This window comes from Balaenoptera musculus, chromosome 14 (assembly GCF_009873245.2).
Source record: "Balaenoptera musculus isolate JJ_BM4_2016_0621 chromosome 14, mBalMus1.pri.v3, whole genome shotgun sequence".
Lineage (NCBI taxonomy): Eukaryota > Metazoa > Chordata > Mammalia > Artiodactyla > Balaenopteridae > Balaenoptera > Balaenoptera musculus.
The window spans coordinates 48,330,692-48,474,870 of record NC_045798.1 but is presented as its reverse complement, the minus strand read 5'-3'; the positions used below and the strand labels follow the sequence as shown (position 1 = coordinate 48,474,870).

Genomic DNA, 144,179 nt, shown 5'->3' with positions numbered 1-144,179 from the left:
GCTGTGCTAAGCTGAGTGAAAAATACAAGATTGTTTTGTTTTTTTCAATAGTATTGCAGAATACTCCCAAGTCTGGCTTAGGTGATGAAAAACTTGTTTCAAGTGAGAAAAATTGAAAGGGAATTTCTTAAGGGAAACTTAAGCGTCAATGTTATAGCCATCTCTTTCCATCTGGAGATTTTCCTTCTAAAGCATAATGAGTATTAGAAAATATATAACTAGTGCATAATGCCTCTGATTTTACAGATACCCTTGCTGAGGATTGAAATTGGTAATTCTGTGATAATCCACTTCAGGCAGACCTCATAAATTAGATATGTAGGGATTGGGTTCTATAGACGTGGTGATACACAAGGATACTTTACACCAAACAAAAAATTTTGTGATTCCGAGGACACTTCTTCAACTTTCCTTTCTCCACACCTTGCCTCTGCCTGGAGTGCTCCTTTCAAACCAATAGGACTGCATTAACCTGTTTGCCCTACTGCAAACTCCAGTCCAAAGGCAAATGCTAGAGCTTCTTGGCTTCTCCAAACACCTAATTCACATTTCCTGTACTGCTTTTATGGAACTTGCATCTGTTTTACTAACATTGTATTTGTTAATGAATGTTTTCTTCCACTCAGAATTAAATCTCATTGATGGCAGAGGAGAATGAAATGTTTTCATCTTTGTTTCCCCTGAAGTACTTTGAGTTTATAAATAGTTGTTGGCAAAATAATTATGTTGAAAAGCCTAACTATAATGAACAGCCATATGGCATTCAATGTAAACCAAAGAACAAGAATAATTCTCTCTACTTGCAGTTGTGGATAATTCAATATACCAAAATGTAAAAGATAAATAATAAAAATAAAGGTGAATTATAATCACAGTACAACTGTGGGGTGTGTGCATGTGTGTGTGTGTGTGTGTGTGTGTATGTGTGTTGGTGGAAACATTACCTTTTTCAGCTAAGGATGGACAGCCAATTGTTGATCATTAATCCCAACAAATTCATGCTTCATTTGTAATTAGCTATGTGTATTTGCATAAAAACAATTCAAGTAAAATCAACAAACATCATGTTTGAGTTCCTACAATATAAGACACTGTGTTGTATATTCTGAGAACCACAAAGAAATATACTATATTAATCCTGCCCTCAAGACAGAATATTCTGAGGAGTTAAGACAGTAACACATTAAACATTAAAATATTGATAAAAGAATTTGTAAAACCACAGTTGAAGAGATGTCACCAAATAATACATGATTAATTGCCTAATGAATTGTAGAGGCAATCACTGCTTTAGGAATTGGGGGCAGGGTGAACCCTTTCTTGGGGGGGGGGGGGGGGGGGGGAGACAGGGCCACCATTTGTGGAAGAACATTTATGTTCTGCATGAAAAGCCCAGGTGGATTGGGGGCGGGGCAGCTGAAATCCAACCCAGCTCTGCTCACCAAGCCCTCTGCCCTCCTGCAGCCTGCTTCGGAGCAGAGAGGAGAGACCTTTTTATAGCAATTCACACAGAGATATAAGTGCCAGGAGGCTCTAATTGAGTGGAATTTTACAAAAGGTGTAAGCTTTGAACACGTCTTGCAGTATGAGTGTACTTTGCTGTAATTCCAGCAGATGAAAAGTACCAAGGATATGTTTGGGAACCACTTGTGTGGCGGGGGAGTATTTTGAGCTAAGGAAACATATGGGGAAGATGTATGTACTCTAGGCTAAAAAGTATAGGGTTTATTTTCTAGCTACTCAGAGCCAACAAATATTTCTGAACAGGTTACAAGTGGTTGCTGTTTTAGTAACATTTATCTAATGCAGTATTAAGTAAACTGGAGAAGTGAGAGAAGAGTCAGGGCATCTTTTGGGGGCATCATTGTAATTGTCCAGGCATGATGTGATGAGGGTCTGGTCTAGGGCAGTGGCAACAGTAAGAGAAAGAAAAATCTAAAAGAAATGCAAGAAAAAAATGCAAGATAATTGGGAGGCTAAGATAAATAGGAGGAGAAAGAATCTTATTTTATAATAAAGGTATATTAGTTATTAAATGCAATATTTCTTCTTTAAGTTTAATATTCCTTTTCCGATCTTGATTCTTGATTGTTTTTCTTAAAGGAATTTCACTAGCCCTCAAAAAAATCTTCAAAAATCATATTAAAATTGTATTTACACCTTGAGACTAAGGTAATGAGGTCTCACAGTGTCTTAAGATCGCTAAAAGCATAGCTTTGGAGCTAGACTTCCTAAGTTGTATTGAAGATCAGCACTTACTCCTTACATGAACCTGGAAAAGTTACTTGATTTCTCAGTATCTCAAATGTGTCACCTCTAAAATGGGGGCAATAATAGTATCACCTCTAGTATCGCCTCATAGTATTGTTGTGAGGCAATTCTGAGAGCTCTAAAGGGACCCTGAGACACTGCTGTTATCACAGCCACCAGTGTCAGCCCCACTGTGCTACTCTCTCCAGCGCTGCCACCTCTAGGACAGTACAACTTCTCCTTCACCACATGGCAGTCAACACCATGGCCACTGATGTCAATGCTACTTACACCCTGTGTTTTTATCATCCCTTAGAAGTGGAGAAATTGCACATTTTATTTTCCCTTGGTCTTCTTTTTCCATGTCCCTCAACCCTAAGGACTCAGGTTTATGTCCTGGTGGCCAGCCTACTGGACCCTTCACACGACAAGCACAATTGCCATATTAGGATTTTCTCCTCTGACTTGAAATTTACCTTTTGCCCTTGAACCTCCTCAGGAGGAGTTCTTTCCTAAGAGTTAGTTTATCCTAGAGGGCAACAGCCCAGCTTTTGGCAGCTCTATCTTCAGAGGCATGTCAAAATCTTGGTAAACGCTATATGGGCTCAAGTTGGGATTCCTGGTCCAGTTGGTTAAAAAAAAAAGTCATGCCACATAGAAAGGCCACTTTTCTAAAAAAGAGTCGAATTCATAAAAACAGTTATTAATGCGAGGAGATATGTTTTCCTATAACAGAAAGATGGGAAATGAGCAGAAAAAAAATGGGGAGGCTTTAGAGAAATAAAAGTAGTCAATGTGATGTAATTTCAATCCCCTGACAATGACTGATAGATCACAGGAATGGAATCAGATGGATGCTCGTCTCTGAGTGCATTGCAAAAATGTTCCCTCACATAGCTTGTGAAGCAATCAACAGGACCAGGGCCTATTCTGGACTTAGTCCAAGGAAATGAAAATAGGTGAAATGAATACTGCAACATGGAAGCTAATAAACCCCTAGGGGAAAGTTATCATAATATCACCAGATTGGAACATACTTCTGAGAATATTTGTGAATGGTAATAGAAATATAAAAATATTGGAAATGTGGAACGAGTTAAAAAAAAAAAGTTGATTGGAATCAACGGTTGTGTACTATAATGGAAAGGTATACAGTGCTGAGAAAGAACATATGACATTTGCTATCCTGAAATTCAATTCTAACAACAGAAGTTAATGTAGTCTCATAACAATGTAGTAATGGAAATAAAAAACAACTTCATTATTTAAATATACTATCAGCTTTGATATGGGATTAGAGTCTGGAGATTAAAAAGAATGAGAGAAGTCACAAGCAAAATTCAAAAATGTGTTTTAACATGTAGTTTCAAAGGAAGCTGTATAAGATTGCAGGAAGAGGAGGGATTTTGGATATGACTGTCCTGAATTCACGATGCTAAGCAAATCACTTCTCTCATTTCCTACCTAAAGTATGTACAAGAATATCTACTTTAATGGAACTATTGTTCACAGAAAGTCAGATCAATCGTGTGAAAGCACTTGCATGGCACACGGCATTGGGTAGCTGCTCAATAAACATCACCTCCACTCCCTTGATCCCCCTTCGTTTCCATGACCAACAGTGTATCAGACATTAGTTGTCCCTTCTCGCTTTCTTCTTACTTCTACCAAGATAATAGTATCTCCATTGCCAGGTCAACTCTTAAAGTCTGATGGGCCAGTGGGAAAGATGGAGGAGTAGAAATGGACTTGAAAATTCTTGAGAGAATAAACCATATACACGAATTGCATTATAGGAAGTGCTTTTCACCAGCTGGTAGACACTAATCCAGCTTAGGGTAGCTCTAAAATACAAAATGAGATCATCAGTGGATTGGCTTTTTTTTTTTTTTCCCAGTGTATAATGGAGAAAATGCAGATTTTAGATGGGTAAGACCAAATGATTTCTAATTCTCTTTCAAGCCCTTTCTTCTGACTGATGTGTTCTTATTAATCTGGTATCCAGGGGGTAGGGTTGGTAAACCATGGCAGCCTCCTCAGATCTGTGCCCTTAAAATGTAGGCAGCACCCCCATGGGTGCTAACAAAATTGTATATTTTTAATATGAAGGCTCTGTCCAAGCTTACAAAAGTACATACAAAATGAAATCAAGAGAACTCTATCTGCTATTTTTACCATGCTCAGCTTATGAGGTATAACCCAAAGGTAATTTTATTTTGATCTCTCCTCCCTCTTTAAAATGTACGTAATGGGGGAAAGTTTCCCCCGCCATTAAATTCCCTCTTCAAAACATCCCTTTACTTTTGTGTTTACTATTTAGAAATGCTTTTAAATTCACCTTGGGTTCAAAACAGTCTCAAATCAATAGTCAGATGCTCATCGCTGGTAATTAGCAAAATTCTGAACTTGATTTGGAGTTAAATTCTCTCCCGTCCACCAGCTGGGCCAGTTTCAGGAGAGCTGCCTGCCACCTAGAGGGCAGGACACTCTTCTTCTTTGTCCAGAATAGCTCTTCTACCCCTCCTTCCTTGCTCATTGGCTATGGTTTCTAACCCCTCCTGGCTTGCCACATAGGGGGTTAGAAAGCAGAAAGGTGGCGGGGAAGTTTCTTTCATGAATTGGTATTGCTATAATCTGACTTCATGCTACTTTATGCTACCTGTGTCTGGAAGATGTCTAAGCTCACTCCTTCTCTCCTGGAGGCTATAGGAGCTAAATTTAGCAAGTCCCCTACTGGTCTCCTCCAACTCTATCTCTAGTTTCTGCTTCACCTTGAACTCCCCTCCCCTAATGCCCTACCTGGGCCCCAGTTCTCAGACGGTCCATTCTATAGAGATTTTTCTCTGCTGGAGTCCCATTGCCTCTTCTAGGCCAGTTTCTTTGCCAAGACATAAAATGGCTTCAGGTCATTCGTACATCAAATCTCTCTCTGGTCCCTGGGGTTTGCCTCTTTGAACTTCTGGCAAGAGAGAGAAGTTACTTTCTGGATGCAGCAGAGACAACTCTGCTCAGTTGCTCAACCATCTTTCTAACACATCTTGTCTACTCCCTGATTTCCTGGGCTGAAATCAGACTCTGTCCACTCTGGGCTCAAAATCAGAGGAAGGATAACAAGCTCACCAAGTGATCCTTGACATTCTTCCTTACTCTGTGTGAGGACAGGTATGTCTCCAGCCGCCTTCCCTTAGGGGAAGAGGAGGCTGTCAATGCAGTGTTCCCTGAGAAACAGTCCTCAAAATGCTCTCTCCTTTCCTCTCTCTTAACACGGTTACATTCTCCATGTGGGTCAGTGTCCCCCTAGTGTCAAGCTCCAAATCTGTGAAACCAGCTCTTAACCTCCTGCTTTAAAGCACGCACATTTTGATCCAGCACCTCACTTTCCTGTGCCACATCTATTGTCTTGTGAAAACTTGCTCAAAAATTTTAACATCCTATTACATATACGCACACCAAATTTTTTAAAAAACACTGGATATAGGGAAATCCACCATATTAGTATTAGGGTAATATTGCACCAAAGTATGGGAAGCTATTCAACTACACCTGAAGTACTGAGGTTTCCACTGAGGAAATGGAATTTCCTCAATTCCATTGAGGTATTCGTTCATTCATTTATTCCATATCAATTGAACATATATCATATGCAAGCACTGTGCGAGGCTCTGAAACCACAGAAGTGACCAAAAAGGGTTGTGGTTCCTGATAGTGGACTGTACAGTCTATAAGGAAGGTGTCTGTCCCCATTTTCATTTGCCCTCCTTATTTTTCAAATAAAGACTTTATTAAGCTCTTGTACTCTTGTTTCAACATTGAAAACACACCATTTTCTTGTGTCGGCCTGTACGAGGAAATTAACTCAACGCATATATGAGACAACCAGTTCTTGCCAAAAGGTAACTGGAGTATATGATATGAGCTTGTTACCTAAAGTCCTTGCCAAGGTTTTGTGTTATTGAAACCTGAAAGTTCACTTAATCAGAAGTCCTTCTTGGTAGAGCACCATGGGTCAGTAGGTGAAGCAATGGCATGGAAAGGACTCTGGGAACATGAATTTTAATTTGGTTCTGCCACTGACTGTGACCTTGATCAAGTCCCCAGACTTGTATCTCAGTTTCCCTGCTGTAAGAGCAGGAGGGGACTGATAATAAAGTTGGCTGAGTGTTGTGCTCTGCTTGCTTTACATCTAGAGAAGGCAAGTTAGCACTGAGTATCTGTTTTATGTGTATTAAAACAGAGCTACAAAAAAAAAAAAATCAAAAGATGATTCTAGATTCATATAGTGAATGAGAAGCCAACCAAAAGTTGGACCTGAGGGTCTGTAACTCCCCGATCTCTTAGCTTGGTGATACTCTTGGCAATGTTAAAAATGAGTTCAGGTTTTAGTGCTTCAGTTTTCATTTCCTTTCCACTGTCTTCCGCAGAAAGTTTCCATCCTCAGTCCTTCCCATCCTTTAGTGAAAGAAATATGTAAGCTGCCTCTTGAAGTCATATTTTTTTACTATGTGGTCTAAGGATGACATGAGCTAAGGGAAATAGAACATGTACTACAGCCCTGCTGTGAACCAGATATTGCTGAGCACTAAGTATATAAAATAATATAATCCATCAGGGGTCATGATACTTGAGGGCTTACTATGTGCTAAGTGCTTTACACGGATTTCTTTAAATTATGAAAGCAACTTCCATAGTGTAGCAAACAGCCATTTTACAGATATCGAAACTATGGCCCAGAGTTGCTAAACATCTTCTCCAAGGTCACACAGTAAGTGGAGGAGCGGAAGTTTCACCCAAAGCTCCTAACTCCAGAGTCCATATTCTTAACCACCAACTTACTCTGCCTTCCAAAGATGAATGAGATTAGATAGAACCTCTTGTGAAGAGGCTCACGGATGAGTGGAGGAGAAAGATTCATAAATAACTGCTACGAAAGTACAGAGAAATGTGCAATTAAATTTGTTCAGAGCTGAAGCAAATGGGTGCGTGAGAAAGTGTTGCAAGGGAGACAATATCTGAACTTGAAGGAAACAAATGAGGGATTAGAAGTAGGCATTCCAGAGATGACAGCATGGGGCTACGATACAGTAAGATGTGTTGAGGAAGGAACTCTGCGCAGTAACGTGTGGCTTGAGCATAGTACAACTGGCTCCTTCCTTCCTGAGTGTCCATCCACTCTTAGACCTTGCAATGCCTGCACCAATCCTGAAAGGAGACATAAGACTTCTCACTACTCTGCCCTTCAGCCCAAAGCCCATGGGGTGGGGAAAATCTACAACTGTAAAGATATTGCCAACTCCACATCAAGCACTGAGAAAATGCCCATGGAACCAGTTTACTACAGCTCCATTGTCCCCCAAGTAAAAGCATAAAATTCTGAGATAACCTTAGTTAATCGATAGATGAATGAATTTTGTAATTCTGTCTGATTGTGGAGCCAGTCACAGACTAATGGTAGCTTTTAGGACGATGGCCTTTTGTCACCAGGATCCAAGTTAATCTCACACTCCATGTGACACTAACATATAGACAATATAAATAAGTTAGGGTTCAGAATTGGGTTTGAGTAATGCTACTGAAGATCTGGCAGTGGGAAGGAATAAGCAGCAAGAATGAGAATGCAAGCAAACATGGTAGAAAAAGAGAAAGTCACATTCAAAAGTATTTCTCAAGAGCCTATGAAAATGCAGGCTCAGATCTAGGCTAGAAAGCAAGGCTCTTGCCCTTTATTTGATGTTATTTTAATATTTTAAAGAAAGTGTTATGGAAGCCCAGTATGAACAGGGAAGAAAATAGATTTTTTTCCTTTGTAATGGTATTCATCAGTTTCTGCCTCAGGAGTCTTCCACGTATGGTTGTTTTTTCCATAACAGCTCATGGGGAGTAGTTAAAATAATATTTAAATTAAAATATTTTCTAAACTATTCCACAGTTGAAAATCCATTATTTTAAGTCCTAACCACACAAGCAAAAGAAAACCTTATTAACTTTATTTCCATATAGGATATACACAGAATCCTTTAAGAACTCATTTTTGTGTGGTGTTGGGGTAGGTGACAATGTAAAATGTGTGCCCCCATGATGAGTCATCCTTAGAACAAGATAGAGAAGGATTTAGATTTGCTCTCCCTAGACTTACAGTCTAACTCCTGGACCTTCAATCAATGTTACTATATGGGCACCTCTGAGTGTGAGCTTAGTAAGATTTTATACAGGGTTTTTAAATATATTATAAATATGTATTTTATATAGGATATTTCAATATATTTCCTCATAAGTATTATTGCTGCTTATCAGGCCTAATAAACAAAACAAGCAAAGACTTCCTGAAAGAAGATTGAGGCACTGGGAAGAAAAAAATCAATGGGAAGAGTCAAGCTATTAACTTTGTAGAATATAATATTGCATTCTGAAAGGGAAAAGGATAAAATTCCTGAATAAAAAATCCAGGTCGGTATTAATGAGGATTGTGATAATAAAAATAATGTCAACAAATAATAATTTTGCCTCTATTATTTTTCAATGTGGAATATTTTGCACCCTGAAATAGGTGTCATTCTTATTTTACACTTAAAGAAACCATGGCTTTGCGAAGTTTAGTATAGGAATATATAAACTTAGAAGTCCAGATTCACCAACGGCTTTCCAACACTGTATTTTAATACTCTCGCAAAATACTTAATTCTCTGCCCTATCCTTCATCTAATCCAGAAACTGTCTTCTTGCAGACTCAGACATGCCTGTCCCTCTAACCAGCTCTAGTCTTAGTTCAGAGCCATGTGAAGGGCTGAGAGCCACAGGATCATTCAACATCAAACTCATGCTTTCTGTTTATATCCTATGCCTATTATTCAGACCTTTTGAATGGCTTCTAATCTCTTGTTGTTGAGGGGTTTTGACCTGGACTCATGACCCCATGTTGCCAAAAACTTCTTTTTCACCCCCTGACCTTGTGTGTTCCGGAATCCTAACCTCAGTATCTGATCCCTAATGCCTGTCTCCCTGGTTTCTGGTCCTCTTACTTGCAAATCTCTCCCTCAGCTGACCTCTCTGGAATTAATCAACAATCCACCTGCCAGTACATTTTGTGCCTACCCAAACTCCCAATCCTGGCCCCTCTGGCTTTATCTCTGGCCCATTGTCTCCCAAACCCTATTAGAACATGCTTTGAAGAAATGGTCTGATTTTCAAAGAAGCAAAATCAGTTTAAAGCTTTACAAAACATAAGCCTTGAAAATGAACGTATCTACAAAATCCCAATACTGAAGATATTGACATGCTGATCATGTGTCAACAGACCATCGCACCAGTTATGAGTCAAAATAGGAAGGTGAACAGAGTATAGAAATCAAGGAGCCACTTGGATGGCATGTATTTTCAAATGCATAATTGTCTCTAACTGGCTTATAGCTCCTAAATTACAGTCTCCAGGAAAACAGAGACTTGAACTTTGTTCCGTTTTAGATCCCACACAACGTGCAGTATAATGCCTGACACTAGTTAGCCCTCATACATATATATTGAATTAACTAATTGATTGACTAATGCTTAATGAATTGACTGCAAACAGCCTTTTGATCTCTTGGTCCCCTAAGAGGATCTTTGGCACTTTGATTAGCAATGCATGTCTATAACCATCTGTATCAGTTTCCCTTCCCTGTGCTGTCAGGATTTTAGAAGCCAAGAAAGGACTGAAATCTGTCTTGTGGTCTGGCATTCATCTGCAGTTCCTGAAAAGAAGTGAAAATTAAATAATAAAGTCAGGCGAAGAGAGTAACACACTAGTCCATGTTGTTCAGGCCTATTCTCACACACACACATACACACACACACATACACACACACACACACACACACACACACACACACACACACAGTCTTTCAAGGTATATCTATATCTGGACAGATTAAAATGAATGACAACTCAGGGCAGCATTAAAAGAGAACAAAACATTCAACTACTAACATACACTTGGAAACAAATGGAAAATAACATTGGGACTTTGAAAATGATGGGGGTGTCCCTGAGAGTTTCAAAATGGACTGCCTTCCCTTCTGCTTGAACAAAAATACCACACAACCGAACAAAGAGCTGAGGGGCCGTGTTCCATCCTGAGAGCTCCCCACGTGTTTGCATTGGTGAGGTAAGCAACTACAGAGGAGGGGACTTAAAAGAAGACTTTGTATTGCTTGTGGAGCCTTTCAAGCAGAGCAAGGGTGGAATTCCATCTGTTCAGTTCGGTTCAGTGAGCCGGTTCACTTTTAATGGTTCACTGGGTTGTGACACCTAGTAGAAATTACAACCAATGTTTGAAAAAAACCTTTAGTGATCATTTATGAAATGGTGTAGTAGCATTTGTGAAAGTTTACTTTAAAGTTTTCAGCTCCTGGTGGGTCTAATCTGTTTCCAGGGCATTTCTCTCCCGGTGGAAAAAAAAATAGAGTTAGAAAATGGCCACCAAAAAAGAGGAATGTATTTGTTGAGCTCTGCTTTGCACACTGGCTTCATTTGTGCATGATTTCAGACAAACACAGGAAGTTACCAAGCTTTCACTCAAGGTTTGCATTCACCTAACCATGAGCGTTTTACACGTAGAAAGAGCTATGAATGCCTAACAGTCTTTGCAGCAGCCTAGCAGATACTTTACCTTGAGGAACAGGTAGAATTCCACTCTGCTCGCTTGAATGACTCGCTGAACAATACCAAGTTATTAAGTTTTTCAGCAGCGAGAAGGTGATGGGGGAGGGAGCTCCATCTGATATCTGCTCCGAGGCATCTTGCAAAAAGCCCATGTGCTTGCATGGACCTCTGCAGGAGGCCAAGTACTGATCAGCAATGATTATGGTCTCAGTCAGATGATCATTTTCACTCACCTAGAGGAGAAGAAATAAGGTGCAATGATACGACAAGGTAAAGTGATGGATGGTTATTTGCAGTATGTTTTGCAAGCAGCACGTTGGGCGTGATGAAGAGGAAACCTTGTAAGAAGTTCAACAAATAACAAGATATTCCCACTATGCTTTGGGAAAGCCACCTCAAAACAGCCAGACCTTTTTCTCACAGGGTAAAGGAAGCATGCAATATATTGGGAGGGAAAAAAGAGAAAGAGAGAGGAGTGCTTAAGGAGGATTTCCACTACATGCACTGGGGATCTGAAAGGAATGGAAGTAAATCTCTAAAACAGAAATCTAAGGTAGGAGAAAATGCAAAAGAAGTTGACCACATCAGGCACCAGGTCCAGCTGATTATGTCTTCATCATCGAATGCCACATCGAATGTTTTTGTTTTATCGTGCATTGTACATCCTTTCAGTTAACTCCAGCATTTTCATCTGACCATCACTCAGGAAAGGAGGGGTATGTAAGGCAAAATGGGCAAGACCCCCCTGGGTCTCAACAGTAAAGAGCTTCTTGTTGTAAATATTTTATCAGATAAAAGGATTCAGATTTTTTGTCAACCAAGGAACAAATACCATTCAAAAATAGAGAACTCTTTTAAGTGGTGCTTTCACCATGTTTTACTTCCTATACGTCTCTGGGATTATTGCATTTATTTTGCAGCTCAATTTACCATATTATTCATCCTAAGACCGCCCCTGGGAACTGTGCTGTTGTCTTTCTTCACCATCACTTCCGGTATCATCATCACCACATCAAAGCAGGTAGGGCAGAGAAATGTCACTGCAAAGAAACAATCTGATGGGAACCTTGCTTTTCTAAGGTCTCCTCACATTTCTGATGAAAGCCCGTGCTCTAGACTTTTTGGCGGTTGGTTGTTTTCATCTTGGCTGTGTCCATGTGCACTTGTCTGGCTCTAACTCTCTTAACTGCCCTCATCTTCCATCAGAGTGACTGGATGGCTAATTTTAAACATTTAGGAAGGTGGGTCAATAGCATGATCTCCAATAATATTTAGAGCAATATTTCAGCTTATTTTCTCTTTACTAATCTTCCTTTCCAAATCTTCTCATTTCACAGTGAACTTTTCCAGCAAATTAGTTTTAATCAGGTGAAAACTGGGTGACCTAGGAAGCAGCTAATAGGTCAACTCTGTGCACTTTACATATCTACTCTTTTTTTAAAAAAAATAAATTTATTTATTTTTGGCTGCGTTGGGTCTTCGTTGCTGCCTATGGGCTTTCTCTAGTTGCCGCAAATGGGGGCTATTCTTCGTCGCGGTGCACGGGCTTCTCACTGCAGTGGCTTCTCTTGTTGCAGAACACAGGCTCTAGGAGCATAGGCTTCAGTAGTTGTGGCACACGGGCTCAGTAGTTGTGGTGCACGGGCTTAGTTGCTCCGCGGCATGTGGGATCTTCCCGGACCAGGGTTCAAACCCGTGTCCCCTGCGTTGGCAGGCAGATTCTTAACCACTGCACCACCAGGGAAGTCCCTCTACTCTTTTTCTTTTAGAAGAAAAAAATGTTCTAAAATGCTTTGTGTGTTAATCACCCCAACAAAAGTCAGTACCAAAATCTCCCTATAATTAGGACTGAATTTTTATGAAAATCTATAACAAAAGGAAATGCTTCTCTCTAGAAATAAATATGGAAATAAAAAGAGAAAACTAACAAATATTAATTTTTGCAAAACAAAATGCTTCTGAGTCTCTGGAAAGTACATCAGCTATTTGTGTGTCTGTGGGTTAAATCTTTGTTTGAAACTGCTTCAGAAGCAAACCTGGGTGGCATTTAGAAATCGCAGCATGATTAAAGATTGCTGGCATGCTTTACAAAAAGGGAAGAAGAAAAAGAGGAAGGTCAGGCCTCACTAACTTCTTGGAATTTCTGGAAGACACAACTGACCGTGAAGACGGGAGAAGAGAATGAACACTCTATTCTTTGCCTTTTTTTTAAAAGAAAGCTTTTGATAGTGGTCTCTGTTAGATACTGTGAAACATCTTAAAACAGGTAAACTCATTAGGGGCGTGGGGAAGAGTTTAGAAAATGTCCGGTTGGTCCCTGAAGAATGGGTCCATTTGTCCGTTTAAAAGGTAACAAATCTCAAAACATGCATGAAGACCGATAAAATAAGGAAAGAAAATTGGCATTTATTGGACACCTACCGTGTTCCAGGCATGTCACACGCTCGCTCTCACCGAATCTTCACCAACGCTGCGAGGGAGGTACAATTGTCCTCATTTACTACATGAGGAGGTTGATGATACATGAGATTATGTAGATGTCCTCAAGTCACCCAGCTGGTAAGTCAGTGGGAGAACAGGGATTCAAACTCAGGTCTAGCTGGCAGCACGCCTGCCACTACCCTACATGGACTCCTGGGGAACTAATGTTGGTGTTTCTGGCCCTCTCATCCTTCAGATCCCTTCCCCATGGGAGGGACCTCTGCCAGCCCGTCCTTCCAGATCCCTGCTGAACAGATCCTGGAGTTCTTCATTCACAGTAGGATACAAATGCTCTATTACCACATTGAAGGTATTTGCATTTTCCCCCATGTTTTCAACCTGAAACTGAAGGGATTTGGTTCTAAGAGGAAATGCGGGCATCTGCAGGGAGTGACAAAAAGAGACGCTTTCTGACTCCTTGTGACCTACTCCTGGCTCAGCACGAGGCTTCCCTTGCTCATGGATACCTTTAAATATGAGTGTGTGTGACGCTCCGTGCAGAGTTCAGCAACATCTTTTGGCTAACTAGATGACATTTTGGTGCTTAGTAAAAAGGGACAGAGCGTGGGGGAGTCAATTACAATAAGGGTACTGAGCTAGAACCTCGCTGGGAAGGAAGAGGAAAAACAAAAGAATAAAGTGGCTAGAATCGAAGGGAAAGTGTAACACGTGTGCTATAGTTATGGTTATATTGGTTCTTATCATAAGCATTGTCTCTACAGCTATGGAATGCCTTTTAATGTTTTAAAGGTCCATACCCCTCAGCTAGTAAATTTTAGACACCATATTTACACACACACACACACATATACACACATACACACACATCTATAAAAAAAAATCATAAACTCACTCTTTATAAACTTTTGAAAAACTAAAGCAAAGTAAAATTATTTGATGCAAAGTTTTTTTAAAAATAATCATCCACTGAGATCACTTTTTTACATCCTGGGATATCACAAAATCAAAGTACCTTATGCTCCAGTGCTAGAAGTATTTTGGCCTTCAGAGAATAAATGCCCTGAGAATTCTACCAGAGGGACTTGCTTAAAGGGAGAGTCACTTCTTGTGGATCTTCAGGAAGTCCATTAAGGATCCCCACCATCATCCACGGGGATCCCCAATGACATTCAACACAGCAATGTTAACCTTTTTCTTTCGTGCTCAGATGTGACATTTGGCCATGATTGTGAGATCTTCCTCAGAGAGTGTGAGTGAGAAATGAAAATGTTTACCAAGAGTCATTTTCTTATACTCCACATTAGTGATTCTCACACATTTTGCTTCAGGAAACTTGTACACTCTTTAAAAAATATTGAGTACTCCAAAGAGATTTTTAGTTACATGGTTTACACCTATTGATAACTAGAAATGAAAAAACAGACACTTCAAAAATATATTTGTCAATTCATTTAAAACGATAAGCCTGTTACATGTTAGAATAAATCACAATTTAGTAAAAGTAACTGTATTATCCAAAACAAATGAAAATTAGTAAGAATTGTGGCATTTTTGTATATGTTTGCAAATCATGTTAATGTCTGGCTTAATAGATGACAACCAGATCCTTATGCCTGCTTCTGCGTTCAGTTTGTTGTAATATGTTGCTCTGATAGGAACATATGAAAATCCAGACCCAGACAGACATGTAGTTAGAAAAGAGAGGGCATTTTATTTTAGATATTCTTTTTTGATATTACATCAAAACTCAGCAAGTGATATTTCCCTATAATCAGTTGCAGTGTATGAAGTCATACTAATTAACTTTTGTATTCTGGTACATTAAAATCCATTGGTCTGTCTCAAAGTTTTCATGAATCCTTTACCCATGTATGATTTTGTATCATCAAACATTAGTATTGGGAAAATATTGCCTCACTGAATTATACAAAGTTTCTAAATGTTGACATATATCATTATACAATATTTTTAAAAATATAATCCATTAATAGTACAATCAATTGCATTAGATAAGTGTTTAAATCAAGTTCATGGTGGTGAATACAGGTTTTCCAAAATTTTATTTTTCACTGGAAAGCTCAAATTTCATCCTTGGCAATAAATACTGTCGGTTGCTTTTCTCGAAGTTCATTGTCTAGAGAATTTCTGCCATATATCCAAGTCTGAAAATACCTGTCAATCATTCTTTCAAGTCGAGTCACATTCCATGAAAAAAATGTCTAGTTTAGCTTGTAACTCAAACAGTTGCACAAGAACTTTTCCTTAAGACAACCATTATACTTTGCTATACAGGAGAACGTCCCATTTTGTCACACATATTATTTAAACAATATGTATTAAAGGTGAAGATGCAATAAAATTAATATTTTTATTGCTTTATCAAATATGTTCTTAAGTGAAACTGGCAATATTTTAAAACTGGAAGTACATAACATTTAAGAATATAATAACTACTAGTTCAGTTTGATGTCACTGCCTTGATTCAAGACACCAGCAGTTTTACCCACATTGCTTTTCCAACATCAGTACAAATGTTAACACAGAAAAACATGAAGATAACATCTTTGTATTATTATAAAAATAGCTTTGACCTCATGAACTCTCTGAAAGTATTTCCGGCACCCCCGAGGGTCTATGGATCACATTTTAAGAACTGCTGCTGTATGCCAATAATCTCTTGTGTTTATAACTACAAAAAACTTGAGGACCTCGGAGCTGTTAGAAGCTCTGCATCCTTGCCTTTAAGCCTTCTCTGACTGGTTTACCTGTGGTATTATTTATAAGGTGTGCATAACTGTATAATTTGTCATGAAAGTTCCTCTAGGTGAGTGTGTTTCAGCTGGTGCTTTGTCTGCTATTTTCACTCGCCTGATTTTTTTCAACAATTAGTTCAACAATTACCCATCCTTCTCTTAAGTCCTGCAGAGTTGGATTACTGAACAATTCCAGAGCAGATACTGTATTTTTTTCATCTTTAAAATCCCAGCACACTACACTCGGAAGTGTTTAGGAAAGACTAGGGTTCGTTGAGTTGAAGGATAACGGGGCAGTTGTCTTCCAGGGTGATGTCAGTTTACCCTTATTTTATTATTGTTCCTTTAGGGGAAGTAGAGAATGGTGATATGGAAATTATCTAAGAACCTAAGGCAAGATCATATTTGGACACTGTCACTCACTTTCTTTGTCATCTTTATTTTTCTCTTAAAAAACTCAATGCCACAGTCATGTTGCTGAAAGACTTGTAGGCTATCTGGATGTGTTTGTTTAGTTACTTGTCTTTTAGCATACCAGAATTCAAGAACAGCTTTCTTTTGAATTACTAGGGAATTGTGTAATGAATGCTTTCTCTCCTATCAGTTGGTGGAGGACCTTGGTATTTCCTCAGATTTGGTGTGAGTCTTTAGTGCACCAACTGAAGAAAGTCATGTAGTCATACTGGTTTGAATTTCCCAAATGTGTGCTTGGAATGATCCTCTAACTATAATTGTTTTACTTTGTTTCTGGCAAAAACTAATATATCAGCCAACGTTTATGCATTCTTTTATGTTTTACAAATTATTTCATGTACATTTGCATTTTCTTTCATAATAATGAGAGATAGTCTATATCAAGGACTTTCTATTTGCCAGTCTCTAGGCTGGAAAATCAACACACATAGTTCTGTTTGATATTAACAAAAACTCTATGAGGCAGGTATTAATATCACTCCCAACTTACAGATGAGGAAACTGAGGCTCAGTGCGATACATAACTTGGCCTTACAGCTAGTAAATTACAGAGGTGGATCTCAAGCCCAGTTTTCTAACTCCAAAGATTGAATCTTTTCCACTAAAGCACACTCCTGGAAATTTAATTTTAAGTTATTCTTATTGAAAATGCTCCAAATTCTTTATCAGAAGTTTGCTTCAAAACACTGTGGTTTGGGATTTGCTCTTTTTGGAAAGCTTACGAAAAGATTAAGAGTCTTAGGAGTGATACTATTTTTTAAAAGTCTCAGAGCTAAGGGGGACTATTATCAAACCCTGAAATATTTGGTTAGAATGACAATCCTGGAATATCAGTAAAAGTATTTGGCTAATGCCTTTAATAAACTTAGCACTTATCTAGGAGCTAGGTTGTTTTAAAGAGGTTCTTTGTATTATTTTCTCCCATTTTCTAAAGATAATTTTTAATTTTAATATAATTTTTTAAAAAAATACTATTTAAGCCATATTCAGTAAACGGAGAATAATATCCTAACTTAGATTATAGTTTAAAAATGGATTTAAGGATCACTTAAACAAATTCCTAAATATTATATTTATGTTCTTGAAAAATTATACTCTCCCATCTAATAGTAGTTAATAATAACACAGAAAGAAGATTGGCCTCATGAGTATGACCCATAACTATCTTGAGTTTGTGTTTCTATTAAAATGAAGACAATAAGTCAGTCTAGAGTGTGTCTGTAAGTCAGTGAGTATTAACCTTTGTCAAATGTCTTAATGTCTAATATATAATTAGAAAATGGGAACATTTTTCATTAAGTTTCCTCTCCATTCAAATGGGTTTTGCCTAATACTCCATAGATTTTTCCCCCTAATTCGTCGGCAAATCACACTTAAATATTATTCATTTAGATGTTCATTCATTAAATAATATTATTTTACCAGCCAACATGTAGGCGTCCCTCTAAGATTTCACTTGTGAGGAAACATTAAGGAATATTAACTCTTAAGCATTCTTGGTGTGTGGATTTGAAGATATGACTAGACTTACTCTGAAACACTCGTTCTCAAACTTGAATGAGCATCAGAATTACCTAGAAGGCTTGTAAAAACAGCAATTGCTGAGCCCCACCTCCAGGGTTTCTGATTCAGTGGGTCTGGGATGGAGTCCAAGAATTTGCATTTCTAACAAGTTCTCAGGTGATGTTGGTGCTGCTGGCCCAAGGACCACACTTTGAGAATCCCTGTTCTAACATAACCAGGGTCACGCTGGATGTTGGATGTGAAATTTAATAACAAATTATCCTGCAAGTGGATCTATAGCCATCCCAGTAATCAATGTATCTATAAAGGTAAGCATGTTAAAAGTTGTAACTGCATTTATAGCAGAATGAGAGAGAAAAGGGAAACGGGAAAAACCCTCTAATAAATGATTTCAATAACTGAGCCAGCATCGATGAAGGAAAGAGAATCTTACGTTGCCTGCTGTATTTGCACATTATCTTAAAGAGTCTTGACAGTAAGTGTTGGAAATGCTCTAACTACTCAAAGATAATGACTTGATAGCATCAGATTTGGGAACAAAAAATCAAAACATTAACGGGAGGAAAGAAATGCAATCTCTTCTTCCTCAAGGTAAAAGGGACACTTTAAGTAAGCTGCGAAGGTCTTTAAGACACTGCATTTCATCCATATGTGATAGTCCTAGCCTTAAGTCTGATAAAGGTTAACTTCATGGAGCATGGAGGGCACCACTAAGTAATCAACTGCTTTAACAGGCAATCTGTATTCTTGCACACACGTCTGTCCTTGGGGCCGCCACCCTCCTTAGAACCCCTGTAGCCAACTAGCCACTACAAACCTATCACCTTTCTGTGGACAAGAGGCAGGAACACACATACCTTTCTGAAATTCAAAGCAGGACCAGGAGTACCCCTCTGACTCCAGAGCTCACAAAAACGTAACAGTCACTGTTCTGTTCAGACACAGCTTTCACCCTCACAGTCAAAAATAACGCTTCGGGGGGAAAGTTGGGGTCATCTGCAGTGGAAGGATTCTGCCTGAAGTTAAGGCATAGTCTTAAATGGTGTCTGTACCAGTCAGTAATCTCGTTCAGCTATGAATTACAGTGGCTCCCCTTTCCCAGTAAGGGATTAAACATGCAGGTTTTATTCTGTCATGTAAAAAAGATCCAGTCATAGGCATTCGAGGACCGGTGTGGTGGTTTCATGAAACCATCAGGGACCAAGACCCTGGCAAGCTCTCTGACCCACCAATCCCATCAGCCTTGTCATCAGGGTCCAGGATGTGCTGTTGAGGCTCCAGCTAATATAGGCACATTTTAGGGGGCAGATTGGAGAAAAGGAAGAAAAAGGGCATGCTCCCATTTTTAAAGGAGACATTTTATAAGCGCTACGCAAAAGCCCCTCTTGCGCCTAGCTGTGAGGAAGGCTGGGAAATGATAATTGGGGCAGCAAGGAGCTTAGATGAAAATTAAGGCTTCATTATTAAATAGAAAGAAAAATATGGATATTGGGTTACCTAATAGTAATGTCTGCCATCAGGTCCAAGAAAATCAGAATTTTTACTTCCCACCACAGAAAGTGATAAAGGGGTAAAACACACCCACATTACAACTGTGGGTCTCACACTTGGGGAACATGTTGTTGGAGTGCTTGTTGAAGTCTGGGATGCTGGCACCCAGGAGATTCTAAGTTCACACTCTAATTCGGTTATTGTGATTCAAGAGGTACCAAGGACCATGCTTTGAGAAACCCTGCTTTACAGCTTCCTTACCGTTTGTCAGCCATCTGTCTGCCACTGCCTGGAATGTTACTGATCACCCCTTGATAACAAATTATGTTCTGTTCCCTTTTAACTCTTTTATTCTCTATAATTAGATCTTGCAAATGGGTTGGACACACTTTCCAAAATGTTTGCTCCGTCAGTACAGCAAAGTTGGAAGGATAGTAACAGACGGGTTTTAGCAACACGATAAGCCCCTCCTCAAAGGCAGGCGGTAAAAGTCTTCCCCAGGAAGAGTTTACCTGGGCTCCAAAGTGGAGTGGAAGGGCCACGCCTTCTGGTGACTCTGATGGCCGGAAGCAGCTAGATCAGGCACAGCAGTCAATCTAACAGTGAGTGATTAATAGCCAAGCAGAATCTCTAGAGCTTTATTCCCCGGTCCTTGCTCTGCTTCCTCTTTAACACTCAGGTAAATGTCAAAAATGGACCTACGGATTATAGCTGACAGGGGGTAAGTGCCTTCGTGTTGTCCTCCAAAGGTTAAGGTTTCCCAGACTCAGATGGAAGCCCCAATCTCCAATAACCATTAATCCACTCTACATTGGTAGGAGTGAGCATATTTATGACTGCAGTCACTAAAAGGTGAAATAAAGATTAGTTTTTAGTTAGGAACGCAAAGCTTTTGAGATCAATACAAACTCACTGTTGAAATCAATCTAAAGTTTGGAATTTTTAAGTAAAGATTTACTGGGCTTCCTTGTACAGTTAATTTTCCCTTTGGAAAAATAAGCTCAGAAATGTAACATAGTAATCAAATTGAGTAAACACTAGTCAGTTGGTAAACTGACCTCAGTTATGTACATGTCAAGTAAGTGTGTAAAGCAATAAAAATGCCCATAATGTGGATTGTAAATTTGCCAATAAACAGGTAAAACCAAAATCCGCAGAGATTTACGTGATCAAAATACTAGCAGCTACATTTGCCTATTTGAAAACATAAATAATCGATAGACATTAATAATGAAGTTATTCATGTGTTTCCCTATTACTGTGCATATTAAGTGTTTCAATTATTTCTACTTAGTTTGATAGATAAATGTATAGCCATATTTTATGAAAGCCTTCAAAAGGGATATAGAATTGTTCTTGAAAACAAAAGCTGCTGTTTGGATGAGAGAGCAAGTAGACTGGAAAGACATAGCTTGTTATACTCTGCTGTTCATGTTTGATGCATGTATACAATTTATTATGCAATTTCTTGAGATTTGACAAAGTAATTGTCTGGCAAACCATAGCTTTAGTGATTTTTTTTCTGTTTCATATGAAAACACTGTAGGTATTTTGGGGAAATGGTTTAATAGATCAGTGTCCATCAGTACTTTTTGGCGTGTTACAGATCTGTAGGTTGTGGAGAGCCAGGGATATTTTAAGAGGCGTGTGATTCAATGTAGTAAATTCATTTTCTTCAGAAGAGTAAGTGCATGAAAGCTTCCAGTAAGCTATAACTTCAGAAATTATTTGTTACCCTTGGGCCCTCACGGTAGAGCTGCGTATCTTCTCAGTAGGGTATATGGGAGAGTGAACAGGAGAGCACCTCCGACGTGAAGGGGATTCTGGGAGACAGGCACAGCCTCCTGTTCATTTTCGACTAGGCTATTGTGATAACAGGTTGATGTCACCTGCTGTGGTTAGAGGGTAGAATGATCAATTACCCTCCAGCTGATCCACAGCTCAGACTCATTTGCCACTATTTGCTGCCTGGATGCCAGAGATGGGCTCTGATAGCCCCTCACCTAAAGCATATGCCTTCCATTCACTCCCTGCTTAGGGGCAGAGCTGGACAAGAATTTGGATACTGGGGGCTGATGTTGTCCCCTTTGAAATATTTATAGGGGAGAGCAAATGTTTTGCTTAGTGTTGGCACCTACCACCTGGTGCCCTACTCTTGGGAAATATACAAAGCCACTGAGCAAACAAGTGTATGTATTCCTAAATAGTAAAATCCACGTAGGTCATAGGACACAGGTAATATTTCTTTCTCTACTAAAGCTATTAAGTTGGTCCTAAACCATATTTTAATACACTATTCCCTCTAAGGATGGGTACAGTAATTCTTAAGTTTTACAAAGTGCACATGTACAGTAATCAGACATACTATATATGTATATCTATGTATTTAGATGGTATGTATGTAGATATGAAATTCACATGTACACATGAATGCATATATGTGTGCACATATATATGTGCATGCATGCACACATACATACAAAATCACCATGTCTACCCTGGAATAGAGAACTTGACCACTTAAATTGTGATTCAGTTGTTTTGATCAACAATACATTATTTTCCAAAATAATTCGGCAGTTTTTAAATCACTTTAATAAATTGCATTTTTATTAGGAGATTCATTTAGCACAAATACACCCTCAGATTCTGCCATTGGAATAAAGATATTTGGGGTGGAGATTGCTAAATTGCTATCATGAATCTGTATGATTTCAAGAAAAGCCAGGTTAAGAGGTAAGATGCCAGAAGAGTTTCTAAATTTCCGCAGATTTCAGATCCATATCGATAAGTGACAATGTGCTTAAATAATCAAATAATCAAATTTTCATGCAGTGCCAGTTCTTCCGTTGCACAAACCTCAAAGCATTTGTTCTAAGGAAAAAACATGAGTGCAGAGGTCACCTTACACATAACAGTAAATATTTTGCTGATGAATGAATGAATGATGAATGCATAGTGGAATCCATCAGCACAACTGGAACAAACAAGTCCAAGTCAATTGCCTGAGTGGCTCCAGGTAGCAAGTTGAGCCCTTGGGAGCCACCAGATTCCTCTAAGCCAGTAGGGAAGGAGACGTACAAACAGAAGGAAGCTCTGAGAGGCTCAACTCTTCGTTTCACGGAGAAGATTCCTGAAATACAAAGGATCTAAAAGGAAATCTAAATTCAGTCCTGCATCTTTGTACATCAGAGAAATCCATCTACTCCCACAGCCTCTTCTAAGAGACTTGGCAGGATCCTCAAAGAAGCAAATGTGGGGTACATACAGGAGCAGATACGCATTCTCTGGTGCATAAAATTACAAATATTAAAAAGCTAGCAATACCACAAACATAAATAATCCACGAAAATCACATAATTTTAACTAAATAACTGACAAATACACACCTCTCTAATACTCTTTTCCCTGAAATTTTGGCTTCATAGTCTTCAATTAGCATGATGGCAAAGTTTTTGTAATACTATTTTCTAGAGAAAAAAAATATATATCAATTAGTCTTTCTAGTCTTTCTTTTAACATGATTGATCAAAATTTGGGTTTTTTATTGTAGTAGCTTAGAAAATTTCTTTCAGCTTCCCAACTTGTATGTGTGGGTAATATGCATATTTGAGAGAAGCTCCGTAAATTCTTTCATATATGAGCTGTAAGATTTCAAATTTTCTTGTGCAGACAACCATCTTAAATACCTCCACGTTCTTCAGGAACTGTTGCAATAGTACACACTCATATGATAACATAACTTCCATTCCTACACCTTCTTATCCCTATTTTGTGTGAGTCAGCACAGTGGGAAGTCAGAATATTTCTGTTGGTCATTCTTTCACTGCGGGGGGCTAGCAACAACTTGGAAGTGCAGACAGTCCCTGACTTATGTTGGTTTGACTTAACAATTTTTCAATGACTTACAATTTTTCTAACTTACAGTGATACAAAAGCAACATGCATTCAGTAGAAACCTTACTTCAAATTTTGACTTTTCATCTTTTCCCAGACTAGCGATATTTGGTAAGATACACTCTTGTGATGCTGGGCAGAGACAGTGAGCTGCAGCTCCCAGTCGGCCACGTGACCACGAGGGTAAACAACCAATACACTTACAACCATTCTGTACCCAGACACCCACTCTGTTTTTCACTTTCAGCACAGTAGTGAATACCTTACATGAGATATTCAACACTTTATTATAACGTAGGCTTTGTGTTAGATGATTTTGCCCAACTGTGTAAGTGTCCTGAGCATGAGGCCAGGCTAAGTTGAGATATTTGGTACTTTAAGTGTATTAAATGCATTTTCAACTTATGGTATTTTCAATTTATGATGGATTTATTGGGACATAGCCCCACTGTAAGTGGAGGAACATCTGTAATTGTGAACACATAAATACATCCTACTACCTCAATCTGCACTAAATTCCTGGATCACCTTCCCTTTCACCATCTCTCAAAAATGTTCAAGGTCCCTCCAATACCATCTGACATGAGGGAAAGTCGAAGTGAAGTGGAAATAGCAATCAACTGATTGCAATTAAAATGTCTTGTTTTTGCAGATTTTACACATTGCAAAGGTCCCTCCCAGAGATTTGGAAGGGGCCTGTGTAAGTGAGGGCCTTTCCAACTGTAGCCTTCTCTGATCACTGAAGTGGGGGGAATGCATCATAGCTAAATTGAGGGGCCAATCCCTCTAGCTTACTTCAAGAAATTTACCCAGGTTCTGCATTATGAACTGGGAGCGCATTTCCCATGCCTCAATCAGCATTTCAAGGAAATAGAGATTCAGAATTTGAGGTTTAGAGCTAAAAAGGAAGTTAGCAACTGTACAAACCCGCTCCCCACTCCATAGATGATTAAACTAAAATCCACGGAAAGTTAACATGGGGATAGCTTTATTTCTCAGTTCTCTTGTGAATTAATTATTTGGGGTTCACCAAACTGATACTGAGTGTTTTCCATGTACGAGGCATTCTCCCACCAAATTCTCACAATGAGTTTATGGGATAAATGAATCTCATTTATCTAGGAGAAAACTGAATCTCAGTGAAATTGTTTCTTGACCAATTTTACACAATTAGTAAACTGTGTCATTGGGATTTTAACCTAAGCAATCTCTTTCCAGAATTCACTTTCTTGACCACCATGCTATATCACCGGCAACTACCTACATATGTGTGATCTCCTCCTGCGAAGAATATAAATAAGAATACTTTTTGCATTGTCTTTTCAGTTCACAAATTACTTTCACATATGTTAGCTTTCTTGATCATTACACTGCCCCTAAAAAATAAATATTATAGGAATTATTATTATCTTATTTTACAAATGAGAAAACCAAGGTTTAGAGATATTAGGATTATTTATATTACTAACAAATGGTGGAGGTGACCCTCAAATCCATTTCTTTCTATTCCAAGTCCCATGTTCTTTCCTCCTATTCCTACGGGACATTGAACTACTAGGTGAACTGTAGCTTCAACCACCCCTCACCACCCCTCTTATAGGAACTTCCAGTGGTCATCAGGATCAATGGCCTAGAGAAGCAAGATTGGACTAGGCTGGGATGCTTTGTCTTATAGCCTCCTCCCAATAGAGCTGTGTTTGAAGTCTCCCTCTCAGGCTACAGAATCCTGACATCTCTCCTATTGAAAAGATATTGGACTTCGAAAAGTCCAACTGAAAAGATATTGGACTTCTGTTGCAAAGTATTCCTTTGCTGCATGTTACCCTAAAAATGTTTGAAGTATAACCCTATTCATAGTAAATCTGAAAATTGTTACTAAAGGATGTATTAATAGTTTCTTCCTCCATTGGAGCCCTTGTTTACATCCTTTGGGAGTTCAGTGTCGTCTCTGGTCTCATCTACCCCAAAGCAGGGACACTGTTTTGCCTGTTCTTCCTTCTCCTCATGTTTTTCCCACGTAAACCATTTTAGTTAAAATTAAGTTGGCTGTTAGTGGATTAGAGTTAGGGACATGAGTGTGAACTCATGTTGAGCTTAATATAGATACAGATGGTTACATATAGAAACATGTATAGATGTGTACATACAGCTTGCTCTGTCAGCTGAGAATGTCTAAAAGAAACATCCCAGTATCAACTAGCAATCTAATGTCCAGATCTTTGTTCCTAACACCAGTCTCCAAAAAGGCAAGCAGGGTTCCTGGGAGAAATTGTTGATTCTAGGACTGGGGAATGAAATAAACAAGATGAGCATGCAGTATTTTGCCATGCCAGGAAGGAAGGAAGGAAAGAAGGAAGGGAGGGAGGAGTGAGGGAGGAATGTGACAATGGGAGAATGTCAAGGAATATAGAAGCCAACAGAAAGACTTGCCAATGGCCAAAGCTGAACAGTTCCAGCAGCAAAATAAATAAAGTAGTATTGGATTATAACCCAAAGTACAAAATAAATATCCATGAGCCCATACTGATATAAATAAATGACTAAATAAAGAAAAATAAATAGATACAGGAGAATGGACAAATCTCCCTTGCAGACAAATCTCAAATCTTTTGTGTAGATGCTCCACCCTCAAGGAGCTGCAGCTAAACTCTCCACTCCTTAAGTGTGGGCTGTGAATAAAACTTACATCCTCTTTATAGAAAGAGGAGTAAAAAATAAAGAGTACCTTTACTGCAAATACCACCTCAGCCAGGTGATCAGGTTTAACATCAACTAGATATTCTGTGATTAAAATGGGGCTTTACCTCTGTGGTCCTCCTTCCCAAAACCCACAACCCCAGTATTATCATGAGAAGAACATCAGACAACTCCCAATTGAGAAGCATTCTACAAATTATCTGATCAGTATCCCTAAAAACTTTCAAGGTCATCAAAAACAAGGAAAGTGTGAGAAACTATATAGCCAAAAGGGGCCTATGGAAATATGACAACTTCATGTAATGTGTTTATCCTAGATGGGATCCTGGAACAGAAAAAGCACATTAGGTAAAAACTAAGGAAATCTGAATAAACTATGGACTTCATTCACATAAAACGAGATAAAACTGGACAAAGTATTCTTGCAGATGGGATTTAAGTCCCCACAGAGAATTTAAATCAGTCCTATTGGTGAGCTCAATAAGATGTAAAGACAAAATGAAAAGATTCCAATTCAGATTTATCGGGTTGTATTAGCAGTGGCTGCCCGTTACTATCAGATTTTGAGAAAACATATCCATTAGGTAGTCAGTTGTCTTTAAAAAATAAAATAAAATGAAATACCCAGCAGAATTCTTTAATTATTTGTCACCTAAGCCAGCCGACTCCCAAAATTTATCCAAACTGTCAGACAGTTCTTCAACAATAAAACTATTAATTCATAGAATTTGAACAATTTGAAACTTTACTGAAATACTATGAGATATTGTATTATAAAATGTAATATAATTAAAAATAGGGTTGGGTATACTGAGAAGGCATAGAGGAGTAAAGAGGATATGGAGAAAGGGATAAGGCAGAGCAACAGAGAAATATTATTCTAAAAATTGAAAAATTGGGAAAATTTGCACTAATCAAAGAAGCTGAGAGCAGAAATAAACAGATATTTCAAGGTATAAACAGGTCATCTCTAAGGAAAACTGGACCTCAGTCAAGATAGTATGTCCTTGTAATGATACAATGATAATTAATGATTAGGCATATAAGTATTTGACTAAAAAACTTAGGTCATTTTTCTCTATTAACTATAAAAAAAAAAAATTTCAACGGGCTGTTGAATATTCCAACACAGCAATACTTACCTTCATTTTTAAGAATCAGTAAGAGAAAGAAAAAATATTGCCACAAATAAAAGAAAAATTTGAGGGTGGAGAGGGTGATTAGGATAATTTGCAAATCTGGATGATAACTCTTTATGATAAAGGTGCATTGTCTTGCTTATAAGAAAAGAGTTCCACGCCTTTCTTTAATGAACATTCGGAATAGGGCATTTCTACAGTAAAACAAATACTTTCCCATAAACTCCAACTGTTTGAAAATTTTGATGAATATAAAAGCATTTATTATAAAAGGGTTTCATCTTCAAGGAATTCATGGAAAAGACTCTGACAAGTACAGATTTCTGGTAACTGACTACACTGCTGAACTGAATGAATAAGCATTTTCAGAACTCTAATGGAAAACTGATGAATTCATAAAAGTGCTAACAAAAGATCAAGATGAAAAAAAATTAATTACTGAGTAAACTGATGAGGATGATTATAATTTTTGTGACTTTCTGTTTGAATAAAAAAAAAGCATTTATTTGTGAATATATCTAATATAATTTCTGTTGATACACTCAAAATACTTTCAATTTTGGATTTGTTGTTTGCATTTGACTGCTTCCACAAAGATGACTGGGTAAATACCTCTGGCCCCAAGCCTCTGGGCAGTTTTCAGGGAGCGAAGAAGATTTTTCTTCTTCTATTATCTAAATCTTCATCTTATTCCACAAGTCACTAGGAACGTTCCCAATTGTTCTTGGGGACCATTCACTCTAGCCACTTCCCCTCAGCGCAAACCTATACAGTAGTTAAATGAAGGAAATGCTACCTCTCTCCAAATGCTATCTCTCTCCATATATGGGGAAATTGAGACCTGGAGAAGGACAGTGATTTGTCCAGAGTCACAGGTAACATCAAATACAGAAGCTATAATAAGGACCTACTGTATAGCACAGGAAACTCTACTCAATACTCTGTCATGATCTATATGGGAAAAGAATCTAAAAAAGAGTGGAAATATGTATATGCATGACTTATTCACTTTGCTGTACAGCAGAAAGTAACACAACATTGTAAATCAACTAGACTCCAATTAAAAATAAAAAGACAGAAGCTGAAGTGCACAACATCCTCTCTCACCTCAGTCATTGGCATGAAGAACTATCGCCAAAGAGCTGCTTTTCAGAATCAGGAATATATTCTGCCATCTATCATTAAACTACCATTAATGATAAATATCCTTACTTTTTTAGAATCTCAGTTACTCAAGACATGTATGTGAAATGCCAAATGTCCCCAAAGATAAAAGAAAGATGACTTTTAAAATTATAGGTAAACAAACTGTAACATAAAATATCTAAAATGAAAAGTCAAAACTAGAGGTTCTTTTGTTAAAGTGACCAGTTGCTTCCTGAACAGCGTCATGAATCATTGCACCCTTGAGAAAAGTAGATGTCTTTACTCCTTCCTCCATCCAATATTTGTTGAGCGCTAGACGTAGTGTGCAGAAAAGAAAAAGGAAGCCGAAAGAGAAAAAAATCTTTAGCTTCATATGTTTATTTTTTATTTAACAAACATTCACATGACACTCACAATGTGTCTGGAACTGTTCTAAGCACTTTTACAAATATTTACAAAAATTTAAGCATCATAAAACCCTAGGAGGGCGGTGCTACAACTATCCTGATCCTCAAGATAAGGAAACTGGGCAGAGAGAGATTATTTGCCCAAGGTCACACAGATGGAAAGAGGTAGAGCTAGGATTCAAATGCAGGTGATCTGCTTCCAGAGTCCAGGCTTAGAAATACGGTTCTGTGCTATGTATGCTTAGTAGTTTAATATTTCCATACAAGTTGCGGCTCTCTTCAAGGATTTAGAGCACTTTGCTGAGTGATGGCTGCCATAGGTGAGATTTGAGGGAAGCACTCACTGAGGTCCCATCAAACTCTTATCTCTGTGCTGTGAACAGTAAATTGTTTACTTCACAATATTATAAAGACTTTTATTAATTTTTAGATAATAGGTCAATATAATCAAAGAATTGAATAATACCACTTTAGTCAAATGCCAAACACAGTCTCTGATTATAAAATACCTCCTTGTTCTTTCTGCTGTTACCCTGATAAATTTGAAATTTTACCTTTCATAGTCTATCAACATATTTATTGAATAACTACGATGGGCAAGATACAGAGCCAGGATCCATGGGAAATTTTACCAGGCACTAGGCTCTTTCTACCCTAGAAACTTATAATCTAGCTGAGATCATAAAACATATTTTCCTAAATAAGCAACTAATAATACAAAGAAGTAAATAATAAATGTCAAAAGAATATTACAGATAATAAGTGCTATAAGAAAGTTAGGAACCTGCTCCTTTCTGCTCCAGTAGTTCATTACACATACCCTTATTAGAGCAATTATCACATTGAAATTACTCACTTGCTGTGTGTAATTAACCTGCCTGTCTCCTCCATTAGAATGTCAGCCCCTCGAGGGCAAGAATGCAGTTTTATTCATCATTGTATCTTCAGTGTTTACCACATTGTCTGGTATATAATAAATACTTGACATATGCTTAATGAATGAACGAATGTAGGTCACAGGAGGCAGGCATTTCTTCTGTGGCCGGTATAGCCGACTGGTTCATCTCTGGAGTCAGATTGTGGGGTCTGAATCTCAGCTCTACCTTTGAAATGCTGTGTGACCCTGAAAATTTTACTTGATTTCTCTGCACCTCATTTTTGTTCATTGGTAAAATGATAGTAATAGAACCTTTCTTTATCAGCTAATTTTACTATGGAACATATCACCCCCAAAACGAATAGCTTGAAACGGCAGCCATTTATTTAGCTCAGTGTCCTGTGGGTCAGTAATTCGGGGTGTGTTAGTTCTTCCGCCTCGGCTAAGTTCAGTCACACAGCTGAGTTCGGTTATCAGGTCAGCTGGGCAATGGCTTGGTCCATGTGGTATCTCATCTGCCACAGGCTAACCTGGGCTTTTGCACATGGCAGCTGGCAGGGTTCAGAGAGGGAGAGTTGAATTATACAAGGCCTCCTGAGGCTCAGACTTGGAGCCGGCACAAAGTCATTTCTGGCAGATTCTACTGGTCAAAGCAAGTCACAAGACCAGCTCACATTCAAAGGGTGGGGAAATAGACTCCACTCTTGATGCAAAGAGCAACCAAGCCACATTATAATAGGGTGTTTATATGGGGAAGGATGGAGACTGGGGCCATTCTTACAGTCTACCAAATTCTCATAGGATTAGCAAGAGGATTAAGAAAATAAAACACCTAAATGATTTAGACTACTGTCCACCACACAAGTTAATAAGCTCAATAAGTATTAGCTATTATTAGTCTGCTTGAAGTTGCCAGGAAGTTTCACCTTGGAAAGAAATCTGAGTTCAATCTTGAGAACTAGATGCCGTTTCTATACGTAGAGAACCAAGGCCTCTGGTAAGAACACAACCTAAGCGTTGGCACTGTGGCGTGAAAGCGGGTTGTGTTCAGAAAACAGCTAACAACAGACTTCCCAGAAGCATTAGAACTAGATCCTGGGAACCCAGGATGCTGGCCAAGGGGCTGGATTCGACCCCGGGGCAACAGCAAAGCATTGGCTTTTGACTAAGTGCTAGTCAGTAGCACTATTTCTTGACTTTTATTGTTATTTCAGATTTTTTGTTCTTCAATAAGCTTCTTGATGCTGATGGTTTGTGGTATCTCAGGCCACATCTCCCCAAGATTTAAAATAAAACACTAGAAACCTGCAAGTTTTGTCTGGGTTTTGCCACTCCCTGGCTTTGGGGAGCCAAGAGGTCCTTCCTTCCTCCATTCTATTGTAAAAAGGAACAATACCTCTCTTCGTCCACCCATCTTACAGTGGTGGCAATCTGAAAGGTCAGGCCACGGGAAGTAGTATTTACTAACCGAAAGACGCACGGGGAGGCCAGGCTTTGATATTGATATAATTGGAGGATAATTCATCAATCTTAAGCAGAAAAGTCAAGAACCAGAGAAATAAAGTTTCAATGGGGCTGTCCCTTCCTGTTAGGCAGCAAAACGCTTCTTGGACTGCTCTGAAGATAAAATTAAGTTCACCCAGTCCGGTGAGATGGTCCTGAGCAACCTGAACCACAGATACACCTGGGTCCCTGGCACCCTGAAGGCTGACCAGCCTGCCCAGAGCTGGTGGCAGCTCTCGTTAGACTGCTCAGTGCCAGCATTTTCAGCATCTTTCCACTGTACATAGTTTAAATGCAGATTCACTGATGAATAAATCTGATAATTCTGTCAAAGTATGAAGACTGTTTGAATTAGATGATGACATGATCATAATTAATTTTTTTCTATAAGACAATTCTGGCTCCTCTTACGCCATGTGAAATCCATCCCGCTGAGGGCTCTTGACTAGTCACGTTCTTCCTGCCATTTTAAAAACAATAGTGGCAGAGATGCAAGCTGCTGGTAAGTGCTCAGCAGGACAGATCAAACACACAGATGCAATTTCTGTACGTTGAACAGTGAAGTAAGATAAAATTCAAATACTTACAAACGCTTAGTAGCTAGCATCCGATTGCTGCAAAAATTGAATCTTTCATAACGGGATTTATTGTAAATAGTGTCATATCATTTGTGAGTTCTGCGATAATTTCAGTCAAAGCCAGGGCAAGATATTGGAGGTATGTAATTTATATGATATAAACACTGGTTTACGCACAGATTAAGAACGGATTTTTTTATTATCAATATTCTTTTTTTTAATTGCTTACAAAATAGCCATAACTGTAATTTTTCTCTGAATGGTAAGCATTCTCAAATAGTGTAACTTTAAAATCCAGAAGAAAACAGCCTAACCTCTTCATTTTAACAGCTGTTTTAGAATTGCAACCTCCAACAGGTCCCCCTTCCCTTCCGTCCAAGTTGTTAAATAAGCATTACAATTATAGGTAGTTAAAATTTTTGAAATGTGGCTTTTATATTGTTTGAAAACAGCAAAGGTCCTAGTAATCATAATTATATATCAATATCAATATATCCTATCAGTAAATATATATACATATACATATATAAATTCAAAACTAAGATACTACAAGGTCTACAAAACAACCTTCATTCCTAATTCCTTTACGATAAAATGGAAAGATGGCAATAATTTAAGTGATCAATACTCTTTGGGTTTAGCCTTTGGGTTTAGTTTCAAATACTTCATTGGAAGCTCATAAAAGATCAACAGCAAAAGCGTACCATAAAATTATACTTTGCGTGTCAGAGAGTTTGGTGACACTTCACACACTTGATAGCTTTGCTTGCTAATGAAACAGAACCCCCAAAAGGTGTTATATTACAGTTACACAGTCTTCCTGTTCAAGACCTAAATAAGAGAAATTAAAAAAAAAAAAAAATAGGAGGGCCAGAAGATTTGGATGATCTGTTCTCTTTCCTTCCCCTGCTCTAATCAAAAAGTCCTTTTCTATTATTTTGTCATGTATTGGGGCTTTTTATTATAAATATGAGTATAAGAATGCAGCATCTCAGCAAGACCTGAATAAAGTAGTCTTACCCTCAGATAATCTAGGACCTTGATAGAGAAAAGCCTTTGTGAAGGATAAACGCTTCGGTATGATCTTTCCTCATCTGTTCAAGAGTAAATATCCCATATGCATGTTAATGTTGATCATTTTAAATGGGGAATTCCTGATTTCTGAACCAAAGAATTTTCAGGTTTCCCCCTCCCTTAAGCAGGTGTCTTTCCACCTCTCACCAATCAAAGGGGAAGGTAAAAAGGCAGGCTTTCAATGGTGCCCTGATGTGTATTTTAATAAGTTTACTAATCAGAGCACATATCAATTAGAATGAATCATGTTCATACATTTAATAGAAAATAAAACTCAATCTAACTCAAGTCCAGCTTTCTTCCGTGTTCATTTTATTCAAGGGCATACCTTCTTTTCTCTGCTTTTTTTTTTTCCTTCTTTCTTGGACACCTCCAGCCCCCATTGACAACCAAAATGCAGGGCTATAAATGTAAGGGTGCAATACATCATGAGGTAAGGCTAGAGAACATGTCCTCTACCAAAATGCACATGAATCTCTGGTACAGCAAAAATTCCAGAGTCATGCTGGGGTTCGTTTTGCATGCTAAGCAGGGTCAAAAATGTGAGCTCTCTGTGGCCGACCTTATATATCAGATGAGCTCCAAAGTTGAAAGGTTATATTTGTGAAATTGCAGCTGGCTTTCCTAGCACTTGATTCTAGCTCCTGCAAATCAAAGACTCCTAATTGAAAGGCACATCTGACAATAAGCTTAATCTTCCAGTAAAAATAAAAAATTGTGACTTCTGAATCCTTACTCTTGAAGCTGACAGAGAAGTTCAGAAATGGTTGTATAACCAGAGAAAATGTTTTCCAACAAGATCATAAAGCTTGAATGGTGCAGGGAAAAAAATGTAAAGCAAAGGGCTGTCCTCTGTTCTGTCTACTTCCCCCACCCCCCGTTGTGCACTTAGCCACTCACCTCTTAGGCAAGGGCTCCTGACTTCCAAGTCAGACTCAAACCCCAAATACCAAGACACTATAAAGTGGCATCTTGGCATACTTTGAGATCAGACGGTTTCTGCATTTCATAGTGTGAGGGGTGAGGGGGAGGTGAAAGGGAAAAGCAGCATACCAATGTAGTGAAATCTGGAAACAACAGCACATACACAGACACAAAAAGTTTGCATATTGCACAGAGCGCTTGAAGATCATAAATCTATGCATGAGAAAGACGTAGTGGAAATTTTGGGGGGGATTAGAGTTTATTTTTGTCATCTCTGTGAGACAGCTACTCATTCATCCAGATCACAGCTAAGAAAAAAGCTGGTCACAGAAATTAGCAGTTTCAGCTCAGCAGCGAAGTCGCCAGCCTGTGAAGGCAGAGAGAAATTGACTAATTAGCAATGCGCACTAAAACTTGACGGTTCTTTATAGAGAGAGAGAAGAGAGAGGGAGAGAGAGGGAGAGGGAGGGAGGGGGGGCTCGCTTTTTCCCCTTCTTTCTTCCAAAGATGTTTGAAATCGCAGTCATTTACGCTCGACAATTTTTACAATAGCCTTGAGCCATAATTTTGCGAGTCTCTCCAGCATCCATCCCCCTGTATGGTCTCTCTCTACTGGCCAAGCACGACCGTTTCTCTCCCCAACCGTGGATTTCCTATTACTCTCGTTACGACTCACTGAGCCCCAGGCCCAAGGATAATGATGTGTTGTTTCTTGGTAGCATAATTTGTCACACGTACATTTTTTCTTCTTCTTCTCTTGCAGAAAGCTCTGCTCCCTCTCTCTCTCTCCCCTCTCTCCCTCTCTCTCTCCCTCTCTCTTTCTCTCTTTTCTCCCTCTCCTACATTTTCTTGCTGTTGCTAATTCATGGTGATCAAATGATGTACGACAAAATAAATTGTAAAGAGTGACTGCCTGGAGTTGGGAACCAGAAGGTGTTTTCCCCCTCCCAAGGAGAGAGCAAACCTTTAAAAAGGAAGGACAATTGATTTTTGGGGGGGAGCTTAAGTGAGCCTTGACTTTGCAGCTGGTTGAAAGCAGGTAAGTTTCTGGCCTTGTGTCTGCCTTGTGTGTGTATTTTGTTCTGTCTTTTGGGTTGTTGGCCGGGTGGGGAGGGACGCGGAGTCTTTCAGAGGGGTGGGGGGGTGGTTGTGTGGCAAACGCTCATAAAGAATAAAACTCCTATTGCAAGAAATAAGCAGATGAGGGGGGAAGGCAAAGGAGGAGAGCAAGAAGGAAGGGGAATAGGAAAAGATGGGGTGGGGGGGGGGAAGACAACGAAGCGGGGAGAGCGAGAGGGAGGTATGACCGAGTCCACTTAAAGGGAGAGACTCTGGGAGATGTTTCAGGAGAGCCAGAGATTTGGGGGCGGGGGGGTGCTGCCGGGGGAGGGAGCTCGCGGGAGATTAGGGTCCACCTGGAACGGGATGATAAAGTGAGTCGAGAGGAGCCCAGTCCGGTGGAAATAGGAAGCCGGCGATCCAGGGCTGGCGCCAGGCAGGGCAGAGTGAGCCGCAGTGGAAGGGGCAGGTCCGGCGGGATCCCTCTGAGCCTGGCGGCGGCGGCGGCGGCCGCGGCGGCGGCGGCGGCGGATCTCTCGGGCTGGCGGACGCGCGGGCGGGGTGTGGGCAAAGGGTCCCTTTCTGCTCAGCCCTAGAAGGTGCAATTACACGTTAAGGACCTGGCGCATCGATTTCGCCGCGCCTCCCCCCATCCTGCCCTCCTCCGCCTGGATGCGGGCGGCTCAGACTTTTTACACAAGTAGTTCCAGGGCCGGGGGAGTCGGGGTGCCCGAGTGGGGGGCCTCGAGGAGGGCTGTACCGAGGGGCTCTGAAGGAAGCTGCGGCTTCGGCGGCAGCGCTGGCTGCAGAGATCCCGCGCCGAACTGCGCCCCCCCCTCATCGGATAGCCCCCAGCCCCTCCCCCAACACCTGCCAGTTAACTTGAACTTCTCATAGTTACAGGAGTTAAAGCCACTGCGCCTAGTGCCCGGGAGGGAGAACCGTCCACACGAATCCCACCGGGCCTCCCGGCTCTTGCTCTAAATCCACCCCGGTAGCCCCACTTCCTTCCTCCTCATCTTCCTCGGTGCCGCCCCGCGGGGGAAGGGGAGATACACGCCCGAACTTCCGCGCTTTGAAATGCAGGGGGTGGGGGAAGGCGGGGGAGAGGGGGTCTGGGGCTGGAGGGATTCTCCTGCCAGGTTTAAAGGCGTCTCTGGAAAATTAGCAAAACTGAGTGGTGACTGGGAAGCCAACAGTTTGCGAAGCAGGGAAGCAGGCAGGGCCGGGGTGAGGGAAATGAGCTAGAATTGATAAGGACAGCTCCCGCCTCTGCCGAGTCCACTGAGCTGGTCCTCACCGCGCTCCGCTGCACTTTCCCGGGAGAAGAAAGGGCTTTATCTGCTCCCTCAGACTATTAGTCTAGGAGTTTCTCGGGGCAGCACGGCTAATCGAAGGGGTCCCCAGCTTTTGGAGGGCGAAGAATCGCCCGCCCGCACGCCTGTCGTGTCCCCGTTCCCACCCCCCCAAAACTGGACCAACTGCGAAAAGCAAAGCTGCGGGCGCGAGTTGACCTGGAAGCTCCGCCGACGGTCGTCTCTGCGCTCTCGGGCCACCCCCCGGCTCCCCACTCCCCGGCCTCTCCCCGCCCCGGCCCGGCATGGACACGAGCCCACGGGGTGTCTCGGCCTCAGCCGCCACTTTGCCGTCGCTGCTGCCACCGCTGTCGCTGCCAAGAGCCGAGCCCGGGTGGTTTTAGGAAAGTGGGGGACGAAGTGTGTGGGCGGTGGCGAGAGGCGTAGTAGGGAGCAGAACGGGCGCCCGGACCCCAGACAGGGCCCTTCTGGTGGCGCTCACAGATCCAGAGCCTTCAGACCTCCTCCTAGGATCGGGGTCCGGAGGCCAAGCTGAGCACTGATTGTGGTTCTTCGCCCTCCCCTCCCCTCCCCTCCACACCCGTCCCCACGCCGACCACACCCCACCCCCTCCACTACCCTTCTCCCCTCCCTCCCATCCCCCACCCCTGTCTGCCAGGTCGGAGGAGGGTTTAAAGCCAGGTGCGCCGAGTCAGCTCGCCATGTCCAGATCCGGGGACCGGACCTCCACCTTCGACCCCAGCCACAGCGACAACCTGCTGCACGGCCTCAATCTGCTGTGGAGGAAGCAGCTGTTTTGCGACGTGACCCTGACGGCCCAGGGCCAGCAGTTCCACTGCCACAAGGCCGTGTTGGCCTCCTGCTCGCAGTACTTCCGATCGCTTTTCTCCAGTCACCCCCCTCTCGGGGGAGGGGTCGGAGGCGGCCAGGACGGTCTGGGGCCCCCCAAGGACCAGCAGCCGCCGCAGCAGCAGCAGCCGCCGCCGCCGCCGCAGGAGGAACCGGGGACTCCTTCCTCCTCCCCCGACGACAAGCTGCTGACCAGTCCTCGGGCCATCAACAACCTGGTGCTGCAGGGCTGCTCGGCCATCGGGCTGCGCCTGGTGCTCGAGTACCTCTACACGGCCAACGTGACCCTCTCCCTGGACACGGTGGAGGAGGTGCTGTCGGTCAGCAAGATCTTGCACATCCCCCAGGTCACCAAGCTCTGCGTGCAGTTCCTCAACGACCAGATCTCGGTGCAGAACTACAAGCAAGTGTGCAAGATCGCCGCCCTGCACGGCCTGGAGGAGACCAAGAAGCTGGCCAACAAGTACCTGGTGGAGGACGTGCTGCTGCTCAACTCCGAGGAGATGCGCGCCCTGCTGGACTCGCTGCCGCCCCCCGTGGAGTCGGAGCTGGCGCTCTTCCAGATGTCCGTGCTGTGGCTGGAGCACGACCGCGAGACCCGCATGCAGTACGCGCCCGACCTCATGAAGCGCCTCCGCTTCGCGCTCATCCCGGCCCCGGAGCTGGTGGAGCGGGTCCAGTCAGTGGATTTCATGCGCACCGACCCGGTCTGCCAGAAGCTGCTGCTGGACGCCATGAACTACCACCTGATGCCCTTCAGGCAGCACTGCAGGCAGAGCCTGGCCAGCAGGTATGAGACAACAAAGCAGGGGTGGGGGGGGGGGCGGCGAGAGGCCGAAGGGAGGGGAGGGGGCAGGCAGGAGGGGGATAGGGGTGGCCCGGGCGGGAGGCTCAGGCAGGCTGAAAACAAACGAAAACAAACAATTCAGACTGTGTGGGGAAAGTTGATTTCAGAGTCCCTGAAAGGTCAACAGGAAACTGGCCTCACAGCTTCCCCGAGCGCTAGAAAGCCCACGTTCTCAGTATCCCCAGAGCCGGAGATGTGGGACTTGCGGGCTGAAACTGACAGGCAGGTGGGGTCAAAGGCCAGGCAGTTAGAAGTACAGCTTTGGAGCCCTTTTAATCCAGGCTTCCCTCGACATCTCAAAATATGCTTGCTTAAGAAAAAGGATTCTGTGATAAGAAGTCCCCACCCCACTCCCCCTCTTTCCTGCCTTGGGCAAGCAGAAGTGCCAGGCGATGCTCCAGGAGGAAAGCTTTCATTCATTCTGACACTCAAGTAATTTTCTGTTTTTCAGCGACTGGGGTTTGCTTAGAGCTCTGAAAGGCTTTGTCTTTTAGGGTCGCTGTTAGAAATTCTGGCATCCCATACCCAGGCAAACTTTTCTATCTTATGAAAAAGCAAAACCTTTCCTTACAGCAAAGCAAGAGGATTCGGGGTGTCAGAGTGAATCCTGCCTAGTAGTTCCCATGTCAAAGGGAAGCACAGTTGAAAACTGAGAGGAGGGGAAGGTCATCTAGCTGCAGTTAGGTCTGTGCGCCTGGTCTGAAGTCACAAAGAAGTTGGAGAGTTGTTATTGCTGTTGTTGTTGCTATTTGGAATGTGTCCCCTGTGTGTAATGAACGTGGGATTTGTTGTCAAAGTGCAGAGAGAAACAATGCCTTTGAAAAATGCTGCTGAGATTAAAAAAAAAAAAAAAAAGGACTGTTGGAATTGACAATCATGTTTTATTGGCTCCAATTTTAAATGCCTTTTTAAATAAGCCCTAGCAGAGGGTTGCTTTCTCTTTTTAGAAAAGAGAAGCAGTATCTTCTCAGTTTCTCATGATAAAACATCATGATTCCAGATGCCAGGCTATCCCAGTCTAATCCACCTAAGTGCTATGTTAGAAAGTACATGGTTTAAGAATCCATCGTGGCCTTTTCCCACTCAGAACGATGTCTTAAACATGGGGTCCACTTTCTGCAGCCTTGTGGAATTAAATGTTTATTTTTTCCATCATAATGTTTCTACCAGACCTAGGTAACTAAAGTTTTAGGAAACTGGAAGATATTCTCTACAGTTGTTTAGGGAGCACTTGTATTCAGGTGAGGCCCACGGGAGGCATGGGAAATCTTGAACTTAGAAATCTTGTAAGTTGATTTTTCTGCTATTTGGAAGAAATGGATTGTAGTGTCAGAACATGACAGTTAAGACAATAACACAAACGAGGATCCAAACTCATGTGCTTGAATAGTGAACACAGGAGTCCAAGCGACAAGAACATGGAATGTATTTTTATTTTGTAAGAGTTCCAATTTGCCTAAAGATCAAGATGGTAAGCTTAATGTGACGGGCAAATGTTACCACACCAAGGAACACTGGTGATCAATATTCTGTTATTTTAACTTTTGTGACTTATAAATGACTTACAAATATACTTAACTTAGCATGCATCGTACTATTATGTTACAGTCCTGAACATACATTTATTCATATTTTTTAAATGTACAATCTAGTATAAATTCAGAAACCCAGAAGGATAATAAAATTAAGATTGAACTTGTTCTAAGAGTAAGTTGGGGAAATAAGCATTATAAATTTGATCCAATAAATAAACTTGAAGTCCTCAATGCGCTTTTACCTGATAAATATGTCCTAGGTTTCAGTGTTGGAAGAGTTGACTTTCAAAATGCAAAACCCATTTCCCACCTTAGTCTGGATTCAGCATGCCAGCTGGGGCCTGCTGGCTCTGTCCTGGTGGATGGTTGATACCCCTGACGACACCATCCAGCTTCACTGGGCCATATCATTGGAAGGATGTGTAGTGGCGTCTGACCACTGAATGCTTACAAGTGTCATGGATGCTGCAAGAATCTGATACTTCTGCAATAGGAAGAAAACTGTATTTTCCTTTAAAAGCGGAAGATACGGAAAATAGTTCATGTGAACCTATTGTTGATCTCAAAGTAATATAGTTTAGACTTTGTTCCATTATTAGTAACTGAAGCATTTTAATTTTAGGGACTAATTGCATTATTCTAATTTTAATTCACAGAAAGAATGCAAGAATACCCACCAAGATCTTAACTTAAACGTAGACAAAAATGCTGTAAGTTGCAACCAATAGTATGATATCAGCCCATTTGTTACAGCATCAGAGCAATACAAAAATGTTCTCTCAGCCTTACCTGTAGTCTAACAGAGGGATAAATGTGTTAAACAATTGTTTTTGAAATTGCATCACTTTTTATTGAAGACAGTTGAATGGAAGGGCATTGTATTTATTACTTTTTATCCACCTGTAGTCTAAATATGAAAGAGTTCCTCAGATTCAGAGAAGGAGTTGAAAAATTTAAATTGGCCCGTCTGTTGGAATAAGTTCAAAATACAAGCACATAGAATAACTTCAGAAGGAATTTACTTGTTTAAGAGTACACGTTATCTATAGAATGTAGGGCTATTAAAATAATAACAATATTTTAAATATTTTTTAAAATTATTGAGTAATTTTGAATTTTTATTAAGTCTAGAAAAATAAAGCAAGCCAAGCATAGAGACTTTATAAATATGCAAATTAATTTAATTTTTGTCCTAGTTGTTTAGTTTTTCTGATTATGACATTTATACTCAGATTCATATTTTATTTTAGCAAACTAAGCATTAAGGATATTAAAAATAATAGACTTATTATCTTATTAAAATATATACATAACTAATTTAAGACCACAAGACTTAGATGGACAAAAATTAAAATATTTTGAAGTCTTATTTCTTATTTTCATATTGCTTTTTGCAAGAAATGGGACATTTAAGAAATAAGTTTTGAAAAAGTTTCTGGGAAAGTCATTATTAAAGGCTTCTAAAGCAAAAAAATTTAATAAAGTGACATGACATGCAACATTTAGTGCATTAAAAAGTAAATATCAAAAGACTTGTAGTGTAAGTTTAGCTTAAGTAACCCAAAAAGTTTTTTATTTGTATTTTTTAAATTTTTATGCATAATTTAGTAATTGTCCCAAATAAATCAAATTGGACTGGATTAATTAACTTCTCTTTTACATTTTCATTGCACCTCCCACAATGTAACAATTAAATAAACGTTTAGTGAAAGTTGAAGGAACAAAATTATAAAATAAGAAAGACTCAGTGTTACATTTTACCAAAAGTTCTCCACCCTATGTTACTATTGCACATAACAAAAGTCCATTGAACCTCCTCCAGGAGAACACCTGTAATAGAAAAGCATTCATAAAAATAATTATATTTTTAAAATATTTTATCACCAGCTATTACAGTCCTGTATACAGTCCTGTACTGAAGTGTAATTTTCAAGAGATTATATTTTATAGATGATAAAAGGCTACCTTATAAAGATTTCACTTTCTGCAAAAGTCTATTTAAAGAGTTCATATAAATTAATGTAAAAATCTATTTAAACATCAGAAATACTAATTATCTATTTGCTAAAATGACTTGCAATGACTAAAAAGCCATTAGAATTCCTTAAGGCACAGTTTTGATTCCTGGTTTTTGTGCTTAGAAAATGTTTCTTTAAGTGTAGGACAATATTTTCTATTGATTCCCTTCCTAAGACCTGAATAACAACCTTAACAAAGCAAACTAATCTGGTGTCCATGCATCCTCTAAATTGTGATTTCCCTTTATGTCAATTTGATACCCTCAGATAAGAACTTGTTAGGTAGTTAGATTTTGTATCAGAAGTCACTCAACCATTCAGAATACAATTTGTTTATTATCTAAAACAGGGCCATTGATTACAAAATTATAGCACAGATATGGGAGCCAGATACTTATATCCTACAATCAAAAAGCAATTAGAGTAGATATTAGTGCATTGCATTGGCTCAGAGGACTTACTGACAATAGTGGACATGTTCAGATTTTAACTCATCTTTGTTTTTTTTCCCCATACTTATGAACACATTGAGGCTCACTCATTACCTTAGCTACTTTCTAAGTATCTCAACTTTCTTATCTTAAAAATACAGTGAAAAATGTTACTTTACTTACAACAGTTACTTCATACCAGGTGATATTCTAAGCCTTTTACAAATATTAAGTTATTTAATGCTCATAATAGCCCTAAGGGATGGGTACCATCATTTGCTTCATTTTATGCAAGGAAAAACTGATGCACAGAGAAGTTACGCATTTTGCCCATGGTTGCACAGCTGGTAAGTGGTAGAGCCAAAGTCTGAGCCCAAGCAGTTGTGGCTCTTGAGTCCGTGTTCTCATCCATGGTGTTCTGCTTCTTATTATGAGCCTCTCTATTCTATCATATAATCTGGTGATTGACCCTAGAGTTATATGTAGGTTTAAGACTTCCCTTTTGGAAAGACATTTGTGAGGGTTAAATTTTAATATATCTGACTTTAAAAGAAGTTAAGGAGATGTATTATTCTGGACCAAAGGTCAGCTTTTTTGTTTCTGTAAAAGGTCAAATAGTAATTATACTTGGCTTCAGGGTCACACTAACTCTGTTGCAGCTACTTCATTCTTCCTTGGTAGCACAAACACAGCCATAGACAATATGTAAATGAATGAGCATGGCTGCGTTACAATAAAACTTCATTTGTGAGCATTGAAATTTCATGTAATTTTCACATGTTATGAAATATTATTCTTCTTTTGATTCTTTTCCACCATTTGAAAATCTAAAAACCATTTTGTGTTAGGGGGGTGCTGTATAAAAACAGGAGGCAAGCTGGATTTGTTCTGTGAGTCATAGTTTGCCAAAACCCATTTTAGGCACTTGGGATACATCAGTGAACAAAATGGACACAAAATTTTGCCCTTATTCTAGTGGAAAGAATCCCTCTGGTCTTCTTGCTTCTGTTTGGAAGGAATTCAAATCTAAATAATTCTACCATGCCAAGTTAAAATTTCAGCTTTCTATAGTAAGACTTAAGAATTTGAATAGCAACCCCAGGAAGGTAAATGGTGATTAATTAAAACAGTGAATGCGTTGCTCATTTTTTTCCAACATACTGGATATAGAACCAACTAACATAGATTGGTCATTATTCAGAATAGGCTTTAATATCATTGATATGGTATTTTAATGATTTCCAGGAGGAAAGTAGAGGCGCCAGGTACATTTAACACAATGCTTTCTGAGATTGACATGTACATATCAAATAAACGAATCTAGGCATATGAATGGACATGTGAACAATTATTTTTCTAAATGCCAACCTGTATCTCCAGCTGCTGTGATCAAAGGGCATTCTTGGCAGGATTCCTGACTTCTAAGTGAATCAGCTGGATTGAGTATGTCTATAGAACCTCCCTGCCTTCTCCAAAGTGCGTAACCTCTGGAGGAGCGTGAGTGCTGCTGTGGGTTTGGCTTATGTGTCTATCTCCCCGACTAGATCAGGTGCCTGGACTTGACCCCAAAGTGTGAGTTCAGTATGAATGAGTATTGGTCTTAAATATAATTGTGGTGGACACTTAGGATTTGTTTCAGTTTCATGTGAATTGACAAAGCCAATGAAAGATAAAAATGGAGGTAATTTTAAAGATGATTACATACACACACACACACATACACGCACACAACTGCTGTTTGCCAGTAATAATGGTACCTATCACTAATTGAGCACCTACCATGAGTGAGCTTGACATATTACTTACATTCTTTCTAGTCCTTTCAATCTTTTTAAATATTAGACAGTTGAGGCTCAGAGAAAATAAGTAAGTTATCCAATTATCGGAATAATGTTGAGTTGGGAGTCAATTGTCATCATCTGAAGAATAGTCTCTTATTATGAGTGCATATTGTAAATATGGCCTCTATGAAAAGCAAACTCCAATCTACACCTCCCATATCTTTGTTTTACCGCAGCACAGTAGTGATTAACAGTTCCAACCCTCTAACACATCTTCAAACCACCCAACCAATGAAGAAGAGTGAGAGGAAGATAGTAGAAAGCCCAGATTTTTTCCTACTGGTCTACCATACTCAATTATTAGTTCTGAGATTAAGGGGCTAAATAATGAGATTGCTGAGATTTATCACTATGATACTGACTTACTAAAAATAAGATGAGCCAATATATTTTCAATAAATCAATAAAAATAAGAACTTTTCAGCTTAACTTTGAAAAATAATTGTGAAAATAAAACAAACCAAAACAAAGCCTTGGAGCTTGTATTGGAACCAAGAGATTCCCCCCAGCCCCCTAGATTTCTGTGCAGTGGAGTCCTAGAGAAGCTATCAGCTTTGTTTCTGTGAAGACAAGAGAAAACTCTTCACATTGGTGATACTTACAAGTGATAAATACAACAGGTAGAAGTCAGAATTATAAAAATACTCGTATGCTTTAATAACAGAAAATAAGAGTACTCTAATTGAAAATTTATTCTGCTTATCTTTTGTTTCAAGAAAATCATTTTAACATTTGCTACACTGTAGTGTTTATGCCTTCTGTCATTCATTTGGAATTTCAGAAAATATATTCAGTGCTATGTCATTTCCATTAACATCCAAGATAATTCTTGATGCATGAATTACTAATGATGATTTCTCTTAAAAAAAAACCCAAACAAATAAGCACTGTTATGATATGGGCAGGACAGTGAGTTAACCAGGGGAAGGACTCTCGGTTGTAACATATAGTGAATATGTCTATTTTACTGTAAATATCAAAAGGGCTTATTTACTCACAAATATTAATGACAATCAGGTTAGAACTATTTGCAACATAAGAAGTAAAGCAGAAAGGCACTAGAGAAAGCTTACTGTAGTTGGGAAATGAAAATAGCAAATATTTGTGATAGAAAGAGAGAAAATAAATCAAAGGGAAGTAAAAAAAAAAAAAGAAGAAAAAACAGCAGTAACAAAAATGCAAGGAAATATGGGAAATCAAAGAAATTATTAAGATAGAAACCATCTGAAAAAGAAAGAAAAAGAGAACTAGTAGTAAAGGAGGATGGGCAAGAAAATTCTAGAGCTTGGAGAGTAGACGCTCAATATTTGTTGGACTAATAAGCACAAATTAAGAAGCATCTAAGTCACTACATAGTGAACATATAATTTGCAGAGTTATAGACAAAGTTCCACTAAACGGAAAAAAAAACCTCTTTTCCTCAAAAGAAAAAATTTTTCAACAAGAAAAAAATGGTCAGTCATGGACCCTTCACTCCTATAATTTGATTCAATTCAATAATTATATATTTGTAATCTGAGTTAAGATGTTTTATAAATAACTTTTTGTTCTTGTGCTAGATAATGCAGTAGCTTCTGAAACATCAGGGTTTAAAGGGGCAGTCTGTTATGCCAACAGGAGGAGATGAAAATGTAACTGTATTCTTCGTAAATCTTGATTCTCAGTATAACTAGAGCTGGCAGCAGACCTGAGAAACAAGGGGACCTTCATGACCTTGGGCAGATTTTCTTAAACCCATGCCCATGGCCGTGCCACTCCCACGGTGGGAATTTGGGGTGATGCGTCGAATTTACCACTAACAAGAAGTTCTGCCACAGAATATCCCCCAAACTTGTGTTGAACATGTATAACACACCAAACTCTGTGCTATGTTCTGAGATACAGAGTGAAGAAGACAGACACATTCGTGACTTCATGTGGTTTACCGTATAAGGAAAAAGTAAATAAGTACACAGATTAATCACACTAGTAATACATGCTATAGATTGGAAAAGTGCCATTTGCTGGGAAACGGTGTAACACAGTGCTGTAACCTTGTCGGAGTGGCCAAAGAGTTCTTTCTCTTGTACGTTCCAGGGGCTGAAAGAAGGTGTGTGTGGCCAGAGATTGTGCAGGGAGGGTTGTCCAAGTCATAGAAGAAGTTGTGGGCTCTGCTAAGGATTATCCACTGCATGGATGAATTCCATATGGAAAAACCAGCATGCTTTTATACTTGAGCTGAGTAAATGATCAATACTGTATTGGAAACACTGCCACCTTTGAATTCGTAAACCTAAATGTGTATCTTAGCTCTACTTTAGCTGAGTCCCACATCAGTAAAATGGGTTAAGAATTATTGTTCACCTTCCTGGGGTTTTGGTAAGGATCAGCTCAGAACATGAAAAAACTACAAACAGAAAGTGCTAGTTGTAATTGATTTCTTTTTAATTTTAAAAGATACACTAAGCAAAGTTACCTGAATACGTTTTTGCCCATCTAGAAAACTCTTGAACATAATTTGTGATTTCACTGACAGCACAGAAATAGTCAGACTTCTAAGGACCTAAGAGTGAAGTTGGAGGGACCCGAAGGTGAACACAAGGTCATCAGAAGGAAGTGGGAAAATCAGAATTTTTGATTGCTCTCAGCAATTTATATTTCATTCCTGAAAATGATGGCCTTTTTAGGTATAAGAGTCTCCATTTCTTCCTTTCACAGAGGAGAGTCCCTCCTCTTTTTAATCTCATACATTCGATGTAGGACTCCGTTTGCTGCCGCTCGCAGAGCCTCTGGCGTCCGTGTCTGGCTCTCTGCTCCCACAGCGCCTGCGAGCGGGTTGGTGAGTTACACCTGCGCTGGGACCCGAGCTTCCTCCGAGCTCAGCTGGGCCACCGTATGGAGACTGGCTCACTGGAGGCTGCAGAGAAGTGAACTGAAGAATTACAGTCGGTTTCACTTCCCTGCCTTATGTGCCTTCAGGTGCCTCTGAAGACAGAAGAGGCCAGTGAAATGGAGAGGAGGACGAAGAGAGAAAGACCTAGGTTAGAGAAGAAAAGAGTCCTTGAAAATGTAGATGCATCGTTGAAAGATGCGGAGGGACAGATGTGTTTGCGTGTCTGCGTGCGTAGCCCCCGACACTGCGTACTGTGGGCTGCCAGCTTGAAATTTTCTGTACGGTGGCTTCTGAGAGGTGTTTTTATCAGCTAAAGGTCTATTTTGCGTGTGGGTGGGGCCGGGACAGTCAAAGATTCACAGTCTGGCACTGAGTGAGGAGTTACTGGGATGGGAGGGTCAATTTTTCGCCAAAAAGAAAATAGTCGTATTTTGTAAATCCTGCTTAGAACAAAGCAGCAGACTCTGTCTGGCCCTGATTTTTAGCACCCCTCAGAACCAAGCACACCGGAACATCCTGGGCAAATGGAAAGGATTAGAAGAGGGAATGGAAAATCTGTGAGTCAGAGAGGGAAACTTCGAAGGAAGAACTTTACTGCTTTAGGATGCACACCAGGACCTCAGCACTTCCTACCCCATATGCATTAACAGGGGGCCATGGATACTGTGAGGGATTCCCAGCCAATACTGGTGTGTTATAGAGGCAGAAGTGTGGGCCTCCTAGCAGGGACCAATTTGGTGGATTGGTTACTATGACAACTGTACCGCTACTGTCAGTGGCAATTCCTGTAAACTCCCTGTCTTAAGGTTTTCGCAAGGGTTCACTCCAGAATAACATCTGTAGGTACAGACTACAGAGTAAAGCTAGGAGATATAGGTATGGAGAGAAAGAGAATACGACATAATAGGAGGTACAGATAAAAATGTTATGTTATAGTGCAAATATCTTAAACAGTTCTATTGCAGAGTAATTAAGACCTAAAATTCAGACAGATGCAGGTCAAATCCCACCTTGACCACTTAAAAGCTGGCTCTCTTTGGGGAATTTACTTAATCTGTTTTCAGATTGCTTACCTCTGAAATGTAGATAATGATACCCACCTCATCAGGGCAATTCTGAATGTTGGAAGAATGTATGTACTACACTTAACACAGTACGTGACGGTAAATACTTAATCATTGATAGCTTTTATTTTTATAGGAATAGTTCTGTTTATATCCAATTTGCCTTTCTGTTCACTTGTTAGGACTCCTAATTCCATACAGGATGTTCATTCTAGAGCCGGAGTCTCACAGTCTGAGTTCCAAGTGCTGCTCTGATAGTGATAAGGTTTAGCTGACAGTGTCCATTTTATCCACCTTTGAGTAAACTACAGAGCTGAGACCAGTCCTGAGTCTGGCCCATTCCCTTGTTCTATCCATGTCAGCAATTGGAAAAGTTAGAAAAGCCTTTGTGGATTCAGGTTGAACAGCTTTTTTGAGGTGTAATTTACATCCAACACAATTCACCCATTTCAAGTGTACAGTCCAAGGAGCTTCAGTATATTCACAGTGTTCGCTACCATCACCACAATTAATTTTAGAACATTTTTACCACCCTCTCCAAAAAGACCCCATACCTATTACCAATCAGCCCCATCTGCCCCTGCCCCTTGCAGGTGTAGGCAACCACTAATCTACTTTCTGTCTCCATAAATCCATAGATTTTCTTATTCTGGACATTTCATATGGAATATGGCATCATGCAATATATGGTCTTTGGAGCTGGCTCCTTTCATGTAGCATAAGTTTTCAAAGTTCATCTATGTTGTAGCGTGTAACAGTACTTCATTCCTTTTTATGGCTAAATAATATTCCATTGTATGGATAAACCACACTTTATCCATTAGTGGATGGACATTTGGTTTGTTTCCACTTTTTGCTATTATGAATAATGCTGCTATGAGCATTTATGGACAAGCTTTTGTGTGAACATATGTTTTCATTTCTCTTAGATACATACCTAGGAGTGGAATTGCTGGGTCTTATGGTATCACAGTTAACACTGAAGAAATGTTTAACTTTTTGAGGAACCGTCAGAATGTTTTCCAAAGCATCTGTACTGCGTTCTCACTAGCAGTGTATAAAGGCTCCAATTTCTCCACATCCTCGCCCACACTTAATACCTGCCTTTTTGACTGTAGCCATCCTAATGGATGCGAAGTGCTATCTCACTGTGATTTGCATTTCCCTAATGGCTAATAATGCTGAGCATCTTTTCGTGTGTTTATTAGCCACTTGTATATTTTTTGGAAAAAAGTCTTTTTCACATCCTTGGCCATTTTTTAGTTTGGTTATTTTCTTTTTCTTATTGAGTCGTAAGAGTCTTTTTGGCGTTTTTAGGAGGGCTTCTTATGGTTCCTAGATCACAGCTGGGGCCACCTTCTGCAGGAATTGGGTGATCCATTTGACAAAAATGAAAATCAAATGCATGCACATGTACAGTGGAAAAGTCTCTGGATACTTTTATAAGGTACATATGTCTTATTAAAATTCTTGGTTTTTAGTGTGGCAGAGGAAACTATCTGTGGTTGATTTTGATGTTGTTTGTTTTCTTCTTCATGTGATTATTTTGGCTTTATGTTGATTTAGGCATTATATTCCTCAAGTGGTAGTCTGCACTTGGTGTAGCAAATCTTTTATTCAAAGAAAAAATATTTATTACTCAAGTTATTTATTTACATTGTCTTAAAGGCACATCAGAAATTTTTATTCAAACTATGTTTATACAATAATTATTTTAGGGAAATGAGGTAAAATTCTTTGACTGCCAAGACAGTGATGACTCATAAGAACCACTGAAGAAGAAGCAGAAGTTTTTTAATAAAACCTGAGAAACAGATGCTCTTATTTGAAAGGGGATGCAAAAGTGTTCCTTGTGGGGATCAGCAAGAAACAGCACAGCCCAGAATTTTCAGTCACGGCTGACATTCAACTGAGGGCTTCCCTATACGTATCACCAAGGCAGTTTTTGACATGGAAAAGCTAAATTCATCATGAGAATAACTTGTCCGGTTTCATCTTCCTTTGCTACAGTGTCCTTGCAATTTTCCTTAGGGACAAAAAATATCTACTTCTCTTGACAAGAAATTACTTTTACTACTCTTAGTAGGTTAGGTTAGGTTACTTCACTGACTCTTTTTTTTTTAAAGTTTTTAATTTATTCATTTATTTATTTTTGGCTGCACCGTGCAGCATGTGGGATCTTAGTTCCCTGACCAGGGATCGAACCCAGGCCCACAGCAGTGGAAGTGTGGAGCCCTAACCACTGGACCGCCAGGGAATTCCCATAGGTTACTTCACTAACTCTTGCTTTGAGTGTATGGATATGGCAGAATGTTCAGCAAATCATTTCCTAAGCTTAATGTTTATGCTTCTGGACGGAACAATTTCTATTTTGATTATGAATCTCTTTGAACAATCAAATTCTTGCTTTCTGTTAAAAGATTTACATGTCTATTACACGACAAAGAAGACTTCAGGCCACCATCATAGATCTGAGTGCAAAGCAGTAGAAATTTTAATGTGGATTTCTTATCTGGCTATTCAAAGGGACAGAGTGTTATTAAAAGCATGTGATAACTTCATAGGTTTTAGTAGCACTACCACCAGATCCCAGGTAAGCAGATAATTGCCTAAATTAGTCACTTTGTGTGTTTAGAAGGCAGGCACCTTCTTCCCTCGGCAGAATTATAGAGAAGATACCTAATTCAAGGTAGTCAGTTCAGAACCCTGAGAAGCCCAATAAACTTCAACTGTCACTCAGACAGTCTTATATTCAAAATTTGGAAAGAGAAAGCAGACAAAGCAAAACTGAAATAGTGGAACACCACTTTGTTGCACACAAACTCAAGATCTGTGCTTGCTCCAGAGTTAGGAAGCAGCAAACAAAACCAGCAGCAAGCAAAAATCCATTCCAAGGAAGGGGCACCCCCTGTACAGGAAGAAGCCCCTCAAGTCTTGCATCAGCCTAGTCAAACTGAGAGCCCAGGTTCCAGAACACAATAGTCTTTTTGACCTAGAAAGAATAGTCTCACCTCAGAAAGATTTTTCTGGAGAGTGCTTCCCATTTTTTATGGCAAGGAAACTTTAGAATCTCAGAGCATGAGGAACATTCAACATGTCTGAAAGCACAAAGAAATGTATGTCTATGGCTTTACAGACACTAATTAGAGTCTGCCACAAAAGCTTACGGAATCGCTTCTCTCCTTTATCCATATCTGTTCTTATCCCTCCTGGTTGCCCTCCCTTCATTGGAACATTGTTAACCATTAACATTTACTGCATATGTAAGTAGCCGAGCACCAAGCAGAGGAGGAGATAAGGAGTCTGCCTCCCATGTTCCAAATTCTCCACATGGTGAGTGGTCGGTTGACTGCTATAAAATACAGCTGTTGTGTGGTGAAATTAAGATGATCCTTTCTTAAAGCAGTTGTGCAGGTTTTGACCATTGAAGCCTCCTTCTCAGGTGTCAATCCCCAAAAATGAGTGTGAGAGTCATTGGCATCGTTCTGCCCTGTGTTCCTGTTGGCTGGATAGTTCTGTTAAGGACTGTATTAGTCTGCTCAAGCTGCCATAACAGAATAAATATGGACCAGGTAACTTAAACAACTGAAATTTGTTTTCTCACAGTTCTATTCTAGAGGCTGGAAGTCCAAGATCAAGATCCAGCAGGGCTGGTTTCTGGTGAGGTCTCTCTTCCTGGTTTTTAGACAGCTGCCTTCTCACTGTGTGCTCACATGACCTTTCCTCTGTATGCAGAGCTGGGGGGTGGGGTGGGGAGAAGAAGAAGGGAATCTCTGGTGTCTCTTCCTCTTCTTATAAGGACACAAGTTCTATTAGATGTGGGCCCCACCCTTATGACCTCATTTCACCTTAACTACCTCCTAAAAGCCCTATCTCCAAACACAGTCACATTGGGAGTTAGGGCTTCAACATAAGAATTTGGAGGCAACACCATTCAGTCCAAAACAAGGGCCAAGAATAGAACACAAGGAATTATAAAACAGGTTCGAGGCACTAACTGAAATGTTACTTTTCAACTAGATCTATACAGGCAAAATTATCTAGGCAGATGAGCAATTATCCAAGTCAGCAATGTGTTGATAGATCCTCCAATAATACAAACCTAGAAGAGAAAAAAAAAGTACAGATCTGCTTTCCTCAGCCCCATAAAATCTTGCCTAAATCAGTAGTTCTTTGAAGAATCAACCATAGAGCTTTTTTACTGAAACATATCTTCCCTAGTCCTACCCAGAGATTCTAAATAGATTGATCTGGAACATGGACCCAGGAACCTGCATATTTAGCAACTTCCTGGGTGATTTTGGGACCACATTGAGAAAATCACGAGACTAAACAGATGCTTCTGTTTTCCAATTTGCTACATATCTATGGACGATGGAAGAAAATACTGATTGCAATTTACTGGAAGATAAGTTTAAGGAAAATTTATTGCAAAACTAAAAGAAATCAGATTCACTGACATGAGAAAAAGGGAAATGAGTCTTAGGGAAAGTTATTGGAATTACCGGACTCTAGGGGATTTGCTTCCTGATGATGAAATTTGGGTACCTACTGTGCTAGAGAATTTTCAGGATAATTCAAGCCACACAGTATAGAGTCCACAATTCAGCTTCAGAGAATGTGGTGAATTTTCCCAGAATAATTTGTTTCTGCCTGTCAGAGATCTGATGATTGAAAAGGACAGTGTCAGGGACTGGCTGATCGGTGAGTCTCAGAGGCTTCTGCAAATTCCCCTTCCTGGGGAGACGTTGGAGGGCCTCCTAGATCTGCAGATCCCTTGAGCCAGGGTTTCCTTTATCACTTAGCCCCTCCAGGGTTGGTGAAGCAGCAAAGAACAGAAAGAACTGGCTCCCCACAGGGAGGGAGAGGGAAAGAAGAGGAGGATAAGAAATTCTTTTTTCACCCACCGCAGTGGGGTGTCCCTGAGCTGGATCCCACAAGCCACACCTCATCGTCTCCACAGCACACACCCCAGGCCTGCCTCAGTCCCTCGCGGCTTCTCTACCCCAAAATGAGGATAACTTTCATTTACCTTAATCCCAGGATGATTTCATAACCTTATTCTTCCCCTAAAAATAAATTCTGGGCCCATGTAGAGGGTGTCAGCTACAACTCCCTTTTCTTGAAGATGGATACCTATTTATTGCCATGAATATTCCAAGAGAAGCATGGGGTAATACATTCAGTTACTAACTAACTTTTCTCCCTAGCTCTCTGCATGACCACTCCTGCAGTGGCGCTCCAACTGGCAACAGCCTGCCTGGCAGGAGGCTGGTTCCTTTTACTCAGAACGAGCTTCCTACTTTCCCCACGAGAAATCTTTCCCTGGAGTTAGAGGAATGGATAAAATCAGTCTCTAGACCCATGAGGTGTCAGTCAGGCCATTGTCCCCTCATCCTGAATGGCTGAACTTCTGTTTGGGGAACGTGATTTTGTTAAAGATTCATTTTTACTGTTAGGTCTTGGACTGTCAGATACAAGTAATTTCAGTGGGAGGTATGTGACATCCTGAACTTGGATTTTCAGCGTCATCATGTGATCTTGTGTCTTTCTGCACTTTGTCTTGTGCAGCAGGTACCAACATTTCCCCAGGTCAGGAAGTCAGTCTTTTCTCTTCAGAAAGGCGGCCAGATGGGAGGGAGAGAGAGAGAAGTCTCAATAATGAGATTGGTTCTCAAGAGGCAGCGTAGTCTAATAATTGGCCTTTATTAGGGGTTTAAACGCAGGCATTACTTAGGAGTCCATCACTGGCATGAGAGTGATGCTGTATCGCTTTTCGTCACTAGGCTACACAGAGCTTGAATAGCTCCTTGGTGACAGGCTGCACAGAACCACTTCTCTCTTGAGCAAGAAGAAGAGTTTTTTCCTATTACACAAACATTGGTGTCCCTGCCAGCGTGTTGGGTGGCATCTGTGCTAGTGAGTAGGGAGACCCCGAGTCCTACTTGGAGGCAGGAGGATTAGTCGAAGAGGTCATACTTGCCACACAACTTCCTCCCAGGAATAGGGAGGATTAATGAGATGCTATTCCCATTGCAATTCATGCTCCTCAGTAAGTCACCATGTACTAGGTATTAGAATTAGAGATTATATAGGTAATCAAGCAAAGAAGATACTCAACTACTTCTAGTTACCAAAGGAAGCTTTAATCTAGGAGGTTGGGAAGACGGGGGGTGTGGAAATGCAGTGAGTATAAAGTTGGCTGGAAGCCATTTTTCCTCATGAAGCAAAGGACCAGGAGTGAAGTGTGAAATGCTATGTACAATATGAAGATAGACCCATTCTGGCTTATGAACTAAGCCTTGGGGAGGCTTACATTTCATGGATTCAGATGAGGACCTTAAGACACTTTTGTCATATCTGCCTCTGCCATCATGAACCCGTCTACAGCTTTGGTGTTCAGAGAAACGTGGCACAAACATCGGCAAACTACCCCACCTGCATGCTGGGGGACCCGGTGACATTCTGAGTTCAGTATGTGTCAGTGAAGAATTGTGGAAGAATGTACTAGTGTGCTACAGGGGCTCGGGTGAGAAGTGAAGGAGTGGGAAGATGGTTCATTACAATTGTAACATGCAAAGCTCCAGTCATTCAACATGTTGAGCTTCTCATGGTCAAACCTATTAAGAAGGGGCCAAGTTGGAATGTGACTAGGGTTCAAGATTTTAAAGTCCTGGTTTCTTCCATTTACTATAGCGTGTCCTCAACTATGGTTTACCTGCCACTGGTAGAATGTGAGACCATTTCAGATGGTACACGAGAAACCATTTTTAAATTTATTTTAATCGTTAGGTATTACTATATTTTAACATGTATCAGAGATAAAACACAGTTAACCCATGAAGCCCATGATTCATAAATAAAATTGCTAGAACAATGATTCTCAATACCGGTTGTATATTAGAATCACACAGAAAGCTTAAAACGATTTTTAAAAAACACCGATGCTGGGTCCCACAGTAGATCATGAAATCAGAATCTCTGAGAGGCGCCCCGACCCTAAATATTTTATAAAAGCTCTCCCAGGTGGTTCTAAAGAGCGGCCACCATTGGGAAAGACTAGAACAGACCGGGATGAAGCATTTTAAAGTGATGAGTTTTAAATAAAATATTAAGTAAATAATATACGGATCTGGCAAAGATCATTAAGGTCCTGTATTGTGCTAATAACTGAAATTTGGTAAACTTCCCTCTATCGTGGGTAGCTCCCAACACTGATCCTAGGTAGCAGGTTAGATCTGGGCGTTAATCAACAAGACTCTCTGTTCTCCAATACGTCACCCTCTGACTCTTCCACATTTTGGTTCAGAAACATGGCTTTTCCTCTTTCCTTTTTGTCTTTTGACACCCCCATCACCACACCCACTGACTGGACCTTAAAACAGACGAGGAAAAAAAAGGATGATAAGAATCTGTAATGACATATATCTGGATTAGTGGGATTGCAAATGACTTTGACTCTTTTCACCAGTTCGTTCTTTTATTCATCATTTCTTCATTCCCACAACAAGCATTTACTGAGTACCTATGTAGTACTAAGTCCTTTTTGTGTTTAACTATACTTAGAATTTTCTCAATGAGCCTGTGTTGTCTTTATGATCAAATGGATCTTAAAGTTACTTCCATTTTAGGAAAACTAAATACTGTATATGACTGACCATTCTCCACTCACCACGCAGCCAGACTCCTGGCGGGAGAAAAAGTGTCAGAAGATGGAAGCAAAGACATTTTCAGCTATTCCTGAGAATCACAGAAGGGTTGTATGCGAAAGCCCTAGAGACATTTCCTCTGTGAAATGGAAGAAATAAAACCCATCCTGAGGCACTGGAAAAGGTGCCCAAACCCTTTTTCCTCTATTCCTTCATCTGTTAAATGGGGATAATGATACTTTATGTTTACCTACCTCAGAGAGGCATTACCAGGTCTATTTAAAGGCTCTTCTGATGAAAGCTGCTGTGTAATTACCAAGAACAGCTATGATTAAAAAAAAAACCTAAATACAACAGCAAATCAGCTGGAACAAGTTCTCCAGGGAGTTTACTTCTCTGGAAAAACTTAAGAAAGGGGTAGCAGCTCTCCTCTGGGGACTTTTGGGTACCCTTCTAGCTGGAAGTTTAGGGAAGGCTAGCTGATCTGAAAAGTCTCCTCCTGGCTACTGATTTGGGATCTTTCTCTGCTTACTTTTTCCCCACGGTCTAAGCAGTTTCCATCTGAAATTCCTCTTTCAAGTTTTTCAGATCTTAACTCAGAAACTGTTTTATCCGTGAAAAGAATCTCAAGCAAGGCACTTAACCTATGACAGAGAAACAGAGAGAGAGTGTTTGAGAGAGACAAAGAGAGAGAGAGAGAGACAGAGAGGCAAAGAGAGAAAAGGGAGGCTATAATGTAGAGGATATGTGCATTTTATCGAGGATAAGTAATGGGGAATTCTTTGATAGTTTATAAAAAGAGGACCGAAGTAATTGATTGTTAATGTCAGGCTTTGCTGAAATTCATTTGACAAAGCATGTAGGGTAAATTCGATGGGAGCAGAAGCTCACAAAACAAGGACATCACTATTACAACAGCTCAAGAGAAAGGCAACCCAGCTGAATCAGGCTACTGGAAGTTTGGTTGAAATGAAGAGATTTTTTAAATTATATTGGAGTATAGTTGATTAACAATGTTGTGTTAGGTTCAGGTGTACAACAGAGTGATTCAGTTATACATATACACGTATCTATTCTTTTTCAAATTCTTTTCCCAATTAGGTTGTTACAGAATACTGAGCAGAGTTCCCTGTGCTATACAGTAGGTCCTTGTTGATTATCTATTTTAAATACAGCAGTGTGTACATGTTACAGCTCTAGAATCCATAGGATTTGGTACAACATTGACTATGGCAGGAAAATGAGAGAAGAGTCAAGATTACCATAAAATTTGGAGAGTTGGATATCATAAGGTTTGGCGACTTCCTTAACAGAGAGAGATGGCAGCCAAGAGTGAGTGGGCTGAATTTATGAATGAGGTCTAGACCAATGCCATTGTAGGAAGCCCAGTGGTTTTATATTTTTGCTAAACTTGCTTGTGCAGTAAATATTCTGACTGTTTATAAACAGTGAACCTATGGTACCTGAAAAGGCTTCTAAACAATAAAAGAAAATGTCAAAATTCCAAAGATGGATTTTCAAATGAGTGCTTTGTAAGTTTAATAATTATGCATAATAATAATCATTGTCATTTATCGATTGATTACTATGGGAACTACATACATATTTTCCATATGCAACTCAGATGTCAGCTGGTGGCTTTTCAGTTCTGGTAAAGACCCGGTAAAATTGTTGCAAACCCCTTCAATCCAAAGGCCTGTGGAAATCCAAAACCTGTCTTTGTCTCTGTGAATCCCCAGGACTTTACATCTTCCCGAATTTCCCTGCCTCCGGATCACTCCCAAACACCACTGCTGTACCACCAGATGTGAAATTGCACATTCACTCACCGCTTGTATAAAATGCTAAGCCATCACAGGGTTAGCAAAGTTCACTGAAGTTGGAAAGTCGTGGGAAAGAGGCATAACTTCTTCCAGTCCTCTCCAGCCTCTCCCTACTGGATCATGTTGGGAGCACCAGTTTTTTTGTTTGTTTGTTTTGTTTTATAAATTTATTTATTTTTTATTTATTTATTTTTGGCTGCGTTGGGTCTTCATTGCTGTGCACGGGCTTTCTCTAGTTGCGGCGCGCGGCGGCTACTCTTTGTTGCGGTGAGCGGGCTTCTCATGGTGGTGGCTTCTCTTGTTGCGGAGCACGGGCTCTAGGCGTGCAGGCTTCAGTAGTTGTGGCTCGAGGGTTCTAGAGCAAAGGCTCAGTAGTTGTGGCGCACGGGCTTAGTTGCTCCGCGGCATGTGGGATCTTCCCGGACCAGGGCTTGAACCCGTGTCCCATGCATTGGCAGATGGATTCTTAACCACTGCACCACCAGGGAAGTCCCGGGAGCATCAGTTTTTGTCTCCCCTCACTGTGCAGAGACATTCATCTTTAAAGGCAACAGCAGCACGAAGTGCCTTTCGTTGGTTGAAGAGACTAGCTCTAGAAGGTGATTTTGTTTACGAGTTGCAGCCATTTCTTTTCCAAATTATGCTTAAATGACTTCATTTTAACTCTCACAACATTCCCACTTTACAGATGAGGCAACTGAGGCTTCAAGAGGTTGAATACCAGCCCAAGGATATAAACATATGAAGTGGTAAAAAGAGAACTTCAGTCCAGGTCTGGCTGATTCTTAAATTAAAATTAACTTAGCCTTTGAAAGATGGAATAATTATTATCTACCCCCATTTACATTGCCCCTTCAAAACTGCTTAGTTTTTCCATTACATCTTTGTTTAAAAAAAAAAAAATGGCAATACACCTCTGAAGACCATATATGGGGAATTACAGAGTAAAAATCCCAGTATTTATGTATCATTTCAGAGAGAATGAGTTGGGATGACTAAAATGTCTAAACCATGGAAATGTGATGCTATTACTTCTTAAGTAATAAAATTTGGATGGGGACATGGGTTACTCGCTTATCAAACCTGCAGATTACACAAAGGAATGGCTATACTTAGGATGATGGCGATGAGGAGGAGGAGGATGGTGATAGACAGCATTTAATTAGCACTGCTATAAATGCTTTGCATATATTTTTTTTAATCCTGAAGATTAAACAAACCTATGCCTTAGGTCTGTTCTTATCCCAGTTTTACAAACGAGATTCAAGAGGGCAAAGAAGCTAGCCCGAGGTCACTCATCTCAGAAGAGCTGAAGCCAAAAGTCTCACCCCAATTGTGAGACCTACACTCTTAACAACCAGGCTGTCCTGCTTGGAGAATCGTGATATTTCCAATAGATGTCCCCACTAGAATGGAAGTAACTGCCATGAAGAACAGGGAATTTATTCCTCTTGTTCGCACCATGATCTTTAGTGTTTAGAACGTAGCAGAAACTGGAACATAGTAGAAACTCAATTAATAATTGCTAAATGATAAATTAATTGAAACAAAGTGTCTCAATCAGTAGAGGATAGAAAAGCATTTAAAAAGGGTAATGCATTGATATTTAAAATACTTAATTAGGAGAAATATAGGATAGGGAAAAGCCTGACTTGACAACCTGGGTTGGTTTTTTGAAGACAATCTGTATTTGTAGTCAGCTGGAAGCTGTATAGGAACCAGCACTGCATTGTGGCAGCTGAAAGACCATTGTGATTTTTAAAAAGCCTTAAAAAAATACATCACATCACATATCAATATCATATTTGTTATATTGTGTACAGTTCTAATAAGGTACATTGAGTACATTTTTAATAAGGAAAATGGAAATTTTTTCAGAAAGAAATGGAAATTTTCAACATGCTAAAGAGAAGGCATATAGCAACTATCTGCCATTATCGGAGGTGCTGCCATGACAGCACCTTGCTCTTTTTCTCTGAAAGACTTTGGCAGATTCTCAGCTCAGCATAAGGAGAAAAAAAATCAATCTAACACAACTGTCCAACAACTTTCCACAATAGAGTGCGTTTGAAAAACTAAGGTCCATTTCATTATAAATTTCCAAATTAATAAGAATACTTATAAAAAAAAAACTATTGAAAGGATTTCAACATTATGTAGAGAACTGGACCAAATCAGTGACCTCAAGTCTGGCTGTGTGTCAGAATCAACCAGAAAACTGTGAAACATTATTGATTTTTAAGGCCTCATCCCACTGAATCATAATCTCCGGGAATTGGGACCTAAGAATCTATCTCAAGAATCTTAATTTTTTAATCCCCTCAGATGATTTTGATGACTTGCCGGACTTGGAAATCCCTGAACGAGATGACCTCAAAGTTCTCTTCTAACTCTCTGACTTAACGATTCTTAAGAATATTGCAGAACATTTTCTTTAATAAATAAATAATGATTAGTTATCTGCAAAATGAACGTAGCCTAAATGTACATGGGTGGCTCTAAAGTGCCAGCGGACCAGCTGATTTCTTAAACTGGTTAAAACACGTCTTGCAATCTAGTTAATAAAAAATGTTTATATGTATCCTGGGAAGGAAAACTTTATCTGGCCTGTTTCCCAATTATTAAAGTTCCAAATCACTGAAATATAAATAAATGAGACTTTACCATACTTAGAACACCAGTATGATGAAAAATTTGTTTACACCAGGAGGTTTTAGGTTATCCTTCAATCATTCATCCCTGGAACCAAAGTACCTATGCGCGCAAGCGCACACGCATACACACGCACACACACGCACAAATGTGACACATGGTAAATGTTGGGCAATTACTGAGCTGGAACAAAGGAGACCTTCAAATTCCATCGCCTTTTTAACCTTATATTTTTCTTTGCAAGAATCTAGGGACCCAAAGGCATCTAAATAATATTATTAATCAAGACATACTCAGCTCTTTAAGTTTCTCTAATTATTTAACTCTTAAGTATATTACTTTGGTCTAAGTGGTGCTAAGATGAGGAGTAAAAAGGAGTATTTTTAAAATATTAACAGACTTAAAGAGAACAGATTAATTTTGGCTGAATTGGCTTCCTGTGTAAAGAGCTTCTAAAAAGTATACTATGTTGCCATATGAAGGAACTCTAATTATTGCAATATTGTAGATTTTGCCTAATCTAAAATTAAACCTGTAAGGCTCCACTGGAATTGTTTAGAAGAGAATAATTGAAACCCCCTTCAGCAAGTTAATTCAGATTCTTCTAATTTTACTTTTCTAGTTCACAAGGTATCTTTTTTCATGGTGTTTTCAAATTGAAGTTCACACACATCAAATAAATGGCATGATAATCAGAGGTTTCAATATCCAATATGCATTCATTATTATCTGTCATTATTGTCATTGTCACTATTATAATTGCACACTGTAAAAAGAATGGAAGCTTTTCCACAGGAATTATTCACGTGTATTAGTTTCTAGGAGTAATTGAATAGCTGACATTGCATTTATATCAAAGTAAAATATGTGCTGGGTTTTCTCATTTGTTTTATTCTTAAGAAATAAGAAATGTAGAGTAATCTCTATTAGTTCTCTTTATTTGGATCCAGAAATGTTCACAGTTTTATGTAATGTCCGATGTATATTTTCTTATAACAAGGCTCAAGATAGCCAATATAATTAAAATGATAATTTTCTAAGAACTTACAATTATAAGATAACAGCTAGGTAGTGAAACCCTCTTAATTAACTTGTATTTATATATATGAATTCAACAAGTATCTCTGTGAAAAATACTACTTTTCTTTTTTAACTAATCAGGTTTGGCATAATGAAATAAAGCCCACATTGTATTAATACTAAAGATAAATTAATAATAATTTACCTTAGAGTTTACATAGAACTTTTCACTTCATTGTTTTACATAATCCTCATGACAGTCCTTTGAAGATGCAGATCAGATATTACTCCTCTATTTAAAGATGAGAAAACATAGGCTCCAAGAAGCCAAGTAATTTATACAAAGTCACTATGCTGAATAGCAAAATCAGCCCTAGAATCCAGGTCACCTGGGTCTTAACCAGAATTTATGGTAAAATAAAAAATTTTTAAATAAATTTGAATTTTAAAAAGATCATGGACCTGGTAGAGTTAGAAGGGCTAAGTCTGAACACTGTTTCTGCCACTTTATTTGACTATTAGAACTTTCTCACTTTCCTGTAAAATGGAACTATACCTATGACGTAGGGCTGTTTTGAGAGTCAATGGAGAAAATGGTGAGAAAACCACTTAAATGTGTTTTGTTATTTTATGTGTTCTTTCTTCTGTACTATGCTACTTCTCACATGCTTTATCCTGTTTTTGCTTTCTATGCGCGTCACCTTCACAAGGTAGAGTTTTAAGCTTTATTTAGAATTAAATAATATTAATACCGGGTTGGAACATTGAGTAACACTAAACTTTAGAAACAAAACACTGCAAGTAAGAAAGCTATACATTGAATGGATGATGATATAAATATAATAGTGCAAAAGCTTTAGAATGTGTCTTCACTCACTAAGAAGGCCAAATGTAATGAACTAGGAGAACTGCTCCTTTACAGAAAACACACAGCCCATGAGGGGAGCTGGGATTTCCTTTACTTCCATGTAATTCTTCATGGGTGGTTTAGAGACTTGTCCTAGTTGATGTGAAGTCTCTCACAGCTGCTATGCCAGCTAGCCTTTAAACAGTGTCTTTGCTGGCAGGGTGGAAGTTGTTACCATTTGCCAGTTGATCAGTGGTTTATTTATCGGTAATCTCAGTCCAGTTCTTAGGGGACAGATGGCAATGACTGGCTCTTTGGGCACAAAGGACAAAGACTCTCAATCTGCTCCTCATCTGCAGAGACGGTCCATCTAAGGAGGTGGTGAAAATCACCAATGGGATTGGTCCAGGGAGACTGGCCTTATCAATGAATGAAACGCCCTTACAAACATATTTGAGCTATGCGTTTATCTCCCTTTGTCACTCATGAAACACGTTTTAAAAGCAGTACATTTATTTAAATATTAAAACAAAGATTTAATTACATTGCTTTGGTCATACCACCATTCCAATGAGTCCTTGCCTCTATGTCTAACCGGTAGATACCGGTCCACCTGTCCCCACCTTCAGTCTAGAGCACATACATGTGTCAGATCACGACAGCCACAGAATCGTGACTTCCCGTTGAACAGGTCTGTCTACACGTGGAAACTGACAGCCATCTAAAAATATAGAGGCTCTCATCTTAACTTATACTCACAGAGTGGTTGTTTATTTGCGCTAAACCTACAGGAAAAAATTGTCTTATATTAGTTCTGTAACCAGGCATTTAGGAGATTATATGGCACATGAATTATGTATTGTTTGCAAATAAAAGAGAGGTACTTACTGCACTGAATTTTCTTAACCCCTGTCAACAAACCACCCCAATCGCTGACATCCTCAAAATATGGAGCTCTTTGCTATTGCTTTTGTTTCCCAACTACTGATCTATAAGGCATATGGGTACAGTTCCAAAGTACTTCAGCTTCAAAGAAGTCGAGTTTTTTTGTTTGTGGCAAAATTAATATTGCAAGGTGATATCACATTGAACATTCTTGTACAAGTACAGCTCCCCCTATGCATGAGTCCCTGACAGGAGGTTTTCCAGAAGGTATTTTTTTCTGCTGAGGCATATAGGAGGCATTCTATGGCACCAGAGTTTCATTAAAGGAATTCTCTTGTTCCCTTCCTTCCCATGGAAATGTCATTAACTGTATTCAGTTAACTCTCCGAATGTTAGGTTCTTAACCAACAAACAGTGCTTCTCCACAAGGGCGTACTTCGCCAAGCGTCCTTGAATCAGAACGACCAGGCTGAGTATGTAATAATAGATTCTGAGCTACGCTGTGGGTGGTGATCATATTTAAGAGGAACCCTTTTACATTTATTGACTTTTTCCTTCCATCATGGTTGTCTCGTTTCTTCCACCACCACCTTCAGCCTTTCAGGTGAACGAAAGGTTCAATTATATGTAAAGCGACCGTTAAATCAGCAGGGCCCTTGTGGGGGGCTGGGTCTCCCCTCCTCCGTCCAATCACAAGTGAGCTCAATCCATTACTGTTCCCGAGGATCATACATCCATCAGGTCGAGTGCGCCGGCCAGGGTGCATCTTATAGCTTTTACTGCATATGAGACATTGCAGGCCTGTTCTCAGGAGCTGCCAGGCAGGCTGGGAATCACAGTCACGGTTAATAGCAGCGAATTGCCAGCTCTTGATGGGTGGGTAGTCACTCCTTTCAGTGGTTGCCCCCTGGGGGGAGAAGGTAGAAAAACAGAGGGAGGGAATTAGAGTGACTTTGCACAGCTGAGCAAGTTCATGCCGCTGGATCAGTGGCAAGCGTTGGCAGGGCTCCACTCTGGGGAGGCTCAAAACAACCTCACAGTCTCATTTTTACCAATTGGTGCTGCTGTGTCGCCACTGGTGCCCTGGGATGGGGGGAGGGGGAGGAGGAGCTGGGAAGAGGATGAAGGCAGAAGTCTCAGCTAAATTAAACAAAAAGTCCTGTTCGCGCTGGTGAACCCACCCCAGTTAGCCCTGGGCTACTAATTGTACCAAACTGGTATTTGAAGTTCACTGGGTGATTAAAGAGTTGGCTCACAAAGTCTCTGCATAACCTTAATTTTTTCAAGGTTCTTTGAGTGGAGAATGGTTTATAATAATGATTTTGACTAATACGATTTTTGACATGCAACTTCAATGCTTAACCTTAGCACAACTCCAGAGCATTTCATGTGTACTCAGCTGTAAAGAGTGATGATTTAAAGGGATAATATAAGAAAAAGGTCGTTCTAGAATGAACCTCTAACAAATTGCATAAAAGGAGCTTATTATTCCTTGAGTATGGGGATATGCCGTGCTTCTCTGATCATTTTTCTGCTTGGTTCAAAAAAATTGTTGAGACATGAATGGGAGAAGAAAGAGGAAAAAAATGAAATAGAAATCTGCAAGCAGGGAACATTCTTTTGATGGTTATGATTTTGTTGCCACTAAAGAGGCTCTACAATAATGTGGTTATTCATCTCCTCTTTTGTTTTGGGTGAAGAATTCGCTCTAACAAGAAAATGCTGTTGTTGGTTGGTGGATTGCCTCCTGGGCCGGACCGGCTCCCCAGCAATTTGGTTCAGTACTATGATGATGAAAAGAAGACATGGAAAATCCTCACAAGTGAGTGCCTTTCTTTCTTTATTTACCCACCTATTTATTTCAGGTTAGAGCTATCTTGATGAATTTGAAAACATGGTTAATCAAATTAGACGTTTTATTGATTTGTTACCCTTTGGAGGTGTGTTTATGTATCACAGGGGATTTAAAGTAAAAGACTAAATTAACATTGCAGAGTGGCCGATTTGGTAGTGGAAGAGGCCTAAATTAAAACTGACCTAAAATCAGTGCACTTAAGTTGGTGTTTCTGTGTGTGTTGCCACAGAGGGGGAGGGAAGACGGAGATCTTCCAAAAGAAATTCTTCCATTATGGTTTTGCTCTTGGAAAAGGGAAAGCTTGGTTAATAGCACTAGTAAATTTTCTCATGTCAAAATGATTGTTTAGTTCATTGTCTCTGTAACTAATGTTCATTGTCTCTGTAACTAATGTTCATTGTCTCTGTAACTAATGTTCATTTTGCTTTTTAGGCATCTTTGCTCATTAACCTTTAATCTGTGGCCCCGGGTCTTTAGAGAACCATCCCCTTCCATTGCTCCACTGTTCAGATGCACAGATATACCTAGGACCTCTCCCTCCTGCATTAAATTGTGCTTGCAAACTTCCACCCAAGATTCTTCTCCTCCCCTCCTTAAAGGGTGATTGTGTTTTACAGCAAACCTCTTGCCTTGGGCACTGAGATTTGGAACTTATTGTTACATCGGTTATGATTCCCAATCTGACTCGGTCATGGAATCAAAAATCATCGTTTCTTGAATGCAGCGGGCTGTGTGCACCGGTCCCCTTGTGGGCACCGTGGCTGCACTGGTCAATAAAACTAAATTTTAACTGTCAAAATTGCCCAGAGCTGTATAGATAAAATAATAAATGAGCAATTTTCATCCATAAATCAAAGCCATACATTTAAAACCAACAAAAGTGAAAGTTAGATTTTCTTATTGCATGTGTCTTTTAAGCAGTTATATATTTTAGCAGATTTTTTAAAAAGTCATTGCCTCTCCTCTTACTGAAAGCCCTTTAAAATAACAGAAACAAAGACAACAGTTTGCCCATAAATGCAGGAGAGGAGCAAAGACATGGGAGGTGGTGCTTGAAATAATACATTTTGGAGCTGGCTTACCCCAGCGAAACCTGCAGTAGCATCGTCCAGGAACTGCAGTGAGAAAGCTCCCTGGACACCTATACACTCTGGTTGTAGTAACGAAGTGATGGAGAGTAGAAACCAGATTAGGAAGGAAGAAAGAAAAATAAGTTAGAGATGCCTTCAAATGATTTTCATTCTCTTTTTGACAAAAATACCGTTCATAGTGATTTAAACATCTGAATGACTTGAGCAAGCTGTATTTTCAAGATTCGTCAGAAACTCAAGCTAAAGTAAAACCAAGGAATCAATTTTCTGACACTTGATCAATAGAGAAAGCCTACACAGAAGTAGACATGGATACCGGGAGGAGGAGAGAGGAAAGAGGAAGGACAAGAGATTCTTGATGTGAGATGACAGAGAAACAGAGGCCAAGGGACAGGGAGATATTACACCCAAGCGATAAGTGATATTCGCTCACAAATCCATCTCTTCTCCCAAATACATCAGGCAAGGTCCAATTTTCTAGTGGTTTGAAGCCCTACGTTAAAGGCAAAAAGATTAATTAAAACATTATGAACAATACCTAAGAAAAATCTTAGGCTCATTTCAAGCCTTATTCAGAGACAGGGTGATCATCCAATTTATTGTTCAACCTAGGAGACTTTAGAGCATGAAATGGGGATCTGTTAATTATGCTGGGGCAACGGGTATAGACTGGAACATAGGCTCACCCTACTTCAATTTTTCATATTGCCTGATTTAACTCTTTACTTAGCAAGATGTAGTAAGAAAGCACGAACTTGAGTCAGTCAGACCTGGGTTCGAACCCACATCCGTGACCTTGAGCAAGTCATATACATGTCCTGAGTCATGGTTTCTTCATTCTGCAGCATCCTTTGAGTATTTTTAAAATAAAATTGTGTTTGTAAATCATCTAGCACATAGCAGGAACTCAATAAATTGCAGATAACTATTGCTATCGTTGTAACACTGTTACCAATATTAGCATAAGAACTGTATGTACCTTTATACCTTGGAGGCCTCAGTCAACTCAAGCTCTCCAGGAAGAGGGGAGACAAATTACATTGTAACAGATGCAACACAAAGACCCACTGCTTCAGTAGGGAGACCATTTTCTCTAGTTTTTATATGTTGAATGTAGTAATCTGCAGACTAAGAAGTAAAGATAGATGGGTTTCTGTTGACTCCATTCATCAGATTTGAAATTGAAGGAAATAAAGACATTAATGTATAGAAAAGTTCGAATAATGGGAACATTTTCAAAGATCTTGAATCTTTTTTTCCTATACTCAGGCAGCTCACAGCTTTGAAATAAATGTCTACTCTACTTGTACTCTTCATTTCACTTGGCTTGTACTTTAAAAAATAGAGTTTATTACTTGCTGGGCTGTGACTACATGGTCCCAAGTGAAAGCATATTTTTTAGGTTTATTGGAGAAATATAGACAGTTTATTTGGATGATTTCTGCTGCTGGTTTGTATTTTTTAATTAAGGCGTCTTATTTGGCTAAACTGAATAAATAAGTCAGGTAACTGATCAATTTCCACACTCTTTGGCCCATCTAATAATAAATGAAGAAATGTTTCTTACTGGAATAAGAAAGTATCCAAATTCTCTCCAAATCCAATGAAACATTAGGAATTGCAGAGCTTCCCACGGTCATTTTTTTTTTTTTTTTTTTTTTTTGACCCCGAAGAACTGCCAAGCTAATTGGCAGGGAGTTGAGGATGACAATTAATGCTAGGAGACAGTTCCTGGTGTGGTGTCTGCTCATTTACTGAATGACTCTCTCCATAAAAACTAACAAATAAGCTAACCAGCAAAAACCTAAAACCTGAGATTAGCTAGAGCCTCTGAATCTCAGAATCCTTTACCCACTTGGCTTGAGCAAACATTTTCCAGCCTGTCTCACAGACGTGCTTCTTTTAGAAGGATGCCATCCACGGGCAGGAGCTCAGATGCCCACTTAGGGGTGCCACACCACTTACACATGTAATAAAACCAAGAAGAATTAAAAGGAAAGTCAGTCATAATTTTCTTTAGCTCTTATTCTGTTATGTTATTTATGTTTTAGAAACACTATATAAGGGGTCCACAAATAACAAGAAATTGAATAGAGTGGAGGTGAGTGGAAGTGAAAAAGTGGTTCTACCTAACATAAAGAAAACAAAATTCAACAGTCAGCTAACCAGTGGCTTGGTCTACCCAAACAGCAAAGGGAATGATTATTCTCACTGAAAAGATTTAGTAACATGCTAACACAACCTTCATTTTTATCCTCCTCTTTGGAAAAAAATCACTTATTTAACCTTATAGAATTAATACTGAGAATAGTAACAGCGTTCCCCAGCCTCTATCAGCAAAGTACTGAGAAATACCCTGTAAAAATGACGGTAGGTCCTTTTGTAAATGTGAAATGTTAAGTATTGGCATTGTTGTTCTCTTGACTGTTAATAATGAAAGGGAAGTTGAAATGCACTTTTGTTCATTTTTATTTTACAGTACTGCTTTTCTTGCATTTCTCACTCCTGCACGCAGTCTGCCGTTTCATTCTTAACCTATTAGGAAGCAGTGCAGGAGACATGAATACTAAAATGGCCAATGCAAAAAGCATGCCTCTTGCACTTTGCAGGTCCTAAATCCTTCGTTTAAAGATCAAACAAAACAGTTCCCATGGCTACTATGTACTTTCATAGCATATGACTGACACATCAAAGTTTTTATGAAGTCCTCGTGTGGAAGCAGCTTACCTTCCTTCCCAGGAGACAGTACAGAGGGGCTGTCTGTTCTATTTGGGTTCCCCACTGACCACATTCTTTACTGGTCAGTAAAGTGTTTCCTGGAAATTGACTTTCTTTTTGCTACATTTCAGATAAGAGAGTCTACTTATTAGTTGCTTCTTACTGTTTTCTGTGAGCAATGCCAGGAAAAAGGATTTCGAAATATAGATTTATCTCTCCGTGTGCTGCTGAGGAGTTCCCTTGAATAAGGTTAGAATAAAAACTAGAAGAGCTAGGTTAGAAAGGTGTGTTCCTTCTTTTGGCCGCTTTCAGTTCCCTTCATTAGAGGAAGGGGGAAATGCCTTTTTTCCTCTTCCTTTCAATTTACAATTCTGTTCTTTGCTTGGTAGTGCAAGGATTTGGGGACTTGTATTTTTTCATTCGTAGAAAAAAAAAGAAACCATTGTGCAGAGGTTTCCTGGGTTGTCTGCTATGGATCATGGAGGACCGTGAACTTGATCCCATCCACCACGCAGGAACGGTCCTGGGGCTGGGTGTCATCGATTTCTTTTAGGAGAGTAACAAACATCAGAGGCTGGTGGACTCTTCATTATTTTAAAAAAATATACTTTCCATAAATGTTGAAGAAAGACTACTGAGAAAACACATCTTATCTAAGACATTGAACTTCAGTTCCAAAAGATAAATATAGATTTGATGTTTATCCGATATTTGAGCAATGGAGAATGGTTTAATTGCTGGTTATTCAGGGAATAATAAACCTGCACATTGACAGTTTTGATCAGACTTTTTCTTGGTCCTCTGTTTCTTGATTTCAGCTCATTTCTGTTCTTTGAGGATATGTTGAGAGGAAAGGCAAGTCAGTCGAAAACAATCATTTCTTATCATTTGTTTTGAAAGAAATAAAAAGTAAGCTTAATTGAGGGTTTTATACCTGTAGGTTTCCTCTATTCATATGATCTTTATTACCAAGAACCAAAGTCCACAAATTGTTTAATTTAATTTAATTTCTAGACAGGTAGGTAGGGTCTGTAGATAGCACACTTCTCGTTGCAGGAGAACCTCAGAAAACAACTATGTGCTTCCAGAATGACTCAAAATGCCTGGGAAGAATTTAGACTTAACTACAGACCTTATTCCTTTATGTAGCAAGCAATTATTGCACACCCACTCTGTGTTGGGTGGTAAAGTAGAATGTGATCATCTCTCCTTCCAAGAACCAGAGGAAGCAGTTACAATAAGAGTGTGCTGAGGGATAGACAAGGGAAGCTGGGCTGCTATGGGAGCACAAAAGGGGCCCTTCATCTAAACGTGGGAGGTTAGGGAGGCTTTCCTAAAAGTGACCTTCTGTAAAGCTGGAAAAAACGGGTAGGAATTATTGATGCAAAGAGGTGGGTGATAAAGTATTTTAATAAAAGGGTCCAGTACTGGGAGTGCCAAAAGGCAAGAGAGACTTGGTGCCTTCTGGAAACTGAAATGAATTTGTGTATCTATAGGAGAGCCTGAGGTTGGGGAGGTATGTGGTGGGGCTGGAGAGTTAACCAAGAGCCCTATTGTATGGGACCGTTTCAAGGAATTCCTAAGATAGGTTCAAGAATTAAGAATTGAGAGTAGACATACCCCTCTCATTTTTATTTTTGGCGTTAGTGAAAACACAGTGATCTAAAGGTTTTAAAAAATAGCATGGCAGTTCTTCTCTCTTAGCTTGGAACTTTGAATTTCAGTTCATGGAGTAATTGTTTCCAGGACATTGGACAAAGAAGAAGGAGAGAGAATTGTGTTTGGACTTTTAAAATACGTTAGCGTCTAATTTTACCTTCAATGAGCTCGATTCTAATTTGGGATCCATGACTGCACATTGCTATATATTTTGAATTATTTGCTGCTGTGTACTCATGCACCAGTGCATTAGTGGATTTTTCATAGATTTAAAAAAAAAAATATGTGTGGTGGTCACTCTATATACTGTATTTCAAGTAAGTTGGGTGACTAGAAAAACCAGTTGACTTTATTTCTGGTTTATATATACCTCCCTTGAATATGGCAATTGCTTTTTCTCCAGAGAACAGCATGGGTACCAATAATTCTGATGCCTTCTTTACACACCAGCTGTGGTATTTGCTACTGAATCTGGCGTGAAGGAGGTATGAGTGATACGGGTCGCTTGGATTTGCTCTGTGTCGATCCTAGGCAAATTGCAGGCGAAGTCCAGCAAACCGTTGCATGTGAGCACGGAAAGATTAAATGATCTTCTTACCCAACCCTCTCATTTTACACATTAATTTCATTCATTTAACAAATATAAGTGATACCTTCTATGTAGCAGGCATTGTCCTAGATACAGAAAAAACAATGCTGAGTCAAAGCAAATAGCATCATGTGTTCACCAAGCTTAGAGTTTAGTGGGGGAATCAGCATTAGTAAATAATTCCAGATAGCAATATATAATAGCAAAATGTGATAGTGCTCTGAAGGAAGGGTATAAAATATACAAAGTCGTGTAATGGGGAGACCAGATCTAGTGTAGGAGTCATGGACGATATCACCAAAGAAGTGACACTTGAGCTGAGAACTGAAGGATGAGACAGAGGGTAGCCAGATGCCCAGGTAAAGATATGAGAGACGATTGCTTCAGGTTAGTTAAAAGTAAGTCCTAAGACCCTGTAGGAAGAAGGTGCACGGCTGAACTCAAAGAGTGAGGGGGAGAAAGATATGACGTATGGCTAAAGGCCTTAGCAGAAACCAGACCATGGAAGCACTTCTATGGCACATTGACAATTTTGGTTTTTACTTTAAATGACTGAAAGGGCAGAGGTGTCGTACCCAGAGTCCCATGATGATTTAGTGACAGGATGAGGAATAGAACACCGGTCTCTGTGTTTCTCTCAAACAGTGCTGCCTCACGTACCACACCAGTCTGTCTCACCAACGAGCGCTGTTAGTCAAGACTCCAAGCAGATGAATGGGATTTAATCTGTGCCGACCCATTGCACCCATGAAAATCTAAATGGATCCAATGCACTTGGATTAGTTCCCCATTCAGAGAGTAGAACTAGTACAGGTTAATTGAATAAATATCCTACTCCTAGAGGTCAAGAATATAATATTGGTTTATGAACTAAACTGCAAATTAAGACGTGTCAGTGATGAAATTTGCACGTAAGATTTACTGACAAGCCATAATTCAATGAAGATTTCTTGACATTTTAAATCTGTCTCGGAAGCAGTGTCAAAAATGAAAACTATACACAGACACACACACACACACAGACACACACACGCACAGACACAGAGCAACATCTCTCAGGACAGACAGATCTAAATGGAAATATACCCCCAGACATTGTTGACCGTGAGCCTTTGGTCATGCTGCTTCCTCTCTGATCCTTCTCATCTGCAATGTGAAGATAATTATACTCACCTCTTAGATTTATTGTGAAAATTAAATAAAATAATACAATAAAGTTCTGGGCTCAGCATCTGTAATATAGTTGTTCCCTTATACATTTTTAAAAAATCTATTTATTTAATTTATTTTATTTTTGGCTATGTTGGGTCTTCGTTGCTGCATGTGGGCTTTTCTCTAGTTGCGGCCAGCGGGGGCTACTCTTCGTTGCGGTACGCAGGCTTCTCACTGCAGCAGCTTCTCTTGTTGCGGAGCACAGGCTCTAGGCGTGTGGGCTTCAGTAGTTGTGGTATGCGGGCTCAGTAGTTGTGGCTCGGGCTCTGGAGCACAGGCTCAGTAGTTGTGGCACACAGGCTTAGTTGCTCCGTGGCATGTGGGATCTTCCCAGACCAGGGCTCCAACCCGTGTCCCCTGCATTGGCAGGCGGATTCTTAACCACTGTGCCACCAGGGAAGCCCCTTGATACATTTTTATTCTATTTGACTCCATTTTGTATTGTTTTATAACCAAAAAGAAGTGAATCTTGTCTTCTGCTCTTATCATCAAAGGTTTGAGAAAGGAGAAACACTTTTTTTTTTCTTTTTGTAACAGTTATACATTTTATTTTTTAATCTAATTACATATATATTTTTAAATTTTATTGAAGTATAGTTGATTTACACTGTTGTGTTAATTTCTGCTGTACAGCAAAGTGACTCAGTTATATATATTCTTTTTCATATTCTTTTCCATTATGGTTTATTACAGGATATTGAATATAATTCCCTGTGCTGTACAATAAGACCTTGATGTTTATCCAGCCTATATATAATAGTTCACACCTGCTAATCCCAAACTCCCAATCTTTTGCTCCTCACCCACCTCCTTTTTGGCAACCACAAGTCAATTCTCTATGTCTGTGAGTCTGTTTCAGTTTCATAAATATGTTCATTTGTGTTGTATTTTAGATTTCACATGTAAGTGATATCATATGGTATTTGTCTTTCTCTTTCTGACTTACTTCACTTAGTATGATAATCTCTAGGTCCATCTATGTTGCTGCAAATAGCATTATTTCATTCTTTTTATGGCTGAGTAGTATTCCATTGTATATATATATACCACATCTTCTTTATTCATTCATCTGTTGATGGACATTTAGGTTGTTTTCATGTCTTGGCTATTGTAAATAGTGCTGCTATGAACATAGGGGTGCATGTATATTTTTTAATTATAGTTTTTTCTGGGTATATGCCCAGGAGTGGGATTGCTGGGTCATATGGCAACTCCATTTTTACTTTTTTAAGAATCTCCGTACTGTTTTCCATAGTGGCTGCAACAACCTACATTCCTACCAACAGTGTAGGAGGGTCCCCTTTTCTCCACACCGTCTTCAATATTTATTATTTGTAGACATTTAATGATGGCCATCCTGACCAGTGTGAGGTGGTACCTCATTGTAGTTTTTATTTGCATTTCTCTAATAATTAGCAATATTGAGCATCTTTTCATGTGCCTCTTGGCCATCTGAAGAAGACACACTTTTGACTCAGAATGAAATTTCTATTTCTAGCATGAAGCTATGTGTATCAGTTGGGATGGGCTAGATTATGCTGTGGTAACAAACAACTCCAAAATCTTAAACCAACAAAAAACTTAGTTGTAACTCATGCTAAGTGCCAGCACAGGTTGGCAGAGGATGTCTGATTCATTCAGGGATCCAGGCATATGAGGCTCTACCTTAACAGGCATTTCTACCATCAGCACAGCAGGAGGAAGAATGAGCTGCAAGCATCTTGCACTGGCAACTAAAAATGACATTTGTCATTTCTGCTCAGTCACAGGATTCATTTGAGACTCCCCTTGATCTGGAAACCAAATAAAGAGACAAATTATCTGGCTCCCTAACACAAAATGCACAGTGATAGATTAGGGGCAGTATGAACACAACAAACTCTTTAATTTAGAAAGAGCGTAGCAATTTAGCAATCCCACCAAATAGGCATTTGGAAGGGTGCCTACCCAAAGTTGTGTTCCTTGATGAGAGTCCTCCCTAACTCTGCCCATCAGCCTTTGTTCTCCATCGCCATGGATCCACTGTTTGGAAGATTCTTCTTTTTCATTATCTTCCTTATCTGAAGTGAACCTGAGGATTGTACACTTCCTAGGAGTGGAAGGGTTTTCTAAGTACATTTCATATCTAAGACATTTAGGGGACAACGGTTATTTTAAGTTTCTAATTGTCAGAGGCTCTTGTAGTCCAGACTGGTGAATCTTTTGGTAATTCATCCTCTAAAAAAGTTAGCTGTCTTCTTATATTTATATTTCCATCTACTGCATGGCCAGTGACCATATGCACTTTTCTGATATACTTCTTATATTGCTTTTTCCTTTGTTTTCTTATAGCCATTTTTCTCTTCTCTCTCTCTCTCTTTTCTCTCGCTCCCTAATACTCTCTATATTTGTCTATCTACCTGGCTCTGCTGGGAAAGCTCCCTTTTTACTCTTTTCCCTGAGTTAGAAGAGTTTACTGGGTGTCTCTCCTTTCATTGAAACTTTCTTCTAAGATACTCTAAGGTGGTAAAATTACTGTGAAAGCAATACTTTTTCTCTTTTTTTTGGAGTTCAGAGCAGAGAAAGGTTTATTGGAGGGCCAAGCAAGGAGAACTGGTGACTCGTGCTCAAAAACTCTGAACTCCAAAAGCCATACTTTTAATTTTCTTTGTCAGTAAGCTGAGTTTTTTTATTGGAGTATAGTTGATTTACAATGTTGTGTTAGTTTCAGGTGTACAGCAAAGTTAGAATCAGTTATACATATATCAGAACAGAATCAGTTATACATATACATATATCCACTCTTTTTTAGATTCTTTTCCCATGTAGGCCATTACAGAGTATTGAGTAGAGTTCCCTGTGCTATACAGTAGGTGCTTATTAGTTATCTATTTTATATATAGTCGTGTGTATATGTCAATCCCAGTCTCCCAATTTGTCCCTCCCCACCCTTACCCTCTGGTAACCATAAATTTGTTTTCTACATCTATAACTCTGTTTCTATTTTATAGGTAAGTTCATTTGTACCCCTTTTTTAGATTCCACTATAAGCAATATCATATGATATTTGTCTTTCTCTGTCTGACTTACTTCACTCAGTATGACAATCTCTAGGTCCATCCATGTTGCTGCAAATGGCATTATTTTGTTCTTTTTGATGACTGAGTAATATTCCATTGTATATATGTACCACATCTTCTTTATCCATTCCTCTGTTGATGGACAGAAGCTGAGTTGTTTTTTTTAATTTTTATTGGAGTATAGTTGCTTTACAATGTTGTGTTAGTTTCTACTGTACAGCAAAGTGAATCAGCTATACGTATACATATATCCCCTCTTTTTTGGATTCCCTTCCCATTTAGGTCACCACAGAGCACTGACTAGAATTCCCTGTGCAATACAGTAAGTTCTCATTAGTTATCTATTTTGTACATAACATTAATAGTGTGAATATGTCAATCCCAATCTCCCAATTCATCCCACCCCCCAGAAGCTGAGTTTTAATTTACATTTTTTGCTCAAAATTCTTTTCAATTTCATCATTTCCCGGATGAGACTGAAAAACATTGCTTCTTCCAGTGCTGCACGCTCCTAGATTTTGAGACTATTTCTTTCACTCCTGCTTATAAATAGGACGATGTTTTTTGTGAGATCATCTCTTCTTTGCAGATCTTGCCAAGCACAGCCAACAGCAACTAATACACACTGTCAGCATTCTGTTTTCCAACCTCTTCCCTTGGAGGTGGAAGTTTATTAAATAACTGATTAACCATCCAAGTAAAAGCAAACAACAGTTTTTACCTAGTGGTTTTCCATACCATAATGTGCATTTCCATCTTTCCACCTTCCAGCATCAGTTTCCTTGTCATCAGCCACTGGGCCCTCTTAGAACCAATGCCTATATCCTTTAGAGGCTAAGCTAGGTTAGTCAGTCATAACAACAATCCCCAAATCTTAGTGGCTTATGTAAGTAAAGATTTATTTCTTTTCATGTCACATGTCTATGGTAAGTTACCTAGGTCTCTATTCCATTTCTCCTCCTCTGGTACTCAGACTGATGGAAATTCCACTATTTGCCTTATTCCGGTTGCCAAGGCAGAGCAGAGAAAAATTTCACACTGACTCTTTAAGCTTCTGGCCTGAATTAACAGATTCTATTGGCAAAAACAAATCACATGGCCACATCTAACTTCAAAGTAGGTAGAGAAATGCAACCTTCCCAAGCTCTCAGAAGGATAATCAAAATATTTGTTCAATAGCCCTAATGATTACAACAGTGCACCCTTACGTTCAACAAATATTTGGTTCACTCTTCTTCATGCAAAGTATTCTCACTCCTCCTATGAGCAGTTATCAGTCAGAGGTCATAGCTGCTCCATGCATCTTTCTATCTCTTCCTGCATCAATGTGACTTTATTGTTGGGACTGATCTTTATTCACAGAAGATTAGATGCCTCTACGTTAAAGGAAAATTTTAAAGTACACTCCAAATATTATTATAATGCCTTTGAGAGGGAATTTTTCTAATTTGGACTCCTCTCAAATAGTTTAAATATGTCCTAGTTTATGTGATTTTTACTAGTTCTACTGTTCATTATATGTCAACTAGTATGCATCTATAATATAGTTATACAAAAACAAATATAGATATAAATCATATAGATACACATAATTCCCATAGAACAGAATGGTTTTTATCATTGAGAGAGATGATAAAAAAGGAATTGAAATGACTTTCAAAATTACAACAACAAAAGAATGAAAACCTGGGGCAGTGATTATTATATGCAAATAACTCCATCCGAATAAAGGAGTAATTAAGGCAGAGTGCAAATAAGCAAACTGTTCCTTTTCAGACTCACAACATGACTCTATGGTGGCATCAAGGAACTAAATCTGTATTTTGTGACTATCTGGCCAGTTAGAATTTTTGGTTTTGTGTATCATATAAAAAATGACTCCATTACTGGGGAATGATCATACTATGACCATACCTTAGTATTTATTAATGATATTGCTTTCGATGAAGCAAACAGTTATGCTTCATAGAAGATACCTGAAGGGCCTGTCTGTATTTAGCTGGCACTAAAGATGGTTTTGTAAAAGGGGAGTGTTGAGCAGATACTTTCTTATCTCTGTGTCTGGATGTCAAGGCAAACTACTGCTCCTTACAAGGTGTGCTAATTATTAATCCTACTGACATGCCTCATTTGGTCATTAAGTCTTAATTTCTTTAAAGAAAAGATTTTAAGATTGAATTCCAGTTATCTAGCTAGAACAATAATCATTGTGAGTTTCAAAGACGAAAATCTTGCCACATTTTTATGTTGAGAGCCACAAAGCACTTTCAGAAAATCCTACTGCTAAGGCAATGATGTATCACTTTCACTTTCATTATATGTTTTTAATCAGAGCGTGACTTCACACCAGACAAAGCGGTGCTTTACGCATGGTCTCACTTGTTTTTGCTAAAATCTTTTGACATGATTAATTTTACTTTAATGCTTTTGTCTTGTTGTAATGGTAAGGATGATGGGTATAAACCAGGCAAAAATACATGCTTTTCTATTATAACACCTCTGAGCATTAAAAATATCTTAGATGAAAGGGGGAAAAAAAATCACAGGAGACTGGTTAGACTGGAATTAAATTTCTTGCTACCTGAACACAGAGTACATGAGATTAAAAAAAATGATTCAGTCATTGTTTTTAGTTTCATTTTTGGTATTTTTTATAGCAATTTATTCATCTATATGATTAGATCTGAAGAGGAGGAGAGAGATTGTAGCTCACAGATTTCTTGATCTCATTTGTCACTTTGTAGCATTTACCTCCTTCACAGTATTAAGGGACCAAAAAATTAACCGATTCTATACGAGGTGTATCTCAACCAGATGCAGGTAAAGTAAGCCATATTTTCCATAGTGATGCCTGGCATCGGATATAGGCGAGTTTTCTGTGGTACTAATTTTCAGTCTGCAAAAATTGAATACAATACCCTTTGTCCAAATTACGGAAAAGCAGTGGTGTAGGTGACCTTAAGAAGAAAACAATAGGCCATTCAACAAGTGAGACTTCCTGTGAGCAGCTGTCCAAGTATCAATTATTCCATATTCATTTGAATTATTCGAAATACATCAATTTACCATATTCCAATTCACATATTCTTTTTTCCTTAAAAAATGGAGTTGCTTACCCATATTATAAGAATATGACACTTTCTTTTTTCTACACGAACTGTCTGCTTGTTTTACTTGCCTGCTGAATAAATCCTATTACAATACAAATATCATCTAATGCTGTCTAATGGAACTTTATGCAATGATGGAAATGTTCTGTATCTTCACAATACAATATGGTAGCCACTAGCCCCATGTGGCTATAGAGCACTTTAAATATGGCTCATACAACTGAGAAACTGAATTTCTAATTTTAGTTCATGTTGATGAATTTAAATTTAAATAACTCTTTGTGACAAGTGGCTTCTGTATCAACTGCACAGCTCTAGATAAAGTTGTGTGATGTGGTCACAGTCACTTAGGAGAGCTGTCTGCTGGCCCAAACCTATTCCCCTTTAAGCAAGGTTAAAAAATCGGTGACTCCATGAAATAACTAAATTCAAAGAACACCCAATGAACCACCTGTGAGCTCTCTTCTAGGTGCTGGGATTTCACCTCATTCTTTCCTAGAAATCCCCACTTTTTGTTTTTTAATTGTTCAAGGTTTTCCTTGAGGAGTTATAGGTTTGTTTGTTTTTTAATTTATTTATTTTATTTATTTGGCTGTGTCAGGTCTTAGTTGCGGCATGCGGGATCTCTCACTGCGGCACGCAGGCTCTCTGGTTGTGGTGCCCAGGCTCTCTATGTTGTGGCGTGTGGGCTCCAGAGTGCGGGGGCTCAGTAGTTGCGGTGTGTGGGCATAGTTGCCCCGAGGCATGGGAGATCTTAGTTCCCCAACCAGGGATCGAACCTGCATCCTCTGCATTGGAAGGTGGATTCTTAACCACTGGACCACCAGGGAAGTCCCACTTTTTCATCGAGGTTACCTGCTATATTCATTTCCTGGGGCTGCCATAACAAAGTACCAAAAACTGGATGGCTTAAAACAATAAAAATTTATTCTCTCACAGGTCTGGAGGCTAGAATTCCAAAATCTAAGTGTCAGCAGGGCCATGATCCCTCCAAAGACTCTAGGGGAATAATGCTTCCTTGCTTCTTCTTAGCTTCTGGTGGCTCCTGGCAATCTTTGGTCTTCTTTGGTTTGTAGTTTCATCACTGCAATCTCTGCCCTGTCTTCACCTGGGCTTTTTCCCTGTGTCACTCCTCTGTGTCTCTGTGTCTAAATCTTCCTCTCCTTTCTCTTATAAAGACATCTGTCACTGGCTTTAGGGTCCACCCTAATCCAGTATGACCTCATCTTAACTTGATTATATCTGCCAAGACCCTATTTCCAAATAAGTTACATTCACAGGTTGCTACTGGTGGTTATAATTTAAGCATATCTTTTTGGAGGACACAGTTCAACTCACTATAGTTGGCAAATGACACACATCAGGAAAAACTATAACAAAGCAAAGAGCTATTAAACACTTGCTATGTGCAAGGCACACATTCTAGGCACTTCACTCGCATTTACACTCTGTGGTATTAGGCGCTATGATTGTTTCTACTTCAGATGCAGAAATGGAGGCACAGAAACATTAAGTCATTTGCTCAAGGTCACACAGATGGTAAATGGCAGAGCCAAAATGTGTACCCAAATAGAGCTCCAGAGCCTGCACCGTTTTCTGTTTCTCATTACTATAGTAATGACAGAGAGCAAATCGTAAAAATAGTTAAAGGTGAAGCAAGACTAGACTTCAGCATTTTATGCAGGATAAAATGGAATATTCTCTGCACAAACGGAATATATTAATATCCGAAATATGCATGTTTCTTTGTTGAAACTTCCACTACCCCTTTGTTGTTAACTGAAGATTGAAGAAAGAATATGGTACATACTGGGGTATTTCTAGGTGAAAATTATTTTAGAAAGAGGTGATTTTCACTTCCCGGGGCCTTGCAGTTCCTTCCACTGCTTTGTGTGTATACCTTCTCACTTGCAAAAATTACAATTGTAAGGGCTGTGTGGCAAAATACAGTTTCCTAAAGAGGGAAAAGCCGTGCATTTTGCTCTTTTGGGTTGGTTGTCTGATTTATCTCGTACTAATGATGACGAGGTATTCCTCAGTCTGGATATGTTGGTAAATCTCAGATCTTCGTTTCCTGTTCATTCATAAATTTGCTTTAAGTTTTTCATTACCGAAATCATTAACTTTACCAAATATCAGTAGCTGCTTTTGTGTGTGCATAAAATTTCCTAGGATTAAATTACTTGTTCCACGTTAGAGCTTTCATTTTTTTAAAAAAATGATAAGGCATCCTTTTTTTGTCTTTATTCTTGTCAAAAACCCAAATCATTTTCCCCACCTGAGTGATAATCAAAAGATGTATGTGCAGATGAATTAAGGAGAAGTGTAATGGTTACCTGTTTTCAATCTTCTTATTAAATTTGCAAGGTTGGATATCCTGTATTGCGTTTGTCACATATACATGTAAATAGGTTTCCTGATCTAATTCGGAAAATAATCCACAGTGTTTCTCATAATTTATATGTATCTCTAACGTCCAGTTCATTTGCTAATCTCGGCATTGGGGATTTGTCTTCCATGTCTTGCTCCAGCTGGTTTCAGCCCCAAACTGAAAAGCTTGAGTGGACATGGGTACAAAATGAAGCCAGAAGCGTGACACTACCCAACACTTTCATTGGAGGGAATAACCTTTCTTGACCTTTGGAAAATTTTTAAATTTTCCGTTTTCTGTTTTATTTATTTTATTTTATTTTATAACTAAAAGTTTTTATTTTGGATTTTTTCACACAATTAATCACATTACCTCTTCTGAGATCAACATCCTTTTGAACATGAAACATTTGTTAATAATTTCTGTTCCCCAACAGAAATTTTGTTTGTTTGTTTGTTTAATTTTTATTGAAATATAGTTGATTTACAATGTTGTGTTAGTTTCAGGTATACAGCAAAGTGGTTCAGTTATATATATACATTTATATATATTCTTTTTTAGTTTCTTTTCCATTATAGGTTATTACAAGTTATTGAGTATAGTTCCCTGTGCTATACAGTAGGTCCTTGTTGGTTATCAATTTTATATATAGTAGTCTGTATATTTTAATCCCAAACTCCTAATTTACCCCTCCCTCCCCCATTGCCCTTTTCGGTAACCATAAGTTTGTTTTTTATGTCTGTGAGTCTATTTCTGATTTGTAAATAAGTACATTTGTATCATTTTTTTAGATTCCGCATATAAGCCATATCATACGATATTTGTCTTTTTCTGTCTGACTTACTTCACTTAGTGTGATAATCTCTAGGTCCATCCATGTTGCTGCAAATGAAATTATTTCATTCTTTTTTGTGGCTGAGTAATATTCCATTGTATATATGTACCACATCTTCTTTATCCATTCATCCGATGATGGACATTTAGGTTGCTTCCATGTCTTAGCTATTGTAAATAGTGCTGCAATGAACATAAGGGTGCATGTATCTTTTTGAATTAGAGTTTTCTCTGGATATATGCCTAGGAGTAGGATTGCTGGATCATATGGTAGTTCTATTTTTAGTTTTTTAAGGAACCTCCATACTGTTCTCCATAGTGGCTGCACCGATTTACATTCCCACCAACAGTGTAAGGGGTTTCTTTTTCTCCACATCCTCTCTAGCATTTATTATTTGTAGACATATTCTGTTTTTTTTTTTTTAAAGAAACAGAAACAGAAAATACTTGTCTTTTTAAGAAGCAGCTTTTGTTCCTTTTACCAAATAAAGTTCAGTCATTTACAAATATGATAGCCAATGCCTGATTCTATCAGGTCTGAGAAAAGCCAGGGGTGAGAGTTGAATTCCCTTTACAGTTCACCTGCGTTCGTATAGAGGGAATTTTTTTTTCCCAAACCACAGGCTGCACCCCAGCCAGCTCTGTATAAGCATATATGACTATTGATAATGGAAGACCACTGAAAAGAGAGGCTGGAAGGGCACAAATCCATTAACATTACTGGAAAATAACAGGACATTTATTCTGCTGAAAGTAGCATCATCCTGATGCACGTTGCTTCCTTAAGCAGAACTGATGGGGGCAGGGAGAGCACAAAGCAGTACCTTCCGAGCTCTTCTGAGTTACACTTGTTTGCGGTGTATAATATGTCACTTGACAGAGTGCAAACGCTATAAACATATTTCCCCAGAATAAATGTTTTCTATGCCAACTTTTCCTTCTGAGAAAAATATGTTAGTAGTAGTTTTCTATCCAGGAATCAGCAAACTTTTTTCATAAAGAGCCAGATAGAAAATATTCAGGGCTTTGTAGCCGTAAGATGTCCACCGCAACTACTCAACCACCAATGTAGCATGAAAGCAGCCATAGGCAATAAGTAAATGAATAAGCGAAGCTGTGTTCCAATAAAGCTTTATTTATAAAAATAGGTGGAGAGCTGGATATGACCTGCATGCATAGTTTGCCAACACTTGCCCTCTAATCTAAGGACATGTCTATTTTATTCACAAATCACACCACTTCGTAATAAAACAATACTTATCATGGTAAGCATGACTAATATTTATTGTCCTGACTAAGCCATTTATATATATTAGCTCATTTAATCCTCACAACAATCAATCCAATGATGCAAGTTCTACTATGACTCCCATTTTATAGAAGAGGAACCATGGCATAAACAGGTAAGATAACTTGTCTAACACCGGGAGTAAAAAGCAAAGCCAAGATTCGAACGCAGGTAGTTTCCCTCCAGAGATCACGTCCTTAAATCACAAGCCATACTGACCCTCAGGGAATATTTTGTGACCTTTATATTTAACTTTGAGACAGACTCTGTTCTGAACATAAATGAAGCACTTTCTCAGCCAGCAACATGGGGGCAGACATTATATTTACTTTGTTAATTACCTCCATTCCCCTGCCTATTTCACAGGACATGCCCCACAAACACGGGACAAATGCTAAATCAGGAGATTAACTCACACTTGCCAGGGCCACAGGCAAGTACCAAAAGTAGCTAAACTTTGGCTCATTAGCTATGGGGTCCTCCAGGAGGTCATACACTGCTTGCACTGAGACGTCAGCCTTTCAAAGGTATGTCCAGCCCTTAAATATGTGTAGTTGGGTTTTTCTGCTTACCTGTCTTTGAACTTGCAAATACTTGTTATGTAAACCAGCTTCTTTGTGGACTCTTCATGCAAAAGAAGTAAGGGATAAAAAGACAAGGAAGGGGAGTTTTGATTTTAGCAGCACCAAAATGATAATGACCGTTTTAATTGAGCACTTGTGTTAAGCACATTACGTACCTCTTATTTGGTGCTCACAAGATTCCGTTTTAAGGCAGATATAATTATCCTGATGAATATTTTAAAAAACTAAAGCTTAGAAAGACTAAATAACTTGTTCAAACTTACAGTTAGTAAATATCTGAGTTAATATTCCAAGGCATGAAATTCTGACTCCAAAAGCTGGCTGCTGTACCCTCTCTGACCCTGTCTCCACTGAGGGTGTCTCTCTCCATCTCGTGGCTGAGGTTAATGTAGATGGAGAACTTCTATGTGTGAGACTTTGTGCTTCATGCTTTACACCAGGGGTCCCCAACTCCCGGGCCACAGACCAGCACTGGTCTGTGCCTGTTAGGAACCGGGCTGCACAGCAGGAGGTGAGTGGCAGGTGAGGGAGCAAAGCTTTATCTGTATTTACAGCCGCTCCCCATCGCTCCCATTACTGCCTGAGCTTCGCCTCCAGTCAGCATTATGGTGAGTTGTATAATTATTTCATTGTATAGTACAGTGTAATAATAATTGAAATAAAGTGCACAATAAATGTGATGTGCTTGAATCATCCCGAAACCACACCCCACCCCAGTCAGTGGAAAAACTGTCTTCCACGAAACTGGTCCCTGGTGCCAAAAAGGTTGGGGACCGCTGCTTTACACGGATTATCTCATTTAATACTCACAGTAACAACGTAAGGTTGAGATCATTATTATCCCCATTTTCTTGTTGAGGCAACCAAGTCAAGGAGCGTGTCCAAGCTTGTTCGTGGTGGAGCCAAATTAATGAACCCAAACAGTTGGCTTCAGAGCCTGCCTCTTAAACTCAACATTGCACTGCTTTTATCTTGTCGCTGTGATTTTAAGGATAAGAATGGACATGGGTTGAGGGCTTTCTAGGATAATGGAACTTTATGTGCTTATTTATTGGCTAAATTATATCCTCATAACCACTCTGGGTTATATCCCTATCTAGTCCTCACAACTGGAAAGCACTTTCAAGTCTATCATTCACTGGGTCCCCCACAATAACAATGTGAGATAAACAGGACAGGCATTATTATCACTGTTTGACATATGAGAAAACTAAAGTTCAGAGCAGTTAAGTGACCTGTCAAGGTCATGTAATAATTGATGAATCTGTGACTCAAACCCGTGGGTTCTGACCTAATTTAGTTTAGTGTTCTTTCTATTAAGCCATGTTCCATGAAACCTTATTAGGAGTTCTTTGACCTGTAACTGACATTATTTGAACTCTTTTTAACATGGTATTTTTTTTCCAACTGGATTATTTAGAAGAGTCTATTATCAGAAGCTTTTAATTCACTCAAACCATTTTGAATGGAAAAATAATTAATTCCTTGATTGCAAATAACGCAGCGGTGAGAACTCACAGGTGCCATATTAAAGCTAAAGCATATTTGGTGAATAACACAGGAAACAGAAGATGTTTAATTATGAGTGAGTTACTTAGAGAGATGTGGGCAATGGTTAAGAACACGTCAAAGAGTAGTTTACCTCCTTCCCCGTCCCTCAGTGCTAACAGTGGGGCACTTTCACCACTCTTAGGGCTGAAAGGCTAGGGGAGGGAAAAGTTTCCAGAACAAGAGACAGAGAGCTGTGTTGAGATGACCATCTAATAGACATTTTATTCAAACAAGGAAGGCAGCCCACACTGACCCAGAAGAAGAAAGCTAGGGAAAGAAATACCCTGACCTTTCTCTTCTCCTTCCCTCAGTCTTCTGAAACCAAATCCAGCCAGAAGCCAGAGAAAAGGGAGCCCCGAGATGTGGTCAGTAACATCAGCACCCGGAAGAACCAAGCAGGCTCATTGGGGTGGAGAGTGGATCTGCAGGGCAATCAGAAGATGTTCAGCATTCACTATTCATAAGCCACCTTTTATTAGACACCAAACCCTTCGATTGACAATGTCAAAATACAGATATTTGCAGTTCTTTGGAACTGTAATACTTAGTGCGGCTTACCAGAGTTCCTTAAAACCTGAGCTGTATTATATTTTCTTCTGGGTCAAACTGGCCCACTACCAAGTAAACAAATTGGAGTGGAGTCAGGTAGCAAGGAGATAGTGACATGGTACCACCAAGCCTGCACACCAGTTACAGGTCAAGCCTGTAACCTGTATTATCCTAAGTCCATCCCCCATAGTAAGAATGACCGTGAATATTTGTTTGACTTTTCAAAGATGGATGACTTTTCTTCTTTCTTGTGATTCTCTTTGCCATGTTGAAGACAGTCTCCATGGTACAGTGTTATGCTTTGCACACATTAATGTGATGAAGTGAAAATTCGTGGTTTGACTCACCTTTAGCAGAAAGCACAAGTGTGTTTGAGGTGAGAACTGAGACCACTGTCTTCAATAGCATAGATCCCTGTTGAGCTCTGTGAGTTCCTTGTGTACAGAGCGCTGCCCTGCTACTATACTGCTTCTCTCCATGGTCCCAGGTTCCTTTTGGTTACATTTCTCTCTCTTTTTTGTCATTGTTGGTCATAACGCGTTAGACTTGAGCCTTGTTTCTGATCAAAAAAAGGCCCTACATATCTGAGGGATGGCATAGGTTTGAGCTGGGGCCTCCGATTGGCACTAAATGCTGAAGGAAAAGCCATTGTCAGGAGGGTCCTGTGGGAGAGTCACACTGTTTTTCAAAGTCAGATGGGTATTTGTGGGTTTAAAATGGGTGAATCAGGCAAGTGGGTTCACTGTGCTTGAGATCTGAAAGCAGAAGGAGACTCCTGGAGAAGGTGTCCCCAAACTTGTGTCCACTGGAGCACGAAGTGTTCTAACACTTTCATCGCACAGAGATTTTCAGGTCGGCAACTGAGGAAGATCAGCCATGTGAAAAAGAAGAGTTTGATTAAAAATCCATTTAAAACAAATGTGTCAGGGTTGGGGTAGAGGAACCCTTCCCTGAAGTGAATAGAAAACAGGTAAAAATGTAAATTTCAAAGGCATCAAGCCTGAACAAATGCTCAGGGAATGTAGATGTCAATAACGCATCATTTTTTTTTTTTTTTTATATAACACTAACCTGACCACTTCTTTTTTTTTTTTAATTTTATTTATTTATTTATTTATTTATTTACTTATTTATTTATTTATGGGTGTGTTGGGACTTCGTTTCTGTGCGAGGGCTTTCTCCAGTTGCGGCAAGTGGGGGCCACTCTTCATCGTGGTGCGCGGGCCTCTCACTATCGCAGCCTCTCTTGTTGCGGAGCACAGGGTCCAGATGCGCAGGCTCAGTAGTTGTGGCTCATGGGCCCAGTTGTTCTGCGGCATGTGGGATCTTCCCAGACCAGGGCTCGAACCCGTGTCCCCTGCATTAGCAGGCAGATTCTCAACCGCTGCGCCACCAGGGAAGCCCAATAACGCATCATTTTTAATGAGTATTATTAACTTCAATATAAATCTAGTTTGAAAGCCATTTTTTTCCCTCTATTTTATCCCTTAAATATATGGTTTACCTCTTACCTATACAGTTTCTTATGATTTATGGTACCAGGGCTTCAGGGCTGGCAGACAACTGGGGCATCCCTGTGCCTTTCTAAAAGCCCAAGGGGTGAGTCACACTGCAGACTACAGTTGACCCTTGAACAACGTGGATTTGAACTGCGTGGATCCACTTATATGCAGATATTTTTCAGCAGTAAATATTACAATACTACACCATAGCGTTTGGTTGAATTCCCAGATGCGGAGGCATTGCGGATACAAAGGGCCGACTATAAATTACACTTGGATGAATGCTCTGCGTTGTTCAAGAGTCAGTTGTACTAAGAAATGCCCAGCTTTCCTCTCGGCAGGGTTTTAAATGTGACTTTGCCACTTTGGTTGTCCCCTGCCTCCTCATGTCATCTAAGTGTCCAGAGTCATGGAACAGAGGGTATAGTTTTTCGAGTGGCTTGGAAATCACCAGCCTCAGAGCACCAGCACACTCCTGGCCCACACGGGAGTAAAGAGCCTTCTCTCTAGAGAACATGCTTTGTTCTCTACAACTGTACTTTTCCTCTTGCCACTGTGCCATCTCACCATTCTCCCATATTTCCAGTGAATAAGACTAATGTGAAGGGGATGATCTTTAAACACATGCGCTTCCAAAGGAGGGGAAGAGGAAGAACTTGAGGAAGAGGAGAGTCATGACAATTATTAACACTGTTCATACATGAGGAAGCTTGCTGGGCCTGGTCTTGAAATCATGGAGTGTTTATTTGGCAATGACTTCTGGTCCAGAGAGCATCCATTCTGTACTTCTAGTACTTCTAATATGCCCTTCATCTCGATGAAAATTGTGTCTGTCTGGTTAAGTCATCTTCTTACTCCAAAAATGTAACTTTGTGAAAAATGTGTTTTCTCAGTAATCCTGGATGCTTCTTTTTTTAGTTACTCTGTAAGTACTAGTGTTTGGCAGAACATCATCCTGGGCCCTCTTCTCACCCTGAACACCCTTCCTGCAGCACGGCATCTGTAACAGTTCATGATGGGCCATTCATCCTAACACTAACCCTAACCCTAATCTGTATTTTCTTCCCAGAGCTCTCTCTTGAAACCAACTGCTGTATTTCCAACTGCCTCCTGAACATCTCCACTTGGCCTTAAAATCGTTATCTTGCCTTCGAACCCATTGTCTTTTGTTGGTCTCCATGGCGGTGAATAGCATCTTCATCTCCCCAACCTGAAAACCCAGGTGTCATCCCTGACTTGCCCCTCTCCTCCAGTCCTTTCTTCATCTTGTCAACAAGTGTTGTGATTTTTATCTTCTGTATCCACTTGAATCTATTTCTTCATCTCAATTCACCTTGTCGATCCCTGACATAAAATCTTTCACAAATTCCCAAAAGTAGATTTCCAAAAGATGAGCTCCAGCTCCTCAGCAGGATTTCTAAAGCCTGCCTCCCTGGATTCACTTTATACCCATTGTCCTGTCCCACACCTTTCCTCCAGCTTTTCCAAACTACATGCAGATCCCTGAGATGTAGCCTTTCTGACACCTAGGCCATTGCTCATGCCCTTTCTTCTGCACGGAATGCTCTTCCATTCTAATTGCACATACAATTGTGCAGCTCTTGCTCTGTTTCAAGCTTTGTGCTTGGAACTTGGGATACAAATAGGACATGGCCCATATTATTAAGGTCGCCACAGTTTTCCCAGGAAACATACATGACTCAGTTCTATATAATGTGCTAGGTCAAGATAAAAGTAGGTAAAGATTGCTAAGGGAGCACATGGCAGTACACCAACCTGGCCGTAAATGTCCTTCTGAGCAGGCGCTTTCTGACCCACCTCTAATAAATAATTGATTTCTCCTCTGTGTTGCCACAGTTCCCTGCCCAGACCTACCTTAGAAAGCTTATTGTTTGTTTGTGTTGTAGTTGTCTACCTTCTTGGGGAGGGGGAGATAAATTAGGAGTTTGCGATTAACATATACACACTGCCATATATAAAATAGATAATCAACAAGGACCTACTGTATAGCACAGGGAACTCTACTCAGTATTCTGTAATAAGCTAAATGGGAAAGGAATTTGAAAAAGAATATATATATGTATATGGATAAATGAATCACTTTGCTATATACTTGAAACTAACACAACATTGTAAATCAACTATACTCCAATATAAAATTAAATTAAATTAAAAAAAAGAGAAAACCCAGTCATGAGACACAGCTCATGGTATATATATATATACACAAAAGGTATATATATAGACAAAGGGTATATATATATACTTCATGTTTTCTAATCTTCCAAATATATTTATTTTAATATGAAGTTTCTTCTAAAAGCAAAAAAGTTAAATCAACAATATCTATAAAAGTGGGGGATGTAAAATACATTAGACTTTTTTTGAAATATTTGTATTAATATATTTGAGACAATATTAAAAGGTCTAAATATGAAACAAAAATACATAAATAAAATAAATGTCTACCTTCCTAGGCTGAAAGCAAGAATTACTGTGCTTTATGTTTCTTTATAGCCATTGTGTCAAGTATATGTAATAATCATTGAAGAAATGACTGAGTGGTACCTAAATTACAATAGCAGCTTAAGCATCCCTGGAAATCAATAAACTGACAGGCATCAAAGCCAGTTTACCTTCACCTCTTATTCCTCCAGTGATCAATTTGGATGAGAGTTACATCAAATTATTTGAGATATACATAAAATGTTATACAGTGAGGCCCCAAGGTGCTTATAGTTGTTAACGATGAGAGAAATTCCAATTCATTCTGGTCTTCAAAGAGTGGACTTATGGGTTATACACATATCTTATTTATAGTTCAAGTTCAAACATTGTGGGCAAGCTTTGAAAATGTATTCTTTCTTATGAACTGTTTATTAAAACAGGTACTGCTAAATATCTGTTGAAATAGTGTGTTTCCACCAAATTGTAGCACATTTTGATGAAACTTGCAGGTGCTATTTTTACAAAATGTTCATGAAAGCTAGGCTGTACCAATATTGTGAGTATATTTTATATCACTGTAAAAATACACAAAGATTGAAAATAGGATGGCGCTTACCATAGTGACTATAAAATGTTGAAATTATTTTTTAAACTCTGATAAGTATAATAAGTCCAAAGATATATGGAATTTAAGAATTGGCTGTCTGTGTAAAAGTTGCTCTTAGATAAAATATATGACACCAAATACAGAGGGAAACCTATGCCTCAAATTCATTTTATTCAGTAAAAATGCTACACCTCAATCTAGTCTGCTTTTTGGTGCTAGGGCCGATTGATGTTTGGTATCTGGGCTCCCTTGCTAATCATAAGACCCTCAGTAAATTATTTACACGTTCAGAGCCCTGGCTCTTTTGGTTTTAAATTCTGGGAAATGATCCCTGCCTACCTCATGGAAGGTACATGGGAAAAATCCTTATAAACTGGAAAGTGACATACAAATATGATGAGTTCTTGTTATTCCAAGCAGAGAGAGAACAACAAAAGCAGAGTGTGACATTGCATTTTAAACTTAGGAAATTGCAAAGAGTTGGGAACTGCTGAAAAGTGGGTTGAGAGCAGGTATAACGGGTCAGGTGAAAACCATTCAGATCTTATTCTGTAGTCAGTGGGGAGTCACCAAAAATCTTTGAGCAGGGTAATAACATAATTAAATCTGTGTTTTAAAAGTTAATTTAGGGTAAACTAGAAAAGGAGAGGTTGGGGACAGGGTAACCATTTATTACATAACCCAGGCAAGGGATAATTAGGGCCTGATTTACAGCAATGGCTATGAAAACAATGAAAGAATGGCAAAATTAAAACTCATTTCATAGTCGAGTTAAACTTCATTTGGTAATGCTGGACACTAGGAGGTAAGAGACAGTCTGGCTTGATGGGCTAAATTGAGTTGATGCCTTTGCTCAAAAGAGGAAACCAAGAAGATTCAAGTTTAGAGAAGGATGGAATAAGTTGAGTCTTAAACATTGAGTTGTGGTGTCTCTATCCATCATATTCAGCTTTGTGCCTGGCACGTTGTAATTGTTCAATAAATATTTGGTGAATGTATCAATGAAGGAAGGAAGAATTAAAGACTGAGAGAGATTTAAGGGAAGTTATCCAGGAAGGACTGGAAAATATTGGTCTATATGACAGAGGAGAAAAGGCTGGAAATACAAATTCTGAAGTCAGCATGTAAGCAAATTGAGATCTGAAAGGAAGAAGAGATGGAGTAAAAAAAAGAACTAATGACGCTAAGAAAATAGGATTATGTATGTCCAACGCCTGGCATAACATAGAGTTCAATAAATAAATATTTGTTGAGTACATGAACGAAGGAATGAATGAATACCAACTTTTCAGGAGTAGATAAAGGAAGAACAGCTGGGAGTCTTGTCGTAGCCCTTTGTTTTGCCTGAGGTGTTTCGTCTGAATTGTAGACTAATTCTACAGTTCGTCATCTGGCTCCCATGAGGAAATGTGAATTCTATAGCCTAAGTTTCAGGCAACCATGAGGAATTTCTTCTCCTTGTCCTTCTCGCTTCCACACGTTTTCTTTCCAGTTCAATGTATTTACTTAAATCTATCATCAAACTGCAGTTGTAACAATTATTCTTTCCTTAAGACTGCCCATAATACAACAATGACAGGAACTGATAACACTTTTTCATGTATTAAAAATGGGCCAAATAGAACCAAAATACTCAGTGCATTAGTTTACTGTGACCCATATATACAGCATGTTGCATGAGACGTTTTGGAGCTATTGGTCTAATACCTTGACCATCGTTAATTAGGAAAGCCAGTTTGGAGAGAGAGGGCACTTCACTCTCAATCAGAGTTGGCCTTACTCTTACAGGCCCAGCCTAGACTAGCAGATGAGGACAGCAGGGTGAATAAGAACATGTAAATAATAAGAAATTAAACCTAAAGCTTTTAGGAGTCCTAATGAAAAAGGTTTATATCTACAAAAGCAGTATCTGAAAAATACTAAAAATATAAACTAGATATAAAACATCATGTAAAAAAACCAATTACTAAATATTAATTGTATCAGTAAAGGGATAAAATTGATTGTTAGAATTCAAGCAAACTACAAATCTCACAATTTGTAAAATTTTAACCTTGTCATCCCCTTTCCTCACCACACACACGCACACACACACAAAATCAAAGTTTTTTCATAGCTGATACATGATTGATTTATTTGTATTTACCACTGTCCTTTGGCTTTACCTACTCTCTGAAGAATTAAATAACCAAAGAGCAGGCTGAAAGGAGGTAACAGAAGAAATAATAATATAGGAACCAGACCACTGGTCATTGAATAATCATGAGTTGACTCTATTTTTAAAATAGAGTCATCATTTATCATTAGAGTCCAAGAATTCTTGTTTCTCAGTTAATAAAAAATTTTCCATTAAAATTACTTCTAAATGTCAAGTGAAATGTAATTCAAAAAATGAGAACATAAAATTATGTCTGTTTTCAGAAGCACCATTAAAGCCTTTTTGTAATTTCACTGACTTTTTCGATTTTCCAACTGACGGTGCACCCATAGACATTTTTGCATCTCATTATTGTGTAGTGGAAATGAACTTGGAACCGTTTTTGTCAGCTCAAAGACCCCAGGTGGTTTGAATGATATTTCCCCACAAGGGATGATCATATTGATTTGCTACAGTCATTTTTGACTATTAAGGACTCAGAAAGTTAACTACCATTTGAGATGAGGAGCTGTGATTCACATAAGACCTTAGGTTAATATGACAAGAAAGGGTAGAAAATGTGGTGAAACTACTTAATCCAAAAAGGATCATCCATAGTTTAAATGCACGTGTTATCTGTAAAATCTGGGGGATTACTTTAAGGTAAGGGAGACGACTTTTTTTTTTTTTTTTTTTTTTTTTTTATTTTTGGCTGTGTTGGGTCTTCGTTTCTGTGCGAGGGCTTTCTCTAGTTGCGGCGAGCGGGGGCCACTCTTCATCGCGGTGCGCGTGCCTCTCACTATCACGGCCTCTCTTGTTGCGGAGCACAGGCTCCAGACGCACAGGCTCAGTAGTTGTGGCTCACGGGCCTAGTCGCTCCGCGGCATGTGGGATCTTCCCAGACCAGGGCTCGAACCCGTGTTCCCAGCATTGGTAGGCAGATTCTCAACCACTGTGCCACCAGGGACGCCCGAAGATGACTTTTTTATTCTTTCAACTTCTTCACTAAAATGTTTGCCTCTTAACTGAAAGCAACTTACTGTATTAAAGGACTTACCTGCAGATCTGTTAAGTTATTGGAAAATCTGGTCTATTTAAAAAATCTGTCTTTAACAATATCAGCATAGGATGTCTCTGCTAAGTATGTGTCCATATGAGTCTCTAAAAGAGAAAATAAACTATTTAGATTGCTTTCAGCACTGAAGTATGAAGTTCAAAAGTAGGTTACCATGAATAGCTAGAGAATGAGAGAGAGATTTTGTCCAGCTCAGATATTTGGAATTACTTAGGAGAAATGGAGTAAAGAAAATAACGTTTATATTATTCTCTAAATCAGCATGGTCTGCATCAGAAAAAAAAAAAAGGACACCAGAGTTTTAAAGAGATCCCCCAAATCTTGTCTTACCGTTGTAGCTTTCCTCTTTGTTTTCGTTGGCCTTACTTAGAGCCATATCTGAGCATAGTTCTTGATGCTTTTTCTGGGGGGCAAGCAAAGAACAGTGTACACCATCTAGTGGCTTAGTTCAAAATTGCAGCAGTGCAAGAAAGGCTTTTGAGCAGAGTGCAGCCATGACAATCAGCAGACTGACTTCTTCCACATTTCTCCAAGGAAGGGCCTGAGGAACGCTGAAGGGGTTGCCGTGAATTCCAGAGGGAAGCCCTCACAGCACATAAAAAGATTCGATCAAGGAAGTTAATTTAAATAGCCCACTGTTAAAATCCTACTCTATTCTGACTACATATCTGTAATCACTCTGCTTTAATGAGAACTTTTTGCTTGCCTGTTTAGTACCAGAATTAATATTCCTGCTGTAACACTGTTATGTCAAGAAGTGAGCAACTTGGATGGGAGAGGAAATAGGTTCCATTTATGATCATATGCTAAGTGAATTGCTTCTCTAAATCATCAACCAAAGCTGTGGTTGCCAGTCTATGAACTCCTGGGGAGACATGCAACTACCACAAGAACCTTGAATCCACAGTCACAAGGCACATATTCTAAAAATCAAATGTACAATGTCTTTTACATACACTGGATTCACAACTGCAATTCAAATGTAACTGGTAAAAGAACATTACTAAATTATCAGTAGTTTATTTGTTATGTGATTTTCATCTATACAGATTAGTATATCATGCTCATCTAGGAATCCAGAAAATGCATTTATTTATTTTTATACAGTTATATGTAAATTACATAAAAGATAGACTTTTAAGAAACAGAATGGTCCTGACTTCAGCAGTGCTACTTCTAAGATTTGTTCTAAGGAAATAATCATTCACATGTTCAAAGATAGTCACATCAGTATTGTTTATAAGAACAATTAATAAGAACCAAACTCAGGTGTTCGACAATTAGGGGTTGCTGAGTAAGTTTTAGTTTATCCATACCAAAAAATATAGCATACCACTGTTAAAAACGACCAATGAAAATCTATACTGTTTTGAAAATGAAAATACCATACATTTACAAGTGAAAAGAGCAGATTAGGAAAGCAGATATATCATATGCATACCATTTTTCTGTATTTGTGAGTAGGCAAAGAAAAAGTGTAAAAGGATATCTTTTATCCCATGAAAAATGAATAATTTATTTTTATCAAGCATGATATAAGAGAAAGAAAAGAGTCAAGGATTCTTCTACTGAAGTTTTTGTCCTGAGCAAGTGGAAGGTTAGAGTTGACACTGACTTAGGTGGAAATGTTTGGATGGGAAAGCCAGGGGTTTGTTTGGAGGCATGTTGAGTTGCAGAGTCCATTTGGTACCCAAGTGGAGCTGTACTGAGGTGTTCAAAGTCATGTGGCTGAAAGATCTCCGAGACAGTGAGTGATGGAGGTGAGACGAGATTTCAAGGCCAAGCTCTGGGGGCATGCCAACGTTTGCAGATTGAGTTGATGAGAAGCAGCCAGCCATGAGTCAAACTAGAGAACAGCAGTCAGGTAGAGGAGGATCCAGAGAAAGTGGTCTCCTCAAAGGACGCAGGTAGAGAGTGATCTGTGCTAAATGCTGCAAAGACATCTCATGAGTTGAGCGCTGGGAAATGACATTGGTTTGAGCAACATGGACGTTAACAACAGCTGTTTCCATGAAATCATGAAGCTAAAAGCCTAACTGAAAAAGCTTAAGTGAAAATGGGAGGGGAATAATTGGAAACCTTGAGTAAAGACAGCTCTTCTGAGAATTATTTATGTAAGGGAAAACAGAGAAATGGGATAGGGAGGAAAACAAGGATATTGATTCAAGAGTTTTTTTTTAAGGTGGCAACATATCAGCATGTTTCTCTGCTGATAGGAGAGATCTGATAAAGAGGGCAAAAATTAAAGACACAAGACATGATAAAATTGCTCAGAAAAATATCCTTGAATAGTCAAGAGGGAATGGGACACGAACGGAGGGCTTGACTTTAGAAATGAGCGTGGATGGCCCATCCATCCTTAATAACAAAAGGAAGCAAAAGGAAAGGTGAGTATAGATAATACTGATGCAGGTAATTTGGTAGGTACAATGCTGGGAGCCTGCGGGAGTTCTTTTCTAGATGTTATATATTCTCAGTGAAATAGAAAACAAGGTTATCAGCTAAAAGTAAATCAGGGAGCAGATGTTAGAGAGCTGAGGAGAGAGAACAAGGTATGGAGTAGTCATTTAGGACAAAGGTCAGAAAACTTTTTCTTTAAAGGGCAAGGTGGTAAATATTTCATCCTTTGCAGGCCATTAGGTCTCTGTCGCAACTATTTAAATCTGCCATTGCAGCAAGGAAACAGCAGTAGATAAAATGTAAACTGATGGCCATGGCTGTGTTTCAATAAAACTTTATTTACAAATACATGTGGCGGGCCCAATTTGGCCCTTAGACAGTAGTTTGTTAACCCTTGATGGGATAATAAATGGTGTAGGGGAACACAGTAGGAATTTCAGGCAACAATAACATGAATTTTAAATGATGGTATAAATATCACCAGCCACATGCAGTTGTGTGGGGCTGGATATAACCAAGATTTGGTTTTTCTACACAAGTGTGAAGAACGGAGAACGGAGCAAGAGAGTTGAGAGTGTGTGCCAGGAAATTATTACAAGGTGAACATTGAAATCTAAGCTGAGTTAGGAGCGAAGTAAGGACATGAGGGCTATGGGGTATGAGGGACAATGGAAAAGAGGAAGGTAATGGATTTAGGCCTCACTACTAGCCTTTGATGCTCAGATGCTTTTCCTGAGGGAAGACAACAATTTATTGGCTATTTTATTGGAGAGTAAGAGCTAAACAGTGGTTCATACATTATAGAGTAACAATGCTTAGAATAGTTATCATTCTGTGGGGTAGACGTAACGCTACTCCCCATTTTATCAACTGGAAGGGAAGGAGAATCCACATCGACATGGACGCTGTGTTTGAAGGACAGTCTTGTTTATAATAATATCTAATTTTTTAGTTATTAGGACTACTCCCTCTCTTCTTCCCCTATGTTATTATAAAAATGTTCTTGCTTAGTCCTTCTCCACAAATAATCCATATATCCATTGTCATGTTTTAGTTAAAGGTCTTTTTTTCCCCTCTCGATGTCTCCCTCTTTCCTTGTCTTCACCTCTTAGCCTTTACATGCGGTTATGTTTTACCTTTTCTGGGTCGACACTTAAAGGTGCTTATACTCTGCTTTTTTCTCCCTCTAGACCTTTCTCTTTTTTGTTGCGTTTATGATCTTTAAGATGATGGCTTTTCTTTATTTTAGTAGAAACATGTGCAGGTGATGAAAGAATGTTAGCACGATCTAAGCACAGGATCCCCTGTTCACTTGGTTAAGGCTTTACTGCCCTCCTGAAACCTTCACGGCCTCTCTACTGAGAGTCGTTGACTCTTTGGTATTCAAGGACCTCCCTGACCTTGTCTCGCACTACTTTCCCAACTTTACATCCCATTGCTTTTCAAATCTTACTTTACACTCCAGCCCCACAAAGCTCCCTAACAGTTCCCCAGGCACCATGCCTCTGTGCACACAGATGGCATTGACTGGAATTCCCCGAGCCCCTCTCCATCAGTCCATCTCCCATCCTTCCTTCAAGGACCCATCACAAATCTCCTTTTAGCTCTTATTTTCCAAGACAACTAAAAATATTACTCTTCATTTGCCTCATCCTTCTCTGTACTTTGGACTTACGTCATTAACTGCAGTCTACTTTGCATTATATTTTCATGTGCACATAAATTTTTCCTCCATTGGACATGAGCCCCTGGATTCTTCTCTGTTTTATACACAGCACACAGTATGTGTCTGATATATATTAAGTAAAAACTAAATGAAATCTCTTATCTTCACAAAACATGTGTTGTTAGGAAGTTAGTTTAAACCACATAAGGATCATCAACATACCTCTTGATAATATGGGGACCTGTGTCACTTCATCCCAGCCACAATCCAGATGTGAATCTTTTGGGGACCATACATTTCTACCCCAATAAGCCAAAACTATGTTTTAAAGTCCATTCCATATCAAATCCATGCTTTACCAATTTCATGCTTTTGTCAACTAGTTAATATTGCAAGTGAAGGAATTTTGCTTGTTTGCAGATTGTTTTTGTCTTTTGTAAAATAAAACGATGTAAGAATATTTGAAGGAGGAACGAAGGAAAGGGGACAATAAAAGAACTAACTTTTATAGTTTGTCTGTAATGAGCCTGGTGCGTTCCGTAAGTTATCCAATTTAATTGAATTCTTCCAATAGCCCTATGAGGTAGATATTATTATCTACATCTTACTGATGAAGAAAACCATGACTTCTAAACTCACACAGTTAAATGATATCAAACCTAGATCTGTATGACACTGTACTGTCTTCCATTTTAAAAGGCAAATTGCACATTAGTCTCCAATATTGAACCTAGGAGCTAAAGCCACATGCTTATTACATTGTTAGTCTACCTTAACTAAATTGCTTTACTTTCTCCATCTGAAATTTAAAAGTATTGGTTGCAAGTTACAGAAATCCAATTCAATATAACTTAACTATTTTGTCATCAACTTAACAAATATTTATCGGGAGCTTTCTGTGTGCAAGACGTTTTTCTAGGCACTAGGGATTCAGTGGTGAGCAAGACAGTCATGCAGCCACATGGCTAATATATTAGTATATTGCCTACCTATGCAGCTAATATATTAGTATGAAAATATTTTATAAACAAAAGATCTGTCGAACAGTTAAGACCTGTTAAGAACAGTACAGCAGGGTGAAGGAATGGTGAATGAAAGGGCAGGCTTTTTTTTTTTTTTTTTTTTTTTTTTTTTGTGGCAAAGTCAGAATTTATTTGCAGGTCACCAAGCAAGGGAGTGGGAGACAAATCTCAGATCCACTCCAACTTGGTCTTTGAGTTAGGGGGTTATTTATTTATTTATTTTTCTTTTTTATTAATTTTTATTGGAGTCTACTTGCTTAACTATTTCACTTATATGTGGAATCTAGAAAAAAATAGTACAGATGAACTTACTGGTAAAGCAGAAATAGAGTCACAGATGTAAAGGACAAACTTACGGTTACCAAAGGGCGAAGGGACGGTTGGACGAATTGGGAGATTGGGATTGACATATGTGCACTACTATGTATAAAACAGATAACTAATGAGAACCTACTGTATAGCACAGCGAACTCTACTCCATGATCTGTGGTGACCTAAATGGGAAGGAAATCTAAAAAAGAGTGGATATATGTATATGTATACCTGATTTACTTTGCTGTACAAGGGATGCTTTTTAAATGGGATTGTCAGAGAAGATCTCCCTTTCTAGCAGACACTGAGCAAAGTGAAGGAGTGAGCCATGGGAATACACAAAGGAAGAACACAAGAGCCAGAGGATAGCAAGTGCAAAGTTCCTCAACCAGGAATGTGTTTGGGACATTGGGGAGATTCCCAAGGAAGCTAATATGACCGGAGCACCACTGGGGAGGGGACAGTGGTTGGAAAGGCGGTTGGAAGGGTGGCCAGCAACAATGCCATATGGTCCTCGTAGGCCATTCTGAAAACTTTAACGTTTATTTAAGGTAGATGGCAAGTAAGGAAAGGACTGACAAGAAGTGAATGTCCTCATCTGATTTGGTTTTTAAAGGATCATCTGAGAGCTCTGTGAAGATTGATCCAAAAGGGGACAAGAATGAAAGCAAGGAGACTGTTTGGAGGCTTTCATAAAAGTCCAGTGGGGAAACGGATCCATGGGCCACATAACCAGGAGGGCAGGGACCAACCTTATGGACGATGCAGAAACAAAATTTCAGAACTGTGGTCTCATTTCTCCTCACTCCTCCTCTCCTCTTATTTCTCCTCATTTCTCCTTGCTCAGACCTGCTTCTCCATTGCCCCAAGCAGCTCCAGGATCTGTGGTCAGAAAGGAAAGGTTTCCTCTTGTCAGTGCCAGGGTGCAACCCCCTCTGAAGGGCCTGGCTGGGTCGTGGGACCATCTCAAGACCAATCGCTCACTGTGTCCAGCACTGTGATTTTGAGCCCAGATTTATGGTCCAGGGGATGGGATGCTCTAAGGATACCTGGAAGGAACAGCGGGATAAAGAAGTTTGCATTTTCTGTGTTTGGGGATTTAAAAAAAAAAAAAAAAAGAGATACAACAAAGCACCCTGTGAAGACAGCAGAAGGATGTAATGGCTGGGGAGAGATTGAAGATTGTGCATCGATACCTGACGGAGCCAAGGCCCAGTGACTGCTCCTTTCGCTGAATTTCTCTGCCACAAAGCTCCCAGACCACTGTATACTCCTGACAGATGGTCTCCTATGTGTCTGTATTAGTGTTTCAACTAATATAGTGACTGCACATTTCCCAAGAAAATAAAAAGGGCCATAGTGTCAAATAATCCAATAAAGCCTCTAGTACCTATGATGAGACAGTGTTGAGCACTAGCGGATTCTCAGGCGATTTGCACATTGATTCCAACCAGAGGAAATGTGGAGCCCATGCTTACTCAGAGTCCAGAAGCAGTCATGTCTTACGTACGTATATCCACGATCGGTTTATTGAAAGAACTTCACGTATGGGGCCAACTGAAAACAACTTCATTTTTTTCAGATTTTCCAAAACCTCTCTATTGGATGTCTCGTCTCTCCCTGTGGCTACACCTCAGGAAGTTCTTAAAGCAGCCCCAGGTGTCTTGGGATGTTCAATAGAAACCTTGTTCTCTAAATACACTTGAAGTTTCTCTGTCTCCTATTGACCCCCAAGTTCAGTGATTTACTAGGAGAACCGACAGGACCAGCATGTAGTCATACTCACAGCTATGAGTTATTACAGGGGGGAAGTATAAGGCAAATCAGCAAAGGGAAAGGGTGCATGGGGCAAAGTCCAGAGGAAACCAGGCTCAAACTTCCAAGGGTCTTCTCCCAGTGGCATCACGCAGGATGCATTTATTTCCTCCAGTGTCCGATTGTGACAACACCTGTGAAATGTTGTCTACCAGAGAAGATCATCCGAGGCTAAGTACCCAAAGATTTTATTGAGGGCTGTTTAGGTAGACATCTGCCTAGCACATACCAAAACTCCGTACTCTCAGAAGAAAAGCAGGCGCACAGCATAAATCCCATTTTTTGTACAACTTGGGCACAGACAGCCACTCTTAGTTAAGGTTGTGGCAACACTCTTGAAATCTAAGTTCCCTAACATCAGCCAAAGTCCAACCTTTCTAGGAAAGGCCAGGCCTTTCTAAGGATAACGGTTTCAGGCCTGCTGTGTTAAATCTTTCCTGCACACTGAGGTTGACATGAGGGTGAGAAAGGCTGACCCACCCTTGGATGGAAATCAACCATGCAGGTAGTCTGGTTCAACCAGAGACAGAGCTGGAGGAGGGGAAGGCAAAGGGAGAAAAGCTCTTATTTGCCTGGTGTTTTTAGAACCTGGCTTGCAGGAGGTAAATGAGATAAAGCTGACTTGGTTTTCTCATGAGCTGTCTTTATGGGCTCTGCTGTGAACCTTTTTCTGAAGACTTCCCACTGTCTACCACATAGCTTCTGTTAAGGTCATCTTGAACTAGCAATTAATCTTCTTGGGTGGGGGGGGTCCTTTCATGGCAGTTCTAACCAAACAGACCCACAGCTCAGCCCACAGGGAGGTACTGGGTGCTATTGTTCCACCAAAACCAGAAATGCAGGCCACGTCTGCCCCCGCTCTCTCCCTGCACACTCCCATCACAGACGGCTCCCACCAGCCTCTTGTCTTCAGACTTCTCCTTTTGCTGGCCAAGCCCCAGGCAGCACGGAAACATCTGGCCCAAGATTCTTCCACCAGCCTTTGCTTTTGTTTTTGGGGTGGAGGATGGAAGGAGAATTCTGTTCCCCCGTGGATGGAAAATGCCCAGTGATTCCACAGTCTCCCACAACCACTCTCTTAAAAAAAAAAAAATCCCTACCCACTAATAGTCTTCCACATCATTGTATATGTAGGCAAAATGTGTGTGTGTGTGTGTGAGTGTGTGTGTGCACAATTACATGACCAGTGAGACACAGATTAGGAACCACTTTTAGAAAGTCTGGCATCAATGGCCTGGCACAGACCTTTTTTTTTTTTTTTTTAAACAAAGCTACATTTATTGAGCACCAACTATCTGCCAGACATTGACTTACAAAAGTGCTGCTTTCCATGGAAACGGAAGGAAGTAATTTACCAAAACAGTTTAAGGAGTTCAGTTTTTCTGAATTTCCCAATTTAAACATGACTGTTTGGACCAAGTCTTTTCGGGATTAGTGTGACTGTCGATGTGCCTAAGAACAATCTCAGAAGCATACTGAAATTTCAGGTTCCTGGACCTAACCTTAGAAATTCAGATTCAGAAGGTCAGGCCTAGGACCCAGGAGTCTGAGATGGGGCCCAGGTGATTCCAGTGCAGGTGGTCTGGACCAGCCTGTCGTAGCTCAGGAATGCTCAGACTCTAGAGTACCCATGGGGTCTGTAACATGCAGTCTGAGTCAGGATGTCCAGGGGGGTCCTGGAGATTCTACATTGCTAATTATCCCCCGGTTGAGGTTGCTGCAGGTCCGTGCAACATACTTTGAGTAACAAGAACTTAGATGGTCAAGTCTCCCAGAGGCTGGTTCATGCAGCACTTACCCGCCAAAAGGCCCGACACAACTCTTTAGATTAGCTTCAGCCTTAGGGTCTCAACCTAAATTCTAAGACAAGAAAAGTGCCGAATAGTCATGCACGTTCATAAATATATTCCTAAGTAAATATCACTTAACATTCAATGACTCTCTAGCTTTACCAGTAAAAAATGGTGCCAAAAAAGGAGAAAATGGAACTTCACTATTCATCATATTGCCTACACGTTTCCCTGTTTGGATCTGCGCAGCTCCAAAAAGTTGTCTACTTTTTCCAGCAATACAGATTTCAGAACTTTCTCAAGAGATGGTTCTACGTGCCTTGTCATGGCCAAGACCAGGGGCTCATCTCCTAAGATCATGGATGGCACTTTCATTTCCCCTGTGTGTTATAAGCTACTGACTCAGTACAGTCTTCATTGCCCAGCCCGCCTGCCCTCGTGCTTCCCAGATCCAACACATACACATGGGCGCATGGGAAGGCACACACGCACACACCATGAAATGACCATGGAGGAGTATATAACAAATCCTTCTGGATCTTTGCAACGAAATGTCCTTTGAAATCAAATAAGTGCAATAGCCCAATGATGTACTGAAACGGCAAGCGCAAATGCCGTGAGGGGTGGTCTGAAAGGAACGATGGTATTGCTCACTGTTCTGATAATCCTACCAGCTGCTTCCAGAACCATCAGGTGGCTCCAAATACCAGGAGAAATTCAATTAGGGTAGAGGCCATGACTGCTTGTTGTCTAAGGAGAGAGTGCTCCAGAGGGGATTTGAGTCGAGGGGTAGGCTGCCCAAAAGGACAGCGGAGGTAAGAGCCCACCCTTTTTATTTGCTCCCATGTTCCCCAAACACGTTTTCTCTGGCCTCAACATAATAGCTGATATAGTATAGTGATCATAGTATTAAGGACATTTTGGAAATTGATCTAATTTTAATAATCATTTTTATAAAAATAATCCAATTAAAATATATCCCTAGAACTTAGCCTAAGATCTGGCACATAGTAGGAGCTCAATAAGTATTTGTTGAATCCATGTTCCTTTTACTGATGATGACTTTTGCTGCTGTGGCAACCTGGAAAATCCCGTCTTGGTTTTATGATTTATCTTAAGTCTCACGTTCTCCCTGAAGTTACAGTCGCTTCCTCCCTGAAGTTACGGGCACTTCCTCCCTGGTGCTTCCATTGTTCTTCTTCTAGAACACTGTGTATTCTATTTCTCTGTTTACACATTCTCTTTCTCTCTACACTGTGAGCTCTGAAATACAGGAATGGTGTCCCAGAGTTTAGCACAATAACTAATTCCTCAATATGAATTTTTGAATGAAAAAATGAATGAAGAGGTTGATAGATTCTTTTGCTGTCTCCTGGATTTTAACGTGAACCAGTGGAGTTCACTTTCCAATACTGAGTATGTGTGATCTACATCAGAAAATGCTTCTTTACAAATCCTCATTCTATGAACCATACCCATTTCCTTCTTCCTGCCGTCAGTAACTATGGGGCCATCATCTAAGAGAATTTAAGCTGTTTCACAATCATTTTTGCTATCCTGTTGCCATATCATTCACAGTATAAATAGCCCTGGCTCCTTTGACCTTTGTCAAGGATCTTATTTTCACACGTTTAAATAATATGAGTTGCTCTACTACTTTAATTCATTTACAGAGTTGACTGTTTTTTTTACTGAGCCTTTTTAGGTGTAGAACAATGAAAAGTGCAATTTCTCACTCCCCCAGAAAGACATGATCAGGAAGACACTGTACTGGCACTTAGGAAAGGACAAACATCAAAGCACTAGCATGTTTCATCAATGTGTCTCTGAAAACACACTTTAAAACAGGGAAAAAAAAAAAAAAAAAAACTAGCATTTGGAAGAAATTGCAGTGTTCATTCCCAAAGATGTTTTACTTTCCAAAAGTGAAAATAAAACTATTTTAAAATTCTAACTAACATATCAAGAACTAAACAATACAAAATAGTTGGTACACCGCATGGTAATAATAGAGTCGTAATCTGAAAAGTGAGTTTTGCTTGAATAGCTAATAGAAGTCTTATTTTAAATCCCCTCAGCCTCCTCTGGTTGTTAGCATTTCCCTCCATTTAAGTGCTCAGAGCTAAAACTGTAAATCAACAAGGATTTACTGAAAACCTTTGACCTTGGCACAATTAGGCCTATGATAGATCCTAAAGAAATACGTCACAGTCTTTGAAGAACATACAAACCTCCTTTGTTTAACACATGTTATTGCATATAGGGTGACATCCATCCTAGATGCCATAGAATCCTGGTCTAAGGCATATATCTTTCTTCCTTTCTTCCCTTTCTTCCCTTTCTTTCACTTCTTCCCTCCTTCGCATCTTCTGGTACCCATACATTTTTTACACCTTCCAAAGAAGTAAATGCCACAGTCTCTCTTAGTCAGCATTCACTCATTCATGCTACTAACGTTTATTGATTCACTAATATTTCTAATTACTGTATTAGGTATAAAAGCTGTAGCGATGCCTAAGGCTGTACTATCCTATGTACTGGGCATTGTGGTGGACATAAAGCTGTAGAAATGACACAGTCTGGCCTCAAGGAGCTTACAGATCCTTTAGGGGGTGACACACGAAAGACAGATGATTTTAATACACTGTATCATGACTTGGCAAGTATAGGGTAAAGGCATGCATTTACTACAATAGTGGCACAGAGGAGAGAGTCACAAAGCAATACTCATTGTCAGGAAAACTCTCCCTTAGATACAATTTTGAATTATGAAAGAGAAGCAAACTCTCTTGTTCTTGCATAGCCTCCAAAACCTAACACATGGGCACTCTTTTTCAGATTTATACATTTCGAACGCACTTCAACAACTTTGTCTCCAGTGGGACTGTGGGATCCCAGCTCTGTGTGTGCAGAATAAGTTGGGAGTGAGGAGAACGTGTTGGCCACCTTTGGGTTAATTCAGAACCTTCACCAACTCATCACTGGATTCAGACCATGTGAATTTCTTACGGGATTTAATTTTCCAGACTCACTATCTATAATGATCAAGTCATCCCCAAATACACAAAACATTTCCATTTATTTGCAGCTTACAGGGATAGTAACCATCCATATACAACAGAAAAAAAAGTAACAGAACCTTTTCTGTGCATTATTTATTCAATAATATGTATCAAGCACGTGCGTCATGTAAGATGTTTGACTATGTGTCTGTTTCTACCTCCAGAGAAGCACTGGCCAAATTTCTAGATCTTTGCAGAAAGACAGGATGGTAGGATTAAACTAGTACATTTTTAAACATTTATGTTTCTCAATTATACTTACTATAAAATTGAAGAAAATGTAAGAAAAAATTTTCTCTACAATCCTATGGCAAGAAATACTCTTTCAATGTCATTAGACTGAGGCACCTTTCTTTCAGGTTATATTTGTTTTCAACAGCATGTAACTACGATTTGAATTTGCTTTAATGAGTAAATATTGCACAAATATATATTCTAGCAGTACCATGCTTCCAAAATATCATTTATTTTGCCAGTTTAGATAATTCCATAGAAAAGAACACTTAAAGAACAGAAATCACGTAACCATAGGCAACTTACGATATCAAGAAGTCAAAAACCAACAGAAAAATGTATACCATACAAATGGATTTGAAACATATGGAAAGATGCTCAACCTCTATCACAAATGAATGGAGATTTAAATTTTAACTAGACACCAATTGTTCACCTACCGTGTTGGCAAAGGTACAGATATAAAAGGGGGTACGATGTGATGGTATCCATTAAAATGTAAAACGAACCCATTCTTTGGCCCAGAAATTTCACTTGGAGGAATTAATCCTACAGATAAATGCTCGTGTATGCATGTTGTGGACCCACGAGGACACTCGGCAGAGCACTGTTTGTAACAGCAGCAACCTCCAACACATCCCCTTCCCTCCAGCCCCAGCGCCCCTACCTCATCCAGCCTCCATCATCCCTCATCTGGACCACAGGAGGGGCGCCCGGCTTGATCTTCCTCTTTTCCCTCTTTCACTCCTACAACATCCCTAGGAGCCAGAGTGATATTTTTAAAACATAAATCAGATCATGTCCTGCTGCTGCTAAAACCCCTCCAATGCCTTTCCGTCATGCTAAGAATAAAATCGACACCACTTATCCTGGCTTCTAAAGACCCATCTACCCAACCTCTGCCTGCCTCCTGACTTCTCTCATGCCTCTCTAGCCCTCACCCTCGGTGCTCTAGACACAGAGGCTTTCTCTGGGCTGCTCAGGCACGACGTCCAGCTCATTCGTGCTCCAGGGTCTCTGCAGGGATCCCTTCCCCTTATTTTCTCGCAAGGGCCCTTTCTCACCCTTCAAAATTTACCTTCAACGCCAGTCCCCAGAGAGGCCTTCCCTGACCACCTCAGCTAGCCAGGCACTCACTCTCTAACACACTGTCCTGTTTTTCCCTTTTTACATTGTCTGTCGTCGCCTGGCTGTGTTCCTGTGCATTCCACTGTGTATTTGTTTACATTCTTCTTTTCCCTGTCATTTAGGTCTCGGAGAGCAGGGACGCTGTCAGTTTCATTCGTTGCTTTATTACCAGCAACCAGAAAAGTATCTGCACATAATGAGTGTTTAGTAAATGTTTGCTGAGTGAATTAATAAATGGCCGTCAGAAGGGGATGGGACACGTTATAGGACACCCATCAGATGAAACACAGTATGGCTGTTGAAAAGAATGGGCTGGTAGGCAATCCAAGTGTCGTCCTCCGACCAAGACTGCACCGTCGCACAGATCTGGCCTCGGTCTCCCTCCCAGACCTCCTCTCAGATCCTTCTGTTCTTGGTCTTCTTGCTGTTCTTGCTACACTCCACATCTGTGCCCCAGGGCCTTGGCACTTGCTATTCCTGCATCTACGCCTACCTCTACCCCTGCATGGCTCCCTTACTCACTTCTGTCAATTCTCTGCTCAAAAGTCATCTGTTCAGAAAGCCCTCCCTGACTACTCTCAAAATTCCTCACCCTGTCCCTTCCCCTCCTTGGACCCAGCTTTACTTTTCTTCATTGCACTTATCATTTGAAACAAAAGTGCCTATTTATTTGTGTCCATGTTTATTACATGCTTCCTCTGACTCGAACGTTCCTTGATGCTGTCATGACCTCCCCAGCAGGTAGAACCTTGCCTCGCATACAGTAGCAGCTGAACAGGTCTTTGATTGGTGAGGAATGAATAAATGAATGTATTCTTGAGTGCAAAAAAGCAAGGTACTAAACAGTGTGCCCATAGAATGCTGTGTCAATTGTATTAACAAAAAATGACCCGTATATATAATCTCTCTGGAAGAAAAATCCAAGAACACAATAACAAGGATAGATTCTGCAGTAGGGAACTGAAAGGCTGAGAGGCATAAGAGGAAAACTTATTGTTCCTGTATATCATTATTTTTTATAAGACTGTATTTTTACAAAACATGGGCATTAATTACTTTTTCCAAAAAATTATGTCATATTTGACAGTTTTGCAAGTTTATGTATTTGAAGCCAAAAGGAAATCAAGGCCCTCATAAATGTTACTTGAAATGATAAACATTCAACAGCCATGTATTTAGCAATCCTATAAACTTGTCATAGCCCTATGCAATCTTGTTTGGATGTTCATGCAAATCTGTGGTTGCAAAGGATACCTATACTTTCTGTTGGAAGGGGTATATATATTCCTTAGCTATAAAATATGGGAGGAAACAGGAGTGTGGATCTTAAGTAGAACAAGGCCTTCGTAAATGCAGCAAGACCCCTGCACATTTTATATGCCAGGAAAAGGGCCTCTGTGCCCAAGATATTTTGAATCTGCTCGCAAGGTTGAAATATGCCCTCGCTGTTTGAAAAATAAATAAAAACCCTCTGCCAATAGACTCTACCCATCCTTAACTAGCTGATTTGGTCAGTGTTTTTCTGGCTCCATCAAATACATGTAAATGTGTCTCACTTTAAGAAAATCCACTATTTGAATATGTGGATTTATAGAAAAAAATGTAAAGGAATGTCCACTTGCTTTAATCACGGATTCTTTTAAATATGAAAATAAGAAACATTTAAACTGTGATTCAATACCAAAAAATTATACAGAAATTTCAGGAACACCATCATTGAACACACAGGTACTTGGTAATTACTTGCTGGTTGGATGAACATACGTATTGAAAATCAGTAGAGTGAAATGGATGAGAGCATGGGTTGGGATCCAGATATCCCTGTGTTTGGATTCTATCTCTGCCATTCATTAGCTGAGTCTGACCTTCAACAAGTGACTTAACCTCTCAAGGCCTCAGTGTTTCTTACAGAAACAAAATGAATGACCAATGCCTCCCTAATAGTTAGTTATATTAAATGAAAGATATAGGCAAATAAAATATAGATATATTTTATCATGTATTATATTTTATCATGTATTATAATATCATATATTATTTCCTTCATGTAACTTCTGCCTGATTAGGAGCAAGTAAGAATGAATCGTAAGTGCTGTTATATTTTCAGAGATATAATATAGGTAATTATATAATAAATATAATTACATATACGCATATGTATATAGCACCTGCACAATGCCTGGCACAGAGTAAATGTTTGGTAAAGGGTGGTTCCTATTGTGAAAAGTAACACAAAATACTCTGAGAGTTTGACTCTTCATTTTCATATCCACAAAGACCAATTTTGTGCACAACATGCCAGTACATTTCATTTCACTGTACAGGGAGGGGTAAAAGAATTTGTGTCACTGAGATTTTTGCGGCCTTAAAATTATGGGAAAACAATTAACAGGTATGTAAGTGAATTGTGACAGAGATTCAACTTGTAATAATGGCTAACATCTATTGAGTGTATGATGATTAGTCATCCTGCAGAGTAAATACTGTGACTTAATATGCTCTCCAAGGATGGCCTGCTTCCTACTTTCTTAATTAAACATATTAAATGTAAATGTTTTATTGAATTTCCCAGACTAGAATAGAATAGCAGGTATTTGGAGTGGGAAAGGCAAAAATGGTACAAATTGCTTCAAACTTAGAGACTAAATGAATGTGCTCCCTCGGATGACCAAAGGTTTCTTCCTTTTCAGTTTTCTGGCTTTTTTTTCCCCTTTCCTTCTAGCACTTCGAGTTTGTTTAATAAAGTTGAGAATTTTCACAAAGGGCCTTATGAACACGTGTTATTAGATTTTAAATCTGATTTGAAAGTGCCTCTCTCCTACTCCCTGTGAGTAAAGTGACCTTTTTAAATGGAGGGAAGTGGGTTTAGATGACAGTCATGATAAATGCGGTCATGTTCACTCAATAAAATAAGGCCCAGTGCATTTGAGGATAAATCAGTGAAATGTACAGCCCCACCTGTCTGTCTCCATCATTCATTTCCACTGTCACTTTCACAGTGGCTGATGGATCACAGTCGCTGTAAAATTAGACAGCCTTTAATCTCATTTCATCCTGATTAGCTTCTCTTTACCCTTTCCCTCTAACTCACTGACTGACACGCTAAAAACTCACACCGGGCTGTATATGAACAGGGAGTACAAACTTCTCCTCCGGTACCTGCTTGTGAGGGCGAGGCCGGCGTGCATCCCTAGAGAAATCTGGAAGGGAGAGGGCATGTCTTCCTTGTTATTTAAAAGATAATCAATAATTGCGGTACCCAGTGCCATTTTAAGCAGATGTTTTCTCTTGGTCACTGCCCTCTTTATTTTGCTTTCGTTCAGGTTTAATCAGAAGTCAAAGAAATGAGGTCTTTTGCAAAACTCAAAACATTGATTTCATATCGATTTTTTTCTAATAGATTTGGAGCGTTTTACATTCAGAATAATCCCAAAGAGTTATTTGTGTGTATTTATAGCCTCTCAGTTCACAGTAATAAATCAGAAAAGACAACAATTCAGGAATGAAAATGCTGAAAGAGCCAAGAAATATAGCATACAAGGTTTTAAAACAAGAGTAAAAATGGGTAGGTAAATGAGAATATCTTCAAGCAGCCTTTATATTAGCATTTCAAAGACCTTCTCGTATTTTGAAGGTTTCAATAGTTAGTTTAGTGCAATAGTTTCATTTGTTTGCATAAAGCATAACAATAGGGGTAATCAAATGAGAAAGAGGCTTAAGAATAAATCATGTATTCTTTCCTTCACTTAATTTCTGCCTGAATGGGAGCAAGTAAATGGCAAGAACAAAACACAACTGTTGTTCTATTTTCAGAGCCTGTGCTTTATTATAAAGCTGGACTTCCGGTTGAAAAGAAGATAATACAACTTTTTATTACTTATAAAATGTGGGCATTGAACTGACCAAAAATTTTAAATAAATATTGGAAGACTGGTAGTCATAAAGTAAGTAGGTTGTATCAGTGGCCGCTGTTCTTACACGCATGTCTCATATGAGTATATGCTTACAGGTGACAATGCTGTAAGTTTACTGCCCCGATGGCATTGTGATAAACCAGAGTAGCACCAGGCTGTTCACAAAATACACAATATACATAATATATGGGTAGCATAGTTTTGTGTCTGGTGTTTTGCAACCAGCATCATAATCCAAACAATGATGAGTTAATTTAAGAAAAGAAAAAAAGATGTTCAAAACGTATCCAGTCACCCAATTTTAGTTGCTGCATGAACTCAACATATACTCTGCCCCAATGGGCTCTGAGAAGTGAAGCCTGCAGAAGCTATATGGTTAAAAGCATTTTCCAAAGACATAACTAAGGGTTGAGGGGCAGAAGGACATTGCTGAAGTGACTCCCTAAATCAATTGACCTAATTCATGGGCCACACAAATCCCTGGCACGCCCAATTTCTACATGATCCCAGAAATCCAGGGTTTCCGTACCAATGTCTTCTCCCTTGTGGCTATAAGTTCGAAAATAGTGAATATTCACAGTAAAAGTGAATACATAATAGAATAATGAAAATTCCTAAAATCTTTTCATATGAAGCGTAAGCGATCTGATTTGCTCTTTCAGAGGCTGTGTTACAGGTTTCAAAGCTATGCCTGTTTCTCCTTGTTTTTGTTTACATATCTTAGCCAGCATAAGTGCATTCTGAGAAAAAAGATAATAAAAACAAAGTGAAATGAGATATATATCATCCAAAGTAAATTGGGTATAAGATAGGCTCGTTCTCTCTCTCTCTCTCTCTCTCTCTCTCTCTCCATTGGCAAAAGAGTACAGAGTACGAGCTGGCCCTGACTCATATTGATTTCCCACTGCACTGGTTTCTTAAGTGCTCTGCTGATCTGTGTCAAGCAATAAGTTCCCTGCCTGAACATGCATATCACCTCCCCATTTGTCCTCACCTAGATTTAAGGTGCCCATATGATGAGCTGAACAAGGACATCATTTTTCCTACTGGTGTCACTGGGCCCAAACCACTGCCTGTGATATGATAACTAATGCTGCGTAAGTTTACATTCGCCATATGACATAATAATAGCAGAGACTAACACTGCACTGCACACGGGGTGACGGGGGCGTCCTATTCTTGTTGTGTGTGTCTCCCCAAAGAAACTGTAAATGAGAACAGATCCAGCGAAACCTTTGGTGGGTTTCTGAATCTCTCTTCCCTCCTCACAGCCACCACATTTGGGGCAGAGCAGGGCAAGACGAGGGGAATGGATATTTATGATGTTCCTGACGGTTTTTATCTTTGTTCCAGAAGAGCTCTTAAGCAGATAGATAGAAAATGTGTGATTGTGCTGCTAATGACATTGTACAGGAAATTAAGCGTATACATTTGGAGAAGGCATTAAATCAGCAGGACCTTAATTTAAAAACTTAAAACTGTATGGAAATTCAGCTTGCTCATTGCTGTGGAATAGAAAGCAACCAAGCACCCTGAGTCTGTTTATGGAAAGATTGCCAGCAAGCCAAGTTTGGGCAGAACAGCTTAATGGCTCCAAGTGGATGCTGGGTTATTTCTTCCAAGAAGTAAGCCCCAGCCCTGACCATTTGGGAGTGTCAGTCATGGTTGTAGACTGCACGATCCCCATCATCAGGCAGGTGAGGAGGACTTAAGTATTGAAAGCAGCCCGACAGGTTGTTCTTGACTAATTTGCAGAATAACATTATGTAAAATTAATCAAAAGGGGTGGGGTTGGCAATTGCTGGGAACACACCGCTGAGCCACTGTGGATTGGTGGGTGCCCCACTCTGCTTGTCTATGTGCTTTTCTTCCTTCTGACTTAGTCTCACGTTTGATACATTTTGGTGAAAGCACAGAACTAGTGAGCCAAGGTATCAAGTCCTAAGATGGAAAATTTTATACGTCTTTTTTTTTTTTCCTCAATTCCAGTTATGCCATACAACAGTGCCCATCACTGCGTTGTGGAGGTGGAAAACTTCCTGTTTGTGTTGGGCGGAGAGGACCAATGGAACCCTAACGGTAACTATTGAACCACTTAACAGTAGGTGCTCAACAAGTCTGTGTGTGATGAGAGGTGCCAGCGGCAGTCCGTTTTGTAATTACCGTGGAAAACATATTTCTGTGCAGCAGGAACAAACGAAGTAGTCGGTGAAGTGGGCTGACAATTGGAGGGAGGGTCCACCGTTGAGCTGGCAGAGGACACACGCAGCAGTGCATTCACTCATGGACTGTCTGGGGATTTGGCTTCACCGTGAAGCCCAGCCCCTCTCCTGACCCATCCCCTGAGGAATGCCACCAGCGTAAGCCCATACTCCCTCAAGGGAGGTAGCAAGCGGCAACTATTAAGAATTCTCACCACCTTCTCCACCACTTTTCTCCCATTTTATCAGGATGATAATATGCAGTTTCAATAAATAAGCGTTATCTGCTGTCGCACTGTGCATGACCTGAGCTGAAGTTCCTTTGCAGCGTTCATTACTTGACACCTGTTCCGGCTGCTGCATCTTCTGCAAGGGCTTCGTCCACAGATTATCCACCATCTTCCCTGTTGATGCGATTACTTCATAATTGTATCACAAAGAGAAAGTAAACATTTGAATACACTTCCCAAGCCTAATGTAGGGAGAACACTGCGCCTTGCAGAACACGCAAAATTATCAAGATATTTTTGGAAATCTTGCACGTGAAGGAGGGGTTGCAGTTGTAGCCTTCTGTGTAACAGAGATCATTATGAGTGAGAAACCATAAAACAGCTTGCAGGTACACATTTTTGCTTTAAACCCCCAGAACAGCCAGCTGAAATTACATATACTGCATATATTTTATGGTGAATGTTCTCTTTCAGCATCTGCACAAAGGCAAATTATAGAAAATTGTTACATCTGTTCACTCTAGAAAATCTTAAAGGAAAACAACCCAGGCCACCCTCCAAGAACATTTCTTTGAAGAGAAGGGGACATTCTTTCTCAAGATCAGCTTTGTTGGTTCATATCTTTCAGGTTTGGAGAGATGGTTCCGGGGCTTTGGGAGAAACAGATTTGGATCAGGAACAAAAATATTTAATATCTCTCCTCTAACTTATCTTTGCAATGACTGATTTGATATGTTAAAACAAAACAAAACAAAAACCCTGGCCAATATACAATCCACTGTAAACTCTCCATTTCCTGTTTAACCTCTTCTTCCGAGGAAGTGATTTGAACAGAATGGAGCATTTGTAAGGAAACAGTACACAGCCAGCAGGTTTATCTAAAAAAGAATCTGCAGAACTTCATTTTTGGGGGGTTTTTTTGTTTGTTTTCTTGAAGGCCAGATGAAAACTAACACATAACAAGAGAAGGCTGGAAAGTCCTGTTTCTTTCCCCCTTTTTTTTTTTTTTTTTTTTTTGGTCGCGCCGCACGGCATATGGGATTTTAGTTCCCCGTCCAGGGATAGAACCCACACCCCTTGCAGTGGAAGCGCAGAGTCTTAACCACTGGACCGCCAGGGAAGTCCCATGGAAAGTCCTGTTTCTAATGATGGTGCTCTCTTAGCCCACCTCTGTTCCCACGTGGGATAAGCCTCTGCTAAAAGACCAGTCTTGGGGCGACAACTCAGTTTTCACAAATCACTATGAACCTCCCATTCCTGTGAGACAGACCTTAATCAGCAACACAGAAAACCCGCTCCCTGGGTTTACCCCTGCCCCCCCTGCCCAAAATAACCTGCCACTGCTTACCGTTCAACTTCTATCAGACACACAACTGAGAGGATGGGTGGGGGGATTAGGGGCGAGTATAAGGGACATATTCCTTCCTCTAGTCTAGAGAATCGAGATTTTATCGTTGAGCTAATTCAGATTCCCATAAAACTACGTCATTGGACCTCACTGATTTGCCTCCCCCTGACCCCTGAGAGGAGCAGTGATTCAGTTTAAAGCCCTCAACAAATACGCTGTGAGAAAAGACTACAGAAAGCACAGCATTGCATTTCCCGTGGGGGCACCTTTCACTGCCACCACTCAGCGTGCTCTATGTGAAGACCTGCGTGACAAGTCCTTGTCAAACCAAAGTACTGAGGCATGGTGTGCTTTGAACAATTACTTCTAACGCCAATCATATGATTTAATGTGTCTCTTTTGCTTTAGCCGCCAGGAGGCTCAAAATTGAACTTCAGTAAAACTTTAATTACTATATTTTGTTTACTTTTAGTCTCCATATGGGCCTAGCAGCTCACAACTCTCTTTCTGTAAGACCCTTATTTAGAACTTTGGGAGTTCCACCTGCAAATCTGAGTCATTCTGTCCCTGACTTGTTTCGCCTTTGAGGTCATTTAGTATAGATCTGGGTAAATGCTGATGAGCCACTGATTAGCATCTCCTAAGCAGAGGATAATTGGTCACACTGTGAGGCAAGCAGGCCAGTCTTTTGTACCTCATGTCAACCAATCAGTCATTGGCTGAGGCCTTCCCCCAGGTGGGGGTGAGGGGGGGCAGTGAAGTGGCCTGTTCAGCTGAGGGCAGTTCTCTAGAGAGGGAGCAGCTGTGACCATGAACAACCAACAACCAGCAGCTAGGGAACAGGTGTACCAATCTGGTAAAAGTATCTCAGCTAGGTACCAAAACACACATCCATCACCATCCCTTAAATAGTTCCCATGGAGCTTCATATTCCATCCATCTGGTCAACCACAGCTGACCGTTTTGGTATTAGTCATAGTATTTATTGAGTACTCATTATTTCCCAGGAACTTTGCTAAGCACTCATCTGCATCATTTCACTTAATCCTCACGACCATCCCATGAGGCCTGTTGCATGATTGCTCTAGTTTTACTATGAGGAGTCTAAGCCCTAAGAGTTTAAACAACTTGCCAGGACACACAGCTTGCAAGAAGATGAGTGATTCCAACGTAGTTCTGTCTGACTCCAGAGCCTCAGCCTTTAACCAGTGTATCACACTCCCCACCTCACATAAACATATGTATTTAATTAGATATTAAACAACAATTGTGCATTTGCCTTTGATCTTGTGAAATTAAATCAGTATTGTATCACCATGGACAGCGGCTCTTACTGGCTCCCAAAGAGCTCTTCATTATTCCCCATTTAGAAAACCATGAAGGGACACCATCATCTCAAAGATATAGGATTTTCATTTTATAATACCTCATACAACTAAAAAGGAAGCAGTTAATACCCAAACTTATAAAGAACAGCAATGCTATAATAATATACAACATGCTTTAATTTCACTACTGACAGGGAGGAAAAATTAAAAATCCATGAGTTTAAATGTTATGTATACATCAGTTCCAAAGATGAAATCTTAAGTTAAACTTTAGTCCTTATGAAAATGGTGCCTGAGATGCATGTCTTTGAATGAAATACAAAAAAGTACATTTCAATACATGCTCATAAAACACAAATAGGTACACATAAAATACAAATATAATTTTATTTACTGATTATCTTGATGACAGGACCAAAATTTGAAATCATAAAACATATGAGTTACTGGAAATATAAGCAGGATACATACATTTTTTTTCTACTCAGCTATAGATATTAACTCCCATTAACTCCCTTCATGTCATTAGTGATAGACTGCATTGTAATATGCTAATATACATGCATATATTCCTTCAGTGCCCCAACTAACAGAGAACCAATTTACATTTGTCACTTACTGATGATTGACTCCCAAAAAAACTGCCCGCGGGGGATTTCCTTGTCTTCCTGCTTCCTTCCCCTCCACCACTGGCTGAAAACTGCCGCCCCTGCCCCATTTTACCTATCTCCCAAATGATAGTCAACAACAGGGTCTGGTGACAGGATATCATCAAAAAAGGGAAGAAGTGGAGGAAGGGTTAGAAGAAAATGGAAAAGATGAGAAGAAACTAAAGGAGTGAAGAGTATTCCAAAATTCCATTGCATGTGGCTACCCCTCTCAAGCTTCTAAGCAGTGTCAATGAAAGCCACAAGGAAGAGATGAATGTCCCCATTTTTTATCTCACTTGCCTCACTCTACCACACTCATTCCTTCTGAGATTTATTATCCCCTCTGCACATCCTTTGCCAACTTTAGAACATCTTTCTTCTTTTTATCTTCCCATCCTCCATCCTTGCCCTTTTTTCACACCATCGACTCTGCCTCTGGAAACTCTTTCTTCATCTTCCATCGAAATCACACCAGTCCCTGCTTAGCCTTTTCTCTGAGTGAAGGCCACTGCCGTTACCACCAATAAGCAAAGCAAATAGCTGATTTCCACCACCAGTGCTCAGCATGTGAAGGCATCTGTCCCATTGCTGAAAGGAGGCAGATGTCTTCCTCCAAATGGAAATTCTAAACCAAACTTCACAGAGAAACACTCTTATACATGGTGTGTATATTCTACATTCCTCTTAACAACCCTGATCTTCAGATACATTTGGGAATTAACCTTGAAACCTGACTATCAAGAATGGCTTTTTTTCTACAGGGACATGATTGCAAATTCTACAAAAACTTTCTTATAAACCAACTCTAGATATAATCCTTCCTTGGGTTGGAGCCTCCCTTTGTGGGATTCAAGTCTTTTGGGTCATACTCACTCGTGGTACTCTTAACTCTTTCTGCAATCCCCAACTCTTTCTGTAATCCCCAAATAAAACTTGACTTACCACCCAACCAGGCCATCCAAACCCTCCCATGCAATCCTTGGAACTCATGATCTCACATCAACAAGATCCCTATAATCCTTAAACTCTTCCCTAAATGGTCCCTTCAGCTTCTTTTCTAATCAAAGCCTGGCTATTCTCTGAGAGGATTGTTTTCCCAGCCACCCCCTTCAATGGGGACTATGTTCTGTTCCCCACCCCCGCCCTTATATTTCACATTATTGGAGGCTGATAGCTTTTCTACTTCTTCTTCATTGCCACTCCCACATCCTTAAAACTCACCACTTTAAAGGATGTCTTCAGATTTTACCACCTGCTGCCCCTTTATGTGGCAGCTACCCACTGTTATCCTGGAAATGCCACCTCCTTCACTCTACCCTACCACTTTTTCATTGTCCATCATCCCCTCATGCCCTTACTTCCCTCCTTACTGAGCTTATATTCTATTGCCCATCCTTATAATCACATTAGTGCATACACCTGCAGCCCTCGTGTCCTTCTCTCCTATTATACTTGCCTGGTAAAGCCCTGGTCCTGGTTAAACCCAAGTCTCTTCCACCTCTCCCCTCCCCCTGAGCAACTAAATGTGGACATAGAAAACCATACGGCCATGCTGGCTACTAATGAACCATGCTGGCTACTAGCCAACTCCACTAAGTTTCCCTGGTCAATGGCACTCTTCCACCCTCTGAGTTAATTATTTCACACCTTCTCTCTCCTCAAATACCTTTCTCCAAAACCTCCCTCCTCACTCTCAGCTGATAGCCTTGCTTCTTAGTCCAATGAGGACAGAAGCAATCAAAAGATAAAATCTGCATCTTGCTACCACCAAATGCATTGCTACCCGTATATTTTAGATAAAACATATCTCTCTTATTACTGTTTCTGCTCCAACTTAAAGCCTATTCCTCATTCCCTTTTGCCTACTCAAGGACTTTGGAGTACTTCTGAATTGAAAAACACAACCAAGAACTAAATAAAATTTTCTCTCGATGCTGCATCTTCCTGCTATAATCTTTTTGTGTCAAAAGTCCTAAGAAGCATTGCTTATCCTCTTGCCTCTGCTTTCTTACATCTTCGTCTCTCCTGAGGAGTCCCCACTCAGGCTTTCATGCCCTCCTATCCACTGAAACAATGCTTGTCATGGTCACCACCAACCCCCATGTTTCCAAATCCTATGGTCAGTTCTCCGTTGCTCACTCCTCTTTTTGAAACACTATCTGACGTGGCTTCTAAAATACCACCATACTTTTCCTCCTGCTTCTGACAATTCCTTTTCTTTGCTAGTTTTTCTTCTTCCCCCCCAGGGCTCATTTCCAGCACTCATTATCTTCCATTTCCATACCCTTTCCCTAAAGAGTTTCATCTTGTTCTTTGATTTTAAACAATATCTCTTGACTAATGACTCCAAAATTTGCACCTGCAGCCTCATTTAGCCAGTGGCCTACCAGCCACTTATGCTTTGAGATCCGATAGGCCTCTCAAGGTTAAGTCCAAAACAGAACTCATGGCTTCTCTCCCTAACCCCCCAACTGCCCCTGCCTGGTCTTCCCCACCTTGGCAAATTGCATGACCTTCCATCCAGTTCTGCTGGCTAAAAACCTAGCAGTCGTCTTTAATTACTCACTTTTTCTTATACCAATGCTCAATCTATCATAAAATTTTATTGGCTGCGTCCATAGAATAGATCCCAAACTTGACCATATATTGCCTCCACCTCCACTCAAGCCAGCTCTTGCCTTGACTGTTGCGATGGCCTCATGACAGGTCCCCCACTTCCAGAGCAGCCCTTGTACGGTCTAGTTTTTTACACAACAGCCAGAGTGATCATGATAAGAGGTAAATTAGGCCATGTTTCTCATTTGCTCAAAACCTTCCAGTGACTTCCTGATGTTCTTATGACAAAAGACGAAACTTGACACCAGTCCATAAGACACACCGTGTCTGTACCTTGATATACTTCGACTTCTGTCCAAGTCACCCCAGCATTCTTGCTGGTTTTGAATGCACGGCCAGCCCAGGGACTTTATACTCACCTTCCCCACTGCCTGAGATGCTAATTCTGTAGATATTTGCATGGCTTGCAGAAGATATCTGTGAGCAGGTGACCATCCTACTGAAATTGGCTTCCCCTCTATCAATCCCTGCTTTATTTTTCTTTCTGGCATTTGGTAAAGAAAATATAGCATTATTATATATGTATTTATTTACAAGTCTGTGTTTATTTATTTGCAACAATGAGGACTTTGTCTTTCTCATTTACCAACATATTCCCAGAACCTAGAACACATAAGACACATAGTGAGCGCTCAATATATATTCTTGCAATTAATAATTGTGTTGTGTATACATGCCCGTGTGAGTGCGTGTACACACACACACACACACACACACAATCCTATCTGTTTATTCCTGTGGTGGAGTTTGGTACCTATATTTCAATGGTTAGTTACACAAACATTAATGAAAAACAGACTTTTAGAGCTAAGACTTCAGGTGCTTTAGATGATTGTCATCTCAGTTGCTACACAGAAAATGGAATACATTCTTTTGCTTCTATTTCTTGCTTTGGTGTCAATCTGTATGTAAAACAAGATTCATTTTAATACCTTGGAGGCATTACTGTGTTTCTTAGGCTCAACAGAGGAGATAAGCTTGTTAACCAGCTCTGAGGACGCATGTTTCCCATTTCAGTAAATGTACCTGTGATACATCACAGCAACTGTGCTTTCCCCAAATGCACAAACAGAACTTGCATGACAGTCGTAGCCTACAACTGATTTCCTAATGCAAACTCTTATTGTAGTGATTGCTATTGTTTCCCTGGAGACCGAGTGGACTCTTCCACTGCTAGAATTCTTGGATCATTTAGAAAAAGGTTCTATCCAGAGATATCACACAAGTTAGTCTCTGGAACTGATTATGTATAGACAATAACTTCATGTTTTTAAAACCTATAAACACCAAAATACAGAAATTTTACCCTAACTTTGGGATAAAACTAGTCTGGTAAACATACTTCCTTTTATTATTATGGTTGATTTATTTTTATTCCAACTCATCCTCCCCCCAGAAAAAGTGGAGGAGAAAAGAAGAAAAAAAGGAAAAACGTTCGAAGGGGCACATAAGTTTTTCTTTTGACTTATCACTTCTCATACTGTGTTAGATAGTCCCTCTACTTAATTCATCTGTTTGTTAAACCTGAGAACAGAGGCATCTTATAAAATACTTTTAAATGTGCAAAACAACAAAGGAATTTAAGTTTTAAGTGTCTCAAATATATTTTTACAGGAAAACACAGTACAAATTTTGTCAGCAGATATGATCCCCGTTTTAATAGCTGGATACAACTTCCGCCCATGCAAGAAAGGTAAGTGTCTATTTCTTAGGTCTGAAACATTTGTGGCTGCTTTACTGGAAGCAAGGATGCTGACTGGTTTTCCATGATAAGGTACGCTAAACAGAGCCAATGAAAGACACGGGAGTCAAATACAAAACCTGGCCTGGCCAACTTAGACTAACTGCCTTATTAACTCAATGGAAAAAATAATCAAGTAAGTCAATTATTTGTCCCAATGGAGGAAGAAAAAATTTGTATGACTTGTCTTGCTTTTTTTGTTACTAGTTAAAGTTCACTTTTTTATTGAAGTATAGTTGCTATACAATATGTGTACAATATAATGATTCACAATTTTTAAAGGTTATACTCCATTTATAGTTATAAAATATTGGCTATATTCCCTGTGTTGTACAATATATTCTTGTAACTTCTTTTATACCTAATAGTTTGTACCTCTTAATCCCCTACCCCTATCTTGCCCCTCTCCCCATTGGTAACCACTAGTTTGTTCTCTATATCTGTGAGTCTGCTGCTTTTTTGTTATATTCAATAGTTTGTTATATTTTTTGGATTCCACATACACGTGATAGCATACAGTATTTGTCTTTCTCCGTCTGACTTATTTCACTTAGCATAATGCCCTCCATGACTTGTCTTCCTTTTCCACATTGAATTGGTTTTTTTTTGTTGTTGTTGTTGACAAGCAGAGCTACAATTTCACTGGCTATTCCACTCTTCTTAGTTATAATATATTTAAATCTTACCATTGAAATATAAAACACCATTCTCACAATGATATGTATATACTTTGATGCAGAAATTTTAATATTGAAGTTTTCAGGTCTCACAGTCTCAAATTCATTACATTTACCTCCTCAAATATCTCCCCATCGTACATTCAAAAACAGGTGATTTGTTAGCTAACAAAGAAAACAGTTTTGCAACGTGTCCTCTCATTTTTAATGTATGCAGTGTTTATCTCACCCCGTTCTCCTAGCATCAGAGGACAATAAGGCAACTATGTTTATACATATTCAGTTCTCCTGACTGTTACTTAGGCAGGACACCATGTCTTAATATGCACATGTAAATTCACACACTAAAGTTTGAACACTTGGTTCTTTTCAAATAATAGCTCAACATCCTCTTGAGCAAATTTTCCAATATAATAGTAACGATAAGCTGCAACCTATTTCCTCTTCTCGATTGGACTAAGAAATAATTTTCTTTCTTATTTCCTTCATAACCTTAACATCTCCTTGTTTAAACATTCAATCAGATTACACTGAGATCAAGTTAAATCCTTAATCATAAATTCAAAGTTAAAAAGAAATTTTCAGATCATACCATTCCTCAAAAAGGTACATTACTACAGAGAGTATGAATCTCTGCTCTAAAGAAACAATATCTAACTTCCCATTCCATATAAGCATATTAAAACTCTCTTTCAGGAGACTAAAGCTATACATTGAAAATAATGAGGCACAATATAGTCTAAGGACCATAGACACTGTTAGGGGATGTCTAGTTGTAAGGTACCTCAAGAAATTATTCTGAGTCAGTTAATATCCTGACAAACTTCTCAATCCTCCTGTTGTGTATACATGTATATATAAAAGCCTCTCCTGATGTCTTTCTCCAAAGTACCTTGTTTCTCTCCTTTTGGGGTTATTTTCTGGTTGCTGTTATTGTAGCTGCATCACTTTACCCTTTAATCAAAACCATTCCAAAAAATTTTATTAAAAAAAACATTTTAAAAATACACATCAATAACATGTTTGAAATGTCAGCATCTCATCACTATGGTCGCCTTTGCTGGGGGCTGTTCACCACGATAATTAACCTTCACGCCTTGGGTTTGGGAGGCATAACTCACGTCGCGGTCAATTATCTCACTGTAGAGTCCCTAAGGATGAGAAGTATTGCTGCAAAACCTAATTAGTAATTTTTTTAAATGTGTATTGTTTACTTGATATTCCATAATGACTTCCTCTGAGGCACTATGGCCCATCATGGCAGGGTCCTACTTAGACAATTTTTAGCAGCTCATTGACCTGATAAAAAGACCTGCCATGGTCTGTCGGCACCCGGCAGCCACCGTTGACAGGATGGACTGTTTAACGTTTCTTTCGAAGTCATTATGGTATATCATGTCAGGTCCCTAGTAAAAGAAGTTTTTTTTTAGATTTAGAACAATCAACTCGATAGACCAAATAAAGAGCTCCTTCCAGAGCTGAATGGGAAAAGGCAGATCTCACAAATGCCCAGTCAATCTTCTAGCTCCATAGCTCCTATGGGTTGGTTGACCCAGGCAGCAATCCATAACTTAAAATGAAATTTTTCTGTCATTGCCGAGCTTCCGTTCAACATAGCAAGTACAGTGAGCTACCAGCATGGTTTAATTGGTGATTAAACAAAGAAGGGAAAAGAATCTAAAATATATGAGATACTCTTCAGATCAGAAAAGAGGTTTCTTGAGACATTTGAGTTAATTTTGCATTGTATAGATCATGAGTCAAACTCACCAGAAGTTCCCCACCTCCCTCCTTCCATTAGCTGCTGCCTAACTGCTGAGAAATTGTTATTATGCTGAGAAGTTCCAAACTGATGAGAATATAGAAAACACATTGAAAGCCACCTCTGGGGTCACCCACTCTTACAGAGCGGGCTGGGCAAATTCCTAGATTATCTTACCTAATCAGAGCATCCAAAGAATATAGTAAAAGTGCAGGGGCTTCCCTGGTGGTGCAGTGGTTGAGAATCTGCCTGCCAATGCAGGGGACACGGGTTCGAGCCCTGGTCTGGGAGATCCCACATGCCGCGGAGCAACTGGGCCCGTGAGCCACAACTACTGAGCCTGCGCGTCTGGAGCCCGTGCTCCGCAACAAGAGAGGCCGCGATAGTGAGAGGCCCGCGCACCGCGATGAAGAGTGGCCCCCGCTCGCCGCAACTAGAGAAAGCCCTCGCACAGAAACGAAGACCCAACACAGCCAAAAATAAATAAATAAATAAATAAATTTATAAAAAGTGCAGAACACCCTCCCAGTTCAGCAGAGAAATGGGCACGTGACCTCCAGGCTTACTCAACCATAGGTCAACTCATGAATTGTATGCCTGCTGCCTATGAGGTTAGGGACAGAAGTGATTAGACAAAAGTACAAAGATAAATGTAAAGCTGTTGAGTTGTTTTGGTCTCAGATTTAGGATTTGATTCTTCAGTAAGAAGAGGGCAAAAATGAACACTTGGATCAATAAAAATGCTTTGGTGACTTTAATATTGTTTTCCAAAAAAAGTAGACATTTTGGGTATTATTCTTGTGGAGATATTACCCCCTAGCTAGTCTTGGAAACAGAAAAGAAAAAGAAGGGAGGGAGGGAGAGAGAAAGCCATTAGGAGAGCACCAGTAACAAAGTTTAAGTTTCACAGACTAAGTGAAAAGCTGGAAGCAAATACAACAAAGATGTTTCCAAATTTAAATACTATGTTTCTAGCAGCCTTACGAGAAACAATGGGAGACAATACTGTGTTTAAAAAATCTGTTGTTTTTAACCTGATGGTAAAAGTCAAAAGTTGAAACTGAGATACAATCTCAGTTTTCTGACCTAAGGGTCAGAAAGAACTTGTAAAGATCTGTACAATACACGGGTTCAAAGTATATTTATAGAGGTCATTAGTAGTCTTTTTAAACTTATCTCAATTCGTTGAATATCATCTCTGGCATTGGGACAGGGGATGGAGGGGTGGAGGAGAGAGAGAAGAACAATTTGAAATACAAATAGTGTAATTCCATTAAAAAATCTTCAATAATCTTGAGCTTCCTTTTTCCCCAAAATAAAACAGCCTAATCAGGTGTGCTCTTCATGTGGGTAGGTGGGGCAGGGAGCATTCCCAGGAGAGACCTGATACGGTAAAATTTTAGCCTCGAGCAAATGTTCACAGTTGCTGATAGACCGTTAACTATCCAGTGTTTCTATAATGCATTTCGTGAATTCTCACTTTGGGCATGCAAGGGAATAAGTCAGAGACTCAGAACCTTCGCTATTAAAATTTCTGCATAAAAATGCACTTTTAGTCAGGAAGTGAAACCTACTGATTTTTTTTTTTTTTTCCCCCGTTCAGAACCTAACAGTGACACTGTGTGGATAAAGCTAGGAGTACACGGAGCCTCAGATTAGGAACGCCTGGGCTAAGAATAGAGAGTTCCGACAGGCTCCCTCGGGTTAAGAGAGGAACGAAGGCACCAGAACAGAAAGAGTGAGAAAACTGAACTTTAGACAAGATAATAGGAGTTCACACTGCCAAAAGAAGATCTTTCTCTTATTCTCCACTATCTAAACTTCATTAAATAGAGGATTTTCGTACTTGTCATGACTAACATTTTTCTCTTCTAAACCAGAATATAGTACATAATACATAGGAGAACTCAGAATATAGTACATTACCCACATGGTCCAAACTATGGGATTGGCCCACTAAAGATGGCCTATTAGTAACATTAGTAAATTAATGATTTCAGACGCCCCAAAACCTGTCATAGAATCATATGAAAGAGGGACACTGACCTACCCTGGTGTCAACGATGCAAAGAAATATCTGTGTTACTTTAGTACAGATTTTTGTAGACGTGAGTCGGTCTTTTCAATCAAATATTTTAACTTGAGAAGGTAAAAGCGCTAGTAAAATAACCTTGACCTATCATATTCAATAAGAGAGCAATTGAAATCTGGTTAGAGAAATGGAAGGAACCAGTGGTCCATCTGTGTGCACTTAATTTTGCTATTGTTTTTAAACCCAATTTTATATTTAGATGAGTTTTTACTTCTTTATACCAGGAAATCCCCAATTTTTTAGGTTATTAATCCCCTTGATAATCTGATTAAAAACTTCCCCCCAAAATCTTTCTCCAAACATATTCCAAAAAATGCACATATATACATAAATATATATAAAATACATGACATTTTATTAAAAAATTCTTTTCACAATTTCGGAGCTTCATATATGCCTCAGAAGACACGGGCCCAAGATAACAACAACCCTTATTTAATGAAATCTATCTCACTTGCTCTTTATCCTCCTTCCTATTTTTATCCCTCTCTCTTTTTCCTTTCATCATCTTTCTGTGTTTTACACAGCACATATTTCTTTCAAAACCATCAAGAAAATATAGGGAAAAAAATCATAGCCAAAATATTACTCTCAAATTATCAATGATGCGAACAATTCTAGGACTATCCAGAAAAGGTTCTATCTGAACTTCAGACTTCAGGACTTCAGACTTCAGGAGTATCTGAACCTTACGATCTAGCAATCCCACTTTCGCATACACTGTATCCAAAGGAACCAAAATCAGTATCTTGAAGAGATATCTGCACTCCCATGTTCACTGCAGCATTATTCACAAGAGCCAAGATATGGAAACAACCTAAGTGTCTGTTGACAGATACATAGATAAAGAAAATGTGGTGAATATATATAATGGAATATTATTCTGCCATAGAAAAGAAGGAAACCCTGCCATTTGCATGACAAACATGGATGAAACTGAAGGTGATCATGCTAAGTGAAATGCCAGACTGAGAAAGACAAATACTGTATGATATCATTTATATGTGGAATCTTATTTTAAAAGTCAAACTTAAAGAAACAGATTAGAATGGTGGTTGCCAGGGGATAAGGGTGGGGAAAATGGGGAGAGATTGGTCAAAGGGTACAAACTTTCAATTATAAGATAAGTAAATTCTGAGGATCTAATGTACAGCATGGTAACTATAGTTAATAATACTGTATTGTTTACTTTAAATTTGCTGAGAGACTAGATCTTAAGTGTTCTCACACGAAAAAAAGTTACTACATGAGCTGGTGGATGTGTTAATTAATTTGATTGTGAAAATCATTTTACAGTGGATGCACATATCAAATCATCCCATTGTACCCTTTACATGTATTACAGTTTTGTCAATTATACCTCAATAAAGCTGGAAAAAATAAAATAAAACTGCATATATCACCATCCATAACATATGCCATACATTTATGGTATAAATTATATAAAAACACTAAAGAATTTAGTCATCACTTAAAATACTATTCAGAAAATTTTATATGCAAACATCTTGATAGCTGATTTTTAAAACCTTTTTATCCAAATAATATCAACTGATAGTTCCTGAGCATGAACAAAATGTTGGACACTATGACAAGCACTTTACGCATGTGTTCACAAACAACCCCATGAGGAAGGTACCATCATAATCTCTATGTTACAGATGAGCAATCTGAGGCTGAGGGGGTTAAGTAACATGTCAAAGCCCACACACCCAATAAGTCATATAGCCAGGCAATCTGATTCCAGAGAACAAACGGTTCATCAAGATGCTATATACTGCTTCCCAGAGGTTTTGACACTTAGTAAACACAACTTGGAGAATCTCCAAACAATATAGGTTTACCTGATTTAAAAGCTCTAGGGCTCCTCATTTTGCTGTTGACATTGCCCAAAAGTCTTGGCATCAATTTTTATAAAGACCATTAATTCAACAAACATAAATTATGTTCTCTGAGGGGCTTGGCACTTCACGATTGTACTTTTTCAGTATTGAACCATACGTTATCCTTATGAAGTATATTATTCCTGTAGCATGAATGAGAAAAAAAGAAGCAAAAGGTCAAGGACTTGCTTAAGATTTCAACCTAGTCATCCTAACTCCAAATCTTTGAGTCCTCTTCCAACCTCTTTTCTACCTCAGCTCTCATATATTATTAGTAACTAAGCCTTACATCCTCCTTTAAAATATCTTGCATCACCTCTTTTCATGTCTTCTACTAAAACTCTAATTCAGGTCCTCAATCTCTCACTCCTAGATTATATTCTCCCTCAGAACTGGCCTCCCTGTCTCCAGTCCTTTCAACACAGCTTGCATGTCTTTTGCCTTTGATGGCAGGTGGGATAATTTAATAAATAGTCTCTCTTGAAAAGAGACTTTAAAATATCCTTATAGGTTCGTAAGAATCAACACCAAAAGCTACATAGATGAAATTCCTAATATGGGTTATATAAGAGCAAGATTTCAACACTATATTCAGTTGAAAAAGTTTCTCTATTTGCAGTCGTCCTGGGAGGAAAAAAGAAAAAAATGATAATTGAAGAAAAATTTTGATGATGTAGTTCTCTTATAAATTGGGAACAATGACCCTTGAAGGACCATAAAGAAAGTGAATGTCAAGATAATTTATTATTGTTGCATTATCTACCTCATTTTTCACTTTGTCTTACTGAGCTGTGATATCCTTACAAGGTACCAAATATCCCAAACATTAGTGAACACTTTAACAGTGTATAAAAAGCAAGATAAAAAGAGCTGAAACAAAGAGTTTGTGAATTTCTCCTCTACTGTGACTTTAGTATCGATAATCTTAACCAACATGGGCACTGCAGATGGTTGCTGTACAAGGTCTCAGATTTAGAAGGGAGCTATATGTGTAATTTCCAAAGGTCTGCACCCCTTTCTGAAGCAGGATGTCCCCCCTTCCTGTGACTGACTGGACTCCTTTTGTGATTTACATTGGGTTGTTTTGTTTTTTGGTTTTTTTCATTGTAGAAGAGCCAGTTTCTATGCGTGTCGGTTGGACAAACATTTATACGTTATTGGTGGACGGAATGAAACTGGCTACTTGTCCAGCGTGGAGTGCTATAACCTAGAAACAAATGAATGGCGTTATGTGTCCCCTTTGCCACAGCCTCTGGCAGCTCATGCAGGAGCAGTGCACAATGGGAAAATATACATTTCAGGCAAGTCATTCATCCACTTTGTGTTACAAAGTTCAGTTCCAAGGCATTTTCTTGACTTGTGTGTCTATGCTTGATTCACAGGGGGTGTACACAATGGAGAATATGTCCCATGGCTGTATTGCTATGACCCCGTCATGGATGTCTGGGCTCGAAAACAAGATATGAACACAAAACGCGCCATCCACACTTTGGCTGTAATGAATGATCGCTTGTATGCAATTGGAGGAAATCATTTGAAAGGTCTTTTTTTTTTTTTTTTAATCACAATAACATTTGCATCTCATATTTCTTGCTAAGGGGGTTTCTCGTTAGATAATCATAGTTAACCAAGTAAAACAACAGGTTGATCAAATAAAATCTACTCTTTGCAAATTAGCAGTACCCTTGGCTTGGGCAAGCACTTATTTTGGCTCTTCTGCAGATAGGATTATTTTGAAGTTACCACATACATTAAAGAAATGAATAATGATGTCTACAGAAAAATTTAAAAACTAGAGCATTAATAACTGAAAAGCACAAACAATTTGTTGTAACAATGAATTCAGTAAAATAAATGATTCCTTATCACCAAAATTATAGTAATGGATTTTTTCCAGAAAATTGTTTTTGTAATAATCGTAAAGAACTTTAGTCAGAGAAGCACAAAGAAGCGTGTATGTGATTTTTCTTAAAGAAAACAGTAGAATTTCATGTCTAAATTTAGAATTATTTCTTTGAATAGTTGAATATCGAACCATCTATGATTCTCAAATTCTTTCCATTTGCTTTTTTAATCAGTAACATTTAAAGCATAGTCTTTTTAGAGCCATATTTTGGCTTGTTTCCCTCCTCGTGTATGTATGTGACTGCAACTTTTTTGTAGTTTGTGTGCATGTGTATAACACTGAATTTGACAGGAAAGCGGAGAGACCTGTGATATTGAGAACATTATTGAACTGCTTTGAGCTTCAGTTTTCTCATCTGAAAATGAAGAAGGTGGTCAAGTTGTTCTCTAAAATCTCTTCCAGCTCTGACCATCCATGATCTTTGAAATTGAACAAAATGAGAAACAAGCCATCTGGGTATGGCACATAAGGCGATTCTGTGCATTTATTTTCCAATCATATACCCATCTTAAACCATGAGTTAGATATAGACATTTTTTCTATTTTTCATAATACATATTATCCCTAAATGTAATAAATACTGGACAAGTGTAATTTTTAAGTAAGTATTTCCAAGTTCATATTCAATCAGAAATGTCAATATTCTGGTCTAGATCTGCTTCTCACCTTAGAGATCTCCTCAGTGGAAGGGAATTTATCTTTACTGCTTCAAACTCTTCCCTTTTCATTCTTTTTTGCTTTCACTGGTGCTCTTTCATTTCAATCCATACACCATTCATTCCTTTACATCAACGTATTTTATATTAACTTTGTAGCTTTCTGCATTAAAATATGACTCCTACTAATTTCTTTTGCACAAGAATGCCTAATATTTTAGGAACTTTTAGTATTTAAGGTTATACTTGAACAGAAAAGGCTTGGGTAATGACAACCTAAATGAAAAATAGCACATGCACATCAGAATTAGGTTAGCTCAGGAAGACATTGTGAAAGGAAGAAAGAGTATGGATTTTGCATCTAAGCCTGGGTCTGAATCCCAGTTATGTACTTAAGAGTTGTGTGATCTTACTCTAGACATTTACCTCATGTCTGTAAGAAAGGGGTAATTACCCTTTCCTTGGTAATTGTGAGGGTTATAGTCAACGTATGTACTCGGTACAGAGAAGGCACACATATCCTCATAGATAGATAGGGAAACTTGCCCAAATCCCCATTTCATATAAACGCTTCAACAATTATCATCAAACTCTTAATGTTAAAGGAAAGGATTGCATCATAGGGTCGCAGTAAGCACATTGCTCTCTTGCTCCCAAATGTGATTTATCCCAAATGTGTTCCTCCCTTATGTGATTTATTTTATGTAAGAAGTCAGTGGCCTGAAATAGTCTGTCCACCACTTCAAGAGTGAAAATTTTTCTGATTTTTGGTCTATCTCTTTAATTACTTTGAAGACACCAGTATGTTGACTAATTTACCATATGTGTTGTGATTGTCAGCTAGCAAACATCCATAGCATGTGTTTAACCGTTAAAAAAAAAAAAATCCTTAAAGGTTTGGTCTGCTCCGTGACCCTGAAGCTCCCATTAAGGATTTTTCACTCCCTAAATGAAAGGCAGGGCTTCGGTGGAGTCTGGGGAAATGAGTTGTTCTCTGCAACCTAGTAACTGCTCCAGCCACTGAGAAATTTTATCAAAAGTGGGAAAAGTCTTTCAGCGGAAGATAGCCCCCTACTCTAAACCTTGATCCTTAGTAGATACTGGAAACCATTCACATCATCACAGCTGTTTATACATATAGTCAGACTGTAAAAAAAAAAAGAAAAAAGTAAAAGATTTTGAGAGAACTCAAATGAATATTTGAATATTCACTTAAGTGAATATTCACTTAAGAAAAGCAATAAAGCTTAGTCTGTGAAAGTGTGACCTTTGAAGCCTGTTCACCCAGATTCAAATCTCAGCCTATCTAATGGCTGTATGACTAACTCAGGTCATTAACTCCCTCTGTTCCTCAGTTTCTCCTCTATAAAATGAACATAATGGTATCTATAGGATGCTTGAGGGGGTTAAATGAGCTCCTTTATACAAAGCACTTAGAAAACAACCAGCTTATTGTAAGCAGTCTATAAAATGCTTGCTTTAGCTATTACTATTTTAAACCTGTTTTAATAAGGTTTAAGTAAACCTTTACTGATACTCCAAGGTAAATCAGCTTTTACCAATGACATCTAGCCAGGCATTTTTGCTTTAAAGTAATCCAAAGCATCCAGGGTTGGAGTTTCAGTGGCGAGGTGGAGGTGGGGGAGGGTTGTTTGTTTGTCTGTTTGTTTCTTAGGTCTTTCTGACATGTCTCCCAATTTCACCAGTCAGCTTATCCATGTGTCTTCAAAGACACAATCATCTACTTCTTGGCCCTAGTCCTTTTGCAAAAAGAAGCCCCAGCCTTAAATTGGGACCCTGAGAGTTTATTCTTTGGTGATTCCATTTTGCTATGTCACTTAGGTTTCTCCCACCTCGATGTGATGCTCGTGGAATGCTATGACCCAAAAGGTGACCAGTGGAATATTCTCCAGACTCCCATTTTGGAGGGTCGCAGTGGTCCTGGCTGTGCAGTGCTAGATGACAGCATCTACCTTGTGGGAGGCTACAGCTGGAGTATGGTATGTGTCCACATCTACCTCCTCCTCCTTTTTATTTGTGCTTCCTTTTTGCTTCTCTCCAAATGTGTTACCACCCACACAAGTACCTTTTAAGAGTAACATGTTTATATGCACGCAGTAAATTGCTTTAAGCCATAAAATAGAATCAGTGTGGTCGCTGTAGAGCTGTCTTGCTATCTGGTCAATTGTATCGCAAAATGCGGTAGGTCTCTGCTTCCCTCCCACCCCCATGCTTTCCAACTAAAAGTCAGACTGAAGTGGTTTTTACAAATGTTCTATTAAAACTGTTTGACTGGGAGAGTCTGAAAAGCTTCTGACCAGCTAAGCATAAAAAATGGAAATTCATTGTTCAGTTACCCACAAATTCTATTTAGGATTATGTAATTTGCCATTGCTTTCCACTTTCCCCTCTCTTTATGATGAAAATTTCTAAACATACACAAAAACTGAGGGTTCAGTGGGCCCTTGTTAACGCACCATCCAACTTTGACATCCATCAGTGCTTTGCAGTACTTACTCCATCTATCCTCCCTTTAAAAAATTTTGGTTGAAGCAATTTGAAGCAAATTCTAGACATGTTATTTCATCCTAAATGCTCCAGTATTCCTCTAAAAAAAAATCACTTGCTTATGTAAACACACTATCATTATCACACTCAATAAAATTAACAATAATTCCTTTATATGCAATCCATTTTCAAGTTTATCCCATTGACTTGAATAAAAGTGTATTTTTCAAATTGGTATGTTCAAATCAGGATCCAAAAAGTCTCACTTGTATTTGGTTATTATATCTCATACATCTCTTACAATCTGGAGAATTACTACTGCCCCTCTTCCTGTCCCATGCCATTGTCATGTTGAAAAAGCAAGGTCAGTTATCTTATAGAATATCTGATACTCTCGAATTGCCTAATGATTTCCTATGTTGTCATTTAAAAATAGTCCTCTGTCTCCCTATTTCCTATAGACTGGAAGCTAGAGATAAGGACTTAAGTTCAGCTTTTCTCTGTTTTAAATTTTTTTGTTATTTATGTACCATTTATTTATTTATCTATTTATTTATTTGTCTATCTATTTATTTATTTATTTATTTTAGCGAGAACACGTAAGGAGGTGGCTGTGTAATTCAAATAACATCACATCAGAAGACACATAGGGTCTAATGGTCTACACAGTCACTTTTTAAATGATGACCGTTCCTATATTTTCCTATTTATATGTGTTGGTTTTATAAGATTAATTTGGGATTTTAATAATATTAATTAGTTTTATTTCTTTTGCATCCAACAAGATTGTTTTATAAAATTTGGAGGACCTTTAAAAAGCTATTAGTTATATGGAAGTGAATGTGTATTGACATATATCACTAGATATTGGTACACGTGCTCTTTCGCTAGTGGAAAGTGATAGCTGCAAGAGCATGTATGTTTGGAACCAGACACCAGGAATACACTTTCAGAAAACGATTATGTTGGTTGGGATTTTTGTTTGTTTCTTGCCTATGGTAAAAACAAAGCTGCTTTGGTTTAGGAAGGGAAATATTATACAAGCACTAGCCTCAGAGGTTGACAAAGGAAACAAGATTAAGTACATTTTTTATTTCTCATGTGGCCTTTTCAAAATAAATAAGTCAATGTGTGAAGAAGTTGGCACGTCTTCATTTCCAGTTTATTTTAAACTGGTTTTCAACCCCATCTCTGATTCTCTATAGTAGTAAGATAAAAATGGAAAGGTGAGGTGACAATCTAAAATCCAATTTACTTCTTTTATTTGAATATTTAAGATAAATTTTCCTTTTTTTTTAAACTTAAACCAGAGGGATAATTTCCAACTTGAGGTAAGTTATCATAAGGGATTTATAAATCATCTAGGGTGTTATAGGTGCTTGACTTTTATTATTAGTCACACACACATACAAAAACCCAGATTTTGAAATCTTGCCAATCCCAAATTTTCCCTTAGAGTACAATGGTTTAAAATCCATTGCTTTCATTTGGAATTTTTTATCAAGAGCAGAGAAAAAATATTGTCTTCCTAATGTAAATGTGATAAATAAGCTTGCTGTGGCAATTCTCTAAAGGCTCTCTGCTCTGCCATTCCAGGGAGCCTACAAGTCATCTACAATATGCTATTGTCCAGAAAAAGGCAGCTGGACAGAACTTGAAGGAGACGTAGCAGAACCCCTGGCGGGCCCAGCCTGTGCAACAGTTATCCTGCCTGCCTGTGTACCTTACAACAAATAACACCAGGAAACCCTGGAATGAACAGTATCACATTCTAGGAAGCAATGACAGGTGACATCCCTATTACAATAGGAACAATACATCCTAATGATACAACTGCCGAAACCCCATTCTTGGTTTCTGATGATTTACAAGAAGCTACAAAAGGAAAAGACCTGTTCTTGAACAGGTACACTGTCTGTAACTCGGATTATACCGAACTTCCTGTGGTGACAGACTCTTCCATTTCAGACTGGTTTTAACTTGTCCCAGCTTTACAAAAACTCCTCACATGGATCTCAACTTTCAAAAGGAGAAAGATAAAATACAGGAGAGTGCCCCCCAGAGAGACCTAAGATCAGTATTGTGCATTGTAGTCTACCTGCATGTGATCTATGTTGAAGTTTTGGGGATATAGTGTTCATGAATGATTCAAAATTTGACCCATCAAAATACTTACACCACATTACAGAAATTGCCACTTGATTCTATATTCCTAACCTGTGGCTACTTCACAGATTCCGTAGGCAACACAGTTATAGAAAATCATATAAGATTAAAGAGGAACATTTTTGTTTCCATATAACTTCATTTCATATACCTTTTGCCCCTTACAGCACCTCGTGGGAATGTAGAAGAGAAAGATACTGGCTCTTGTAGCAATTGCTTTCTGCCCTGTAGGTTCCAGGCTAGCCAGAGTCACAATTTCTGTGTCCTCCATTTTATCCGAAAGATTAAGACAAAATACGCTGTGTCACTATTCAGTTTATAGAGGCTCACGCTTTCTCATTTGGAGCAGCATATAAGTCGTGAATACACCTGGTCTTTGCTTCAAACATATAAGACTGACAAAGACAGTCATGCAATATTGAATATTCTGTAAATAGCACATCTGACCCAAACTTAACCCCTAATGAAAACTGAGAGATTGCTTTCGGAAATTCAGGGACGAAAAGACAGATTTCTCTTAAGAACTGTCCCCTTTTCTCTCTGTCCACAAAATACCTCCCCCTCTTCCTCACCTTCGGCTCTAAAAAAAGCTCTAGATGTGGCTCTAGAAAAGCCCATGACGGACCCTCCTTCTTCCCCCCAACTCATCACATTTCTTTGTTGTCACCAGAGATGCCTGGGCTCAGTTAAGCGAGCAATAGCTAGCTGTCTTGAGAAGCATGAGGAATTTAGAAGCAGAAGGTCAGGAGAGCATGAGACAGTGTCAATGCGGCCCATCAAAAGAGAAAAGCTAGCAGGAACGCGGATTTGCTTTTCAAGCTCTTCAGAGCTGGCACAACAGTAGTTAGGAATAAATCAAAGCCTAAAATATTTTGTGAATCACCCAGAGATGTTGTTGAATCCCTCAACAAGTGTGTCTTTCAAAAACAACCACACAGGGAAGCCACAGATTAAAAATGCCTTGGTGATAAGTTTTCACTGCGGAGCGTGTCCAGATGGATGGGTGTACTAGAATCCAATGCCGTTTCTACAGTAAAGTGCAATCTTTGTTGTTTTTGTATTTATTTGTATGTTCAGATCCAAAGGATCCGTTGTAAAAATATATATATAAATATATATATATCCAGTGCAATCAACTTTCATTTCTTTTTTCCTTGATCGCATATGAGTATATAGAAAAAAAGAAAAGTTACAGTACTTTGTGAGAAAATCCCATCTGACGTCATGAAGAATACAAGGTCTCCTTCAAAACCTTTTATCATCAACGGTCCCCATTTCTTCTGAAAGTCACCATTTCTACAAGGGTATTTGCTTTCCTTGGACTTGTTGTTCATTTATTTTTTATTTCTAGCCAAAATAAATAAAAGCATTTACGAGAACTATAAGTAAAGCTTTCTGTATTTCAGAAAGGCACAAACTATTAGAAAGTGAAAAGTGAATAAATAAGTCACAGAGAATGTAAATTTTGTACAGTATTAGAATGTGTAAATGAAGCTTGCTTGGAAGGGGAAAACTTTAAATAAAAACTTTATGTACTAATTCAACTGTCTCTCCTATTCTGACTTACAAAGCATGTGTATAAATCTACACATTAAATTGTTTGAAGGTTTGTAATAGGTAAATGCATAAATATGTTTATTCTGCAGATATACTTTACAAGTTTATTTAGCTTCCTGGCAATATGTAGTATGTATGTAGTGCGAACAATGTTAAAAATTACGGAATGTTTCAGAGAAAAGTGTTGTGAGTTAAAAATCATGAATTGAATCTGGTTTTTCCACTGTAAGAGTGTTGCAATAAGGCATACTTATCCAAGATCTGCTAACCAAGTATTTATAGAAATTGTTAGAAGCACCATACGCATTAAACAATACTTGCACACTTAGGATAAATGAATCACATATTTAATTAGGTCAATTATCTAAATATATAGTGTTCCATTTTATTTTCTTTTTAGAAATCTGAAAAAGAAGCTGTGCAGGGCAAGGAAAGGACTGGGCTATGGAAGACAATAGGAGTAACTGAGGCACGTGGCTGCAGTTTTGGGCAAGCTTCCAGGTAAAGAGGCTGCAAGCTAGAAAGAATTTAATGCTTCCCAGCCAATATTCCATTATTGATGATTAAACTGATAATTAGAGGGTCATTTGACCCTCTGTAGTATTCTACAGAAGCAAGAGTAATGGAGTTTCTTTTGCCCACTGAATCTTCAGCTCTCCATGCTAGTGTAGCATAGCAGAAAAGGCCCTTCTCTATAGTAGCTTCTTATCCTGAGCCAATGGCTAGTTGTTGCAGAACTTCTTTCATATACTCTGAAGCCCCAAAAGCTCTAGTGCTGACCAGTTATCATGATCAGTTAAGCAAATATACTTGGCTTTTTCCTAATCCCAAGGGACCACCTATTTTACGTCCATAACTAAACTAAAACTGGCTAAACCTGGAGGAGTGAGTATAGGACCAGATTTTTTAATTACTTAGGCTGTGTCTGTGGTCTTAAAATTAGTACCTGTGTTTGTTCTCCCCTGTGAGGACCAAATTTCTATTTTCCCAGCTGCTTGACACTTACATCACTTAACAAACTCATCATTATCAACATTGTAATACCAAGTATTTATTGAACATATCCCAAAAGGCATCACTGTAAATGCCAGGCTTCTGATTAAACCTGGTTCCCTAGGTTAAAATATTTTTAAATGAGCAAGCAAACCAGCCAAAATAAGATTGGTAAAGCATACCAAAGCCAATTAATACACACTGCTGGGTATATTAACAGACTGAGTTCCCGTAGATGAGGTAGGAGGAAGACCATGACTGATCAAGCCTGACTTTCTAGAAGCGCCAGACCTAGAGGATGTTGGAACTTTGGTGGAAAATAAAATGGCAATAAGAAGCAGCAGAAAGGTCAATATAAGAAGAAAATAGGACTTCCCTGGTGGCACAGTGGTTAAGAATCCACCTGCCAATGAAGGGGACACGGGTTCGAGCCCTGGTCAGGGAAGATCCCACATGCCGTGGAGCAACTAAGCCTGTGCACCACAACTACTGATCCTGCGCTCTAGAGCCCTCAAGCCACAACTACTGAGCCTGCGTGCCACAGCTACTGAAGCCCATGCACCTAGAGCCTATGCTCCACAACAAGAGAAGCCACCGCAATGAGAAGCCCGTGCACCGCAACAGAGTAGCCCCCGCTCACCACAACTAGAGAAAAGCCCATACGCAGCAACGAAGACCCAATGCAGCCAAAAATAAATAAATAAATTCATAAAAAAAAGAAGAAAATATCCAAATAGTTAGTCTGTTTGATTTGTACAGCTGTAAAGTGCTGCTCTGCATCAAGCATTAAATATGGGTCACATATTGGGTGGGGTTTCTTAATGGCGTTATTGGCTGGCTCTATAGGTTTGGTGCAAAAACACAGGGTTCAGTTCTAGAGATAGGTCCTGATAATGTGCTTCAAGAATGCAGCACAATGGGATAGGACTAAGGAAAAAGTCTTCTACAAATTGAAGCTTGAGTGGCTTATTCCATTCTATTCCAGGCTGTTGCCTAGCATATATTAAGGACTTGGTAAATGTCAGTTCTTAACACTAGCAGGAGTAGCAGCATTACCTTAGTGTTTTCAGCTCACTGAAGATGTACAAAACAAGATGGCTGGAGTGAGTTGACATTTAAGACTGTCTATTCAGGCACAGGGGAATTATATCACTACAGGCAAAGTGATCCTTGATTGTGACCTCTCCTTCCATTTTTTTCACTTATTAAGTGGACTCTTCCTCTGTGACCTTCCAAATCCCCTACGTACAAAAAAATGACATATGGGACTAGGCAGGAGGGAAGGTGAACATTTGGCTGCAGGACCAAGGCATCCTACACTTACAGAGAAGGCAGGCTCCTGGCTTCCCATCAAGTCCCTCAAATCTGGGCCATTTGGGAACTGAATGAACTAAATTAGGGAAAAGGAATAAAGGAATAGGGTTTAGTTATGAATTCAAAGTTATATCAGCAATATTATAACAAACAACATAACACTTCCACTAACTTCACGTTTGTTATGGGCCAGGCGCTCTACTAGGCATTTTATACATGTTTTCTTATTTTCTCCTCTAAACAGCTCTATAAAGTAAATGTTAGTTGTATGTGAAAGGTAAGGACACATGCTCAGAAAGGGTAAACTATTTGATAAAGTTACACAGCTCATAGGTAGCAGAGCAAGGATTCAAACTAAGACTTTAATCTTAGGCCACCTCAAACCACCATACTCTCCTGCTCACAAAATAAATTTCTTAATCATTTGAAGTCTCATAGGAATTCCTGGTGGATTGACTGCTTTTTCCAAATGCAAATAGGATGTGTTGGAGGGGAAAGTGAACAATTAATGATGGTGCATTATGGCAAATGCTATATTGTTGTTCTGAATGAACCACTGGGAAGAGTAAGCAGGGGAAGGAACTTACTCTGTGACGTTGGGGAATCACTTAGTCTCTCCAACTTCAGTTTTTTCATCTGTATATGGAGTGATAATCTCATCTTCAAAACATTACTGGGAAAATCATGTAAAGAATGTGGAGACAAGACCTTCAAGATGGCGGAGGAGTAAGACGTGGAGATCACCTTCCTCGCCACAAATACATCAGAAATACATCTACATGTGGAACAACTCCTACAGAACACCTACTGAATGCTGGCAGAAGACCTCAGACTTTCCAAAAGGCAAGAAACTCCCCACGTACCTGGGTAGGGCAAAAGAAATAAGAAAAATCAGAGACAAAAGAATAGGGATGGGACCTGCACCTCTGGGAGGGAGCTGTGAAGGAGGAAAAGTTCCCACACACTATGAAGCCCCTTCACTGGCGGAGACGGCGAGTGGGCAGGGGGGAAGCTTTGGAGCCACGGAGGAGAGCGCAGCAACAGGGGTGCAGAGGACAAAGTGGAGAGATTCCCACACAGAGGATCGGTGCCGACCAGCACTCACCAGCCCGAGAGGCTTGTCTGCTCACCCACCGGGGCGGGCGGGGGCTGGGAGCTGAGTCTCGGGCTTTGGAGGTCAGATGCCAGGGAGAGGACTGGGGTTGGCTGCATGAAGACAGCCTGAAGGGGGCTAGCGTGCCACAGCTAGCCGGGAGAGAGTCTGGGAAAAAGTCTGGAACTGCTGAAGAGGCAAGAGACCATTGTTTCAGGGTGCATGAGGAGAGGGGATTCAGAGCACCGCCTAAACGAGCTCGAGATGGGAGTGAGCCACGGCTATCAGCGTGGACACCAGAGACGGTCATGAGATGCTAAGGCTGCTGCTGCAGCCACCATGAAGCCTGTGTGCAAGCACAGGTCACTATCCACACCTCCCCTCCCGGGAGCCTGTGCAGCCCACCACTTCCAGGGTCTCGGGATCCAGGGTCCCAGGATCCCACTTCCAGGGGTCCCCGGGAGAACACACAGCATGCCTCAGGCTGGTGCAACGTCATGCCAGCCTCTGCTGCCCGCAGGCTCGCCCCGCATTCTGTACTCCTCCCTCCCCCCGGCCTCAGTGAACCAGAGCCCCCTAATCAGCTGCTAATTTAACCCCGTCCTGTCTGGGTGGGGAAAAGACACCCTCAGGCAAGCTACACGCAAAGGCAGGGCCAAATCCAAAGCTGAAGCCCAGGAGCTGTGCCAACAAAGAAGAGAAAGGGAAATCTCTCCCAGCAGCCTCAGGAGCAGCAGATTAAATCCCCACAATCAAATTGATGTACCCTGAATCTGTGGAATACCTGAGTACACAACGAATCATCCCAAAATTGAGGTAGTGGACTTTGAGAGCAACTGTAGACTTGGGGTTTGCTTTCTGCATCTAATTTGTTTCTGGTGTTATGTTTACCGTAGTTTAGTATTTAGAGTTTATTATCATTGGTAGATTTGTTTATTCATTTGGTTGCTCTCTTCCTCCTTTTTTTTATATATAGATATATATATTTTTTTCCTTTTTCTCTTTTTGTGTGTATGTGTATGCTTCTTTGTGTGATTTTGTCAGTATAGCTTTGCTTTTACCATTTGTCCTAGGGTTCTGTCTGTCTGGTTTTTGTTTGTTTGTTTTGTTTTTACTATAGTTTTTAGCGCTTGTTATCATTGGTGGATTTGTTTTTTGGTTTGGTTGCTCTCTTCTTCCTTTTCTTTTTCTATTGCTTTTTAAATTTTTTTTAAATTTTTAATAATTATTTTTTATTTCAATAACTTTATTTTATTTTTTTCTTTCTTTCTTTCTATTTTTCTTCCTTTTCTACTGAGCCGTGTGGCTGACAGGGTATTCACGCTCTGGCTGGGTGTCAGGCCTGTGCCTCTGACATGGGAGATCCGAGTTCAGGACATTGGTCCACCAGAGACCTCCTGGCTCCACATCATAACAAATGGTGAAAGCTCTCCCAGAGATCTCCATCTCAACGCTAAGACCCAGCTCCACTCAACGACCAGCAAGCCACAGTGCTGGACACCCTATGCCAAACAACTAGCAAGACAGGAACACAAACCCATCCATTAACAGAGAGGCTGCCTAAAATCATAATAAGGTCGCAGACACCCCCAAAACACACCACCGGACGCAGTCCTGCCCACCAGAAAGACAAGATCCAGCCTCATCCACAAGAACACAGGCACCAGTCCCCTCCACCAGGAAGCCTACACAACCCACCGAAACAACTTTAGCCACTGGGGGCAGACACCAAAAACAATGGGAACTATGAACCTGCAGCCTGCGAAAAGGAGACCCCAAACACAGTAAGTTAAGCAAAATGAGAAGACAGATAAACACAGAGCAGATGAAGGAGCAAGGTAAAAACCCACCAGACCAAACAAATGGAGAGGAAATAGGCAGTCTACCTGAAAAAGAATTCAGAGTAATGATAGTAAAGATGATCCAAAATCTTGGAAATAGAATGGAGAGAATACAAGAAACGTTTAACAAGGACCTAGAAAAACGAAAGAGCAAACAAACAATGATGAACAACACTATAAATGAAATAAAAAATTGTCTAGAAGGAATCAATAGCAGAATAACTGAGGCAGAAGAATGGATAACTGACCTGGAAGATAAAATAGTGGGAATAACGACTGCAGAGAAGAATAAAGAAAAAAGAATGAAAAGAATTGAGGACAGTCTTAGAGACCTCTGGGACAACATTAAATGCACCAACATTCGAATTATAGGGGCCCCAGAAGAAGAAGAGAAAAAAAAAGGGACTGAGAAAATATTTGAAGAGATTATAGTTGAAAACTTCCATAATATGGGACAGGAAATAGTCAATCAAGTCTGGGAAGTGCAGAGAGTCCCATACAGGACAGGAGAAATCCAAGGAGAAACATGCCAAGACACATATTAATGAAACAATGAAAAATTAAATACAAAGAAAAAAATTATTAAAAGCAGCAAGGGAAAACAACAAGTAACACACCAGGGAATCCCCATAAGGTTAACAGCTGAGCTTTCAGCAGAAACTTTGCAAGCCAGAAGGGAGTGGCATGACATATTGAAAGTGATGAAAGGGAAAAATCTACAACCTAGATTACTCTAGCCAGCAAGGATCTCATTCAGCTTCAATGGAGAAATTAAAACCTTTACAGACAAGCAAAAGCTAAGAGAATTCAGCACCACAAAACCAGCTTTACAACAAATGCTAAAGGAACTTCTCTAGGCAAGAAATACAAGAGAAGGAAAAGACCTACAGTAACAAATGCAAAACAATGAAGAAAATGGTAATAGGAACATACATATCAATAATTACCTTAAATGTAAATGGATTAAATGCTAAAACCAAAAAACATAGACTGGCTGAATAGATACAAAAACAAGACCCATATATATGCTCTCTCCAAGAGACCCACTTCAGACCTAGGGACACATACAGACTGAAAGTGAGGGCATGGAAAAAGATATTCCATGCAAATGGAAATCAAAAGAAAGCTGGAGTAGCAATTCTCATATCAGACAAAATAGACTTTAAAATAAAGACTATTACAAGAGACAAAGAAGGACACTACATAATGATCAAGGGATCAATCCATGAAGAAGATATAACACTTGTAAATATTTATGCACCCAACATAGGAGCATCTCAATATATAAGGTAAATGCTAACAGCCATAAAAGGGGAAATCGACAGTAACACAATCATAGTAGGGGACTTTAACACCCTACTTGCACCAATGGACAGATCATCCAAAATGAAATTAAATAAGGAAACACAAGCTTGAAAAGATACATTAAACAAGATGGACTTAACTGATATTTATAGGACATTCCATCCAAAAACAACAGAATACACTTTCTTCTCAACTGCCCACAGAGCATTTTCCAGGATAGATCATATCTTGGGTCACAAAATCAAGCCTTGGTAAATTTAAGAAAATTGAAATCGTATCAAATATCTTTTCTGACCACAACGCTATGAGACTACATATCAGTTACAGGAAAAAATCTGTAAACAATACAATCAAACGGAGGCTAAAGAATACACTACTAAATAACCAAGAGATCACTGAAGAAATCAAAGAGGAAATCAAAAAATACCTACACACAAATGACAATGAAAACACGATGACCCAAAACCTATGGGATTCAGCAAAAGCAGTTCTAAGAGGGAAGTTTATAGCAATATAAGCCTGCCTCAAGAAACAAGAAACATCACAAATAAACAACCTAACCTTACACCTAAAACAATTAAAGAAAGAAGAACAAAAAAGCCCCAAAGTTAGCATAAGGAAAGAAGTCATAAAGATCAGATCAGAAATAAATGAAAAAGAAATGAAGGAAACAATAGCAAAGATCAATAAAACTAAAAGTTCTTTGAGAAGATAAACAAAATTGGTAAGCCATTAGCCAGACTCATCAAGAAAAAATGGGAGAAGACTCAAATCAATAGAATTAGAAATGAAAAAGGAGAAGTAACAACTGACACCGCAGAAATACAAAGGATCATGAGAGATTACTACAAGCAACTCTATGCCAATAAAATGGACAACCTGGAAGAAATGGACAAATTCTTAGAAAAGCACAGCCTTCCGAGACTGAACCAGGAAGAAATAGAAAATATAAACAGACCAATGAGAAGCACTGAAGTTGAGACTGTGATTAAAAATCTTCCAACAAAAAAGACCAGGACCAGATGGCTTCACAGGCAAATTCTATCAAACATTTAGTGAAGAGCTAACACCTATCCTTCTCAAACTCTTCCAAAACATAGCAGAGGGAGGAACACTCTCAAACTCATTCTACAAGGCCACCATCACCCTGATACCAAGACCAGACAAAGATGTCACAAAGAAAGAACACTACAGACCAATATCACTGATGAACATAGATGCAAAAATCCTCAACAAAATACTAGCAAACAGAATCCAACAGCACATTAAAAGGATCATACACCATGATCAAGTGGGGTTTATCCCAGGAATGCAAGGATTCTTCAATATACGCAAATCAGTCAATGTGATAAACCATATTAACAAATTGAAGGAGAAAAACCATATGATCATCTCAATAGATGCAGAAAAAGCATTTGACAAAATTCAACACCGATTTATGATAAAAAGCCTCCAGAAAGTAGGCATACGGGGAACTTACCTCAACATAATAAAGGCCATATATCACAAACCCACAGCCAACATCGTTCTCAATGGTGAAAAACTGAAACCATTTCCACTAAGTTCAGGAACAAGACAAGGTTGTCCACTCTCACCACTATTATTCAACATAGTTTTGGTAGTGTTAGCCACAGCAATCAGAGAAGAAAAAGAAATAAAAGGAATCCAAACCGGAAAAGAAGAAGTAAAGCTGTCACTGTTTGCAGATGACATGATACTATACATAGAGAATCCTAAAGATGCTACCAGAGCTAATCAAGGAATTTGGTAAAGTAGCAGGGTACAAAATTAATGCACAGAAATCTCTTGCATTCCTATACACTAATGATGGAAAATCTGAAAGAGAAATTAAGGAAACACTCCCATTTACCACTGCAACAAAAAGAATAAAATACCTAGGAATAAACCTACCTAAGGAGACAAAAGACCTGTATGCAGAAAACTATAAGACACTGATGAAAGAAATTAAAGATGATACCAGCAGATGGAGAGATATACCATGTTCGTGGATTGCAAGAATCAACATTGTGAAAATGACTATACTACCCAAAGCAATCTACAGATTCAATGCAATCCCTATCAGTGGCATTGCAGTTGGCATCAATGGCTCCCGTGGTGGCATACTGGTAAAAATCCGCCTGCCAATGGAGGGAACATGGGTTCGAGCCCTGGTCCGGGAAGATGCCACATGCTGCAGAGCAACTAAGCCTG

The 144,179-nt window shown here is 39.4% G+C and overlaps 1 protein-coding gene across 1 annotated transcript; it reads left to right on the top strand.

Annotated features, from left to right (window-relative positions):
• The first annotated feature begins 34,158 nt into the window (after positions 1-34,158).
• On the top strand, positions 34,159-134,960 carry KLHL14 (kelch like family member 14). The gene is made up of 9 exons (XM_036874128.1): positions 34,159-34,850; positions 36,845-37,825; positions 64,220-64,341; positions 112,091-112,180; positions 120,089-120,167; positions 127,740-127,930; positions 128,012-128,170; positions 131,034-131,191; positions 133,296-134,960. The coding sequence occupies exons 2-9, from the start codon at positions 36,888-36,890 to the stop codon at positions 133,434-133,436; spliced, it is 1,878 nt and encodes a 625-aa protein (XP_036730023.1). The 5' UTR covers positions 34,159-34,850; positions 36,845-36,887; the 3' UTR covers positions 133,437-134,960.
• Positions 134,961-144,179: the final 9,219 nt, after the last annotated feature.

Coding starts and splice junctions, on each gene's coding strand:
- KLHL14 (XM_036874128.1), top strand. CDS start 36,888: ATGTCCAGATCCGGGGACCGGACCTCCACCTTCGACCCCAGCCACAGC. Junction 120,168..127,739: donor CTTCCGCCCATGCAAGAAAG/GTAAGTGTCTAT, acceptor TTTTCATTGTAG/AAGAGCCAGTTTCTATGCGT. Junction 127,931..128,011: donor TGGGAAAATATACATTTCAG/GCAAGTCATTCA, acceptor CTTGATTCACAG/GGGGTGTACACAATGGAGAA.